The sequence below is a fragment of the Anguilla rostrata genome, chromosome 1 (assembly GCF_018555375.3).
Source record: "Anguilla rostrata isolate EN2019 chromosome 1, ASM1855537v3, whole genome shotgun sequence".
NCBI lineage: Eukaryota > Metazoa > Chordata > Actinopteri > Anguilliformes > Anguillidae > Anguilla > Anguilla rostrata.
This window is the reverse complement of record NC_057933.1, coordinates 20,174,869-20,318,646: the sequence shown is the minus strand read 5'-3', so window position 1 is coordinate 20,318,646 and position 143,778 is coordinate 20,174,869. Positions and strand designations below refer to the sequence as shown.

Genomic DNA, 143,778 nt, shown 5'->3' with positions numbered 1-143,778 from the left:
CAAAAGTTCAGAACGTTGCCAAACTCTTAATAATACTCTTTTAATACATAGAAAATAACAAAATGTTGAAATTTTCGGCCGGCTACAGCTTTCAAATGCAATTATTTTTGTGTCCAATCACTTCAATTCAATTTATTCTTTTTATGGCTATTACTGTACAACAGCAATTCAATGCAATAAATCTGTGTAGTAATGATTTTTTAATCTTATTTGTAATTTATATTATCATTCTGAAATATGAGTGCAAAATATGCAATAATCAGGTAATAATGAATAATAAAGTTTTTAGAACAGGAGATCTAGTAGAATAAAAATACGAAGTGAGAACATACTTTTGAGATATGCATGTGAATAGCATTGAGAAAATAAGCTTACGGAGTCAGATATGTAAAGTCAATTTAGGAATTAAATAAATTATAAATTCTGAAACAGCGCTATTCATCACCAGCGACCAAGTAAATACAGAAATGAAGAATGCTATTATTAGTATCCACTATGTGGTGGTGGTCCTGAAATTATGTCCTACACATTAGTAGTTTATGACTATTTACACTTCCTTCACATCTGGCTTTCCCCTCTCTGGCCTGTTTATTGTCAGCCTTCACAGGAGACCAAAGCAAAGACAGGCAGGGATTCATCAGCACAGGCCAAACAGGACAATTTGCCTTCCTCAACATCACAAATGATAAATACCCAAAAAAGAATTATTAAACAGTAAGAGCCATATTTTATGTGTGTATTCATATGTGGGAATTTATGTATTATTGTTGTTATTATTATTGTTGTCATTGTTGTTGTTGTTTAGCAACTAAACCCCTGGAGGCTGAACATAACCTATTGCTAACGCTTATTCTTATCACACAGCAGATGAAAAATACAATAATTGCTGAGATTCCAGGATCACGTGGCTCTCTGAAACTGACAGAATTCAGTCACATGGCCTTTCATAGTTGGCCACGGTATATTCCCTTTCCATCATTTTATTTTAAAAAAGCCTTAAATTTTTAAAGTTTGTTCTGAGAAAAAGTTGCTCGTTTCCAATACCTGAAAGACATATATACTTACTATATACACAAGTTACCTTTATTAATGTCTTCCATATTATTTAACATTACTGCACATTTTATTTGTTGTGTCATTTTATTTGTTGTGTCTTCTACAGCTTTCAGTCAGATCCTTACTGTAGCAACAGAGCAAAGCAAAAAAAAAAAGGCACAGCTGGATAACTGCTGGAAACACTATCATTACAATATGAGGGGTCACCCTCTCCCAGGCCCTGGGGAATTGGAGTCATTTCTCTTAATTGTCCCTAATGTTTTACAGCCTGACGACATGTTGTGAGCTAATTTCACCTGCCCACCCCCCCCCCGTTCACCACCACTTCCTAAACCTTACTCCCCTCCTTCTGCATCAGTAGCACGGTCAGAGGATCACAGCTGGGGACTAAGAGGTGTCAGAAACGCAGCCGCTTCGCCCCGGCCCCGAACGCGGGCGCGCAGGACCGCGAGCGCTTCAGAAAGCAACAGTGTGTTTATACACAACGAGCAGGAGCGGCGTCCCGTCCGCTAATGGCAAACCGTTCGGCTCCAGCGGCCGCCTGGATGTACAAAGGGCTCGAGGCGCGCCGCCCGGATTAGGTCTCAGAGGCGGCTGGGCCTGCGTTTAAACGCGCTGCCTTATTAAGGTGCCCGCTTCTGATGTTCGCTCTGGCTCGCCGAGGACGCTGTTTAATATACAAAGCAAATTAATGGAGAAAATACCTTTGTGTCGGGGCAGGGGGCCGATGATTGCCTGTGATGTGTCTCGGGTCGTAATCCCAGGACAACAGATTAAGGTTCCCTTTTAACCGGCGGAGGGGGCCCCGGCCCGGGCCCACTGTGGGTTTAATTAGACTTGTCTGCGAAGAGACGGGCTTTAGGTGTAGCTAATTAAGATCATAGACGGGCTGAAATGGCTTAAACTGTGCAGCAATAGGAGTCAGGTCCCTAGGGAGGGAGGACAATGCAAGTTAGTCATCCTCTTTCTCTCCCAGAAATTCACACTTGATGAGATAGGAGTTACAGGGGCCGAGCGGGGGGTGGGGGTGGGGGGCGTGGGAGGAGGTTGCGGGTTTTGTTCTCGGCAGGGAAGCACGGCTCGTCAGCCGCGCATGCATATATGGGTCTGATCGTGTTCGCGTTTCGCGCTATACACAGTGGAAGCAGAATGACATGTGTGTGTTGGTGGACAATGAGGACCATCAACAATAAAAGCCACTCAGGTGTGAGAACGTCAAAACAGTCATTTCATCAAATTGCAACGATTCCGATCTGTGTGTTTCAGGCACTATATATTTTACCAACCATATCCGTATCCACACAAAAAATCTCATTAAAAAAGGGCCCTCTGAAATTAAGTAGAATTCAGTCCTGGAGAGGCCTAATCCCAGACTGGATTGATTCCTCCCAGCTTACAGGCTGGAAGTTGTGACACAGCGACGAACAGGGAATGACACACTTGCACTTGACGGTACAAATGGTGCTCCTGTCAAGCCGCAGCCCTGACGCTGTTTTTTTGGCAGGGAACATTCAGGGCAGCCGGACGGGTCTGCGGTTCTCAGCGTTGGTAGGCAGCGTTCCATTGATTCATTCAGCCTGTCTGTTTGTGAAGGCCCTTTTCACTGCGAGAGCGAGGAGGGAGCGGGCCAGGGGGGTTCGGGGGGGGATGAGAAATGTAGCGGGTCCGCAGAGGGCCCAGGTCTTTCCAGTGGGCTGCCTTAAAGCAGAGATGATCCCCCGTCCCCTGCTGTATTCATTACTTAATTGGCCCCCGCTTTGTGCTGCACATTTAATATCCATTTCATTTTCCCTCTTCCAGATCTGGTCTGTTTCCTTTTGGTCGATGACTGCGTGTGGAGGTTTCAGAACATGCGGTTCTCCTGCTATACCCATAGCAACAATTACACAGGGAGACCCAGTACCATCCGTTTGTCCAAAACCAATCTTTATCAGAATGCAGTTAATTTTCCTTTTAATTAGGCTTTAGGCTTTACAAGACATTGGAATACAGGTTCCAAAGAGCATAACGTATGATACGATATATGCTCAGATGAGGAATCAAGACTCCAGATATAGTTTGTGACATTGCTTACGCCTAAAATTGCATACATGGTCTGTTGTAACTTGGTGGTTTTTAGTCTGATAGGATATTCATTTAACTCGAACAAACGCGCTGAGGTTCCCATTCAGCTGTCAGCCTCGCGCACCTTCCACTAGAGTGAATCCGCAGACACAGGCCCTGTGTAATGAGCAGCCGTTCTGCCCCTGCTTTGACTCTCCCTCGTGTGAGTCTGATCCTCGGCATCCATAAGGCCGGGCCTCCTGCTCAGGAGCACTCACTCTTGCCCCTCACTCACCCAAAAACCCAACGGAGAAACTTCCAAGGTGGGGACATAGTATTTTTCTTCTCTGTTCAGTTTTTTTTTCAACCTCACACTCTCTCCGTCTGTGTATATGTGTGTGTGCCTACGCGCGCGCGTGTGTATGTGTGTGTGCGTGTGTGTGCGTCTGTGTGTCTGTTGCTCTCTCTCCTGCACTCAACTCCGGCTCTCTGACCACCCGTCACCTTTAAATCTGCCTTTTCATATTCCTCTCAAAGCCCCTTGTCAATGGGCGAGGCGACTCACGGAACGGGATCACTGGGCAAACAAGGGCTGAGAGAGAAGCAGAGGGAGAAAGAAAGAGATACAGACACCATTGGAGGCAGATTAGCCGGCCGCAGATAAAAACGCATTCTCTCTTTCTCATGCCTCTGTGTCCCCCCCCCTCCCCCACCCCTCGCCACCTCTCCCCCCCCCCCCTTTATTCATCACGTTTAAACACTGCACTCATTGCAACCCAGGACAGAGAAAGCGCCAGGGAAGAGGGGGCCCAAATTAAAATGGCACCGGCCCCAGAGCGCTTACGCTGTTTAGACGAACGGGTCCGAGGAGACGCGGAAACACTCGGCCGGTATTTCCCTGAGCGGGCGGCGCAACGCTCACGTTCGAACCGGACCGGAAGCCACGGCGTCCAAATAATAGACATTTGTTTCTTGTTTGGCAGATTTTACTTGTCCGGGCGACTACAGCGATCTGTATTTTACTACCACAAAATAGCATGCTGAAATAATAAAAACAGCAGTCGTGCAGTTGTGCTGGAAATACCTGTATGTAAATAATGCCAATGTAAAGAAAATGGTAAATTAGGGAATGCTTATAGATGAATTGGTATTATTTCAATTACTCGCCAATTCAGCCTATGGGTGGTGCTGGTATGGCGCTTGCATTGTGAGCGTGCACGGGTGTTGTTGGTATATTCACAGTGCATGGGGGGTAAAAACACGGTCAGAGCGCGTGGTGACACTGGTGTGATATCAGAGTGTCTGAACAGCTCCGGTGTGATGCGACACATTTCCGAGCTGTTTCGCTCCGCGTGGGACGCTATTCGCGGCATTTCATTTTCGAGTCATCTCGTCAGCGTCGGCGGTCTCACCGGCGGTGTCCAGCAGAGGAGGAAGAGAGTGGCGGTGGGCGGGAGGCACTAGAATTCGACAGTATAAAAGAGGAATGTAGTTCAAACGGCCCTATCAATCTCAGCAGCCGAAGGATCTCAGTCCCGAGCTTAGGGGACGTCGGAGCGGTAATAGTTCCAGACGGGAGCGTTCTCCACACTGGTGCGATTTGACCGGCGCTGGAACAGGACCGCGATGAGGGAGCGGCGCAGAAACCACGCGTGCATTACAACCATTACTCGCCTCCCGAGCCACGCTAAAAGAAATATTCAAATGGTAATCAGTGAACCGTGAATCATAAGCCCAAGGTAAGCTATGTAATACTGGTAAGACGGTAAGTAGTATTTTATTGGTGAGGAGCGAAATCCTGTTTACCATTCAAAGGATGAATTGCCAACAGTAATACCATTAACTATCACCCCAGATCCCCAAATGCCTTTTAATTGCCAATAGGGGCCCATTGTTTGGGGCGGGTAAACACAGGCTTGGGGGAAGCATCAGAGTGAAAATGTTTGGGGAACGATGGCCCCCTTCAGCTTCGCAATGACACTGAGGGGGATTTGCATTCACACCCACAAACACATGCGCGCGTATATACATTCACATACGTACGCACACATATGCGCGCACAAACACACACACACACACACAAACACACATGCACGCACATACACAGACCCACACACACCCGCACACACACACACACACACACGCACACACACACACGCGCGCCCATGCACACACGCACACACACGCAGCCCATGGGCCAAAGCTGCGGAGCAACTAGCTTAACTAAAGTCTTTAGGAAAGTAAATGCAGACTAACTCTTCCCTCTTAATACCAGATTTGTTCGACAACACGATTTGGGGTGCGTCTATTCAGGTCCCTTTTGGGAGAGCGGGGGTCTTAAGGCTCAAGGCTTGTACCTCGTGTTTATTGTGGGCTTTTTGGGTTTTTCTCAAATCTCCCTCGCGAGTGCGCGGCAGCTCCTAATGCCGGCTAATGGGGGGCAGTGGGGAGATGGTCCTCGGGCCTCCATTGAGCGCCTGGTGGAAAGTAGCATAAGCTGTCCGGGATAATGCCCCACCCAGACCTTTCTTTCTCTTTTTTTTTTATTATTGGGAAACAGAACCCCCCCCCCACCCCCGCCCCCACCCCCGTACCCCCTTTTCCACCCCAATCTCCAAGCCTATTCTCCTTCAATCACCCACCCCTCCGCATGCACTAACTCCCCAGCATCACCAACCCACCCCCCCTGCCCTCCGGTCCAGGCTACCAGCTCCCCTCCCTGCTCCACCCCCCCCCCCATGCCGCCTCAGTGGCCGTGTGGCGCAGAGACTAAATCGAATGTGAAATGTGTGGCGGGTCACAGCGGGCTCCATTGTGAGCGGGAGTCTGTGATGCGAGCCACGTCACCGGGCCCCGGCACTGATTCAGTTTGACAGCCGATCGGGAGGAGGCAAGGAAAACGTTTTCTTTCTTTCTTTCAAAAATGAAAGAGGGCCTTTTTCAGTCCCACCCCCCCCCCACCCACACCCCCCTCCATCCTGCTCCTCATCTTTTCACCCAGAAAAAAAATGGGTCCAAGCTGGCCAGACCCCTAGCTCAGCTCCCCTGGGACTGAGCTAGGGCGCACCTCTGTCTCTCTCTCTCTTTTCCTTCTCTCTCTATTGCCTTTTCTCTCCTTTTCCAATCCTTCACTCTTTTTTGAAAATTCAGCTCCCCCTCAACTAGGCCTGTGGTACCCAAGGTTTTTTCAAAAGAAAACAACAAACAATTTTCCGATCCCCCTCCCCTTCCCAGTGCTACACCTGTTATACAAACGCTTCGCAGTCTTCCCGACTGACGGGTCGATCAAAGTGAAAACGGGGAAACAATCATCATTAGCGCTGTCGCTATCGCTGTTCCGAAGCGTCTCCCTTTTGTTCGCCCGTCTGTTGATAAACGTTTGTTTGTCCGCGAGCCACGGCCGTCCGCGTCGTGCTTCCCGGGCCCCTATCTCCGCCGCGGTGATGGGCATCAGCGGGCGCGGGAGCTTTAATTACCCCGTGGCGGTTGGCCATGCACGTGCTCACCCACACGGCCGAGCGCTGATGGAACTGTCGCTCGCCGGTGCGGCCCCCTCTAACCGCCCTCATTATCTCACAGAGGAGACCCCAATTAGCTCGCCAGTGCCCCCGAGCCACAGGCTGTTTATGCACAGACTGTCCTCCTGCCCTCAACCTGCTGCATTCTGGGAAACCAACTGTGCATGGGCCTCTCATTGGTGCGATGGATTCGCAAGACTTTGGAACCAAGAATAATTTTTTTTTTTTTTGTTTTGTTTTGTTTGTGGAATGCTTTGCTTATTCGCAGATTATTTCACATAAGTGATATTCTATTCATAGTTGAGTTCTTTGATTGCACTTGTCCCTCAGGCCCGGGGTGCTTGTTCTGATTCTGGACAAAGGTCTTATCGTTCCGCCAGCACTAGCCTCCATTGTCACTGGGTTGTATTAGGTTCTCTCTGCGGAACTTTCCAGATTCGGCCTGTCCTTTACTTAAGGGTCTTGATCAGTGTTTCTTTGTTCATTGCCCAGCTCACAGAAAAGCACTGTTTAATTTTGCGCATTACATTTCTGAGGGAATGCATGCGTGTGTGTCTGCGCGTGTGTCTGCGTGTGTGCTTCTCTCAGTTCACTCTGCTTGATTCCATCTCATGGCTGTTAGGCAGGGTCCCCTCTCCCCATATGCACACTCCTTATTTAATGCAAATGACAGTCATCTAGATTCCGACACATTTCCCATTCGCGCACATTGCCTAATCAATGTGAAGTGCCGTGTAAAAAAACATTGCCTGCCTGTAATAGTTGTTTTTGACCGAGTCAAGTGCCGCTCCTAGAATTCTAATCCTAGACCTGAGATTCAATTATGGGTGCCTGGTTGAGCAGGAGGGAGAGGGGGCGGTCGAGGGAGAGGGGAGGGAGCGTGTGCACGTAGGACTGGACACGAGCTGGACTGAGACAGGTGGGCTGGGGCCCAGCGCAGGAGTCCACCTGCTGGGCCGGTTTGTGGAGGGGGGCCAGAGCTCCCAATGCGCCCCCGCCCCCTACCCCTCGATTCAAAGGCAGCACACGTAAGCCATCGGCCGTGCCCTGGGTTGTGCTGGGGCTGCGGAATTGGCTGGCAAGATTCAGAGCTGCGGAACCTCATTGTCACCTTTTTCTTAATAAGGTCCCTGATCGCATCAGGAAGTGTGCGCGTGTGTCTGTGCGCGTTAGGATGTGTGTGCGCGTGTGTTTGAATGCATGCAAGTATATTGGATGAATGTGTTGGTGAGAGTGTAAGTGTGAGGTGTCTGCACGAGCAACACACTATCGAGCAGACTGCAGAATTTCATCTTGGTGTTCTGTGCATGTATGAGTTGAGTTGGGCTCATTGCCAATGTGTTGAAGGCGATATTGCAGCAATCAGTAGATTTTGGAAAGAGTCCCCTTTATTTCATATGAATCATTCACACCCTCTTTTTTTTAATGCTCACCGTACTGTTAAAGTTGAATTTCCTTCTATATACGTGTTTGTATACCCAATGCTTTTCAGTTAATTACAAACTGGCTACGACTGAATTAAAATGCTACCACGAAATGGTACTCTCTACAAGAATGGGAACAGCAGTGGCAGAGTGGGAAAAAAACCTCAATGATTCTTCATTGTTCTGTGCCTCTACAATATTGTGAAGGTATGGGCCAGTGCTCAGCCAGTTAAATAACTTTACTTTTTGCGCTAATACTAAATGCGCATAGATTTACTGAGAGAGCAAGAAAAACTAAAACATAAAATCCATCCAAGATGATGGAAAGTCAAGTCGAAATAAAGATAATTTTCCTTTAGAGCTCAAGGTCATTGGTGCTTTTTCCCTTCTCTCTCACTCATTTCTGTCTCTCTTGTTTTTTTTGTTTTTTTCTTTTACTGAAAGAAAAACAGAGCCAACGACAACGTAAACACCAAGAAAGGCAATTTAGCCTTTTTTTTTAGAAGAACAACTTTGAAAATAAAGGAATTTTTAATTACGGAAACAATAAAAAGGAAAAGAGGAATAAAAAGAGAAAAAACACTAATGCAGAGTAAACAAAGCTGAAACAATTATCTACTGGTGACCAGTCTGTGTTTTTCGAACAGTTGTTTAATCTTTTATTTACCACTGAGAGAGAGAGACAGACAGAGAGAGAGAGAGAGAGAGAGAGAGAAGGACAGAAAGAAATGGAAGCAAGCAGGCAGGGGGAGGGGGTGAAAGAGGGAAGGGAAAAAAGAACAAGATAACATGCATAAATTTAACTGCCCCTCCCCCCCCCCCCCCATCAAAAGATGCATTTTTTTCATTAGAGAAGTTATGAAGAGACAGATCGGGGAGGAGAGGGGTGGGGGTGTAATTTGTTGGTGGAGATTGCCAAGCATCAACCCCCCAAAGACAACAATGTATTTTCTACTAATCAGCGCCCGGGAATGAAATGACATTGTGAGCGGGAGCGGCGGGGGAGAACAGGAAAAGAAGACAAGATTCTCCACTCACGGAGCGAGATTTAAAATCGCAAGCAGTGGAGGTAAACCAGCTGTGCGGTAAGCACGGTATAGGCAAGCAGTGTGGAGCAGTGTGGAGAAAACTGGTGATGAACGGGCGGTTCATTTGGTGGTCAGATTGATTCCCGTGCAGGACATTTCTGTTGTCAGAATTAAAGTGCCTCATCTGAGTTGTTCCGCTGAAAACAAATGAAATATGTCCAGCCCTGGTTTTGGCATATGCACTCATTAAACCAATGATGTCTGGGTGGGGATCACTCAGAGAGCTCCTCTGGCTGAGGATCTGGTGTGATCTGTCCACTTCGTGCAGTGCAATGAAACCCCAAATATCCCCACAGCCAATATGAATGGGTTAATGTGAATATGTCATTTAATGCAGGACAAAGGGGTACCTATGAAAAACTGTGGCCATTCAGTGATAGGGTTGGGACCTCAGCTAGACTCCTGATCATCTCTTTCCATAGGAGGTACAGAAGGCATCCAGGGGTGAAGGAAAAGAAGCCCACCGCCCAGAGAGTGGGGGGGAAAGGTGGCCAGTTAGCTTACCATTATGTGCTACAGGGGCCATGCATTATAGTGTTATTACTCATCTTTGAACTGCACACAAGTAAACCTTTTGACACGGTTGTGTTTCTCTCAGCACAAAATTACAGGTCGGACGCCGCAGCAACATCGTTAATGATGGTGGCACAGACAATAATTACCTTCTCGTCCCATTCAATGAGGCCTGGTATCAGTGCACAATGCAGTCCCATCTCACAGCCACGATTGCACCTCTATCAGCAGCATTCCGTCCCGCCTGCTGCAGTTAATTACCGCACAATGACCGTGTTCGGGTTTCCTATAAGCATGATAATAACCTTATTAACCCTTGCCGTGCTGTTCGGGTCATAATTAGGAGCTGTCGAGGCAGAAGTGACTATGTATAGGAGCTGCAGATATTGTGGTCATATGGTCAAGGGCCCTTCGATTGGTAAGCAGCCACTCCAAGTCAGCGTGTCCTTGAGGCTCTTTTAAATAAGGAGGTCATCACGAAAAATAATAGTGACATTCATCCAGAATGACCTATGCTATATCACATAATCAGTACAGATGAATTCCAATAAATTCAGATTAATTCATTTTTAATAATGTAATAATTGAACAGAATTGTATTTAATGTTTGCTTCAGTTTGACTAAACTCAGCAAAACGTGTTGGGCAGTAGCAATACATCATGAATTTTAGTGTAATCCCACTGATTTATATTGACGTGAGTACGATGGGTGTGTGGGTATCTGTGCTCACAGCAGAGGCTGCCCAAACCGAATCATTTCCAACAGCCCATTATGAAAACAGCCATTACCCATGGAGCACACAAACCTGATTACGATTGCACTCGCGTCTGCAGGCCAGATGAAATTGTGCGGAAGTGATGTCAGGTACATTAGGCAGTAATTGAGACAGCAGTGTGAGTCTGGATGGTGTTACGGGCAGAGGGGCTGAGAGGCTGTCCAGCACGGCTCGAGCGTAAATGGATTGTAATTAATCAATTACACCAATTTCGCGATGCCCGACTGCTGTCGACACCCTCCCGGCCTCGCCGCATAGACAGCATCTCAAATCCCGCCATGATTTAGATACTTCAAAAGCAAACACCAACTGCAGTGTTCAGGTCGGTCATTCATGGGTTCGGTCAGTGCAGTCGGCACGGGCCACCATAAACACCACATATCTCCATTTGCAAAGGAAAGAAAATTCCATAGGATTATTTTTGTGCAAGACCCCCACTCACATCCACCCCCCCCTCCTCTTCAGCTGTGCAGCTTGGTGTTGAAAGACCCTTAGGAATACTGTCTTTGTCATCCTGCCGTTTCGGGGTGAAGAATAAGAGAAGTTTAATCCCCATTGTCCAGGATGCTGGGGGGGTCAGTGGCTGTAAGATGATCCAACCGGCCCCGCTAATCCGCCCCATACCCACCATACCCACCCCCCCCCCCCCCGAAGAAGCCCCCCCATAATGCTGCAGCCCTGTCAGCTGGACCTCAATGCGCACATTCTAAAAAGGAAAATGTGGGGGAAAAAAAGTTACAACAACAGAACGAGGAGGTATAAAAAGAGTTGGACAGAAGATGGGGAGAGCTTAGGGGGTACATGGCAGGAGCCCTGCCCCGCCAGTCTCCCTGCTCCCCCCAGGCCAAGACCCTGCTGCTGTTGCTCTTTTGTGGGGGTCCCCTGGCAACCAATATATTCCGCAGACCCCCGTACCTTTCAGTCCTCTGACGAGACTCCTGCCATTGGAGCTCAACAATGCCTTCTGTGCCAGTGGCCAACCAGCCATTCTCTCACACGCTCACGAGGGCGGACAACACGCACCACTGTGATGCACATGCAGATCAGCCGCACCGCCATACTTCCTGTTTAACGATGTGTGAATGCGCAAGACCCAACTGAAGTCCAAGACTGTGTCACCTTGATTCCCCAACAGAAGATCAGAAGAGGCCACAGTCTAGGAAGGGAGATGCATTGTAACAGACTGTAAGGCCTTATCATTTTTGAACATTGGATTGGGGCTTGGGTGCCTTGGCAGTGATCCACGTAATAATCACAATACATAGTGACTAGAGTGGTTGTTCTTGGAGGAGAGGAGCTATGTCTAATGCAAGTGCTAGTTCTGAGCGGCACACAGCACAACTTAACTAAGATAAGGGGTCAGGCAGTAAATACTGACATGGTGATGATTCCGTATTTGGACAGTTGAAATTTCTAGCAGAGGGAAAATTGTACTAGAATATAAGGACCTGAGGATCAGGGCCTGGCATCACTAGTCACCCCTCAGACCTTTCACTCTCCACCCATTTCTAGCGAGGGATTGGGAGGGGCACAGAGGAGGTCTCAGGGGGTCATAGGTCAGGGGTTGGTGAAGAAACCTCATGACAAGGAGCAGCCCCCTAAGGGCCATCCCTCCTTTCACCACAGGGGGACACCCCATGCCTTCTGGCTACTGGTGAAGTTCACTGCAAAGAATGGTTGAGGAGGGAGGGAGATGAAATAAGACAGAGCAACAGAAAAAGTATGCATGTATATATGTGTAAGACAGACAGAGAGAGAGAGAGAGAGAGAGAGACAGAGAGAGAGCTGTTTAAAATTCGGTTTCCTGCAAGTGAAGAGGCTAATCCTGCCCCCATAATTCCCTCCAGCCAAAGCACCCCCCCACATCTTCGCCACTCCCCCCTATATCTCGCTCTCCTTCCCTCTCTCTCCCCCTCTTCTGCTCTTTCTCTCTTTCTCTCTCTCTCTCTCCATGCACACTCCCTGAGTGACAGCACAATGCCCAGGCCCTCGCACGCTTATCTAACTCTAGCAGATGGTCGACTTGGATCAATGCACACACGCCACGATCAATGGCTGCGATAAAGAGCAACGGGGATGGTGCTCTCTCCCTCGCGCTCTCCCTCCCCATGCACCCAGCCTGTCACCCACCCGATTCTCTCCCTCTCACCGTCTGCACCGGTGCCCACTGATGGGGCCCTGGGACACCCCAGCGAGGAAGGGTCCTCATGGTGCCAGGGATGCCAGGGGCTGAGTTCTTCCTGTTACTCCACATCCATGCGTTGTCTGATCTCAGCCTTTGTCTGTCCCATGCTTATCGCATGATCGTTGCTCCATCTCCAAATCCTATCCCGCATGCTCCCCATCTACTCTCCAATACCGGGATCCATATCTCCCTTGTCCATCTATCTCAGCTGCTCTCTTTCTTTTTGGCTCTGTGATCCATCTTGTACCTTCTCCCCTTTCAATGGTTTGGGTGTTGGGGTGGGGGGGCAGTGTATGTTACCCCTCTGGACTTTACACATCAAACCAAACTTCATCATGTTCACTTAAAACAATTGTTGATAGGTACAATTACGTTCCGTACCAGAATCACGCAGCTTTATTTACTTTGGAATACATTTGTGGGTTGGAGCAAGTGCTTGTTGATGAATTCATCACCTGGGATTATAAAAAAATCTCTAGGCAACATGACAAAAACAAATCAACCAGGAACGATTCTACAGCAGGGAAAGTGATGTTGAAGAAGCAGGAGCGATATGGAAATATATATTTTAAAATCCAGGCAAATAATCATCCATTGGGCGATTAAATTATGTTATCATGCGTCCACAGATGCCACCAGATGTAGTTGAATGGATAGTGCCCACTCTTGTTAATTTGGTATAATGAATCATCACAAGGTGATGTTACACACTGGGTGGTAACTTGTTAGATTTGTTTGCCACACAAGCCAGCAGCTTTGGTCTATTTACGTTTTCCTGTAAAAGACCCTGCTATCAGCAAATGTGGGCCAATCTGAGTGTCTGCAGTAATACTCCAATCAGAACTTGAAATAACAGAGGAAGGAGTCATACATCTTCAACACACACTATTCAGATAGCAATCAGAGGGGTCTGCATGGAGCCCAGAGCTGGGAGTGATGGTGTACACTAGCTGAGTCTATCTGGCAAATAATTAATTCATCAATTTGTCAGATTTGGTTAATTTATGACCTTGAACCTGGACAACCTTCAAAGTAAGTTAACTGGGTCAATGTGGTGCGGAGTATGGAAGTAGAGCAAAACCCCTAACTGGAAGAAAAGTCCCACTGGGGCTGGAGGAAACTGGGCCAGGGTGCATGCTGGGACAGAGATTGAAGTGCTGTACCAAAGGCACGGTAAGAAGCTTGACTCTGTATTTCACACTGCACGTTTTGTCCTGTCATTGTCGAACCTAAAGAGGACAGGGCAAGAGAGACAGGTCCTTATGAATATTCAAAAACAAGGGGGCCGTTGCAAGAGCTCATGACTCTAATCACAGTCTGAATGCGAGGTGGTTTTGTATCAACCGATTCCTCAGAACCTAAAAGCATTCCAGGCTGGATTACTCATGAATATTCATGACCCTGAAATGGAGAGCAGTCTTCACCTGAACGCTTTATCTGAAAATGAAAGAAAGGGAAGATTGGAGTGGTTCTGTGCGTAATTTTTAAATAGGTTGTGTTTGACTGCTTTGTAGTAGTGACCTGATACGGTGACAGTAATCAGCCAGAACTGTACAGGTCCTGGATGTGAGTTCACTGAATCACCACAGTTGTGTTTTTTTCTGTCTGATGGCAGAGTGACTTTGATTTCAAACCCTTTCACTTTGGAGATCTTTAATTGGGCAGCGGTGATGTAATGCAATTCATAATAGGCCTCTTAAGCTTTCTCTGTCCTGAAATGGAAATGCTATGGTGATACGACACCTCGGCTATTTATACCTCCCCAAATCTTCATGAATATTCAAGCAGCGGAGAGATGGAGGGAGAGCAAGCAGACACCTCGACAAATAACTGTCAGGATTTCTCTGGAACATTTACTTTAGATGCCTGGCCTCCTCCTTAGAATCTGTGCCAGTGGTGCCCTTCCAATTCTCTCTGCTTCAATGGAATTATCTGCCCTCAGTCCATCAGCTCTGATTCATCTGCTCACACAAAGGCTTGTGGTGAGGGTTCTGTAATATTAAAAGTGAGGGAGCAAATAGCACTCATGGCTGGAATATTCCTGTGTTGCTTATATTTTACAGCTTGATGTTTTATTGTTAAATCTGTAATAATGGAACTGTGGTCAAAAAAAGTCTAAAACTTACAGGAACAGAACCGAGCCCTTTGGTTTCTGATAAATTGTATGTTTATGGTTATAGTCCAACAAATCTAACACATGGTTATAAAACAATAAAGCGCCAACAGTTTGCACCTGTTCCAACTGCATAAATATATATCTAATGCGCAAATGCAGAAATACAGTGTTTAAATCACTTTTCAGACACTTCATGAATAGAGAAGGCTGTGGATGTGTCTTTCAAATAGACTGTAGGAAAAATATGTACCAAGTCTCTGTGATGTCACCCATTGATTTTCCATGGGCCTGGTGAAAAGCATTTTGAAAATGTGGAGGTGTAGTTTTCGGACGGCGACATGTTGTACAAATTGGAGCCAGAGACTGCACAGTAGGGAAAAGGGGGGCCCTTATATGGGCATGAAGTCCAGCCAAGTCCACTAAGCACGTGGGATACAGTGACTCGGCTACAGTGACACAAACTGTCCCCGATTTGACCACAAAATATTGAAAATCTTGTCCAATTAGATGAAGAAAAAACACAGAGTGCAAGTAAATTTTCTCGCGGGAAAAATTATTGACTGGGACGTATTTTGACCGTATTGTTACCATTGACTTGCATTGAAGCGGGTGGCTGAAACACCTAAACTGGAGCACAACCGCACAGGTGCTAACGAGCAAGACGAGGAAAAGAGCTTCAAAAACAAAGCCCGGTTTTGGCTGCTCGGTCTTTCATCATTCATGACAAATAAAGCTAATCTGGAAGAAGAAAGAGGTGAAAAAGACAAGGAAAGCAAGGAGCATGTATTACAGTGTAACTGTTGAAAATGAAGTCCAAGCGGTTATATGTGTGAATGGACTTATGAGAACAAGAGGAGTCAAGGGGAGTGGCCACACAAGTTTTGAATAAGCAGCACATGCTGTGTCAGTACCTCAGTATTCAGAAATGAATTTGGAGCCTTGTGATGCCCCACAAAGGTTACTGAAGCTGATCCAAGTTTCTAAACATCTTAACATAATTCTGCGACACAAAACATCACCAAATATTTATTTCAAGCTCCCAAGATATTTCTCTGTTTATTATTCTATTGGGCGTATGGTATCTGTTTACAGACAGATTTGTCAAACTCCTGCTTTTGCCAGAGCCTAATAAATTCTTAATGTTTCTACCAAACATGTATTTTCAATTTGATTATAATTTATTTAGCATTGTATTTTTTAGGTGTGTAAAGACTGCCCAAATATATCAAGTGACCAGTTTTCCAGGATAATTCCAAGACTATTCAATTAGAGCTCTATCACCAAGAAAACCCTTTTTTCCATTATTTTCTTTGGGAAGTAATTTTGGGAAGTATGACTTTGGTAATACTGTAAAGCATTTACTTTAATATTTAAATTATAATAACAGGCCACCATTGGGAAACATGACACATAATTGAACTGAAACAATTAGACTCACCTGACTTCACTAAAATACCGTTTTTCTTCTTGAAATCTGTAGAGCAGTAGGCCCAGCCATTTAAAAGATGGCTGTCTTGACTGTCAGTTTTGTCAGAAACCATACAGCTTTGTCCTTCCAGAGATAACATCTCATTGCAGGTGTAATCTGTCCTACAGTTCATCTTGAAAATAGAGGGAAAAAGGGAAGAGAATGATATTCTGAACACTCGGGCAGCAACGCACAAGCACCTGCCACATATGACTGCCATCCTGGTGGATCACTCTTCCTGACACAATGTTCAACAGACAAGGGCAAATGTTAAATGCAATGAACATGTTGGATTTAGTCATTCTCCCCCACCCTCATGCAGTGTAATGTCAAGACTGAGAGAGCTCAGTGCACATAGACAGGCCATCCATCTGATGGGTGTGACAGCCCCCCCCTCCACCTTTTATTAAGTTCCTTTGTCATATAACCAATTAGGCTACAGGTTCTTGCACAGGGGAACAACAGGTACTAACTCTACTAAGGTCAACTAAACTCTGCTGACTACAGTCCCAAGTTAAATTTAGCCTTGTATCAGGGTGAGATTTTAGGCATAATGTGAGCGAGCATTTTGTGTGTATATGTTGTTTGAAATACAAGAAGAAACAGTCTGTTGTGTCCCACAAGTCCCATTTTAAATAAATTTTGCAAATTGGTTCTAAAATATCACCTGGAAATATAAATATGTTAAAGCTGAGGGAAAAAAACAGAGAACGATAAAAACCAGATGGATGGAAACTCTATGCCAGCTTCCATTTGTTTCCCCTCTGCAGTCCACCAGCTCAGCTGTGTGGTTACTGCATTGATTTCATGCTCAGCTGGGCATTCAATTGAATGCAAATCAACAACTATTAAAACCACAACCTCTGGCTCCAGAGAGCAGAGGAGGCCCCCTTTAAAAAGGGAGCCTTGAAGGAGCCAGCAAATCCAAAGTGCACTGCCTCATGAGGCAGACCACTGCCTTCATTTACATTTTTACTTGTAAAATAACAAAATAAATAGGCAATATTGAAATAGGAACCAAACTTGTTTTTAGTTTTGCATCTTGAGCATTGTAAGTTCTTTCTGGTGCAGGTTTCCAATTAATATTTTTGAGTTTAAAGGTATACTATGCAGGTTTTTTTTGCGGCCCATCTAGACTCTGTGTTTGTCTCCTCCTCCATCCTCAACCACACCCACACCTCCGTTGAGGATGCACCCTCAAGCACTACAAGCAAAATGTCAAGCAAAGAGGTGAGGCGGTCAGAGATATTGAAAATTGCATTTTTAGCAACATGAATGAATCCATATAGATGGTAACAGTCATTAGGCAGTGTGTTTAACAATCTTTTACACTGAGCACACCCCTTAATGTGTGAGAACATCATATGGTACTCCTTAGTGCAGCTATTTTGTGTGTTTCCTTGTTTGGTATTTAGCTATTCTTGATATTTAGTTAGAACTGGCATATAAACATGGAATTGTGTGTGGAATAAGTAACATTAGCAGGCCATAGGTACATTATTGCTAACTAATACACTTACATTTTTGTATTTTGTTTGTAAATGTGTTAGCTTTGTTAGTGAAGTTGGCTACACGTAGCTAGATAGAATGTAATTCAGTTTCGGACAGCAGTTCTCATTGGGATGAAGACATCTTGATGGGAGAATTCAATACTAAAGCTCCCCAACCTTGGGCATTTAGCTGCCTAACCTAACTAACCAGCTAAAAGTAAGTTATTTGTAGGTCCAACAGAAAACCCCCTTGGCGAAACTTCAGAGGGAAAGCAATTTCACAGATGTAGTTATTGAACAAGCCCTGTCAGTTTGTCCTTTTGCTTTGCTGTGTCTAGGTTTCTTAGCATCTGTCATTGCAGCAGCTAACAAGCAACAAACACTTCAGGAATCTGATCCCAAACCACAGGTTCTGTAGCCACGCCCACCCCTTCCCACACAGAAAAGAGTGCCATGCCCAGAAACGTCCCAAACACATTTTAGAATAACAAAAACAGGTAAAAGGTGCAGGAATTTGGTGAAATTAAGTAAAGACTGCCAGTGCATCATAGATATGCCTTAGCATGGTCATTTTATAAAATTTGCAAGTGAAAAATCCTGCACAGTCTGCCTTTAACATAAGCAGAGATAAGAGTAACCAATGAACATTTTTGTGGTGAAAAGTCAGTGAAATGCGATCTAGTCCTTTGGGTGAAAGTAAAAGCTTTCAGGCCAACTAGGATGTAGCCAGGTTATAACCAGGTAAAACTTGTCCAAACAGGTACCACTACAAATAACAGTAAACCCAAAGCAGTAGCATTAGACAATGTCAGTTAATATTACATTACATTACATTACAGGCATTTAGCAGACGCTGTTATCCAGAGCGACTTACACAACTTTTTTACATAGCATTTTTACATTGTATCCATTTATACAGCTGGATATATACTGAAGCAATTTCGGTTAAGTACCTTGCTCAAGGGTACAACGGCAGTGTCCTTACCCGGGAATCGAACCTGCGACCTTTCGGTTACAAGCCCAGTTCCTTACCCGCTGTGCTACACTCCGTCATATACGTTACATCATCTATTTAGCAAACATTATGTATTCATATAGTAATGAGTAACATTGACATTATGTCATATATAGGTGTTATGATTTATTGTTTATCCACTGAAAGAAAATCTATGTAGCTCTTACTGTAAAGAAAATGTGGCTACTATTCATGGTTTCCCTTGTGTGTGTGTGTGTGTGTGTGTGTGTGTGTGTGTGTCTGCGCAGGTGTGTCACTTCTGAGGGGGAGGGTGATCATGAGGCCTGGAACTGGAGTCTAATCCCTATTTGGGGTGAAGTGAGGCACAGCGGATTAGGCAGCCTGGCCTCCCAGCCACCCACAGCTCCCCTCAGCCCTGCACCAGCTCCTGCACCCACGATGAACCCCCATGCTCAACTTTCACCATCAAAACCCCCGCTGAGGCCCTGGAAAACACCCAGCTATTCTCAGTGTTTACTCAGATAGTCTTAGTCCTATTTTTAACCCTAGATTTAACCCTCACATAGAAACTAAATGATTTATACACTGTATTTGCTACTCCAACAGTCTACTTAAAAAACGATTACAAACAACGTAGACTACCTCTCGCAGTCAGACATTTAAGGGAGTGGCATAGTAACTGAGTTTATCTTTTTGATTCTGTTTTTCCTTGGATCGGGTGTTATTGTACTTGGTTGCATACTGGTAATATGCTGTATATTTGTCAGTGTGAGTATGCGTAACCTTGTATAAGTGTGTATGAGTCTTGTTATGGAGACTGAATATCACTATATTGTTTCTTTATTTGGGTGTCATGGTAGCATATTAGTTTGCCCAAATCAATTTCAAAAGTATATTAGTTATTCGACCTGCTGCTTCTCAATAATAGACTGGAACAATATACAGTAGGTGACCACCAAGGGCTCTGGTGTGGTTAAGGGGCCCTGTGTGGTGTTTTTGTAGTCATCATTTTCATTATTTATCATATTGGGGCCCATTTTTAAGATGTCATCTAGGGCTCCACAGACTCACAAGCCAGTTCTGTGTAAGCCTGTGGTAATGCTATAGAGCTAGGTCTATGACTGCCATCAGCATTTACATTATTTCACTGATGAGGGTAACAACATGCTTAAATGTGTGAATTATTTACTGTGCGGATGTTTTCTGAATATAGCATACTGACCATTCACACTTTTCCCCGTGCATGTACTGGTGTGTGTGTGTGTGTTAGGTTCTGTAGCAATGCCTGTGTGTATATATGTGGATGCACGGAGCTGTGGAACAATGTTTACCCTGTGGCTTATGCTTTTGCTGCGGCATCAGACGATCGTGATCACCACCTTCCTCCAGACTATGGCTCAATGACGGACCCGATCGCTCTCCCATGGCAACAGCGAGGCAGTGCGCGACCCCAGCATCCGAGCAAGCATCCAAGCAAGTGACGCAAGCAAGGCCTCAGGATGCATAGCTCTGAACTTCACCCCAATGGCTCCCTACTCTCTGCAGCTCCGTCAGCTGCACTTCCTTGATGAAGCTAATCAAAATTCACATGAAACATAGAATGGAGTTCTGAATCTGAATTGTGTATTTGTATGTGTGTGTGTGTGGGAAGGTGGAAGGTTGGTTGTCAGCATAGATCAAGCTTTAATTTCTTTTATTTACATTTGATATAATTTAGTTGCTCGTAATGAAATGGAGTTGAAATGATTGTGTTTTGACTCACCGTGGTATAAGTCATTACTGTAAATATGTAGACAGAAGCATTAACACAGTATTTTCAGAAACACCATGATCAATGCATTATGCTAAGGTAGAGCATGTTTGCAGGCTTTTTATAAAAGCTGGATTGTAGTCTATGGATTTAAGTAGATTTGTCAGGGTATCTTTTACATAATTGGAATCATGATATTATTAATGTGACATTCTCTTGTTATCTGATTGAACACTGTGTTATTTTTAGTGTCACTTTTTAAGGTGTTTAACACAACAGCTCTATACCACTATTTCTCTAAAACTGAAAGGTCTTGGGAGCTCTGGAACCTGTCATAAGCAAATGGCATCCATTGAGTTTATCAGCAAGTTTCCAGGCAAATTAATATTTGGATTTGGAGTTTTAAGTAGTGAGGTTGTACTGTAGCATAACAAATAAATATGCAGTTTAACTGGTGTTACTTATTAAAATAGCAATTTTTTTAAGGTAATTGTGAGCAGCGGATTAATCAATCTTTCAACCAATGGCTTGAATTTAATGGTGTACCATTGCTATACGGCGGTAATTGTATTGGTATCAGCCCAAAGACAGGTTATATGGGAACTTTGGTAGCAGTAACGTCCTGGGGGTGATGACACTGCAGGGAGAAGGACACTCAACAAGTCTGGGACCATTCCTGGACATAGAGCTTGGCCAGCCAAACTGAGAGCCATTCAGCCTTTGTCACATGAGCTGGAAGCTGGACGGGGGGGGGGCATTTGGGGGGGTGGGGGTTGGTTTGAACAGCCGTGTGGTCCCCCCGTTAATCTTTCTTAATTTGAGTGCAAAGAAATTCACATGTGCCACTAAGAACATTTACGGAGTACACTGCCTCCATTTTACCCGGAAAATAAAACACAGCTTAACCACTAAGCTTTATTGATCTCACAACTTGATAGCGTGATTAAGGGGGGAGCCGGTCTCCTCGAAACAGTGTGCACTTATAGATTACAGGTTACGCTACACTGCTTTTAATTGGGAATCCATTAACAGGGCAGCAGAACCTTGGCAGGGACTCCCTCTCTCTTAAGCACTGATACCTCTCCGGGTTTTCATTTCACTTGCGGGGTAAGTGTCTTGCTTTTATTGAGACCGGCCCGACCTGGTAAGTGGATCATCTGCCGTGGTGCCGCCACCGCTGCGCATACTGTACACTGTAGCACAGAGCAGAACGGGCAGGTCTGCAGCGGAATCACAGATCAGAAACACAGAAACAGAAACGTTCGGTGGTGAATGACCTCAGATTGTATACGTTTATCCCTCTTGGAGTTAAACTAACACTGAACACGTGTCAGTACGCAGTAAAACTGAGCATACAACGTGAATGTTTCTACTGTTATGTGTACAAAAAAAAGTGAATAAATATATAGCAAAATTCTGATAACTTTGGTATGCTACCAAACTTCACTCAGTTCTTTGACTACTTTGTGGGGTCTGTTACATCCCTTGGGGGAGCAACCCAGAGTACATGTAGTGCCAGTGTGCTCTGTTTATGTGAAGCTGCAGCTCTTGCTAAAATGCACTGGTTCTGACTCATGCCACCACAGTTGAGCATGTAACATATTAATATATTCACAACATTTGCAATATTACTCCAGATAGCAAGTAATTCATTGCGGACTCATTATTTTCTATAAACTTATACACTTAGGCCTGTCGATAAAGGCATTCCCTAAACTGACATTTGGATAAAACATTTGGAGGAAGGGAAGGGAGGGAGGGGGAAGCCAGAGGAAAAAAAAAAAACGGAAAACAGTGTTGGAAAAAAAAAAACAGCACAACAGCGGGCTGACGGAGCACAGATTAGAGCAAGGGACTGCAGTCCTGAAAGGTTTGGACCAAGCCCAAGAACCAGAATTAAGCAGTGGCCCCATTTCAGGTGCTGACTCAACCAACCCCCCCTCCGGTTACTCTCTCCACTACCATCAGCAGAATTGGTCCCTATTCAGCCCCGCCTCCAAACCTGCAATTGCTGCCCTGGACCGTGCACCTAGAAGCTCGTCTGATACACAGGCTGCAATGGGAAAGGGGTGTGGGGGTGGCTGGGTGGGGCACTGGAAGGAAGGAAGGGCCATTATTATTGGCTAAAATAAGATAGAGGCATCATGTAAAAAAGGAGATTGTTAAGAATGGAATAGTGTTAGCAAGTATCAAGAAAGGCAGAAGCAAACGAGCCAACTGACAGTTAAGCCATCTTTCCTACCTGTCAGAACCTGTTCCCTGAGAATGGAAATGATCAAAGAGCATTTAAAAACATACTGACGCAAAGTGAGAGAACCCAACAAAAGAAATGCACATTGGATCGATTGAAGGAAACCAAGTTGAAGGATGGGTTGTCTTTCCATACGTGCAGGGACGCAACTGAAAATGCCCTTTTATTTAACATCACAGCTCCCAATGTATAAATTAGGTTTTTTAAGAGTTTCAAATTTGTGTGATATCTCGCCCTGCCAATGCGAAAAGAGAGAGAGCGGACGAGGAGCTGGCTCTGCACCCCGCTGTGAAGCTCGAGGCTGCGCGCCGCAGCGGTGCGGGCCGCGAGGTGGGGCCGACCCCAGGCATTCGGCCCCGGCGGGGCCCCGGCGCTGAACAGGCCCCGGTCGCTCGACAGTGATGGATGGCTCCATGCTCAGCGCCAATAAGGCCCTCCCGGAGGTCCGCGCGGGGCCGGGGTTCTGGGAGACAGGCCGGCCGGGGAGCCCGGTTTAATTTAAAGCTGTGGAATCTGGCAGGCGGCTGCAGCCCTTTCCCGGCACTCCCGGCCCGGCCGGCCCCGCTTCCAGCCGGCCGCGCTTTTGTTCCGGGGCCCTCGCAAGTTTTTCCCCTTAATTAATTTAAAAGAATCTAATTAAACCTCTGCTTTCACCAACCTGCCTCGCGCCGCGTCCGCCACAAAGGGAAAGGTACGACGGGGGCGAGAAATTAAGAACTCCGTGCCAGCCGACTGTCGGGAGCAAAACAATATTAGCCCCCGGAGTCCCCACGGCTCTTATTAAAAAGAATAACATGACCACGCATAAAAGCCGAAATTAAAACACTGGGTCCTCGGCGCAGGTCGTATTGTTCTGTGGAAAGGTGGAGAGGTGGCGCTTCCTCCGGCGCGGGCAGGAGAAACAAGCCCAGGCTCTTAATTTGCGGAGTGGCGCGGGGCCTCGAGGAAAGGCATTGTTCCTGCTGGAAGGCAATAATGCACTTGGCAGCGGCTCCTCTCCTCGTCGGAGGCAGCACTCTCGGGCCTTTTGTCCAAACTTTTTTCCCCCATGAAGCACTTTTAAAAACCTCCTGTTCATTGCTGTTAATTTTTGGAGGGGCTTTTTCATTCACCCCCCACTCCCGTCCCCCGGCTCAAACAAAAGCAGATTAATGCGCCTTTGTCTGAGGTGACCGGAGCGGCGTGCCGTGCTTGTGTCCCCCCGGCTTCTGAGAATGGCGGTGCCGCAGGAGGCCTCGCGGGGAACAGGGCTGGGTTCCGAACTGCACACTGTGTCGGAAACAGGCCGGTCTTCCCAAAATCTGACACCGGCCCTGATAGCGAGTTTCTGACGGCTTCTTTCACACAGAACTCCGGGAAGGGATGAAGGGGTCATCCAGTAAGGGATGAGGGCCAAAGTGATCGATTCCTGGACAAAAGTGAAGGAAAGGGAGAGAAAGCGCATAAAGGTATTTTGAGGTTCCTCTGGCGTGGTCTGAAAAAAAAATCATGCAGTGGGTTTTTATTTCCGGAGAAGCACTTTGGTTGTACTCTTCCTTGAAGTGGAATTGCACATGTAAAACTTCTCATCTCAGTACACACCTAGAAAAACATATGCAGTTATACAATGACAATAACCAAAGGTACCTAATAGCACTCTCATAAAAAAATTCTCATTAAAGGCGCTGTATGCAGGATTTTATAGCCTGTCTTTACAATCAAAGACGTCTCCTTCTCCACTTTCAACTTCGCCCAGTCACCCCCGAGTACCCGGCTGGGTCACAGACACACAAATGAATTATAAACTACCAGTAAATTTCCTCCATCAATGACTCGGACCAGACATTAGGCTACATTGTCCGATCGGGACCCTGAGCTAAAGGTAATGTTACAGGTCCAACAGAAAACCAGGCAGCTCCACACCGCTTTTCATCCCCTTGGTTTTTCATCCCCAAATACAGGTAAATTTGGCAAAAGTGTGCATAGACAGAGCTTGCCAGTGCATCATAGATATGCCTTATGCATGGTTATTTTATATTTTCAAGATAAAAATCCTGCATGGCATGTCTTTAACTTCTCAGACATGTGAAACCCTTGCACACAGCCTTACAAATGCAAGAGTATCACAGCTAACAAGCGAACCAATCAGTAAGCCCATCAGTCCGCTGCTACCTTGACTGAGCTCAGGGACAGCGGTATCCAGACTGAGGTAGACGGTGGTCGTGGTGAGGGATGCACGGTCGCAGGGGGGTAATCCCCATGCTGCTTCTGCCCGTAAAGCGCACACAGATTTCAATCACAATCAAAAGCACTCAATTGATTCCCGTAATTCCTTTTTTCATCTATGCTGGCAGATTCGCGGTCAACGTCGGGCGCGCTGATGAGGTCAGCGCATCAGGTGGATTAACGGAGTGCTTCCATCAAAATGTTTGATCTGTCATGCTAAATGGGGTGCTTGGTCATTTAACATATATATCGCTGCCTCATTTTTGCTTTGGATGGATCCTTCAGAAACCCATCAAAGTTTGGTTGTCCACACATCCATCAGGAACAAGATGTAAAACATTACAAGTGGAGGGTATATATTTCATTTTCTACAAATGCTTTTCAAAAGAGGACATGAATTTGAAGCATGTTTGAAGAAAGAAAGAAAAGAAGAAAGAAACATGCTTTGCTATGAGTGTTTGGGGAGAAATAAAAGCCATGCAGACAGTATCTCTTGCCCTTCTTCCCTAGAGAAATGCCATGCAATTGCTAACTTTTCCTTTAACCTCTAGAATGAGCAATCTGAGGCTAAATTAGGAGGTTGTGCTCATAGGCCCAACCCTATAACGCACAGTTGTAATATCTGTCACCTACGGCATCGTTTTTAGTTCTACATCTGGGAGAAAAGCCCATCATTCCTCCAGATGAGGCTGAATTCCAGTCACCCCGTGCCAGCGTGCATGTGAGTGTGACTCAAAGATAATGCCTGCATTCCCAGTCCAACAAGAGGGAAACCCCAGTGTCAAAGTGGAAACTGTGTGTGTGTGTGTGTATGTGTGTGTGTGGGTAGATGTATAGGGGCGTGTGGGGATGTGTGGATTAAATACAAATATATTTTCTGGGAAAGCCTTGGAATATCAATATTTTTTAGCATTGTCTGCTTAAGCTTATATTGTGGATATTGGCACACATGAGTACATTGTCTAACCTCTGCATCCTTAAAATTCTATGGTCAAACAAAGACGTGCATGTGCTACTAAAACGTTTACTTTTCTGTTGAAGTTTGCATAATTGTCACTTGTGCCTCTTGATTCACTGCAATGCCATTCTTACCCATACAACGAGTGAGATTTACTGATACCCTAGCCTGTTGAGCAGGCTGTATTCATAGAGTACTTTTGTTGAACTAAAAAAACCCAGGTAATTTCTTTCTTATGTGATCTTTGTACTTCATTTGTCAAGCTTGACAGATACGTTTACATGTACAAATGTACGTAATTTTAGCCCCTGATTAGATATTTTGAAATTTTGTGGAAAATACCATGTAGAAGTACTGGTATTTAAATAAACTGTCTTTTTAAATGTATGCTAAACTTGACAGCACTCCACTCCAGTGTGTCATGACCTGTACTGTCGGTATTTTTAACATATAAGAATAAAAGCAAGTACTGATATTCAGAATGCCCCATAGTCTCAATCTGCTGAGTTTTGGAACATTATAGCTAATAATGCTCCCACCAGGAGCTTAACCCCATAATAACAGTGGGGCATAGGTTGTTTCAGTGACAGAGAATGCAGAAGTCTGGGACATGTGACTACTGCTTGACTGAAGAGCTTCAACAGGATATGTCAAACATCTGCATCCCGTCTACATAGCAAAACGTCCAGTGAAATATTCGCATGTACAATTGTGAAAGAAAACATTAAGAGCAAATACAGCACAAGTGTATCTGTTCACCAGTACATTGTTGTGCATTACGGCTATTGAAAGTTATGATTGGGTTCATCTGGTCACTTCCCTTAACCAGAAGCTTGACTCTACGCTGGTTCAAGAGGTGTTTATTTCTCCAAGTTTTGCGATCAGTAATTTCACAGTTGCATACTGAGACCCAGGAGTAACCATGTTGCAACCAAGTCCTTGCACTGTGGCTTAGAAATCCTGTATCTAAAGACATTGATATTGAACTGGCAGGACCTTTTTTGTATCATCCAAGATAGATAGACAGATCTCCACTGGGTTACGGCTTTTCCAGATCATTCAGTGTCACATACACCATTTCCCATTTCCATGTGAACCCAAACTGTTGTTCACCTCGGCACTTTAACAGTTAAGTCAATAAGTCTGTCCAATTTGCCAGCTAATAGGAAGTTTGAGTTTGGATTGGGGAAGGTGGTTGGTCTTAGTAGACGGTGGAAGGAAAGGGGGGGGGGTTCAGGCAGTGTCTTTGAACTGCAGTGCTGGGTCAGACAGCCAAGGCAGATATTTGCGCAGCAAATATTTTAATCCCCAACTAATCACTTGGGTGAGCCCAGTACTGGGAGGGCCGTCGCGGTGGTCGGGCGCATTCCTGCCATCAATGACGCCTTTGTTCAGGGGATTGTGGGAAGAGTCAAGCAGGGTGACCTCCTGAGTGGGCCTCGGACTGCCTGGGCTCTTGACCCAGGTCTTCTGGCGATGCCCAATTGGGCCACGTGGATGCACGATGGCCCAAACCACCACACCCCACAGCCAGGCCAACACTCCTCACTGGCCCAATGCAAGTCCAATTTGGCCCCATGTCTGACCAGGCCAGCTCTCTCTCGCAAAGGTCAAGTTCAAACCCAATCTCTAGCAGATAGCTAACTGACAACCTTACAGATAAATTCTATTCTTTCTCTTATTTGATATTATTTAGTAAAACATTTTTTATGGTGTCTGTACCTCTGCAGGGCTTGGTATCAAATAATTGAAAAACAGAAGCGACTGAAACTTACACCTTTTAAAAATATTGGTTTATAAATGGCCTGTCCTGCTAAAGAACTGGTTCTGTGTAGCATAGGAACATATCTTGTGGACTTGTATCCTAATCATACCAGGGCCAACGTGGACAGGCAACCCCACAGGGTGGCAGGTAATTGGCTATAGTGTCACCCAGTAACAACAGTAGAGTTGTTTCTGATTAATCACCCAAGAGCATGTCTTCTTGTCAACCAGATACCTGCATCTGCCTGTGGGAGCTGCACTTGAAGTCTACACCTCTGGGACAATGACTACACGGGTCAGATGATGGACTGCTGAGTGAAAAGGAGTTGAGTCTGGCAGAACATGCTTCAGGGGATAACGTGTGCTTTTCAGTGCTCTCCCACAATGACAGAGGATGTCGTAGTGATGAGACAGGCTTACGAACATGCTTGGGATTTTCAAGTCTTCTGTCTCACACACACACACACACACACATACACACACAAACGCACACACGCACACACACGCACACACACAAACTGGCATGAAAACCTGCATTCGTATATACTATTTTCAAACGCTGATAAAAATGCTCATTCACGTACAGAAGCACACACAGAAACACACTCATGAAAAAAATACATAGTGTTCTCAAAACAAAAGCAAATAAAGCATTAGAAAATAATACAGGTAATAAGCTGGTCAAAATACATTATTATTGTATTCTGATGCTATTGTTCAGAGAAACTGACTTTGTTTAACAAGTCATTTTTTTTCTCCAAAAAGATTTTCACAATTATTCACAGCCATAATATTATATAATATACTATTAATTTCAGTAATAACATGATAATTATTTTAAATAGCATCCAAATTAAATCTACATCTTAGTGAACTATATTGACGAAAGTGGTAAATGATGAATAGATTTGGAGACTTTATGTAACTGAGATGCAACCAATTTTGTAGATATCCAACTGTAGCAGTTGGCTTCCTGTTTCATTGGGCTAAATGAGCTGACTTTAAGAACTTTAAAAGCACTTGAACAACAGTAAACCTGCCTGGTATAGGATGCAAGTGCACATTGACATGCAGAATGAGGCAGGTGGTTTGGGAGGAAAAAAACCGTCCAGTAGTTTTGTAGACATCCTAAGGCTGCAGTTGGATATCTACAAAATTGGCTGTATCTCGGTTACACAAAGTCTCCAAATCTATTATCACATACCACTTTCATGCCAATAAGCTTTTTGGAAGAGTTGCCAGGAAAAAGCCTCTGTTGAGAGAAATCAACTAAAATTTAAAAAATCATGCTTTTTTGGCTATACGTATTGTTGGTGGGTTTGGCACTGGAACAAAGATGCTCATGTTGTCCTGCCCACGATGAAATATGGTGGTGGATCTCTGATGTTATGTCAGGTTTAGAATCTACTGGTTCTTGTTAAGGACAATGCCTCAGTTGAATTGTGAACAACTAAATGCCAGCATTTGCCCTAAAACTTAGTTCCCTGGCCAGGAAGCTCAAACTTGGCTGCAAATGGGTCTTTCAGAAAGACAATGACCCCAGGCATGTCTGACAATCAACTAAGAAATGATTAAACTGCCTTCAAGTTTACTGTTTTGCTATGGCCATCTCAGTTTCCAGACTTGAACCTGGTCAACAATTTGTACATATGCACAGACCAAAGGATTTGAAGGATCGAAGGGGTGTGAATATTTGTAATGCTTATTTTGTTTGTAAATAAATATATGCTTTATAGTGCTACTTTGTTTGATTACAGGCAATCATTACTAAAGTCAATTAATTTTCCACATTTGAGAATTAAAATATAGCTTGTTATTTGTATTATTTATTTTAAAGTCTTTTTGTTCATCTTTATTTATACTTTTTCTCCTTCACTCAGACACACATACACAGACACAGACACAGACACACACACACACACACACACACACCACTTCCATCACCATCCAGCTGCACCGCTCCTCATTTGCCTATTATTATTATTTCTCTAATCGCGGCGGAAAGTGTGGAGACAGCGCCAGCAAAGTGAAGCACGTCAAAACGTTTCCAACCGTAAAGAACTCAAGAAGGAGCGTGATGGGCAAATTAGCTGGAGCCTCTGCCTAAAAGACTGGTAGGGGCAGACAGAGAGAGAGACAGAGAGCGCGAGTGAGAGAGACAGAGGGAGAGAGAGAGAGAGCGAGCTGAGGAGAAGTAGAGACATGCAAGAGTGAGGGAAAGCCAAGAAGGCCAGAGGGAGAGGAGAGGAGAGAGGGAGAGAGAAAAAAGGACAGGGGAAAGGAAGGAAAGAGGTACAGATCACAGCACAGCCACCATTCAACGACACTCCACTTTGCCGAAGCACTCCGCCAGATCACAACCCACTAACTGATAGAGAAACTAATTAAGGAGAGGCTGTTCAAATAGATATGCTTCTAAAGGAGATTTAAGGAGTGGAACTGATTGTGCATGTCTGATTCCAGCGCTTCAGAGCCCTCGCCTGGGGGGCTTGGCTTTCAAAGCTGGGTGACTCTCACACAGAGACACTCCATTAACAAAGTTCAGCTCTCCGCGGCGCTCCCCCCCAGTCCCCCTGCCTGCTTCAGTCCCTTCCACAGCTCAGTCCACAAAGACCACAGCACAGTCTGAGGCAGGGTAGAGAGCACGTGAACTGTTATTCAGGAGGTCCGTCCCGATTCCCATATCATGAGTAAGTACTGAGACCTGGGAGGATTTGAAAAAAAAAATTGTGAAAAAAAGATAAGCAATTGGGGAAAGAGCCATGAGTGCTTTTACCCATTTGAGACAGACAGCAGGATCACCTTCATAACCAGTTGACTGGTGTCACCACTGGAAATGTGAACACCAACTGTGTCAAGGCCAGACATCTCACAAACCATTCATGCATTGATAAGGGAACTTAAAAGGACCATCAGAAAAATTAGGACTTGTTTCAATTTTGGGCTGTGCCAGTGCTGACTGCGGTTGGCAGGCCTGGAGGGCAATGCGCAACTGGCACTAGCATCGCCCTGGGAAGGGTTGGGGTTTCGGTTGGTCGACACCCGCTGGTCGAACGGGCACCAGTGGTCCAGCTGTTGCGCTACACATATAGTGTCTTCTTCCAGCTCATGTCTGTGGGCTTGTCCAACTTGTAGACTTCAGTGTGTTCAGAAGTGGCGGCTGACCTCGTGCTTTGGATGAGAGCACATGATTGTAACAGAGGTGGCAGCTATGAGCAATGTTGATGCATGCAGTTGGGTATTCCAACTTTGTATGAAAAGCATTTAAAAAGACAGAAAGACTTTTATTATGAAAACCTTAAAGTCATAATTTATAATGTTTATGTAAAAGTATTTTTTTAATTAACCATCTTGAAAATGGGACAAACCAAATACAAAACAGGCAAAAAGGCATGTGGTATAGGACAGAACTCTATGACAGTAACTGCTTCTTCATTTGTGCACGTAGAGAGCAACTTGCATTGTGTATATTTCATACATACATTTATCCATCCATTGTCTAACTCGTGTATTTCTGGTTGGGATCACGTGGAGAGGGCTGGAGTCTGTCCCACCATAAATTGGGCAAGAGGCAGGAATACACCCTGGACAAGTTGCCAATCCATCACAGGGCCCACACGCTTATGCAATTTAGAGTCTCCAATTAACCTAACCTGCATGTCTTTGAACGGTGGGAGGAAACTGGAGTACCCGGAGGAAACACAAGTGAACACAGGGAGAACATACAGACTCCACAGAGAAATTCCCTGGGATTTAAACCTGGGATCTTCTTGCTGTGAGTGCCATCCACTGCACCACTGTGCACTATCCAAAGCAACTGGATCCAATGCAACAATGAGAAAACTACAATGTAATGTTCCCCGAGGGAAGTGATGACTTTCCCCTGATGTCAATCGCTGATTTTTACAAAGCCCATTTTAATAAGTGATAATTATTTTTGCCATTATAACACTTCTGTAATATGCCTGCCCAAGACCTATTTAAACAGCTACTATTTATTGTTATCAATCCAGAACCTATTACCTATATATATACAAAATTTATACTGGTAGAAATTTACAGAAAAAATTATAATTCATTATTTTCCCTGTTTTACTGTAATATACGAGATTGACTCGGTTCTCTCCATTGATTTTGGCATGGTATAAAATGCTTAACAACACATTTCATTTTTTGCCATTTGTTCACGTTTTTAGTATGTCATGAATGTAATGTCTACAAGAATGCCAAGAGCACGTCTTTATGAGGGATTATAAAGCCTAAATACAATTCAGTTCAATTCAGTTCAGTTCACTCTGAATTGGGTCTACAAGCGTGGCACTCTCTCTTTTTCGAGGTCTTTGTGACATATGCAGAGGACAGAGATTCAAACAACTGGCCCAGTGGGGTGTCTAAGCATGTGTCTATGCGAGGATATGGGCTTAGTGCTGGGCATAGGACAAAAAATGAAAGGGAGTAAAATAAGTAATGGCCACCCTTAAACGGTGAGAGATAAATAAATTGGGAAAATCACAAGGCCGGAAAAATATATGAGGGCCAGGAGCAGTGACAGAGAGTTGTTAGCTTCTTTCACATGACAGAGACAGAGAGAGAGAGAGAGAGAGAGGAGGAAGGAGACGGGGAGAAGGAGGGAGAGCAAGAACGCGAGAGGGGGAGCGAATTGAGATCTCCGCCGCGGCCCCCAATGACATTCACACGGGCAGATCACAGCCTCATCATGTCGGCTCCGTTTGCGGAAATCCTGCCTCATCAAATGGCAAATTTGCTACATGTTTACCTTTATCAGATCTGAGGGGAGGAAGACAGGGGAAGAGAAGGAAAGGAGATGAGAGAAAGAGAGAGAGAGAGAGAGAGAGTGCAAGTGCCTCTCGCTTTGCCACCGCGTCGCCGAGGGGCCAATTACTCGCTCCTCCGACAGCAACTCGTCATCTCAGCCTTTCATTTGGCTGCCAGCCCCCTCCTTATCCCCGCTGCAGCCATCGCAACATCTGCCTCTGAATATGCAATGAGTTCGTAAAGGAAAAACTTCCCACACAAAGCTAATATTTGCGAACATCAAACCCGCCTGCTCTCCCCCTCGCGCAGCAAGTGGCTCCAGCCAAACACCGCTGCCGTTTCCTCCCCGGCGCGATTAGATGCCCGGTGCTGACATCTTGCCTTGCTGCCTTCCTCCCTCGTTCCATTCCCTCACTCCTGGTCACCCCACCAAGCCACGAACTCCTGATGGCAAATTCACTGCACCATGGATGAGTCCGTGGGGCACACCGACAGAGCATGCTTTTAGACAAAATAGTTTGGCTCTGAGAAAACCCATAGAGCAGGCACTCTTGTCTCAGTGTAAATCATTGAATTTTGTCCATAGATCTAGGGTTCATTACTTTAAATGGCAGGGTTACTAACACTTTTGCCATGACACTAATGCTTAAAGGCCCTCTCTGTAGGACTCACACTCATCCAAAAAAAATTTATGTTATCAGACCTCACTCTAGTGAGCACAAAAATTCCAAGTGGCCTTGACAGTTTCAATCCAATTATGCAGATTTTCCACTGGCCCTGGCTGTTTACGCAGATCCACTGATCTGTACTGAATTTATATGGTCACGTAAAGGACTTGGATGATTATGTTAGGTTAGAGATTAGTGTTAACGAGACAAATTAATGTTTTATATATTAAAATCTTAATTCTTAATCTTTGTAACATTTAAGCAGTTAACCTTGGCTATGTTCACTTTCATATCATATAGGAGAACTTTCTTTCATGGAAGCATACCACCGTGCTATACAACTAGCTTAATAATTAATAAATTGCAATGACAAATGTAATTTTAAGTTGATCTCAGAAAGCATACCGAGGAAAGTACTGGTAGTGTCCCATCAAGACTATTTTATTATCAATGACTTTTGTCCAATTATCCAATTACTAATAGTACCACAGTACATTTCTAACTTTTCATTGTGTCACATGGTCATCAGATACAGGCCAGCCAAAACAAGTTATTTAACAGAAATAACTTGATATGAAAGAATATATAAACAATAGAAAGACTAGATACAGCACCACATTTTTATTTCCTACTGGGGACAAAATTAGACAGTAATACCAATCTTACTCAGGCTATTTTATCATAGGTAAGCAGCCCTACTATTGTAATTTTTGTTGTGTAGCCAATAATTGTGAAAATAGTTTGTCTCACTAAATCCATTTCTGTTCTTGAGCTCATCCAAATGAAAACCTTGAACCATGGTATAGCTTTTTTCCTTTTATAACAAAGGAAAAACACCACTGCACTGTCACACTGCCCTGTGGGAATTGTAATTTTTAGTTTGAAGAGAGGAGTTTCAAGAACATTAAGCTTATGTTTGTAAGCATAATGGTGAAGTCAGATGGGGAACTACATCCTGTAGCTGGGCTGAAGTTACATGGGAAGAATTCCAGTTCCAGACCAGTATTGTCCTGTAATTAACTTGGGAGATGATGCAATCATGCCAGTCTCAGCATGAGCATTGTCCAGAAGCTGGGGACTGGCATGTGGGGGTATGGTGGGGCAGCTGCTTAGTTCCACACAGGCCTTGCAATCGCACAGTATGCCCTGCCAAGGGGCTCCACACAGCTTATAGAAGGAGGGAGAGAAACAGAAGGAGAGCGCCAGAGAGAGCCAAAATCACAAGTGCCTCATCTCCCGCTGTGCATGTAAGTTAGACACGTCTCCAAATTAATTAAGACTTTTCTTTTTCTCCTCACTCCTGTAATGATTAGTTCATTTATTGTTAAAGCCCTCTTTTTGACAGAAATTCAAAGCACTGTACAAACAGCATAACTGCAATAATATTCAATTTGGAACCGTGTTGTGTAACGAAAAGAAATTGTCTACAGATTCTTCCAGGGCCATCCCAGCAAGATCATACTGTTGTAGGCATGTGGCATGCACACGTGTGTTTGTGTTGGAGCATTTGCAAACGTGTCTGACCATGTGTGATTGTGACTGTGTGAAATGGTTATGAGTGTGCAAACGTGCCAGCCTCCATTTTTGAGACTGGTTAAAAAAGCCTCTTCCCCAAACACTGGCCTTGTTTAGGGATTATTGCAAATGGAATCTGAAAGTGTGCCCTCCGTATGGAAGCAGGCCAGTGAGAGAGACTCTCTTTGTCACTGCTATTGTACCTTCAGACCACAGAAAAGGGCGAGAGGGAAAAAGAGAGCGGGAAAAAAGGATGAGTTGTCCATTTTTCCTTATCCCGTTGGGAACAGATAGAGAGAGAAAGGGAGAAAGAGAGGGAGGGAGAGAAAGAGAGCGAGAGGACAGATGCAGATTACACCCCCCCCCCACTCCGTTCGCTCTGAGAAATCTCGAGGCCGCAATCAACGCTTTACTGCGGAGGGAGAAGGAGAGACGGGATGACAGGAGTCGTTGCGACAGCTGTCTTTTTCCCAGGCTGCTCGCTGCTCTGCTCTGCCACTGCGCGTCTCAGCGCTGCGCTGGCTGGGGGAGATTACGGAGAGAGAGACGGCAGAGAGACGAAGGGAGGAGATGGGCCGAGGGAGAGATTATAGAAAAGAAGAGATTGACTGAGAGAGGCAGAGAGAGAGAGAGAGAGACGAAGTGAGAGAGAGGAACATAGACAGAGAGAGAGAGAGAAAGAGAGAGAGAGAGAGAGAGAGTGAGAGGGAACATTTGCATAATGTCCTCCACCACAGTAAGTCCCTGGGGCTACCAGTAAAGGATAACAGAGTGCCAATACTCTTAATCCAATCTCTTTATTTTTTCTAATACTTCAGAAATTAATAATTCTCCCCCCCCACACACACACACACACACATACACACACACACATACCCCGCCCCACCACAGACACACACACACACACACAAACCACCGTGAGCGCTGAGCCGCCTAACTCTGCAACTTTAACCCCACAAACTGATGCTAGCAGGCCTTCAGGCAGACCTGCTAATGAATGGATAGAGAGAGAAAGAGGAAAGTTAAAAGATGGTCTTTTATAAAGTAATTTAAGAAAATCCTGTTAGCTGGATCAAGTACAAGAGTATAATTTCTCAAAATGGAAGAAAGAAGAGAGCGGTTTTCTCTCTCTCGCTCTCTCTCTCTTAATAACAAAATTAAGTAAAGAGATAGGGATTCAATTAAACCAGTAAACAGTGGTGATAGCATTAACGGGTACCGTACATGAAAGACGGCACTGTGTTTCCCACACCGCCACCCCGTTATTGATAATAGGACACCCACTCCTACGCTAATAGGCTAGGCTGGACTGGACTACAGTAGCCTGAATGAAGACCACAAGAAACCCACTGGGCTCACTGCACCTGTCCCAGCCTTGAGGGCTGGCCACAAATGTGCCTGATGGCAATAATAACCTCTTGTCATTGCAATCTGCATTCTGCAAGTTCATATCATCAGATTATGCAAATGGAATTTTCATTTCTTAATGGAAAACTTTACTTAATCATAATTTACCATGTTTACAAAAATGTAATTAAGTACACCGTTAAGCTGGGTACACTAACTGCACATTAAGCATTTATAATTGCTTAGTGCATCCCACAAAGCACTGATTTTTGTTTTCAGGGCACAACCTGGGATGCCCAAGGTGAAATTATATTAAAATGCGTAATATTAAGCAATATTTGTTGATGATATTGGTCTATAGATTCTTTTTTTACAAAGCCAGGGAGCTGAGAAATAAGGTGAATGAATGAATGGGGAATTTTCCCCAATTTTCCCGTTCTAAAAACCACACATATATAGAGATGTCATTTATAGTTAAAGTGGATTAGTCAGGAACCAAATGTTTTTTTTCAGTGGATCCATGCAGAGGATTTGAAATAAATTAGAACATTAGATGCAAAAATGTTAAATAACAGGACTTATGAATGATAAATATTTATACTCCCGTCATGGCTGAATGGATAATTATTACGATTAAAAGCGACATGAAAAATGAGATGGATGTTTTATGATTGAATTTGTTTTTTTTTTTACATTTGATTGATTAAAAAACAACATTGAATATTAAGATTTATTTTTGGGTCTTGTTTTTCTCGTTGGGGAATGTTTTTGCAAAAGCACTGCAAAGAGGAAAGAGAATCAAACAAAAAGGCAATTTCATCTTTAATTTGTTCATTGCTGTTGTCATCTGAATCTACTCATCCGCAAGCCCAATGCCTCTCACCCATACCCACATGAAATCAGCAGAAGAATGACTGAGTAACTGTGTCTAGGTTGTGCAGCTGGGACGGCAAACACGTTTCTGCTTATGCATCGGTTCCAAACACAATTTTCGTTACTAGATGTTCCGAGAAAAAACAGACAACGTTGATATTCAATCAGAACTGAACAGTTGGTACTTGCAGCATTTTGGTAAATCAAAGAACAGTAATTCCATGTGACTGAATCTAGCTCAAAAATGAATAATTGGGTTTTTACAGGCTTGTGACTTTACCAGCAAATGCAAACTTGACATTTCTAAGTCAACCCAGTTAATTATTTACACCCCAGTCACATATTTGGAACTGTGCTTTCAATGGCTGTAAATCACTGTTATACTATTCATTCTTAATGTAAAACTAATCACATCTTACATAAATTCATACATTACGCCTGCTTAATACAAATGCTTTTTCCTGCTAAAATAAAAAATAAATGAATAGTAAAGAAAATAATAGTGGAAATAGATATATAATTTAATTAATTAATTAATTAATTAATTAATACATTCATTAATACATACTTTGCTAAACAAATCTGTTAAAAAAGATAAACATTTCAATATAATTGTTCATTTATTATTTGATTTGTGTATTCATTCTTTTATTTATGGTTATTTTATTTCTATGCATATTTCCTTCTTCCGATACACAAATGAATGGATGGCAGTCAAAGCTCCAGTGGGTAAATTCCATTTACTATTGGCCCACCAGGATAGTTAGATTAGCTAAGTGCATTCAACTGAGGGCTGACTGATCGTTTAGTGATGGTGTACTGATCATTAGTTCATCAAAAGAGATATGGCATTATTTTCCCAAACTTCCACTGCAGCTAGCTAGTTATCTGCCCTGCTTGATAAGTGAGAGGAGTTGTGACAGGAGTTAGTTTGCTACAGTGCTTGCTAAACAATAGCCACCTTTCGATTCACCCAATCAATTACTTTGTAGGGATTCAGTATTCAAATGAGCAACTACAAGCTAGTTCTTCACAATAGAGCATCTGGTAAATTTTCGCTTAGGCTTCCTGCAACCTGATTGGTGCTAGCAGATTTTTGATAGTGGAATTGGTTGGCTAAGGCGATTTATATTTCCACACAAACACTCTATTGCAGGATTTGTCAAAAGTACTAACAGACCACTGGTTTATTAACAAAGCACACTCATAAAATTTGGTCAGTTACACTACATCACAGTGAGAAGTCATAAGCAGGCTCAGAGTTATGAGGTTACATGCCAGTCAGTGTCATCAACAGAACTGAAGAATCCAACTCCATTGAGCACTTGAGCTGTGCATCCATATTTATATTAGCAAAGAGAGGTACACAAGCGCTCATATCATATTTTTATGATAAATGAATTGTTCCCACCAAAGTGTTGATTGACATCCATTAATTAGCAAGTCAACAAAAGGAAATACAAAGGAATACACCAAAGAAATAAAAAAGATAATACATAAATAAAAAAAACTACTTGTATTCAATATATTAGTTACCTAAATAGCTCGTATGCAATATATAAAACTAACATATATATTTTAATTCTATTATATTATAAATATTTTAAATAAACAAAATTAAATGTATGTATTACTATAAACATATTTGTAAGCATAAAACAAGAATAACAATTCATATTAAGAAGATGTAGATCAAGATTTACAGTATGTATATGCTTCAACATTTATTTGTTTATTCGTTATTTTGAAAAAGAAAAACGTCTATAACTTTCTGAGCGACTGCAATATTAATGAAGGTCGCGTTAAGTAAGTTACCTACCCCTTTATTACCTTCCCGTAGGAGTCAGAGTTTCCGAATAACGAAAGTTTGCAGCAATTAGTCATTTAGCTTAATTTCAAGGGCACTGTTTCTAAGAACAGTCTAGTCTTATTACGGACATGCAACTTAATCACCGCCAGATTTGAAAGCCCACCCATCAAATTATCGTGATAGGCTACTGCGAAGACGTTCTTTTGAACGCGTCAGGAAATACTATGACATAAATATGCGACTGAACTTGTACTTGAATGGGCAGGGTAGATTCGATTCTCCAAGGAAAAAAATAGTTTTATATAGGCTACACCATATTAAAGCACATGAAATTGCATTAATATTATGTAATTTAAAAAATGTGTAAAATCAGTGTATTATGTATTTTATGAATCTTTAAAATCAGTTTAAAAGAAAGATAAAATAGTGATGCCATTTAAAATTTTCAGTTAAATCAACCAACCTCTCCCATCGTCAACGACAGTGGAAAAAAAAACCTTGGCAAGCACAGCCCATGCTTTCGTACAAATGCGACAGAGCCGTTCGCTCGTGTGTGAAAGAACAAACGTAAGTAGGCTACCTCGGGCAGTATATTATTGCGGTTGTCGAACGAACGCGATTGAGAGTGTTTGTGCGTGATTATAATATGTATGCAGTTATATGCATTGCTTTTGAGTTTGAATTACTGTATTTTATGTTTAACCACATTGGGAATGTTCTGTGCTATGTAAAATTCCACCGTGCAGGTCTGTGTCAGAGTTGTACTGAGGCCAGGCTGATAGATTTACAGATTTGAGGAGTGCATTTCTTATATGTTTATGGAAATGATTAAAGGTACATGCACATTGAGGACACTTCCAACTGTAATGCTGCTTTAATGTGCATAACAAATATACTAAGTTGTATAACAAAAAACAGAAATGATCTAAATGTTTTTTTTTGTTTTTTGTTAGAACAAATATCACCTCAGTTTGCGAATAACATGATCACTGAGTGTGAATGCACCCAGTATCTGCTGTATTTGTAGTACCCAGGTTGTATCTTATGGGCAACAGCTGTCACCAGGTCCAGTCTTAGTGGAACTGATTGCATTTAGGAACATCACACTGAGCAAAATTCTGCACAGATTCACTTGATATAACGGGATGCCTCATCCAATCCCGTGCCCTCACATCAGCTGATCCACACAGTGTGCAGGATGCTGCACGGCACGATGGCCACAAACACGACCAGTATTCCCTTATTCTCTGCTGCGCGCGAGGTGTATCTTCTGTAACCAGGTGCATGCTGGGTGCCGTCTCCTACAGCCTGCATGGAGACAGTGCCATGTGGATTACCGCCATCATTACAGGCTGCTCATAGCAGCTTGTTGTTAAACAGACGGCAGATAAGAGCAGTTTTAAGCTAGTGATACATTCCCAGAAGGTGGTGGTCTGTCACAAGGGCACAACATTTGAAGCTCATTGCCAGAGCTCAAGTCATGCGTTGACATACACGAGGGCATCAAAGGAACCTAGAGTCAAGGATGTGGCTGAACAGATGTAAGCCATTTCATATGTGAGGGGCGCGCTAGCAAAATTGATAACGAGCTCCCGAGCACAGTACCCGGCTTAGGCACTTGTGTGGAGAGCAGTGGTGCGCCCTTTGGTCCGGATAGAATCTCGAGCCTGCCGTTTCCGACCATCCCACAGAGAGATATAATTACCGGTAGCGTGGCCCAGGGAGGCAGGGTAACTGTCAACAGGCTAACCCCCTGCCTCATAGCTCCCTAGTGACTGGTGGAAGTGCTGTAGTAGCTCAGCCATTAGCTTTTCCACAGAAAAAAGGAGGAGTGAGTTGGATGGAATGCTCTACAGAGGACAGGTGAAGAAAAAGAGGCCAGTTTCACACTCTCTCATCTCAAAGTCTGAACTCTGGTCAGGAGCCCATCTGTAATCGCTGCTTCGGTTGGCCACAGACACACTCAACACCCCTGAACAGCCCAGTTCCTCTGAAGCCCAGTAAGCAGACACCAGTATATTCACGACAGAGCCCCTTTCTGAAGATGTGCTGCATGCTGTGTTTTTGGTGCGACGAGGAGCAGTTTGGGCAGAAGGGAAGTGCATCTCAATCAGTTTACATGGGTATTTACGTTGGCTCTATGTGCAGTGAATGAGAAGTGTACCCTGGGTATTTCTTGTTGTTTTTCAGGGACTGTGTATGGTTGGCCAACCCCTCTCTTGATTATGTGGTTCTGAATTTGACATGAAACTAAAGTTCTATTTTGGTTATGAGGTCTTTAAGGGAAAATGTGTATGTGTGTGTGTGTGTGTGTGTGTATATATATGTGTGTGTGTGTGTGTGTGTGTGTGTGTGTGTGCCAAAGGGACTTAGGGCTGCAGAGAAGGAGGAGGGGTATAGAAGCAAATGGCACATTAAGGGTCTGCTTGGGCACAGGCAGGCAAAGAAGCTGCCTACATTACCTCTCCCCCTTCACAGACAAACACACAAAAACATACACACACACGCACACACACACACACACACACACACACACACACTCACACTCTGCATCACTTACAAAGGCAGCCATTTCCTCCCCCAAAATGAGGCCACGGAAGCTATGCAAATGAAATCAGTGCTCGTGGATTAGAATGGGACACCATATACTCTAAATCATGATTGTCAATCATGGCTGGGGATTAAGGGATATGGGCTTACAGACCTAAAAAAGCAACACTTCCCCCTCCGGCAGATTCCCATTGTGAAAAGCTATGAGCAGGAGGTGGCTGGCCCGGGAGGAGTGTATCACTGGAGCACTACTGCCCCCTGCCTACACTGCAGCGGTACTGTACGCTTACACTCTGTACACCACACTCACAAATATGCTGTTTCACATTCTCGTATACACACAGGAATGACATCTGAGTCATACTGTGGATTGATAAAGCATTAAGCTTACACTGTAGAGGATGAGGGGCCATGTTTTTCATTCACTTTTACAGTAATCTTAGTCAACACCTGCAGATGTAAGAATATGAATATTCAATAGATATGTGACGCTGTGGTCTCCTCCTCCAACCAGACAATCAGAACAGTGACCTGAGACAGTTTGGACTGGCAGACCTGCCCAAAAAAGTTAACCTTACATAAAGTGATCTTTTGATGGGTTCAGTATTGAATGTTTTTATATTTTACGAAATATAATGGTCTCCACCCAAAATCATGAATTTTACTGGTTTATGATATTCACACCAAATTCGTACAACTAGCAGAATCTTACTTTGATAGAATTGCTCTGGTGAGGTTATTTTTTTTGCACAGCCCAGTCAGATTAATCAGGGAGTGTATGTTGAAACCACATACAGAAATGTACCAGGGGAAATAATTTACTACCTGTTCATTTATTACCTACTGTATTTTACTGGATTATGTATGGCTGGTAGTTTATTTGGGTTCTGCTTTTGCATTGAGTGTCAGGCCCAAAATAGGTCATAATTAGATTAAAATGTAACTGACACCAAGGTTTGCAGCAGTGAGGGGTGCACTTCAAAATGTACAGTCACACTTCAGTGTGGTTCAGCCCCCTGTACCATTGGGCTACATGTTCCTGCCCAGCCTGCAATCTGCATGGTCAGAGCTGAGTGCGCCCCCCCCCCCCCTCCCTCCCCCTCCCCTCCCTCTCCGGCCCTCAGTGTGAGTGCCAGCCTGTTCCTGCAGGGCAACGAGACGACCGGGCGCGGCCAACTGGGCGCAGAGTGCGGGCGCGGCGCCAGGACCTCGTCTCCGGAGCAGCCAGAGTGGTACGGCGCTGATAATATTTGTGAATAAGGGAAGAGGAAAAAGAACAGTGAGAGATGAAAGAAGGGAGATTTGAAGTTTGTTCTTTAAAGTATCGGCAAACTCCGTCTGCCCTCTGCGGCCCGTGGGATCGCATTCTCTGATGTCCGACGGCAGAGGACGTTTCTCATTGGCCCCTGGGAGACTGACGTCTCACAAGAGTCGGTCTCCACCTGGCAGATGAGGGAACGTCAGGGATGGGGCCTTGAAGGGCAGGCCGCAACGTTGGCATGATGCCCCCCGCTCACCTGCAGGCTGCCGCGACGCTGAGCCTGGCACTGCCCGTGATCCGTGCTGGGCCTGGCATATCTCGCGCACAAGTCAGTGGCCAGTACAGCATCTGGAACGGGGAGGGGGCCCGTGCTGAGATTCCCTCTCAGTTATCCCACTGAGCTGCGTGTGAGCAGCTTACGATTACAGTATGCCACAGACCTCGGAGAGGCGTGTTCTCTGTGCGACCTTAGACCTCACCTCAGGCCAAACAGGACTGAACCAGGGTGGGTCTAACACACCGAGACCAGAAGTAACCTGCAGATGATGCCAAATCATCCAACATGGCAACCACTCTTGCGCATATCTCGGTATGCTTTTAGTTTTTGTGAATATTTTGAAGAATGCATTAAGATTTAGTTAGACAGGAAAAGTATGCCTGGGGTTGCCACTTTCCTTTTCTGTTTTGTAGTGGGGTTCCCCAACGAAACCCCACACTTCCCTGGCATCAACTGCTACCTTTCCTCAAATGCCAAGGAAATAAATCAATTAATACGAGCCGTTGGCAGAATAAAGAGCAAGTACTAATCATCGTACATCATTAGGCAAAGATTTAGCTTAAATGTGTTTAGAGGGAATTAAGCAAAGCTGCTGTTGACATGGATTGACTGCTGTAATGCTTTATTGTCAGTGCTCTGGGAAGTAGAGGGAGAGTGCCGGTATATTGGGGAGAGTGGGACTGGGAGGAGGGGGTTGTGGGACGCTGGAAGACTTGGTGGCTCGGAGGCAGATTGGGCCTTCCAGTAGGAGTCAGAGCTGAGCTGCCACTGGGAGGGAGGGAGAGATACTGAGAGGACTTGGAATAGGAACTAGAATGAAAAGTAATGACTGGTACAGTGGTGGTCGTGTAAGCTGGAAGAAGCAGCATGAGAGGGAGAGAGTGTTTGAGTAGAGAATCCCAGTCCAGGTAGACATTTGAGGTATGGCAGCTTCAATGTTGAGAGTATTGAGACAGATATCAAAGAAAACATACTGTCTAAACAGTAGCCTATATGGATAGAGATGCAATACTGCACTTGTTGCTTCAGGGTGGAAATGTTGGTGAAAATCATTAGCTGTGCCAAACAATCATTTCACTAAAGACAAAAATTGCATTCTAGAGGAAGTGCTTCTGTACAATTGCAGTTTCCTATGAACATATGATATGTTTGTGTTAAAGTGGTTTTGGTAGTTATATATTTTTATCATTAGCTGGGAATGTAGTCAAAGTGCAGTGATATGGTTGATATCCATTGCAATACTCAGTTTATTCCAGGGTAGGAAAATGCAAGACTGGGAGACAAAAGGCCAGTGCAGTTCATAAATATTGCTCCAAATGAAACTAATGGTAAGCATTTCTGAATCCTAACATGTTCACTACATATAAGAAGCTGCGGTCATTTCTGTGTGTAAGTGTAGCTTGATTGGTGTCTGATTGGCAATTTCAGTAACTACCAAACTATCTGGGTAGCTAAGGAAATAGCTGAAATAGCTAGCAACATTGAGATATATAGTTATATACAAGCTAGTTATTTTTGGTGAGTCAAAATGTGCGAGTGAGAATTATACATTATTTTTTAAATTATAATTTAAAAGTTCATTTTATAAATATAGTACTGATTCATCGTTATAGCCACTGAGACAGTGATAGAGAGCCAAGCATGACACTCATAAAGAATTCAATTCTGAACTGCAACGACACCTTGATTCATTGAACTGGGTGTTTAAATGATGGGCTGAAACAAAATCCAACACCCACAGAGAACATTTTAAGAAAAGATTGGACACCCCAACTTTCAATTATAATAGTCACTTAGTTACAAAATAACAAATTATATTTCAGCAGCCCTTCATTTTGTATAAAAACCTGTGGTGTATTTTCCTTGGAATGGTGGGCTGCTTTGGTCAACGCAGACCTGAGTACTTGGACAACTCTCTCCAGGCCATAGACGCAGGCTCCCGTTCCACCCTCTCCCTGGGAACATGGCAGGGCCCTTTCGGGGGATACTTAATCAAATAAGGGTTGTGGGGTTGCCATGGAGGTGGGAAAACAGAACAGGTCTAGGGACAAGGGACGGGCTGAGGGGATCAGCATTCCCAATGGCTCATCCACATTTGGCTCCTGGGATATGTTAAGCTGTTGCTCTTCGGAGAGCAAACGGCGAGCCTTCTATTCAGCCCACACTGAAGAAGGGAAACAGACAAATATTTTAACTCTGAATCCACCAGTCATGGGTGTTCTTTTTTGTCCCTGTACACCAAAGCCAAATTTGCAGCTCCCTTCTTTCCTTTGCATACAAAAAGATCTTTAGCATTCTTTTGGCAGCTGTACAAGGATCAGTGATGCTTAAGCTTAGCAGTGAGGCTAGTATCTGAATCACTGACAGCGTTACATTTGAATACAAAACACAGCAACAACAAATAATCCTCCTTTTTTAATATTACTGAACTACAGAGAGTGGAATAATTCTTTATGAAGGCACCTTGATGGATGGATGAAGAATTACTCTCATGACATCACAGGTTGGAGGTTTAACAGGGGAGTCGTGGTAACAGGAGAGTAATAAAGGTGTAATCACTGGTTGTGCTCCAGCTGCGGTGGGGAAGCACTGAGCATGCTCAGCAGTGCTTATTGAGGGCAGGGGAGGCTGTGGCACCACACATGACAATTTTCATCAGGTCTCCCTTATTTCCCCACAACCTCAATCAGCTTATGACTTGAGGTCTCGGTCCACCAATAGGGCTTCAACATGGCTGACCTCATTTGCTGGAATGTCCCCATTTACAAATATGTCTTTCATTCTCATTGCTCTCACACAGATCTACCCCAGCAATAATTCCACATATTCAGTTTTCACTTCTGCCTATGCCCCACCTCACCCTTTAAGCCTCTTTTGGGCATGTGGAGATACATAGATCTTTCCTATTTATGTACCTCCCTAATCTAACACTGGGGATACTGCACAGTGACTCCTCTTGGACAGCCTCATCCACTCAAACTGCCTCTGCCTGTCTCCTCCAAGTCACAAAATGAAGCACCGGATGCATTGCTGGCCTGACAGACAGTGCTAATGTCAGAATACCCCTCCCGAATACATGTCCATCACCCCACTTACCGTCCCGAGCTGTTACTTTTGGTTCTGTTGGTCCGGCCCCCCTGTGTTCCTTTTCATCTTAACCTTGGCAAACACACACACGCTGGCTCAGGATCTTCTGACTACATGTCCTCTGTTTCATTGTTCCCTCTCAGTGATGCTCGATGGACTCATAGCAAAGGTCTATCCAATAATGCTAAGCATTGCATTGGCATCAAGAGATGGGGAAATATTTGGTATATTTAAAACTATTTATAATATTGCCACATGTTTATCTACTCAAAATGTGCTTATATCTAATTCTCTATACCTCACCCTTGACAGGAACATCTATCAAGTCAATAATAATATTAGTCATAGACTAGAACATTTAAACTCATTACTCATATACTACTCAAACACCCATCCACAGCTTCACTAGATTAAAGCATACAAAAGTTACTGCTGTTGAACAATGATTGATTGGTTAAACATCGATTCAATACCATAGACTAGAGATTTGATCCACATCTTGGAAAACCAGGTTTTGAGCTTCCTGACAAACTCTTGCCCGAGTTGGAAAAAATCTGTATCAGTTGCAGCAAGTGACCGAGTGAAGAAGATGAGAACTGCTGCCCTCCAGGAGCACGACTGTGTACACCAGCTCCACGTCTCAGAACAAGCCCACGCTCTGGCAATCTCTTGCCCTCCCTTGTCTTTATCTGCCTGCATGTTTCAGAAAGATGGCTTTGCAATTCTTGCTGGAAACAGTACAGAGTTAAAGAACCAACTCACCCTGTGCCCACCCCTCCCCTCCCAAAGGTTTTTTTTTTACTAAACAAGGAACGGCAGCAGTCGGTTCAGCACTCTAACAGTGATCCCCCAGTCCCCAGACTCGCTGTGTGTGTATCTATAGGAGACACGCACTCTGGAAGCGGACGAGAGAGCGAGAGCGTGGGGCCTTATCCGGCGCCCCAGTATTGACAGTGCCGCTAATCCCCTCCACCTGCTCAAACACACCCCAAAACAATCCCCGCGCCCCTCCCGCCTGCCTATTCTGCGGGGCCCCCGGGGGCCGGCTGCGCTGGGTTCTCAGTTATCGGCCCTGGCTAGGCCCCACGTCCCCCCGCCCGGCTCCAAGGATTCCCGCTTTAATCGCCGCAAAAACAAATAGTTTTCAAATGTTTGGAAAGCGGCGGTGTTTGCGCCCAAGCCTAAGAAAATAGTTTTTACAAGCTATCCAGTTGTGATTAGGGATGAGAGAATTGAATTTCCGAGGCATTAATAATATTAATATTAGCCTAATTAATTGCGTTGTTTGACTTTGCCAAGCGCCCTGTGTACCTTCTACAGAACACTACACTCTGTGTTCTTCTAGCTTTCCTATCTCTACCGTCTTCCCCAACTCCATCCATTTCAAGAATCGGCAAATTTTTGGCCTTTCTGTTCTACTCTGCAAGTATAATTTGGTTTTGGTCTGAGAGCTGAATTGCAAGTTAACAGTAATGCCCATTCAGTGTAGTTCTGGCACTTTTTAATTAATGTTGCCGTTAGTTTTTTGTTGGTAGGAGGGTGGGGGATGGTGTGTGGGAGACCGAAGGGGCTCAGTAGTCGCGGTGGTGCTGGGGCGGGGCTGAGAGAGACCACTGGAGCCTATGATTCTGGATTGATACAAGCCAGTCCTGGGGGGGTGGCAAGGGTTTGAGGGATCATGTATGGCTGTTGTATAAGTCTGGAAAAGGTATGTCCCCAGTCAAAAGATTGAAGTCCCTTAATGAATAATGGGGGGTGGGAACCTCCTTCTGAAGGCCGTGAGCTAAATTGCTGGGTGAGCTGTTGTATCCTGGAGCAGGTTGCTAACCACAATTGCGTCAGTAAATACCTAGTGCTTCCCATGGATAATAGGTAATCTCTCCGAAATTGCCCTGGAAAATGGTGTCGGCGAAGGGGATTAATAATATTTCTTAAAAAGAATACATTAAAAATACTGCTTGCATGCCGTTTTCAGTGGCTGGGGATTACCAAAGCAAGGTTAAATGAGAGGTTCCCTTCAATTCCTTGCATTGTCCCAAGGTATGGATGAGAATGGCCTTTCCCTTTTTCTCTCGGCTTTCAGTATAGTTAATGTCTGTTTCTTTTCAGTCACTCGTTTTTACAGTTATTTACAATGTGTATCACAGATCATCCCTCATACTGAAATGCCATGCTATACTTGAATGTGGTTTGTGCTTTTTTGGATATATTTATATGTATGTATGTATACGTTTTTAAGTCGTAGAGTAAGAGTTAATGTCTATTAACAAGGCAACTATTTTGACTGATTAATATACAAACGTAATTATATACTAATTATTAACTATACTACTAACTCCCTAAGCTTATAGAAACCTAACGTAAATAACCTATAAAAATGTACTTATGAGGTGCTAGATGCCCAATAAACATGGTGACAGATGCATAAAGCCAGGATGAGGCCAAGAATGCCAAGGTTTAACACAACATAACCTTCTTTATTAATCATTAACAAAGGCGAGGAGCTGTACAGTGGCAGCATGGGGATGGAGGCAAGGACAGCCCTGCTTTGGGCCTTAGTGACTCAACAGAAACAAAACACCAACCATGCTGCCCCAATCATGTGACCATCGACTACTGTAGATTCTACAGAGCGCGGACAAAAAAAAAAAAGTTTCTGTAACAAAGGTTCTTTAGAATGCTAAGATGCTGTGGGGAGTCGAGAGAGAAGCCCGCTCTGAATCGCAGCAAAGAGCCTACTCCTGTGCATGGGAGCGTCTGCGTGAGACTGTCTCCTGGTGAGCCTCAGCCACTCTCTGATCTTTGTGGCGAAACGGCTTTCGGTGACATCACTGGGGCTTCCACCTCGACCGGAGCGGCGAGCCGGTCACCTGGACATACGTCAGACGCGATTAGCGGGGAGACCACCGTGTTCTCGACATGAGACTGACCTCCCCCGAGGGGTCAAAGGGCAAAGGCAGCTGCTGCGTTCCTCTCCGCGCCTGGCGCGGCGGACTCTGGCCTGGGAACGCCGGGGAGAATGCGCCGCGGCCGGGGTTTAGTTCCAGTCCGCTTCCCAGAGCAGAGCTGGCCCGTAGCGACCCCCCCCCCCCCATCCCAAAATAAGCAGTGCTTTGGAGACCTTAGCAAGGCTGAACGGCAGGCTCCTTCAGAGCTGCTCTTCCTCACAGCACTCATATTTGGCACAATGAAAGCAACAACAAAAAAGGAACAGAAGTGAGCTCCTAAAAATTCAACTGTTCAGTCATTCTCGTCTATCTAATACAGCTATGGTTGTTTTAGAAACAGCCAGGATATAGAACAGATGAAATGCTCTCTATCGGTGTCTGTCAATATTAGAGGGATTACATTTCTGACAGTTAAACTAGGCCCAGTAAAACAGGAATGGGCAGAATGGCATTGCAGTCAGTGCAGGTTTGAATATCTTGAAAAGTGCACGAGTCCAGACCCATTGGAGGTTTCTGTAATTCACTGGGTGAGTTCCTCTGAAAGTCTACGATAAGCCAGAAGGAAGCTGACTGAAATACAAGGTGCAGGATTTTAATATCACTCCTGATTGGCTGTCTAGGGAAGCTGGGTATGTTTGTTTGTGGGGATGATGCTGTGGAGTATAGAAGGTAGATGCAGAAATATGGAAGGTGTGGTGTGATTGGGCGGTAGTGTCATTGGCTACGAGGAAGTTACAGTGACCCCTGGTGGTCATTAGCTGAAATGTCGGCCCAGCCTGGAGGAACGATAGTCGGCTCTTAGCTGGACGAAGGCGTGCAGCAAGTTTCGGTCCAGATTGGTAAGCTGCTCTCCTGAGCACACCTGCTTGAGGTTGTCTGCGGCAACCACAAGAAGATTACAGAGGGCATGGAGAGTGTCAAAGAGCTGCAGGACCAGAGGGACCTGTAGGGGGAGACAGTGTGCGGTCAGCATTTTAGAATAATGGGGAGGGAACAGAAAAATCGACACTGGTCAATGTTCAATGACCAAAGTACAATGTTCACCCCCCATCACTTTAATAATACACGTTTTCTCTGTTCTGAGCCGTGTCACTCGACCTCTCACCCGGAAGTCTTTGGCGGAGCGGCGGTACTCGGCCACGTCGCAGATGGCCAGCATGCCGCCCATGGAGCTGTAGCTGAACTGCTGCAGGTGCTCATGGATGAGGCGGTGGAAACGCACGCCCAGCTCCGTCAGCACCGTGTCCACGTTCTTCCCGTCCATGGACTGACGCACCTTCTCCACCTGCTTGCTGACGTAGGCGCAAACCTTGGAGCAGGCCTGGGGGGGGGGGGAAGGAGGAACAGGCGGAGAACAGAGAGGGAGGGTGTAACGTCACGCTACTGAGGTCAGCTGGCTCAATGCGCAGTACGTGTGAAGCCAAAAGCGGTGTAGTGGCAGAGTTCGTACGGTGGTGTACTGGATGTTGACGTTGTTCTCGTCCTCTGGCTTGAAGTCCGTCTTCTTCTGCTCAGTGGTCAGGATGTACTTCATCTGGCCCACCATGCAGTTCAGAGTCCTGGACAGGAAAGCAGGGGAAATGGCGTTCAAAGCCGCTGATCAAACAAAGGCTGCCAGCCTCCAGAGGGAAAATGGTCACTGCATGAACAGAACTTATCCATGGTGACTTTCAACATCTATAAACATTTTCTGCCCACATATTTGCTTGGTGGTCCTGGGACAATGGAGCCCACAGTAATCTGTCCCATTTCAATCACTACACAGGATACCGTCCCACTGTTGTGCACATAAACAGACCAACGTAGTGATTATATGCTTGCGCTGGTCAGAACAGAGCACAGAACAGTGTGTGGTGGATACTGTACAGCTGGGCCACTGCCAGTGACTGACCTGTCGATGCCGGTGTCCAGCTTCACCTCCATCTGCTCAATCACTTCTTTCTTCTTGTGCAGACACTCGGTGAGCTTGGGGGACGAGCTGAGAGGGAACAAAGATGTCGGGGGGGTGATACTGAATCCTGGTCCTGAGGAAGCCCTCAGGTTTCAAAATGTTGGCTGGGATGGGGGACCAGGGGCAGCGGGCTGGTGGCAGGAACGCACAACAGCGTTGGAGTCCTCGCATTCTCTTACCTGATGAGGGGCATTAGGTGGTCGTTGAACTGCTTGTCGAAGAGGTGGAAGATGGTGTTGGCCTGCTGGACCACGTCCAGGAAATAGAGGTTGGCGTTCTTGGCGTCCGCCGAGGGGATTGCTGTCAGGGAAAAGGCCAAATCACACATTTACCTTTGACAAGTCCCACCCGGCTAGAGGACTTCCAAGCACGTACAAGGATCGCCAATCTGTGCCATTGTAAAGCAGGCAGGGCAGGGGTATATAAATTAGTTCGTCATTCTTTACAGCAGGGCTGCTCAACCCTGTTCCTGGAGCTCTTCCATCCTGCAGGCTTTCACTCCAGTGTTAATTAGTAGTATCAGGTGTGCCAAATTAGGGTTGAAATGAAAACCTGCAGGAGGATCGATCTCCAGGAACAGGGTTGTTTCACAATGCCCATTATGCATTGATGCATTACCCAGATTAAAAACCTGAACACGACTGCTTCAGCTCTAGTGACTGCACCACTGAACTCACACTGGTGGACACCCATGGCTGGGCCACTGTGTTATGTGAGACAAGCAGGACATACAGAGTGCTTCTGGGTAGACGGCATCCCAGGTTTCCATTTAACCTGACACTAATTGAATCTGTAATTGAATCTGACAGTTGGGTATACCTGACAGGCCGATCTCCAGGGCGTAGTCGATGTGGTCTACACACAGGTGCTCCACCAGCAGCAGGAAGATGGAGAAGGCATTCCTGGGCAGGTCTGAGGGGTCTGACAGCTGGAGAAGAAGGACCAAACGGGGGTCTAATTTACAGTTACAGAACAGAAATCTCACTACATTCTAACCCACAGATTCAGAGGAATGGTGGGTGTGTATCCAGCCAGAGCTAGTATATGTTTGTGTCCAGGACTAGCCACAGTATCCAGGCAACAGCGGCTCAGAAATGGACGGGCATTCTGAATGCACGTGTGAGGTGACTGTTGGGGGCCGGCTGCGACTCACCCTGTGGCAGCGCTCGAAGGCGTGGCGCGTCTCCTGCAGCAGGTTGACCACCACCTCCTGGGAGAGGAAGGTCTCGCCGTGGGTGTCGATGCTGGGCCCCAGCGGCAGGTTGGTGCGCTGTCGGATCCGCTCCTTCAGCTCCTGGATGCTGTGTGGGGGAACAGGACAGGGTTCATGGCGGGGGGCCCCCTGCTGGACACGCGGGGGCTGAACATGCAGGTCTCAATCACAGCCAAGCCCTTGTGAAAGGGCCCCTGTCTTATAAAAGCAGCGCTCAACTGACTGCGGGTGAACACCACATTACGGCAGTTCAATTTCGCCGCCATCATAAGGATACCACGTGTAATGACTTAAAGAGTTATCCGGACCAAACACAGAATGGCTGAGGAGGGAAGATGTTTCCTCAATGGAAAAATGAGTCAGCCAAGCGCAGTTTCAAGAAGCCGAAAGAAATCGGAGCAAGATGTCTACGAGTACCAAAAATCTAAAGATTGGGCAAAAATCCAGGTGTCTTAATCCGGTATTGAATATGCCGACTATGACCTTACACTGATTAAGATAATAAGATAGAGGTGCTTACATGACCATTTCAATAATCAAAGTACTGCTATAATCTGGGTAAGATGGAGTATTAGCGTGCATGAAAACGCACATAGTGATTAGATGATCAATGAGCTCTGAGCTGCTCCACTGAGAGAGGAGCTAACAATAACACCGTGCGTTTGCACTGAAGTCATAGTAACAGCCAGGCAGCACGGGGAGGGAGGGAAAGAAGAGCAGCACCTACCTGCCGGTGCCCAGCGGGCGCTTCTGGTGGTTCTTTGAGTCGTAGTAGCGCTGCAGGATCATGGCGCTGCGCGTGCGCAGGTACTCGCGCTCCATGTCCATGTAGCTCTCCAGGTGGGAGGAGAATATGTTCTTGATCAGCTTGGACAGGAAGGTGTGCTTGTCCGAGCCCAGGTTGAACTCCGTCAGCTTGGTGGCCAGACCCGTCGTCCTGGAGACACACAGCAGGCGAGGTTGGAAGAGGGTCACGGTGATGGGCCCGAGGGGTGAAGAAGATATAAAAGACAGACCGCGGTCTCACCTGGTGTAGAGGTCATACAGGTTTTTGAGGTACTGCTCCGAGTCGGACCGCCGGGTCTCCTCCAGTTTTTCTCTTACGTGGGTCTGGGAACAAATGGTCAGTCAGGGGTGTCTTACTATGGCAGTGACTTATGCACTAGGACCTTGGGTTCAACAGGGGGTACTTGAAGTTACTGCAAGGGGTCTCTGGCCAGACTTTCAACATGCAATGTTTAGACATATCCATCCGTTATCTATAACCGTCTATCCTGAGCAGGGTCGCGGTGGGGTGCTGGAGCCTATCCCAGCGTTCATTGGGCGAGAGGCAGGAATACACCCTGGACAGGCCGGAAATCTATCGCAGGGCACACACAACATTCACTCACACACTCATACCTAAGGGCAATTTAGAGTCTCCAATTAGCCTACCTAATAGTTAATAGTTTTTTGGACAACAATGGAGATATTGACTATGCCCGGCGTTGGCTAGATGGACAATGCGCCTATTTGTTGGTAGGATAAATTAATTGTACGTTTCGGTCTTTTCATAAGATATGTTGATCATAAGAAAAAAATAAAAATACATACAAAGGACTTATCCTAAGTTCTCTTTACCCTTATCTCACAGTTATTTTAGGACATAATTTGTATTTAAAATAGAGCATCAGAAATAGGCTTGATATTTGTGAGAATCAAAAATTAGCAGCCTTAAATGATGAGATATGTGCAGGCCTATTGGTCCATGTAATGATTATCAGTTCAATTTTCTGACTTCCTTTAGCAAATAGTGAAATAGCCCATATCAGAGAAACTAACAAACTGAGACCAAATTTCTATTTCACCATTTGCTGATAGATGTGAGAAAATTGAACTTATTACACGCACCATTATTATGTGACGTTCCATTAAATTGCCCCAGTTGGACGGACCTTAAGGTCACCTGATAGTATATCCGGTTTAACTGCAGTCTAGTTGCGGTTCCGCTGAATCTGTGCTTGTTTTGACCGAGCAATCACATTAAACTTAGCACGTCAGCTGCGTGCTAAATCTCTAAAAGCACCAGTTCAACTGTCCTAAACTGCAGCTAAGCTAATCAAATGCTAACTGACAGAGCAACAGCCCCCAAAAAACAACTGTCTCAGAGAAACAGGAGTAACTTTTTTTGCTGTGGTTCAATCTGGGTCATTGCCCGTTGGAATCTTTAAAAAAAGACCTCAGAATATCTGCGTTTATGGATGCAGTGTATTTTTTTCCTACGTTTTTCCAGTTTTTTTCTGTGTAAAAAATGCAGAATCCTCCATTAATGCAACCACTGGTGTAGAAGCTAAATATTGCATATGTTAACATTTTGTATTAGTTACTAAAAGAAAAGTCACACAAAATCCTAGTAATAAAATCAGCTTAAAGTGTAAACCACATTTGTGTACAGAAATTCGAATGATTCACTCTGTCTGGGCGGCAGACAATACGAATGCATATTTATCCTCTGCGCCCTGTGTACTATTATAGCCGGCTCTCAACTTTTATTAAACTTCTTGCTCTAAAACAGGGCTCTCCATGGATATTCTAAGGGGTGCAGTCACCCATTTATTTCATTCCCCATTTTTGAGAGCACCAAGATGAACTTCAGCAGGAAAGAGAACATATCAGATCAGAGGAAAAACAGCAGAAACAGACAGACAGAAAGCGAATGGCTGGAGTACCTGCAGTTTGTTCTCGAAGATGTTCTGGATGAGTTTGGCCATGACGGTCTCGGGGCTGCAGAAGACCTCGCCCACCTGCTTGTTGACCCGCTGGCACAAGACGGCCGTGTCCTCGAAGACGTCGGTCCGCACGTAGGCCCCCTGAGAACACAGAGAGCGGCCATGTCACAGCGGCGCCGCAAACACTGAGTCACGCAGGCTATTATAATCCTTACCGTACGGCTGCACAAGACAATGCCTACAGAGACCACAGACCAAACAAGTACCCAACAGGGGTTTCGCAGAGAGGCCTATCGGCACAAACAGAGCGTGCTCAGATTAAAAACCGCGCTCACCTCCTGGCACTGCTTAATGTAGACGTCGACGCAATGTGCGTAGCCCTGCGGGTGTAAGAACAGAAAGGCCGGTCAGGATCTCACACACCATACTGTGCGTACAGTAACACTTTTGTGCCTGATTGTAAACCAGGAACGTCTTGATTGGCTAAAAGTCACTTGACTGGTACTTGATACCATTTCACAGAACCACTGCAGTTTTCATTATTTATTAAAGCAATATATGTTTATATGAACAAAGATTTAAAACAGGCACTATTGTGGAACATGAAACTACTGCAGATACAGTACTGTGCAGAAGTCAGAGACCACCCTTTCTTTTATTTACTTTCTCATCAGAAATTTCTCCTTTAGCTGGAAACTGGATAAACAGAAGGGCCGCCTGACTTTCGCACAGTACTGTAAATGGCGAGAGTGAACCCGAGGCGGACAGCAGCTGAACGGGCGGAGCAGTGCGCGTTTGATGAGGCACCTTGAAGTGCAGCAGCACTGCGGCCACCTCCCGCATGCGGCCAATCTCCCCCCTGCGCTGAGCAGCAGTGAACTCCTGGATCAGCTGACGCTCCAGGTCATGATATTTACCTGAAAATGAATTAATGCGCACACACACACAGGCACAGGCGCACACGCACACACACACACAACAGTTTGTTTTCAGTGCAACCAAAAGTTGGAAAATTCTGCCACAATAAACTTTAGCCTGACTAAGTTTTTTGTTACACCCTCAAAACTATTTTACACATGTGCAGTGAATACTGAGTCATGGTAGAAAGAAACAGCCTACCAGAAATGCTAATATTACACATTTAGTTGTTTAGAAAATGTTGAAGGGGAACACCCTAATTAGATATTATTGTATTTAATGGTTCGCTGCACTGTTGAAAGGTTTTAAAAAAAGTATTATTTTCAGGCTGTGGCTGTCTAGATATCTTCCTGCATCCAAAACTACTGTACTGTGCATCACCACTTCCCACAATTCCTCACGCTCTTTTGAGTTTTGCTGGGTGTGGTTCATTCAGCATGGGATGAGAGACAGTGTGTAAACATACTACCTTCTCATCATCTGAATAATACATGTAATATCAGCCTTTCTTTTCCAATGAGCCTAAAGAGCACAATGGAAGCTGCTGGTAACTGCTGTTAAAGATTTGTCACTAAAGATACTGATCATTCCAAATGTCCATGATCCAAAACGGAATGATCAGTAATCTTTAGTTCAAAATGGAAATTTAGAAGAAGCTGTTATTTTCTCTGGTAACTTTCAGTGCAAGAAGCTACTGAAGACCTGTGCCACGTTTCGAACTTTAGCTTGAATGATTGATCGACAGCTGCCAGGACTACTGGTTTGCTTTTTGTCTAGACAGTGTCAGAGTATGTAAACTTGCTATCTGCTTAAATAAACACTAGTCTGACCAGCCATCTATCCTGCTAGAAACTGACACAATGTTATCTACTAACTTTTATGACTAGTGATTAAAGCGATGAAATATGCTAGCTTGTTTCATGTTGGTGTCAGCTGAAGAAGCCACCTTTCACACTTGTGTACATGGTTCCTTGTGTACATGGGCAAAATCATATGTTACATCCTATTCCTCTTGAAATTAATCAAATGAACTGTTGGCTTGCGCTAGCCAAATATCACTGGCAATCACAGGTAACACACAAGCTGGCTAGTCAAGTCTTGTGCTTGCTTCAGTATTCCTGTGGGTGGGGGGCAGGTATTTTATAGAAAAACGCATTGCTTTTTGGGAATTACTGGCTCTAGACTACGTGTGTGGCTCCCACAGTAATGCAAAACACATCAATATAAATATTACAACTTTTTGACCAGGTTATTGGCAGACAGACTGATTTACCATCACAAATTAACTTTAGGGTGAATGTCCCCTGCAGACAGTATAAAAGACCGATTTCCTTCAAATATTTCAGGAGAAGCTACTCACTGGCTATCTTGGCCTTTACATCAGCAAACCTGTTAAGAGACAAAGGCAAAGATAAAGACACGTTAGAAAGAATCCCAAAGCAAAACAAACAGTGGCATTGTGAACAGCTGCTGAATCCTTTTTGGTTTTGCATGCGTAACACTAACGAATCAGGACAGCGCTCCAATTTCAGAAGCTATTCCCAGGGTACTTACCGGTTGTTCTATTTAATTACAGAACATGAGAAGCTAATGGTTATTTAGCATCTCTGTTTTGTCGGTGCACTCGGTTTGGACACATAGAGATTCTATTGTTTTCTTTAAAGGCTGGAGGCTAGCAGCCTCTCTGGGTATACACCTGTCACTGTGCAGCACAGCTGCATTCTGGGTAAGTTACCTGTCAAAGGGCAGCTCCTGTGCGATGAGGTGCAGCTTCTGAATGATGTCAGCGGCTTCTTTAATCTGCGGAGGAGGGACGGAGGAGAGGACCCCGTGAGGCAGGCGTCGGGGAGGGCAGAGGGCCGGAAGCGCCTCCACTCCGGGATATTCGGCTTTAATTAAATCACCCGTCGCATGCACACCGTCCGGCCGATAGCGGCCAGCTCCGCTCACCTGAGCATCAGCGGCGCCGGGTTTGCAACGCGTCCAACTCTTTATCGCCTGCCCGTTCTGAATGGGGCGTAATCCCACAAGACTCTTAATATCCTTCAGTAATCTGTCCAGGCCAGGATATCTTCCCAAGGGGGCCTTGTCGAGAGAACCCCCCCCTAACCCCCCCACCCCAACTCACCCGAAACGTGCGGCGGCCCCGCCATCCTCAGCTATTCTGCTCCCGCACATGCCTGCCTCGGCTAACGTCATTACCCCACTCCCGTGAGGTGGATGCCGCCTTTTTGCTCTGCGAGGCTTTCTAAGTATCTGTCCTCTAGCTAAGATTAGCTAAATCCCATGTAAGTAATGTAGCCGTCTCCCTGCAGTCAGGGTTTAGCAGCACTTGTCTCCATGCTGGCGGGCCAGCCCTCCCTTTCAGGAGGATTAGCGAAGCCTCCCCCTCCAGCTATTGACTCACAGCTTTCCTCCTCGGCTCGAGGTATGCTCGTAAAAAAAAAGACAAAATCCCGCCCGTACTCCGGCCCACCTCCGGACCCCCGGTGCTGGCCGCAGTCTCCACGCTCCGTGTCACGCTGCATTGGCCTTTGCTGCATTTGTCTGCTTCGCACACAAGCCAGAAAGTAAAAGACCAATTACCTTACTTCCATAGCGTGATGCTTGTTTTCCTTTGGTCATTTCCCCCACCCGCCCCCAGTTAGCTGAGTCATGGCCACACAGGACTATACAAGGTACAGTACGAGGTGTCTGTATTTAGGAAGCAGCATTTAGCATTCCCTGCTGCCAGACCCTGGGGTCCACCTTAGCAGTTCCTGGCATTCGAAACACAGCTTTTACATGGCTTTCCCTCTACTCGCCCGCTTGTGCAACATGACACGGCAAAATCTGTTTTGATAGATCAAATAGTATGGTTGGCAATTAGTAACGCATTACTAGAAGTTACATATTTCAATAACTCACATGACTTCCCTCCAGCAGGAATAAACCGTTATCAACTCTTATGTTGCTTAGAGTATTCCAATGCCCAGCTTAGAGTCCTCACTCCATCAACATGAGGCCCCTCAGTTTCCCTCATCTTGCATACGTTTCATTTTTAAATCTCTCCTGCTCCAAACCATGCAAGCAAGAAACCCTTTCGATACCGGTCCCCAATCCACAACACACCCTTAAATTATCAAAAGCTAAACTTCTGCAGGAAAGAAGTGGTATTGAAGTTACTTAAAACTCGTCCCAAAAGATTATAAGGATGGCATGCCAATGTTCAGAAACGCTGTTTCTACATCATTAGAAAGCTACACAGGACAACCCTTTTATATTTAGAAGCATTTTTGGTGTGGTACACCTAGTTCAGTAATGAGAACAAAATTCTGCAGTTTGCTATGTTGCTGAGGCAAAAGTGGGAATGGTGGATAGAAAGCTTCTTCACAGCCAGGTGAAAGAAGCTATACTTATACTGCGATATGAAAGCTGAGATGACTGCTAAGGAGCAGATGATTCATTAGCTGTGGTGTGTAGCTAGAACCTGACATGACAGGTAAAACAGAATCGATGGAAGTGACAATGACCTCTCAGGGACCACTTGGCGGCTAAGGGTTTAGTGTGTATTAAATCTGAGAGTGGATAACCAGTGCCTGGTAGAAGGGTCAGGAATCTACCCAGAAGTGACATAGAAGTGGGAATGACCATTTAAGTGATACTGAAAGCAATGGGTTGGGAGTGTCAGTGTTTGTAGCTCTTAAACAGACATTGAAAGTTATACATAATTGCAATAAAGTGTTATATACGTATCTGGAAGTGTATGAGAAGTGGTATATGTGGCACAACCTAATGGAGACGTACTGGTTGTATGGACAAGAGTAAGTCTATATGACATGCAATTCTCCTGAGAGAAGGTGGTGTTTTAAGCTAGTGTTAAATGAAGAAGCAGTGATATTGTTCAGAGCAGAAAGAATACAGGCACTGCAGCTGGTGCTCATGTTGGAAAGGTACATCAGGACTGGGCCGTAGCCTGACCTTGTCAGGGTTGTTAAACACATCGCTGCGCAGCTCCCCATCCAGGAACTCGTTGAAGTAGGTCATGAGGCGCTGGGCCTCCACCGCTCTTTGCCGTGGCGTGTTCACACCTTCCAGCTGGTCGCCAAGGTGACACACCTTGGTTGCCACATAGCTGATGTGCTCGTCCAGCTCCTGGAAATGCTGGAAAGCCACCTGTAGGGACAGACCGACAAGACAGACAGACATAAAGTCATGGCTGAACAAAACAGAAGACCACTGCAAACATGCAAAGCGCCAAAGATTCCCCAAAGCCTTACAATATCAGAGTAACTGTAACAAACCTTCCTCGAGAAAGACACGCACTGTCAATAATTCATGAAGAACATACACTTAAGGCTCAGTTCATTCTGGTCCAGCAGGTCTATAGAATTTTCTCAACTTTTAGTTCCAATCCAAATACTCTGTTATTACTCGCTACTTGAGAGGGTCCTTTAAGACTCTCCAGCTGGGATGCCCAACCAAGCCAATCACAGAGATTAAGTTTGTGATTGGCTGAATATTTTAGCTGACTTTATAGGCAGAATAAAGCACCACGAGATGAACAGTAGACAGACACATCGGATACATACCTGAGCATGCCTCATTTACAACTGACCTAATGTACCTTGTGTACAACAGACCCATGGAGAGGGCCCTACCCCAGCCTTTGTGTGTTTGGACTGACCTGGTTGCTCCTCTGGAGGTCCTGCACTTTACGGGCAAACTCCTTGGCCTCCCGGTGACACTGCTGCTCCAGCTTCTCCACCCGCCGCTGGATGCGCTCGTCCAGCTGTTTGAGCTCTTCGATGTGGTTCTCAAACTCTTCTAGCAGCCTGCAGGGGGCAGAGCAGAGAGCACACGGGTCTCAACCACTGCCCTAAGCAGAATGAAAGCCAGGGCATTTCTGCACAATGGCAGGGTGCCCATAGAATGTTCTCCATTTAAGAAAGGACAAGATACGAGAGCGCTCATTGGAGCAAGAGCAGGAAAACAAAAACGGTCAATTGGGACCATATTTTCAACCTGATGGCCCTGACGTTATTAAAGACCTGCAGTGGATGTTGGGAGACTTTGTCCACGGTCAACACTTTATGAAGAAACTAATACAGAGTCAGCAGGAAAACTGCCTAAAGGTCAGTTTCTTGAGTAGACGAATTACAGCCACCATTCCTGCTAACCTTTCAGTACTTCAGTACAGAAAGAGAAAAAAAAAAGAATTGAGAAATTAATTTCCAGGTCTCTGGATTTGTGGGTTCCTCATACTGACAGCCAGCATCAGCGGCATTATAAGTCCCATATGGGCCACAGAGCCTTTTCCAAGTCAGCTCCAGTTTCTTTACGGGGGGAAAAACACTCTAAAGTGATGACTATGTAATCTCCTGAGTAATTCCCTTTACACTGGCTAGTGCAGCTTAAGACGAGCTCGCCTTTCCAAAACACATTCTCTCAGTAAGCCATGACTCAGTGCTTTGTGACTGCAATCAGACATTTCCCATAATGCACCGCACGGAAGTGTCTACACAGCAAAGTCTGGCAGAGACAGAGCAGATGGCAAAGAAACTGTGGCTTGGCGTGCCAGCGAAGACTGACCAGCGGTGCCCGTCACTGGTCCTCAGGGGAACCCAGGCGTGTAAACAGGACCTTCAACTTTTGAATTATGTTGTCTCCTCTTATGCAGAACAGCCGACGTGACACAGAGCATCTGCCAGAGCCTGTCACAATTGTGGGGCGGGGTGATGAGCACATGCTGGGAACTACCCGTCGGCTGTCCCAGCAAAAGCTTGTGCCTTCACACACCCCTCCCCCTCCCCCTCACTCACACACATACACACAGACATACTCACAGTATACTCTCAAACACAGATCACATACATGCACACCACGGCTGTGATGCCAGCCACATGAGTGCGCAGACAGATGTGTCAGTCACAGAGAAGCACCCTCATAATGTCAGTAGCACAGACACTGAGGATGCGCCTGCATGAAATTGTAGGCACTAGGCAGGGTCACGGGTGGGCAATGGGACTAGTACCTTTTTGGGTCAAAAGCCTCAGCACCCCCTTTAGAGCCCCCTCCAGGGGTCCTCCATGCCAGCCTCTCAATGTACTCATCTGCATCAAAAGGTTCCTGTGAAAGAAAGCAAATGATCATGCAAACCAATACATCAATGTGTAAAAGCTTTTTTCATGGAATGCTAATGAGAATTTAAAATACAAAAAAGTAGGAATTGCACTTCATATAATATGATTTTATTCATTATTCCTGTCTTGGCCCATTATATAAAAACTGATATAAACAGTCCTCATCCTATTCCACATGGATTAAGAAATGCACTTCATTAGTGTCACTAGCCTAAATGATCCTTAAGGTAAGGTAAGAAATTGCAATGCATATCAAAATGATAACTAGATATTTTAACATTATGGTATATGCATAGTGCAGTTTCAACACACATATACAGTTAAAACATTAAATGACAATATTTGACAGATGTAACTGAAATATCAAAAGCTTTAATATTTTAACAGGTTACATATATACTGAAGTGATGCACACAAAGCTATCAATCAGAATGAGAGACGTAGACTTTCTTAAGCAACTTCTCATATAGGTTGGACTGTACTTCAGGTCAGAGTTATTTATCCTACTGCCATTAAAACAATAGAAAGAAAATTCTACATATTGAGACCTATGCGGACCTTTGGTAGCACCAAGCGTCAGATCAGAAAAAATGCATATTTCTCGTCATTTCCTCTTCGTATGAAGCGGTTAACTATTCGGTTGTGAATAAAATTCATATTTCTATCAACTATATAATCGGAGAGAACTACTACAAACAGCCAAGCAATTATGTCAAATCCCTTGAGATTCTTGGACTGTACCAATGCTTACTCCTACACATATACACAGGACACCGGTAAAACATGACCGAAATAGCCCACATGAACAGGATAGCATATTTTAGAAATAGTGACTTATGGCATACTCAGCTGGCCTCCACTGTCATTCAACGGCTTAATCTTGAAACAGACCTCAGTTGTAAACATCAATCATTTATCAACGGCCGGAAAATAAAAAGGACATCGCTAGTTAGCCATCGAGCTAAATTTCGGCACATAACAGACGAGTGCGAACACTAAATAAAGTAATTGCATCAAATAGAAAGTTGCACGTATTTGGCATAGGTAAACTGTTATTATGGAGGGCTAAATCATCTTGCTCTGTGCTATGTGTTAATTAGTTAACGTTAGCTAGCTAGCTATGTGCGTTCGTAGCCCCACCTCGAATAGTTGAGCTGTAGCTGCCATTGTTTGTTTCCGACAGAAATCTTATGTCTGCGGTAACTGTAAACCGGACTGGCCCGGGAAACACAGTGGACTTGCAGATCAACCGGTTCAATTTTTATTTCCAAATAATGTCTGATGTTGTTCAAGATTGTACACAACAGCCTCTGTGCTTCCTGCATCCAGCAGCCATGTCCGGGCCGGAAATGGAGACGACAAGCCCCACCCACAAGAAGCGCGTTCCCGAGCTATCGTAAACTGAATTAAAGAGATTCTCTTTCACTGAATACGTCCATTCCATATTCCATAAGGAAATATGGATGGCAACGCTGATGCTGGAGGATTATTATTTGGTTTCTGTATTTGGGTAACGCCGTCACCGATTTGCAGTATAATATTTTAGAGTATACAATTTACTAAGACACAAATAGAATTTATAACCATTTGCACACAACGACCAGAAAGACCAAAAGAGAATATAAATTTTAAAGCTCTTCCTTGGCTATCATAGTTAAGTTTAAAAGAGATCTGAGTCAGATGAAGCGGCAGTTTGTGGATATAAGTAGTGAATACTGTTTTAATTCGTTTCGGAAGATTATTCCAACAGTGGGTCACTGGTGGGGCCCTAATAACGTGGTAAATAAGCAGCAGTACAGAAGTGCAGGGACAAGCAGAAAAATAACAGGAGACAGGAAATGCTAGGGCCCGTGCTTGAGCTTCCTAAAACCAGTACGACGGATTGGAATTAGGCTGTGGAGACATCTTGAGTTAATGGGGAAACAAAGTGAAATTCGAGATGGGTTTTTGACAGTGAATATCATAATACCTTTTACATCACGGTCAAAGTATGAGATTATTACAGACCTGTCCCCAAAGATCTTACTCATTAATTAACCAATAACATTATTACGCTCTATGGTTAACACCAGGAGCGCGCACTCGAGACAGAGGCAGTCACATGCAGTAATGTTTCATTTGCGCAGGCGTCGCTAAATCCCGTGAGTTATAAACAGGAAGAGATATTTCTGCTGTGGTACGAAATGGGCAGATGAAAATTTGGTCAAAATGCGTTGATTCATTCGGCTTTATTTTTCCTTTTAAACGAGACATTCGTGTAATTCGCAATTACTTATCAAACCGTTGAATGACTTTAACGCTGATTCTTCGGAGACTAACTTTTCTTGTAACACGGAATATATTTTGAAAAGTTACTAGTCATATAAGTGTAGATTGGAAACTGATTTTTGTTACTTATGGCGTGAATTTAGAACGAAAGTAAGCCAGGTGTAGGTAGGTAGCTGGCTTGCAAAATAATTGTGTTGTGTGATCAGAATTCCTCTTGGGGAACTAATTGGTTGATGTTTTTGCAGAAACAGCATAAGCAGCTGACGGTATATTCGCACATATTGGTAGTTGTTCGCTACACTGCGAATTTAAGGAAGTGGAAATGAGCATCCGTGCATTGTGGATAATCACTCACGAGAAGGGGCAATCTGGAACTGTGCGCTTTTCAAAGTAAGTCAGTCTATTTTTGCATTTTAAGTTTATGCCCCCCCCCCCCCCCGAATAAAAAAGCTATTTTTAATATGTCCATAGCCTAACTTACTTATTGTCATTAAAATGCCACTTAGCAGGACAAATGCTGTGGTATAGATGTATGTAACCTTTTGCTGGCTGTTGAATTTTACATTAAGCTGTCCCACACTAAAATAATGTCTGTGATGTTATGGTTCTTGCCTGTTATTTCTCATTGTCTGTCTGCCTGTCTGGTGTTGTGTGCAGGCGGTATCCCACAGTAGAGCGGCGTGCCAAGTGTCTGGCAGGACGGCAGTATGTGGCTGTTCCAGAGGACTGTGGCATCCTCCACCCCCTCCTGACGGAGCTGGGGCTAACTGATCCTGATAAGCCCTTTGTTGTGTCACGGGACGATTGCGCCCGGCCCCAGCGCTCCCCAGCCCTGCAGCTGCACCTGGAGGCCCGGGACGGGGGGGCCCTGTGGCCCGTGCTGGCTATTGTTCAGGGAGGGCTGATCCTGGCCTGTCTGCCCTTGGTGGAGGCTCCCCCCGAACCTCGACCCCCCCTGCCCAGCCTGGCCTCCGTATCCCAGGGCCTCTCCTTGCTGACGGGCCTGCAGAGCTTCCTGTGCGGAGCTGGGGGTAAGCCGGAGGGGGACGCCCTGGCGTCCCGCCTGGCCCTATTGCCCTCGGTTCTCCTCCAGGTCTGTCCCCTGGGTACCCCCCTGGACACACCCCAAGCGGGTGCGTGGCCCGCTACCGCTGCACCCGCCCCGGCGGGGACCCAGAAGCAGCCCGCTTGGAAAGCGGGACTCCACCGGGGTAGGGTGGTGGTGAACGTGGCGCTGAGCGAGATGGTGCGGTCCATGCAGTACGGCAGCCGCAGTCGGCAGGACCTGTGGGACGTCTACGGCAGCGTCACCTGCAAGGTGAGGCCAGGGGCTCTGGAACTGCACCCCTCCCCCTATGTGGTAATGAAAGAGCCACACAGCCATGAACCATTTTACTGGAAGCTTAAAAATACGTGATTTGTAAATGCCCATTTTAAAATGTGCATGTACATGTACCAGTGAACAATATATACCAACCAACCACAAGGGTCATTTATTTTTAAGCGAGCTTATACTTGTATCATATTCATATTATACTAAATTAGAAGCTATTCTTAAAATACTTGTTGAATAACAAGTCCAGTGTAGTTATTCTGTTTATTGTCTAGGCAAACATATTTAGTCTCTATAATTTATGAGCCTTAAGACCCTATGTAAACTGATCTGTGCGTGTTTTTGGTGGTGTGTTCATCTATAAATGAGTGAGTTATTCTTAACCCTGCGGCTTGCTTTCTTGCATCCCCTGCTTCCCGTTCCTGTGCCGGCGTGACATCAGTGTGAGGTGGAGGGGGTCCTGCCCAACGTGACGGTCACCCTCTCGCTCCCGCCCAACGGCTCGCCCCTGCAGGACATCCTGGTCCACCCCTGCGTGACCTCGCTGGACGCCAGCATCCTGACGGCCACCAGCGTGGACGAGAGCGATGGCTCCACCTACTCCGGGCCCTACAAATTCCCCTTCTCCCCCCCGCTGGAGCCCTTTCGCCTCTGCAGCTACACGTCTCAGGTACGGAGGCCTTGGAGTTGGACCAGGGCTTTCGATTTAAGCCACTAATCAGTAGGTTTTTATATGTCCGCTCATTTAGAGGTTGTGTTCAGGAGTCTAGACTGAACAAACATTTGTGAAAATAACAGAATATCATATATTGTATTAAAGTTCAATATTGAGCTGTAAGGTTTTATGAATATACAATCAATTGTAACTTAATGAGCAACATTTTTACACAAGACCTGAATACAACTGCTATTCAGTGTAGCAATAACACTCTCTCTCAGTTTCCCAATTTTTAAAATGCATAGCTTGACCGTAAGATAAGGGTAAGAGTGGCCTAAAGTACAGAAATACATTTTGAACCTCCACCTGTAGACTTTACAGCTCTTTTTCAATTCTTATCAATAACTCCCTATCAATATATGCCCCTGGGTATTTCAAGCAGGTTTTTGTAACTTCACTGTATTGGAAACAGGGCAGCCTTATGATGTACCCTGATCCATACAGAATGGGGCAAACTATGCGGAGGGAGGGGAGACGCAGCACATCAATACAAAGAAAGAGTGGAAAGACCAGGCAGAGCCACCAGGTCACAGAGTGAATGGGAGAGACTCTCGCACTGTGCGTCAGTGTCCGCGGATGTAAAGCTATCTTAGCGCTGTCTGTATTCAGGTGCCGGTCCCGCCCATCCTGGGGTCCTATCAGCTGAAGGAGGAGGAGGGGCAGCAGCTCAGAGTGACAGTGAGCCTGAAGCTGCACGAGAGCGTGAGGAACAGCTTCGAGTACTGCGAGGCACACCTGCCCTTCTTCAACAGGTGAAACGCACACACAGGCAGACGCAATCTCTGCGCTTATTAAGTCCCCAGGTCACCCACGTTTAGAAGGGTTCCTATTAATTGTCCCCTTGCACACATCCATTTTCTATTGCCATTTTCTGAGATTTGACCCTGTGCAACAGAGGTGGGCAAGGAGGGCCATATCCATTCCTGGATTTCATGCCAGTTTCTGGCCTTAATTACTTAATTAGCCCTAACATTGTCACCATCTGACATTTTAGCTACAGTTCTTGATGGCCACTTGAATGACAGCCAAAGACTGTTCTTATGTCTATGTATGAAACTTTTTACAGTGATCTATGAGTGTTGGCATGTACAGCCAATTAGCTCATTTAGCCAGGGTAATTGGCGAAAAGAAAAAGCTACACACTGGCCCTCACTGGGATCAGAATTACCCTCCCCTGCTGTGGAGCCATTCCTGTTTTATGCAGTGCAGTGCAGTGCATCAAGCTGTATTTTGAACATAATGTGTAGGTAAAAATCTGACAGTGAAGTTGTTAACCCGTGTTGCTCAGCTAACAGGCTCCTAACTGTTTCTCCACAGGGGTCAGCTGGGCAACGTGGATGTGAAGGTGAGCTCAGGGCAGCTGGAGGTGTCCAGGGAGAAGGGCCTGCTGGTTTGGGTGCTAGGTACGTACAGCGGGTAGTATAGGCCTTATCTTATCCATCTCCTGGGACTCCAGTGTCCCATTACAGCCTGGTGTTTTTGTAATGAATGTAATGAATGTCCAAATCTCCCTGCCACCCCAGGACAGAAGTTCCCCCGGTCTCGGGAGGTGTCCCTGGGGGGGACTGTGAGTTTCTCCGGCCAGTCTTCAGGACCAACCGATCCTCTGTGCACAGGGCTGACGGCCTACATCAAAGTGAGTGTGGATTCTGCTTCTTAAAATCATTTCATATAACAGAAAATTTAACTTGGCTTATTAGCTATTACACTGATGTAACTGAAGCCTCCCTCTCATCTACGGAGTAGTAACATTACAGAACATATGGAAATGCATGACTTGTTCTTTCCAAGTAAACTGTGGATTGTATGTGTTGCCCCTCTCCTAGGAGAATAAAAAAAAAAAATTTTTATTAATTTGTTTCTGTGTCACAGCTGTACTTCCGGGTTCCGGACCTGACCCTGTCCGGATGCAGTGTGGACCAGCACTCCGTGCAGGTCTACTCCACGGCAAAGGCTCGCAACACCACCTGTGAGTGTTACGCCACAGCGCCACCCTCAGCCGAGGAGGCGAAACGCCTGCCCTTCCCCCCACATCTCCCCCCAGCTTTAAGAACGGCTGGCCCACAACAGTGTCGTTAGGCTTGTGAATTGGGCCAGAGCCCCCATCGTTACCATCATGGTCAAGATGGAGAATGCTTTAGGCCTTTACTCATTACTGAGGAAAGCTTACGGTCTTGAGCGTCTTGTGTAAAATGAGATGCAGTTTGTACAAACGAGGAAACTCATTTCATATGGATGCTGCTATTTGGGAAAACTAAATGCTCTCATTATTTCAGGTGTACAAGCAAAATGACTTTTTGAATGTCTTATTTCCACATTTCAGTGTAGTTTATTGGGGTAGTCTTTGCTTGGCAGCAGTAATGTGTGAGGGACTGTGTGTGACAGGGTTCTGTCGCAAGTGTGGCATTATAACTTCAGAAACGTTTTTTCCAAATAAGAGTGGTGCAGCCTCAAAGTTACTGCTTTTAAAACCACTTGGTGCCTTGGGTTGAGTAACGACAGGAGAGTGTGTGTAATTGTGGTTTGTCATAGTTTACGTCCAAATCCTGACACACTCTCTCCCTTTCTTCTGTCTTTCTGTAACCCTGCAGCTCGTGAGCTGGTGTCTGCCGAGTATTACATCTGGAACTCCACTGGCGATGCCCCCGTTTCCTCAGGAACGATGCTGTAGCGCACCTCTGGGGATGCAGAGAAGGGACGCACCTTCCTGTTGTAGGACAGACCAAAGACACCGGGAAAGCTGGAACCCCATATGCCAACACATACCAGTGGACGGTTTACTCTGGCTGTGATGGCGCCTGGTCTTTCTGCGACCGCCAAAGACCTACTCCCTTCGGCTTAGTGTCTGGTGATGAATTTGGTAATGCAAGAGAAAGTGAAGAAAATCTAACGGAATTTCCTGACTGTAAATCAGTATTCTCCGTGTTCCAAGAACATAGGCATGAACACTGCTTACAGTAGGGGCTGATTTTGTCTTCAGCAGAGCCACTGAATTGCTTTAGTTTTCATTTTAAATGGGAAATAGTTTCAGTGCAACGCTTCCTGTTCAGTCCAATTCAGTGTCTGGAATCAAAATGGGAAAATAATAGGCAAATGAAGAGCCTGTTTATGCATACCACGTTTTCCTTAATTGCAAATCAGCATGGAATTCAAGTCTGCGCCTTTCTAATAAAGTGACATTAAAAAGTTGCATTGGTCCTGCGGGTTGACAGGTTGTCCTCATTAAGAATGTTGTTCGGTATTGACGGTGGCCATTCAGCAGATTTCGGAATTTGGAAATGGTCCCCTCATCCCATGTCTCCAGAGCGTCCACCCCCACACCCCCACACCCCCCCCCCTTCATCCTCCTCCAAAGGCCCCTAATTTAGTGCCTCTCAATCAGCCAGACAAGCGGGCAGGCCGGGGCCCCGTCGCCCGGGCCGGAGCCGGGGGCCGCTCTGGCAAAGGGCTCAGGCTGTGAGAGGGAGGGGGCTTATCGGGGCCGCGTCAGCGCCACAAAGGGAGCCCGTCTGGAGGACTGGCAGGCCTCCCCGTCCCCACGCCCCCCCGTCCCCCCCACTCCAGCCCCCTCTCTCTGTCTGTCAGCCAGCGCCCCCGCGAGCCCCTTCAGACGGCAGGGCCTCTCCGGGCCCGGGGCCGCCCCGCCACGCCGCGCCCTTCTCTCGGGGGCTGGAGGGTCCCCTCGCTGGGCAGCTGAATGGCTAATTGGGGCGACAGATGTAAAGGCCGGGCTTGAGTGCCGAGGGCTCCTGTGAAAAGGGGACAGGAAGGGGTGGGGTGGTGGTATGGTGGGGGGGGGTACATTTTCGGGAGGTAGATGATGTAGGGCCATCCTCTGTGCTGGGCCTCAGTTCGGCTCTTGTGCCTCCAACCTTACAATTCAGGAAATGGGATTGAGGAAGACTGTTCTGACAAGACTGCTGTGAATGGGGCTGGGCATGTTTCTTCAGTAACATAGTGCGCATACATAAACACTGAGTGCATTTATAGCTATGCAGTGAGCCCAGGTGGTGTCATGGACCAGGGTCTGTCCCTAGCCCTGACTCATTTATCCCAAATCAACATTATGCGGTTTCAGTTTGTCACTGCTCAGGCTTGGAGAAGCCCTTTTGTGTGCAGATGTGTTTAGATGGTCATCTTAAGCACTGGGCCGTTTTTCCTGAGATGGTTGAGTGGTTTCCACTGACACTGATAATATGGGACGGGAGTCAACTGACATCACTTTGTGTGTGTGTGTGTGTGTGTGTGTGGGGAGGTGATGTAGAGCTGTACCTCTATGTCCCTATAGCCTGGGAAATCTTCCTGGTCCCAGTTGACCTCTGACCCCCTGTGCTAATCCCCCCCCGCTCCCCAGTCTGCCCAAAGCGGAGACTCCACCATTGTCTTCCTCTGTCTTCCCTCTTTCCAGGTTCCCAGCGCGAGCGCCCCGCCGGCCTCTCCTGCTCAGAGTCAGCGCCCGTCCTCCTTTGAGTCTGGGGAGGTGGGGCGGCTTAATTCGCCACAGCAAACCGGATCCGCTTCTCTCTTCCCATGCTCCTCTCTCTCTCTGCCCCCCCCAATCCTCGTATGGCGGCAACAGATAGGGAGCGCCACCTAATCGTGATGGACAGCTCCTCCAGGTTCGGAACGGAACATTCCGGAACAGTCTGAGAGTCGGGCCCGTCTCGCGGGTCACAGCAGGCCTCATTTTCTGACCGGGACTCCGTTTTGCCGTTCCGCCACGCGGCCGCTTCATACCGTGTGCGTATAGAGCGGCTCGGGCTGAGTAGCAGGGTAATTCCGGGGCTGGTAGCTGGTAGCTGGTAGCGTGCGCTACGTTGGCGCTGGCGGGGTTAAAGCGGAGAGGTGGACCGCGAGCCTCGATGGTTCCGTGTTTTCTGCTTTCGCCCGGGCTGTTGTGAGAGCTCCATTGTCCGCCGCTTGCCGCTCCAGCCCCCTCGCTGATAGAGACACGACATTCTCACGTGGATTTCCACCCCCCGAAGACTGACCGTGACCAATCCTCTGGCAATTGGAACCAATTGCTCACGCAGCGACCCTCGCTTCCTTTTATGTAGAAGCACGGGACGGCAGATACTGTAGCTCTGAGCTTCCCCTTCCCCTCTTTCTTTTTTTAATTTGCCTTTTTAAGAAGAGGGGTGTGTGAACTGAGCTGGAAAAGGAAATGTTTCTGAAGTACCGGGGACAGGGGTAAGGCTCCACAATGCCCAAATCCGCTGCCAGACAGGCTTCAAAAAGCTGTGCAGTCACCGGGCTCCATCTAGCTGGCAGACAGACCCCGTCGTTAATTAAATAAATCTTAAGTCAATGGGCTGGTTTTAATTTGCTTTTAAACTACACACGAATGCTTTCCTTCTGAACTCACGAATCTGTAAAAGCCACGGACGAAGCAAATCGGAGATAAGGGAAGCACAACGGCCTGTGCGACTCTTCAAAATTCGCAGGTGCATCGGGGGAAGAATGCGCGAGTCCTTCGGGGAGGGAGCGAAAAATAAAACTTGGGGAAGCGAAACTGCCGGCGAATTCAGCGGAGCGCACATATCAGCAGCCGCAGCTTCCGCGAGCCCATTACCGAGTCAGTCAATATTTAGGAGTCGGTCAATATTTAAGATAGAGAGGCAGGGAGCGCATCCGTGTCTGCCTCTCTTCCCCGCCATGTTAAAGGGAGGAAATTGATTCCAGGGGAAAAAGAGGGCAATTTATCCAAGCCAATGGCAAATTGAATCAGGAGCGGCTAACCGACTGGAGAAAGCTCACAGAAGGCAGAGCCCAATGGCTGATAAAGCCATGCAAACAATTAATGGCAGTGGCAGCTGAGCTCGAGGAAAAACAATGAGCGTTTCTTGTGGAAAGCGTCGCTGAAAAGCTGGAGTGTCAGGAGCGACAAGACAAGTCTCTAGTGCGTTCTGTAAATGAAATCACTGCTGATGGGTGAAATTGCCTTATCCTTTGGAATTGAGATTACTTGAAAATTGCTAGAATAGCCATTTAGAGAACTCCGAATTTCAATCAAGTGCGATATTTGAATATTTGAGCCTGCTCAAAAAGCACACCTTATATTTAATATTAAATATATTTTCTATTTATTTTCCAAATGTGAAAATATTTACCACAAACTAGCCAAAAGTTTAAATATGTGGATGTAAAATAAATTGTGGTGTGGGGATGGCTGGTTTAAGCAGCCACACCTGCCCTGGGTCAAGCTAATTAGACCTGGCCAATTGGATAATTGGTGAAGAATTAGATAATTGGCCAGGCTAATTGGACCCAGGAACAGGAGTGGCTGCACCTGTGCGTAGTGAGGTAATCACTGCGCACAGGTTAAATCTGCCATCCCCACCCACACCAGGCAGCTCTCTGTCATGACAGGGTTTTTACATCTGCTCATTTGGCTATACCATCTTGCCAAACCCTCGTGGAATAAATGTGGACTGTTTTAACATCATCTCCCTGTGTCTCTGTGCTGGAGGGCCCCAAGGAAAGCCACTTCGGTGGCCTGTGGCAGGCGTGTTTGCCACAGTGGCGCCCAACGTGGGGCTCCTCCGGCACAGCAAAGAGGCACAGGAGGGCTAGCCAGGAAGCACACTGGAGGAGGGGCGGCTGAGGTGTTCCCGACAGGGCTTCGGGCGGATCCTCCGGGCCAAAAATGGGGAGCTGAAGATGACCAGGGAGGGGAAGGAGGCAATCCTCAGCTGGGACGCTGAGGAGCTGCACCTGGCCGAGAAGGCAGGTCAGCGACGGGCGGTGCACGAGAGGTGGTCGCGCCGTGAGCTGGACTTGGCCGGGAAGGCGGGTCAGCCACGGGCGGCGCACGAGCGGTGGCCGCGCCGTTTTGCTTCCTTTCTCGTCCATTTTGGTTGTTTTTAGTTCTTTGTTTTGGCCTGGTTGGTTTGCCCGGAGCCCATGAGGGGATAAGCCTGCAGCCGCCTGCCAGCAGAGCCGACTGGCGGCCACCACAGCCACGAGGGTTCCTGGTCCCCAGCGCCACAAGAAGGCCAGCCCACCAGCCCACCAGCCCAGCCACCCCACCACAGCCCCTGGAACAGCCCAAGCCGGTGATGCCCCACCAGCCAGCAGAGCAGCCCAGGACTTCCCGTGCTCCGGGAGGGAGGAGGAAGAAGGGCTGCCTTGTCGTCAGAAGGAGGGTCACCACATGTACTGGACTGTTCTGGGGCCACCCACCCTGACTTTTTTTTTTTTTTTAGCGTGTTTGGAGTGTGTTTTGTTTTTGTTTGTTGTCTTTGCTTTGTTGGGAGTGCAGGGGTTGGGGGGGGGGTAGGCTTCGGCCAGTGATTCTCCCTGGCCTCAGTTTGGCGTTGGGGGTATGTGGTGTGGGGATGGCTGGTTTAAGCAGCCACACCTGCCCTGGGTCAAGCTAATTAGACCTGGCCAATTGGATAATTGGTGAAGAATTAGATAATTGGCCAGGCTAATTGGACCCAGGAACAGGAGTGGCTGCACCTGTGCGTAGTGAGGTAATCACTGCGCACAGGTTAAATCTGCCATCCCCACCCACACCAGGCAGCTCTCTGTCATGACAGGGTTTTTACATCTGCTCATTTGGCTATACCATCTTGCCAAACCCTCGTGGAATAAATGTGGACTGTTTTAACATCATCTCCCTGTGTCTCTGTGCTGGAGGGCCCCAAGGAAAGCCACTTCGGTGGCCTGTGGCAGGCGTGTTTGCCACATAAATATATAAAAATAATTCAGAAAAAAATTGTCTACCCATGGGGTTTACCCATGATGCCCTGCAAGTGCCACTTTTTTCTGAAAGTAACATCATTTCAGAAACAACTTGGCATGCAAAATCTCAAGTTCAGAGTTGCAGTTATATAGTGTATTAATGGCATCAATAATTTGCTTAGCACCCTAGCAGCAATAGTCAGTTTTAGCTGTATATCTGACTAATTGATTTGAACTGTAACCTAGTCAGCTAATGTTAATGATAGGAAGAGCTGGGAAGCAGCAGCCTCAATAATAGTGAGTGGTACTGAATGACAGTGTGGTGTACCAGTCAATGCTTCAGGACAGGAGGACATGAGCAGCACAGCCACAGGCAGTGCCATAAGAAGAAGCAGCACACCGGGTGCAGCTAAGTGTATTCTTGATGAGGCAACTTCTAGAATGCCCACGTCTGTGATCAATGAGATGACCGGTGACAACAGTTCGAGAGCACGCCCCTGTCGCAGGTGAGGTGACTAGGAAGGAAGTAGAAAGTACAAGGAAGTGCAGTGCTTCCTGACACTAGAGGTCTGGAGAGCAGTGGAGGGTAATAGAGGGCAGGACACTTTGAGAGTGCTGTATGGAAAGCATTGACTCGCAATAGCTGGGGAGTGTAGGGAGCACTGGAAAGGGGAATACTGGCTGTAGCTGGGTAGAAATAGTCTGTGGGACCGTACGGCCCTGCCGAAGCGCATTCCTCAGTCGGGACCAGCAGGAGCAGGTGGACAATGACATCAGCTGTTGGGCAGTGGCTCCAATGACACAGATGGCTTTCACTCCTCTCAAGCCAGTCGATGTCCTACTGCAGTCACACAGACCAGTGATTTTGGGCTTCCCACATCACTCATATCACAGGCAGATTTTCATCCCATAACTGAAGTTAAAGATCCCTTTTAAGTTCCTTAAGTCTTCACCACAGTGATGTCAGTCACCAGTGGATTGGTGAATTATCTTACTTTTTTCTCTTTACTTTTTTACAACAAAGATTTAGCTTTGATAAAAAGAGCCATTTGTTTTGTATGTAAAGATACAAACAATAATTTTAGTTCAGATTTAACAGAATGCAATATAATTTATGCAAAATGTTTAATTTGTAAACAAATATTGTGAGGAGGATCCAGATTTCTGATATGAATATGGTAAGATAAAAATAATATAAAGCCCTATCTATTTATTCAGCATAATCTCTGATCTGAAAATTTAGACTCAGGTGCGCGCAGAATCGAACATTTCTACATTAGCAGTGGCATTGGCGCTGGCATATTCGTTTATCGTTTCCTGTTACCTTGACTATGTCTCCCTCTAGTGGCAAATATTGCGAACTGTCCCTAGATAAATGTAATCTAATAGAACATTGTTTCCTTTCATATCTTCTTGCATGCACAACACACCCTGTAGCGATACTTCATTTGGGTGTGTTAGCGTAGGCCTAATGTCTTTTTATGTCGGCTGCAGATGTCTTTGCCCTGTATGAATCAACTAATCTAAGCAGTAACCAGCCCAAGATCAACACAAGAATTCACTTTGCCACTTGCTCAAATTTATGGAGCCTATTATGCGCCATATATAATAATATAATGACTTACTTCATTGCTATTAACATTCTAAAGCATGCATAGTTTATCTAGTACTGGTACATACCAAATATGAATTTAGCAACCAATTCTACAATACATTACAGCAATTTAACAACTATTTTATTATACGTAACGTGTTGTTGCTCTTTTGGACCAGTAAGACGATGTGCACGTTTATCACTTAGGAATCTTGCTTTTAAAACGTGAAAAATAGAAGAATCCAAACGCATCCAACACGCGATAAGTGATTTTCGGAAGAATCGAAAGGCACCATTTATTTGAATGCCTGTAATCATATATAGGTTATTTACAAAGATTAAAACAGCAAATATTTCCAAATGTATGGTATTCTGAATGTTACTGTTATCTTAAGCATTAAATAAATGAATATTGAGTCATTTTACTAAATTAAAAGAGTTCATTTCCAACTAGTGTAACATTTAATGTTATTTAATCACTATTTAATCATTAAACATAAATCATCATAGTTTGGTTAACAGAATACTGTTAGCTGAAGCACCTAAGTCATTGCTCCCCTGAGTGTCGTAAAGCATCCCCCTCCCCCTTCGCTGGCGGTCGCTTCACTTTCCGGCAGCGGGGAGCAGGGAAGGGAAGCCGAGGGTACTGAGTCGGGCAACTACTAGAGGAGACACGAGATAGTGGACTGGAAAATCTCTGGTAAATTTTACGTTACCACCGGTGAACTGGAACTACGCCCACACGCCACTTGCTGCTGGAATATACCTGTCTTGATTATTTTTCGTCCAAAATTTCCCTGAATGAAGTGCAATGGCTGAAGTGCCGCCTGGGCCTAGCGCGTTGCCTGCATCCCCGGCCGAAATTATTCTCTTCCCCGGGGGTGTCTGCGCTGTACCCGGGGAGGGGGAAGAACGAGGCTGCGGGAGAGGAGATACTTTGGTCCCCGGGACAGGACAGCAACCACACGTAAGTGAGGGTAAGGGGACGAGCAAAACGAACCAGAATCATCTGTACTCTCACCCGGCAGCTCTAAATTTCCACACATCGACACAACAGCAACTCAACGGCTTAATCAGCTCGGCGGAGGACGGCCTCCTTTTCACCCATCATAGCCGTACGCACAGCCACCTTCACCACCCGGCTCACAGACCGCCTGACAGCCAGAGAGTACCGGTAGAGCACTGTGACAGCGCAAGTGAGGCCCCGGTTGGGACTGCCGAGAGCAACAACTTAAACGACAGAAATTGTGGCGATTACCAGCAGGAACACAGTCCGCGTGTACAGAAGAACCACTCGCATTCAAACAACAACAGTATCAACAGCATGCTGACCATGGCCAGAACCGAGGCGACGTTAGGTCAGAGTGCCGGTGAGGAGCGGAGCAGGAAAGGCGACCATAGCAGGACTGAACCGCAACCCTCCCTAGATGACCCTCCTGACGGAGAGGCGGCGGAGGGTGGGAGAGGCCCTGAAACGCAGCGGGCTGGAGTAGAGTTGGCGGCGGCTCTTGATGCCGCCGCTGTTCTGCAGACCCCGGTGTCGGAAATGGAGAGGCTAGATCTCAATTCCAAAGCCGAAGGAGTTGAGGAGGAAGACGGGGCAATCCAGTATGTCAGATACGAGTCTGAATTACAGATGCCGGACATCATGAGGCTGATCACTAAGGACTTGTCGGAACCTTACTCAATTTACACCTATAGGTACTTCATTCACAATTGGCCTCAGCTGTGCTTTCTGGTACGTATACAGTTCTGTTGGTTGATGTGGGTCTGTCAATGGCATGAATTGACAAAATGTATTGCTTGCTGTACAGATAAGTCGTGCTGCCAGCCCTCCAGATGGGTGGCTAGGTGGTTTTTTTGTAAGGTGTGGTTTATAGTGAATAAGTTACAAATCACATCACTGTGATTTAATTTTACTACTGATAATGTCATTGTTGTCCCTTGTCGTTGTCCCTTGTCATTGCTCTTGTCATTGTGTTGTAAATGTTATTAATGATTACATTCAGGTAGGAATACACTCAAGAAGGGATGGTAATGTAATGTTGGGTGGGCACAACTGAGTATTACCCATTTCTGTATTCAGAGCCTCTTAGCCCTGTGGAAAGTAGCAGAGGATACATTAAGTCCTTTTGATTTAATTGGTGAGTTTTGTTGTCAGCCTAAAACCACCACATACCAATTCTACCTGTATATTCATTAAAAAAAATGTACTAGGCAAGATGTGGGTGATATAACTGAGCACAAGAAGCTCCACTCTAAAGCTCCTCACGAACGCAGGTGCAGACTTCACAGTCGTTTCGAGGGAGGCTGTCATTGCTCGGGGCATCGAAAAACAGGTTTTTCCTCACAAGTGTTGGCGAGCGTTTCTCCAGGAAAGCGGGGTTTGCATTAACGTGAGAGGGTTTTACAACAAAACCACAAAAAAAAAGAAAAGAGAAAACGCGTCCTGGGAAGGCCGCCGTTTGGGACGCAGCTGACCGGTTTCCCCGGCCCCGGTTCCCCCAGCGCTGGTTTGAGTGGGAGTGCCGTGCTGGGGCTGGGGCTGGGGCTGGTGCTCGGGCTGGGGCTGGCGCTGGTGCTGGGGCTGGGGCTGGGCCGCTGAAGGACTTTGGAATGCCACCGCCCTCGCGGTTGGCATGCTGTTGTAAGGCGATACGCCCGGCGTGCGTTTATTTTCTCCCTCTGCGATGCTGGGCTCGAGATAGCGCCTCGGCGCTCGCACAGCACCAGATGACTTGAGACTCATGCGGTCCTGCTTTCGTAAAGGGAGAACCTTGACCACGAGTAAACACGAAAACACTCTCTCTCTCTCTCTCTCTCACTCTCTCACTCTCTCTCTCTCTCTCTGACACTCTCTCTCTCTCTCTCTCTCTCCTCACTCTCTCACTCTTCTCACTCTCTCTCTCTCCTCACTCTCTCTCTCTCTCTCTCTCTCTCTCTCCACTCTCTCTCACTCTCTCTCACTCTCTCTCACTCTCTCTCACTCTCTCTCTCTCTCTCTCACTCTCTCTCACTCTCTCTCACTCTCTCTCACTCTCTCACTCTCTCTCACTCTCTCTCTCTCACACACACACACACACATGCACACACGCACATACACACACACACACACACACACACACTCAAAACCCCCAGGAAGCAGTCCCCATTGCACATTCGAGGCCTGGCTCCTGGCGCTGAAATTTGCGAACTCAGTGCTTCTGAAGCAGGGAAAATGAGTGGTGTTTCGGCTTTGGGCTGTTATGTTTACTGTGCTGTCTGCAGCTGTACACACATGCAAGGAAAGCAGAATTGCCCAATTCATCCTGGAATTGAGGGCACGTGGTCGGTTGTGAAAAGTCTGCCGTACGAGTTAACTGGAGGAAAGATTTACTAGGACCTGTCACACTTGTTCTCAGTTTGGCATATGCCTTGCTTGCATATACCCTACTTCAGTTCTCAGTTTTGAGGAAACTAGATGACTTTGGAGGGTGGGGTAGTGAATGATTCTTATTGTATGTTGTGTTCAGGTATTTGTATTTTTGTTGTATTATTGTTTCATGAAGCAGGCCGGAATCAAGGAATTTCTACATTGACTACAGGCCATCTGCACCCTGGGCCTGGTAGTCTGGGTTCCTGTCCTGAACTGGGGCAAATTCACTCAAGTTTCAACAGCTAATTCACTCGGCTCAGTATTCAGATTTCTGCTGAAGTCTCCATTGAAGCATTACTCCTTTTATCTGGCGTATCAGCTGGAGGAGAGGCAGAATGTTTCATTTCCCTTTGTAGAATTTGAGCCGTTCCCTGTTCAGGCCTGAACAGTGCATGAATTAATTTGCTTCAGACCTTTTGTGTCGCCGTGGACTAATGAATATTCTTTGAAAATTCACACGAGGACGTGGCTTGTGAATATTGAACACGGCGCCTCAAATTCGGAGATATTATGCAAAAGCGAAACATCGTACTGTTGAGCGAGTATGCACAAAGCAGCGAAACGTTTTCCTGTGTGGACATTTTTTTTTTTAGAAACCTTTACGCCTCCCTCCGAGAATAAAGACAACCAGAGAGAAGAAATCTATTAAACCGAAGATCGGTCTCCCGTAAGACTGTCCTCTGACTGATCACGGATACGTCTGACGAGAGCGACGTGATGCACTGTCGCTTCGTCCCATCTCCACGAAATCGATACCGCCCCCCCCCTCCCGCCCCGGTGGCGGTGCGTGCCAGAGTAGTAAATGTTTTGAGCGGTTCCTGAGATCCGTCATCCTCCGCAGCGATGAGCCTGTAATCCGCTCCGCGTCCGCAGCGCCGCAGGCCCGCGCTGTGCTTTCACGCCGGCGCGCAGCCCAAGGTTGCTAAGCGGGGCGTCGGGTTACGCTCCAGAACGCCGCCGCCGCCACCGCTGCTCCGGCGTCTATATATAATCGGGTCCCAGCGAGCCGCTGGCCTCCGCGGGTCCGCCGGACGCCGCGTGGCGGCCCGGGACACCGCCGCCGTCGCTAACGGAAGCCACGTGCGAGCGGTCGCGTGCGCCGCGTGTCCGTCGCCGGCGGCGGCCGTTTCTGTGGCCAAGGTTAAATGGATTGGCCGAGCGCTACGTTAGCGTCGCAGTGGGACTGAGGGTGGGCTGTGGTGTGAGTGGGCGCTGGATGTGCAGACCTGCCCTCCTCACCGGTGTGTTGTGTGCAGGCCATGGTGCAGCAGGAGTGTGTGGGTGCCATCGTGTGCAAGCTGGACATGCACAAGAAGATGTTCCGCCGGGGGTACATCGCCATGCTCGCTGTGGACTCCAAATACCGGAGGAAAGGCATCGGTAAGCATGCTCAGTGCTACTGCTACTCACATCCCCACTGCCACTCTACTCACATCCCCACCACCGATCTGCTCACATCCCCACCGCCACTCTGTTCACGTCCCCACCACCGATCTGCTCACATCCCCACCGTCCCTCTATTCACATCCCCACCGTCGCTCTATTCACATCCCCAGCACCTCTCTGCTCACATCCCCGCCGTCACTCTAGTCACATCCCCACCAGCACGCTGCTCACATCCCCAATGCCGCTCTACTTAGATCCCCACCACCACGCTGCTCACATCCCCAGCGCCTCTCTACTCACATCCCCACCACCGCTGTGCTCACATCCCCACCGCCACTCTGCTCAGGTCCTCACCGCCACTCTGCTCACATCCCTACCGCCACTCTGTTCAAATCCCTACTGCTGTGCTCACATCCCCACCGCCACTGTGCTCACATCCCCACCACCACTCTGCTCACATCCCCACCGCCGCTCTACTCACATCCCCACTGCCGCTGTGCTCACATCCCCAACGCCGCTCTGCTCATGGTGCCCACCACCGCGGTGCTGTTCCCACCCCTCGGAGGTCTCGCCGTTTCCTCCTGACCTGAGCTGTGCCCCTGTGTTTCAGGTACCAATCTGGTGAAGAAAGCCATCTACGCCATGGTGGAGGGGGACTGCGATGAGGTACGTGCTGCGCTACAGAGCCCTGCTGCTCCCTTAGGCCCGTGGCACGCAGACTCCTGACTCAGTGCATCAGCAGGCCTGACAGGAGCGGAGTGTAGGGGTGCACCGATCGGCCGATCGATCGATCAAAGCACACTCAGAGCAGCTGAGAAAAGATTCAGCCACATTGAATCAGGGCTCCTTCACGGGGTGGCTACGACATCAATAAAACAATAATGCTGTTAATAATAGTAATAATAATAATAATAATAATGATAAATTGGAATTTGAATGTATTGGTAACCTTTCGAGCAAATAAACAATCGTATGTTTTTTGTTGTTGTTGCCTGCTGCTTTAAAAATCTGTTAAAAAAAAAATCAGCAACCAGAATCGGCCATAAAAATTAATGATCGGTGCACCCCTAATGGAATGTGCTTAAAATAGGTTGACGTAAAATATCGTATTGATAATATGGCTGCGGCATAATATAATCTGTATATACTTCACGCTATGTGGACAAATGCAAGTAGCCACTTTCAGATATTGCAGTGTTTTTTTTTTTTTTTTTACTGTGCTTGAAAGTTTTCAACAGTCAGCATATTTACAGTATATTTCAGAATATTCCACAAGGCTGCACAAGAACAGCCTTAACACATAGGAACATGAGAGGGGATGGCATGTAAAATAAGTAATCCTTTCACTTCTAAATGGGAGACAAAGACAAGTGCAATTAGTGCTAGATCTGCGTTATTTAGAGCCAAGCAGTGGGTGTAGCGATTGTGTTCGAATAACTTCACTTTGGTGCCAAATTGCATAACATGGGGCTTTCTGCAGTCAGATCCGACTCCTCCTCCTTATCACCCGTCCAGTTATTTTTCTAATAAAACATAAAACATATTAGTCAAAATAATGATGTGTTGAAGTGACTGCAAAACTACGACATAGGGCTGGGTGATGTAGTCCTTTGATAATTAATATTTTCTGAGTGCAAAATTTGTCATCGTTACCATGCATTGTATTGCCTTTCTTTCCCTCTTTCTTTATGTATACCCGATGCAGTAGTGAATCCAAACGTCACAGGCAACATGAAATCCTCCCGGAAAAAAATCACTTCAGATGACTGTTGAATGTTGCTAAGACAGCCAATCAGCAGCAAGGTCATTGAGCGTCCATGTGATCATGTGATCTGTTTTTGTCAATCACATGTAAGCTGCAAAGCCTTACTGCTGATTGGCTGTCTTATCAACATCCAGAAGATACAAGCGGTCATTTTTTTCCGGAAGCATTTCAGGTTGCCTCCGAAGTTCAGTTGTTCACTATCATATCAAATATAAATAAAGAAAAAACACAGAAAAAAGGCAAAACACCGCATACAACACTACACACCCAATGCCATCACTACCCTGCGTGTGCTTCATATCTCCAGCTTGTTCAAGCACTTTGGCTGAGTCTTCCAAGATTCCACGTGTAGAATTTTGGCAGACAGGTCCCATAATCTCCCGTTCTGTTACCTGTGTAGAGTCATTGCTTTGTGTGCTACTAGCTTTTAAATGAAAAGAGAAAAAGAATAAACCAAAGCATTTGGCCTTTTTGGAAAAAACACTCACTCACTGAGAACACAGAGAAATGCTGAGAATTCAAATCCTTTTGGATTTGGTTGGTTTCCACTCAGTGAGCGCAGGTTCTGATTTCCTCTCAGTCGTGCTAATAAAATGAGATTGTCACTTTTAATAGATATCGAAAGTGATAATGTCTTGGTGGTTGAATGTGCTCCTGTCTGTCCAAATGTTTCGACAAAATCTAGTGAAGTGTTCTGCAGTTAAGAGAATTGTGTTTTGGAATTTACTGGACTGCAGTTTCTGTCAGTACAGATTAATTGGTGGAATGCATATAGTCTGGCAGTAATAGAGATTGCAGTAGATGTACACGTTATATGCACTGTGTGCGTGTTTAAATGCTTGTTGACTGTTGTTTTTGGGTGCTCTCTCTGCAGGTGGTTTTGGAGACGGAGATCACCAACAAGTCGGCCCTGAAGCTGTACGAGAACCTGGGCTTTGTGAGGGACAAGCGGCTCTTCCGATACTATTTAAACGGGGTGGACGCGTTGCGGCTCAAGCTGTGGCTCCGCTAGCCGCGCCCACCGACCCCCGCCCGCCTCCACTTTCCCCCAGCTCCTCCCTCTCCCGCCCCAGCTCCTCCCTCTCTCCTGGACACAGGTCGAAAAGGAACAGGCTTCTGAACGGGGAGGAAAAAGCCAACAAACAAACGAATTAACATGAGTTTAAAAAAAAAAGAGAGAGAAATGAAACAAAAATAAAGACTATTGAGACTTTAAAGTATATATGAGAAGAGAGAGATTATTGAATTGAGTGGGCGCTGTGGTGTGCGAGGTTCCGCCTGTTTGCCCTGATCCGGGGGGAGCGGTTTGGCTGTGGCACTCTGCGCGCGCCCCTGTGTTCCGGGCAGCGTTCGGCCGACGTCTTGGCACCGGCGGGACAACGTGCCGGCCGCACCACGTGCTAACCGGGCCGGCAGCAAAGCTAAGCCGCGGGCTCCCTCTCACTTTTTATATTTTACAGATGCTAATATTACACGGAGGAGCAGCGAACCTAGACCACACCTAGAGAAGAGAAATGCACCCGCAATACTCACTGCTCTTTGTGGAGTTTTATTTTTATTGTAACCCCCCCCCCCCCCCCCTTTTAGCTCATGCGTTGAAATGGAGTCTGTGTGGGTGTGTTGTACGTGTGTACAAGGATGAGGGGCAGGTGTGCGTGTGGATGTTACTTAGGTGTTGGTGGATGTGTGGATGTGAATGTAGGTGTGGGTGGGTGTGTGTGTGGATGTGGATGTATGTGAGTGTGGGTGTGTTTGTGCGTGGATGTGGGTATAGGTGTGTATGCGTGTAGATGTGGGTGGGTGTGTGTGTGTGTGTGCATGTTTGTTTTCGTTTGGTTTTGTTGTGAGAACACACCAGAATGGTGCTCTGTCCCTCTCTGGATCCTGCAGATTTTGTCTGCGGTCTGCACTCATTGACCGTGCACACACGTGCTCACGCTCACGCTCACGCAATATTCCACATGTGCTTCAGGCGAAAAGAAAGAATACATATGTGTGTGTGTGTTATGCACGGGGCCCTGGGTTTTCAGCGACCGCGTCTCAGTGCCTGCAGTCCGGTCCTGATGAAGCCACCTGTCATTAATCCCGCTGTGGTGCCGGAATCATCTCAATTAGTCATGTGACTGCACTGACTTTACCTCAGCGAGCTGACCTGTAGAACACAGCAGAGTGTCGACGCGTGTCCAGTCTGTTCAGTATTCCTGATGTTTACCTGTGGAAGAATGACTTGTCGAGCGGTCGGTTCTGTCCCTTTTCTCATGCGGACGGAACTCATCTTGAATCGTTAATTCCCATTCGATTCGACAAATCACGAAGCCTTATTTCCTATCGAATAGCAAGAAAATCTTGAAGCGTGTCCCTAGTTAAAACGATTACGTTTGATTTATTATCATTCAGAAGTGTGTTTCTTAGTATTTATTATTAAACTAGGCAGCTTTTTTGACATCTGCAAAAATTGTTCTCCACACGATCTCTCTGCAGTGTTTTCGAGAGAATATGTATAAATAAAGGTTGTTTACAAGGTCTTTATGGGATAAAAAAAAGACTCCTTCGCTTTAGATTAGGGTATGCAGTTTTTGGAACTGCCATTTGACACGCTACCGAAACGGCAGACGTGCAGTGAACTGCAGGCTGCAGACCCCGGTCGCATTAAACACAGGGCCCTGATTGGTGAGAGTGTATATTTTGACGGCACATTCAGTCCTCGATTTGAGGTAGGATCACCGAGGCGCAGACGCAACAAGATTATTTCCCCCCCCCCCCCAACTACTGCCAGTCAACGAAATGCAGAAGCTTCACCCAGAACTCGAGAGCAGACGCGAAAAGGGCTGTCTTGTCCAGAGGTGGGTAACCCGGCTTCAAAGAGTAAAAATACTGACCATGTATTTGCTCCACCACCATGCACTAAACCAGCTGATTACAATAATTAGGTCTCCTATCATGCTGAAGAGTTATGCTAATTAGACTCAGCTGGTTTAGTGCATGGTGGTGGAGCAAATACACGGTCAGTCTTTTTACTCTTTGAAGCCGGGTTACCCACCTCTGGTCTTGTCCTAAGTTGTGATCGGGGGGAAACGAACCTGCTGCGGTCACTGTTCTGATTCGTCCTTTGGTGTGGAGTTTTGAGGTCTTTTGCAAATGCCACTACTAGGTGAGAACAACAGTTTACGATAATACTGTGCTTCTGCTGTCAAGCTAAGTTACTTGGTACAGTATTCCCTCTCCCTCGTCCTTAAACGCAGAGCAGACGTTTTGACACGGTCACCCACGGATACAAAATTGAATGTGGTGAGTTTGGGGCTAGTAAAATTGCAGCTCTTGCAGGTAGTTTGGCCAGCTTCAGAAGACAGCTCCTTGTTGCTTGGCGATCAGTGGGTCTCTGGTCAGGTATCGGGTTTCTGTGTTAGTATCCAACTCCCAGTCCACTGGGAGCCCCTTTTGTCGCAACTTGTTCCCCCAAGAGCCTGGTACGTTTGCTTAGATGAACATGCCACCCCATCCCTGTTCGACAAACTATTTTTAATTACGCCTCCGCACCCTCGGTTGGACCCCCATTTTCATTTCTGTCGAGACTGTGGACGTCTGCAGTGAACGCAGAAGAACACGACTTTAAAAAACATTTTTGAATATTTAAAGCAAAGTTGGAAATTGAGAGGGACAGGCACTGCATTTCCGATGCATTCTCATCCTGGCAAATAATAAAAAGAGATTATGCACTCATGGCTGCTTCTGAAGTATTTGTTCTTTTTTGTTTGTAGAAAGTCCCAGAAGGAACGTCCTGTCGCACTTGTGTTTGCTCCTGCTGCTGTGTGTGTGTGCGTGTGTGTATGCGTACCTGCGTGTGTGACTGGATGTGATGGCTGGCTGGGGGGCAGCCTGCTGTGTCCAGTTTTCATTGGGCCGCGCTCATAATTCCCGCCAGGCTGAACGCTTCAGCTCGATGGCGCCGCGCCTGGCGGTGTCTCCATGCCCGGCATCACACGGGGGAACGAGCGCGGTCTCGTTCCACTCTCCGCTGCGCCCAGTTCAGTCTGGCGGGGCGAGCGTAGCCCGCGCCCTGGCTCTCTAGCCGCTGGAGGGGTGCTCGGCGGCGGGCGGCTTAGTAGCGGAGCTCGGCGCTGACCCCCCCAGTGCTCTTCCCCCCAGAGCTCCGCGCTGAGCCCGGGAGGACCGGACTCCAGCTGCGGCGCCGCGATCCTCACGGGCCCCTCAAGAGGGAGGAGCAGCTGGAGAAGTGCGCGGCTCCTTCCGAATTCTCGTCCGCCACGGTCCAGGCGAAACCTTTCGTCGCGCTAGCCTCTTCACGTCGTGGAGGGGGCGCGCGATAAGGACCTCGCATCTGCCCCGCGGGTCCGTCAGTCCCGAGCAGCGCATGTTTGAATGAGCATAGCGACTCGCAGAGCGGCCCTCCCGCCCCGTAGCTACGTAGCCACGGCCCCGTGCCACGCCCACCCGTACCTACAGTAGCCCACGCGGCTCCGGCGATGAGCAAGGCCGCCGGAGAAGCTTTGTTCTTCGAGGCTTTCCGGCTGCGGAGCTCCGCGCACTCCGGCTAACGTCGCTTTCAGACTCAATCTGTCGCCGTTTTTCTGACGGCAGGCCCACTGCCACGTCGCCGTGCTGCTCATAATGGAAACGGAGTTGTGGAATGAAAGCAGTCTGCGGTGGTGACTGTAGTGCTGTGTGTGGCTCTTTTCAGGGCCTGTCTCACAGTGGAACAGGTGCTGCTTCCATGTCTTTCTTAGGGGGCTGGGTGAGAGCTGCCCAGGGATTAGGGACAGGTTTGCTACATTTACACCATGTCCAGTGCATTTTGTGTGAGTGTGTGTGTGTGTGTGTGTGTGTTTGTACTACTGTCTTTGTGAGGACCAAATGTCCTCACAAGGATAGAAAGATGAGGAAAATCTCGGGAAGTGGTCCTCACCATTTCAAGAGGCTGTTTTAGGGTTAAGACTTATGGTTAGGGTTAGAATTAGGTTAGGTTTAGGGTTAGGGTTAGGCATGTAGTGGTTAGGGTTAGAGGTTATGGAATGAATGCAGTCAATGGAAATTAGTCAAAAGTCCTCACAAGTATAGCAATACATACGTGTGTGTGTGTGAATATGGAGAGTGTGAGAAGAATGTATTTGTTTGATATTTTATATTTTTTCATTGCTTGTGGGCTCACCTCTTTGCCTTGTTGTTGGTAGCCTGGTTGTCCTGATGAGAATGAATTGTGTACCTTTTTTGGGGGGATGGGTGGAGGGGATTCTTTTTTTAAATTTATTTCAGTTTTAAGATTTAGGATTTTTTTTTTCCTACCCCAGATATGCAGGGATTCCCAGGTCTAAGTTTAGGTCTCTTCACTGCTGAAACCCCCTGTCTTTAGTGATGGACTGCCTTCCCCGCTAGTCTCACTTAGATGCATTCCAGGGCATTTAGCAGATGCTCTTATCCAAAGTGACTTAAACAATTTATTTACATCGTATTCATTACATATTAATGGATTTGTACAGCTGGAACTGAAGAAATTGAGGGCAAGTACCTTGCTCAAGAGTACAGCAGAGTCATACCTTGAAATTGAACCTGCAACCTTGCAGTTACAAACCCAATTATACCCATTATTCCCATTATTCTATAGTTCTGCCTCCTACAGCTGTAGTTACCAACTGTGCTACCGGATAGATGCTGGCCACTTGGAACTCATGTTTACCTGCCTCTTTGTAAGATCCTTGTAAAACACATCAGTAGGGTTTGGCTCAGTTTGCTTCCAGATTTAGTTAATTTATGTTGCCATGGGAATTAAACATCTTAAGTCAAATCAACTAGACGTTGAATTCTAGGTAGTCTACAGCAGTGGTGTCAAACAGCCACAGTGTCTGCAGGTTTCCTTTCAATCAGCAGCCAATTAAGACCTAGAGAACAAGGTATGTGGAAGTCTTTAGCCAATCAATGAATCAAATGAATCACTTGTGCTGAAACAAACCAAAATGACAGCAGACGCTGCGATCAACGGTCTCTGCTGATGCTTTAGAGAAGCAATGCACTGACTGCCTTGGGGGCAGTGGGGGATGGATTTGTTTTATTTTTATCACTTAGTCATATTGATACCACTATTAACCAGGGCTTCAGTGTTTTTCTTTGAATTATTGGTGAGGATTTCGTGGCCCGACAGTGATATGATATGAAGGCTGACTCAAAATTTTGAAGATTATTTCCCTTGGCAATTCAGACACATTGGAAGAGTGTCAACGTCTGTTTATTACCATGCCTTCTGGGATAGCAAAACCTAAGAGATCAGTTTGCTATGGATGGCTGTGCCCTCTCTATCGAGTGGAAGAAAATAATGAAAATCTGCAATTCTACTATAAACGAACCAATGAACAAAAGAAAAGAGGAACTGTAACTTTATTTTCTGCATTGCTTATAACACAAGCACAATGTTGGGACATGTCAGTAGCTATAATATCAGTAAATGTATGCCCAATTTCAAGATTGATTTCATAGTTTGAATAATTTACACCTGTTAACAGAACTCCGGGATCTATATTTGTCATTTTGAAACACCACATGCGTATTATCAGTTTGACCACTAGATGGTACCCTATCACGACACAAGACAATCTTGTCCAGGACAATAGCTCTATTGTTTATATAATAGTCACTGAAGATAGATTTGCCTGCATAATGAGCATTATTTAAATGAGAACATTTGTATTTCTATGGGGTAAAGGAGAAGAGCTGTTCACAAGGAGAATTTTAAAAGGGGGCTTTATCATGTAAATATCATATGTGCTTCTATCAAACAACTGGGACTATTGAGCTGTGTTTTATAGGAGAATTTATTGGACACTGAGTAAGACCTTGCTTGTTAATTAGCACTTCCTGTGCTATTAAGACCCCAGATCTAAAATAAAGCACCGTGAATGCATAATTGCATAAAATACGTAAGTGCATATGGGGGTAAAAAAACATTTGCAAGGCCATGGACAAGCAACCTGTGCTTGGCTCAGTTTCACTTTATAGCAGTGATGTTTAATATTAGTCTAGGGGGACATTTGTATTTTTTACCACCAAACAGCTCAAACAACTATTTTAATGCATCACTGCCCTGACACCTAATTAAACCAATTTATCCATTTACTGTACAGTGCTTTAGAGTGATACATATTCTGTACTTGCATGACGGACCTGTTCTTGTTAATTTTTGGTTATACTAAGCTATGCTTTTTGGAGTCTACACAACTCTTCATGTGTGAAGCACCCTTAAAGAATATTCACTCCTGCTTATGACAAAGGGCACTCAATTCCAGAAAAGAAAAAAAAGAAAATCTATTACGTTGGGACAAATATTCACAACTGCTGAGTATAATATGGTTGTGTTCTCAAGAAGTTATGAAACATTTTAAAGAAAGTGTAGTCCTTTTTACAGTTAAGGATACTGGCCTTGCTACATCTCACTATCCTGGTCCAGCTGATTTTGGAAGGAGGGAATGAGCTCTAGTTTAGTTCTAGTCAGTCGGCCTCTGTGCCGGCGCCCGTGTCCCGCCCGAGGGTCAAATTCCCACCCCTCCTCAGATTTTGGGCTCCCGTTCTTGCCCGGGTCGATTCTTTCCTCCTGTCGGATGGAGCTGGCCCATCCAGACCTCATATCCCACCCAAGTGTCTCTTCTCTGTTCCCCGACACAGCGCTGGGACTCCGCCCTCTGTGTTCAAGCCCCTCCCACCCCAGCATCCACGGTAGTCTTTTCTCCGCTGCCTGTACGCTTGGCTTAGAGTGTCTGTCAGTTTCTCCCGTCCTTCCGTTTTTTGTCGTTCTGGCCCTCGCCTGGTGGGATAGCCTGGAATCGCCCTGCCGCAGTTCTCCCCACAACGGCTCCTCCTTCCCGAGTGAGCTGTGCGATTCTGAGAGAGGGGTCCTCCACCCGTCCCGTTCCAGAGGCCCGGGACTCCTGTGGGACAGGTCATCGAGGTCGAGGCCCTCCTCGCTGGACATGTCCCAGAAAATGTCTCTCTCCGTGGGCCTCTTCACCAGGTGCACCCTCTGCGCCTCATTCCCATAATCCCCTCCGTCAGCTGACCAAAGGACCAAGAGGGTTACATGCGGTTTACAACAAGCATGACAGGATAAATTAGTGCCAGCAATTATTAGCAATTAGTTGTGTAGTCTGTGCATGCTGTGCCTGCAAATGTTCAGTGCTCCATAAGATTAAAAGTCCTCCAGCTAAATTCGCTATCACTGGACTCCAAGTCCTATCTGTGGAGTTACCTGAACTATCTGAGCAAACTGCTGCCTGACTGAACTACTGATTTAAGTACTGAATTATTAATGCTGGCAGTGATGCTAGAATTATTTCTTATGAGCCTGCATAGCTGTCACTCTTATCCATGGCGATTTACAAGGCTTATTTTGTACATTTATTACAACATATACTGTGTATGCATTACTGTTGAAGTAATGATGCAGGTGAGTTGCAGTGATTCAGTCTGCTGGACCGTCATGACCAGTGTCTTCGGTATCTGTTCTGTCAGTCGATGTCAGTCGTCACGTGGTCCGATGGTGTGACCATGTGACCAAACAGGTAGGTCTCACCATTGCCTGTGAAGACGGTCCTGCCTTGCCGCCGCCGCTCCCTCTGCTCCTGCATCTCTCGAACCCGCCGCCGGTGGGACCGGCGCTGGCTGTGAGCCTGTCGACCGAGGACCGCCTGCGCCTCCAGGACCCTTCCCTGAGCCTGAGCCCGAAAAAGTTACACAGTGCACACGCGTGACCCAGGTGAGCTTATGTGTTTTATCTCTGAACATCTGAAATGTTCAAGTGACAACTCAGCTGGCTGTTTCAATGGGAGTTAAAATGACCTGGCACTGTATGCAATGTAGGTACAAATAAATTGCTCAGTAAAAAAATATGTTTAAAGCTTTAGCAGCTAAGCTGTGGGTGGTCATAATTACGACTGTTGTCTTTGACACGAGGAGAAACAGAAGCTGTCAGATTATGGTATTCCCAGTTTCCACACTAATTATATGAAAACAAAAGAAGATTTGCAACTGTGTTTATCTGTGTTTTGTATAGGTGAATATCATCTGTAGAAGAAGGGCTTTTTACACTGGCTGCTCCTCAAACAACCTTGTAAAATACATACACAATACACAATGTTAAAAAATAAATACACAATGATATAACTGGCACATCTGGGTCATGAACAGCATTCCTGTTTACACAAAACTGCATCTACTGTATGTGCGTGCAAACAAAGCAGTCTAAAGGATGTATTCTTACAGCTAAAACTAATTCCCTCAAAATTAACATTGCCATGAAATACATTACTCTTAAATAAAGATTATTTAACTCAAGCATGTTACTTAAGGCTGTCAGGATATCAGGCAAATCTCTAAAGTCCTCCTTTAATGCCTCTAGTCATACAAAACAGTGCCTTGAGAACCCCCCCCCCCCCCCTTGATTATTTCTCATTTTTCTGTGTTGCAAAATCAAATGAAAATATATTTGAAATTGATTTTTTTCTGCTATTTAACAAATTCACTATGATGTCAAAATGAAATAAAATATATTGATGTCTTCAGAATTATATTAAAAATAAAACCCGACTTAGTATTAAGAGCCTAAATTGGGCTAGGTGTAATCCATGTTCTTGAGAGACTGCGCAAATATTGATTTTGAATCTGCCTGTGCTCAACTGCATGATTGCAGAATAAATATCACCAACTCTGTGAGGTCTCTCAAGTGAAACAGAAGATCAAATCAGTCTCACTGGACTGATTCGATCTTCTGGAGTTAGCTATAACAAAGATTGCCGAAGCTTTGAATGAGTACCATTAAGTTCATTTCAACAAAATGGACAAAAATATTGAGCAACCCAGACACTACCAAGATCAGGCCATCCTACCAAACTTGGAAACTGTCAGAGAAACGACCAAGAGGTTACCTCTAACACAGAGCTGCAGAGCTCATTGGCTGAAACAGGAGAAACTGTCCAGAGATCAACAATCTCTTCAGCACTTCACAGATTTGGCCTCTTTGAGAAAGTAGCTAGATGAAAGGCTGACATTAAGTCACGCCTGCAGTTTGCCAGAAGCCATGTAGACAGAATCCAAGACCTTCTGGAAGAAAATATTTTGGTCTGGTGAGAATAAAATTGAAGCTCTTTGGCCTGATAGCAAAGTGCTGTGTTTGTTGCGAATCAAACGACATCCCTAGAATGGCAGCAGCATTGTGCTAGTGGGTTGCTTTTTAACAGGAGGGACTGGGAAGCTTGTTGCCATCAATGGTAAGATGGAGGGAGCCAAAGACAGGCAAATCTGTGAGGAGAACCTCTTACAATCCACATGAGATATGCATTTGATGAATAAAAAATATTTTTGCTTCATAAATGTGTTGCACATATTGTCTTGATGAGGGGGAATATATTTCACTGCATTACAATTTAACAGTGCAAAATATGAAAAAGTTCAAGGGGGCTGAATTCTTTCGGAAGGCGCTGTATGTCTATTTATAATTGTGCTGCTCCTCATTACGGAATGCCTTCATAATAAAAACTTATTGCATTTTCACTGAGCTGGATTAGTTATGATCAAGAACTAATAGTCTCCTTTCAGTGGGACTCTTGAGAGACCATTTGCATAAATTTTAACTGTGAACTGAAATAACTCTACGGCGAAACGAGAATGCGAGAATACAGTGGCCTTTATACCGTCGAGGGACCTGGCTTAACAAGAACTCATGAGGACTGTCAAATTTCAACGTGGCCAACAATTTCCCCATGGACTTTGAGGGCTGTGAAGCTAGTTACATGTAAACCCACCCTTATCGGAACTCTGGGCACAAGACTGTTAAAATAAGTTTAAAATATGTTTAACCACATAATTATCATAGGACACATTTTAAACAACATAATAGATCAAGAGATTGGTCATGACAAATACCGGCATACACAATGGGTCCCCAGGACCAGGGTTCAGAAACACCCTAGATCGACGTTTGTAACTTTGTTCTTGAATGAGGCTGACCTGTCCAACAAAGTATCCTCTCAGAACAGCTTGAAATTAAAAAATCTTTTGACAACATTCAAAGATCACTGTCACAACTTCATTTTCCATACTGAAAAAACACAGGTGTCCTGATGTGGTTGTCATTTTTGCGAATATACCTTTTCCCTGTACCCTGAAACAGGATCCCAGCGTGGGACGGTCGTGGCTACACCTCCCCCCCCCTCCTCCCCACTTTCCAGTCCGCCAGTGCAGTAATCAGACCCGACGGGACGGCTACGCCCAGGCTCGGCGCTTGCCAGCTGTCTCGCCCACGCAAAAGCAAGAAGCAAAGAAGCATGTCTGCGCCTCACTAGAAAAGGCACACGCTGTCCTGCTCTGAGGAGCCCAGCCCCCAGTGAACTCACAACGTTCTCTCAGCGTTGCTGCGACGTCGGTAGAACGATACATGCAGCACTGAAGACATTCACTTGTCTAGCGATATGTAGCCCCTATCAAAGCACTACGCAGTGTAGAGCTCTGTGGGGTTAAAGCCAGCTTGGGGTTCTGTACCTGCAGAAGACTGCTTGTGCCACAGCGCCCCCCCTGGCTGTGGGTGAAAGAGTGGAGGGCAGCCCCACTTTTCTGTCCTGTGCCCTATAGAGGAAGAGCAATAAGTGAAGAGTAAAGCTAAGGCTGCAGAGTGGATGGTAACATATAGTCTAATGACAGGGCAAACAACCTAGTCCCAGTTTCGTTCTAAGAGCAGAGTAGCTGTCATATAGAGTAGGTAGAGCCATTTTACCAGGACCTTGGAGGCTCCATCGAGCAGAATTGTAGGCGGAGCCAGTGGCTGCAGGGCCTGAGGAGAGAGTAGAAAGATACAGTCGGGCACAAGCGGTCACAGCGACAGCGTCCTACAGCGAAACTGCATTTCCTCACCCAGAGGATGAGCTGCCATCTTGTACTTCTCAAGTATGTTTTTCTTTTCTGTATGACAATTTAGACAAAAGAGCTGCAGGTATGATGAAAGATTCAAGGCCAGGCAGCTGATACATCAGCCAATAGGCTACTGACCTGTGGTCTCCGGGGCGGGTGGGACTGAATGATGCTGTGTCCCACATTGGAGCTGTGACTGTGAGACATGTAACCTGCGGACAACCACATACAAATGGACTGACAGAGAGACACACACAGAAAGGACTGGACAGCTTTAATGTAACGTTGGCTCCTGTTTTGTCATTTCCCTTAAGAGCACAATAAGAGCCTTATTTGATAGGAGGGTGTGGATCTGCTTCATCCTGCATATGTCCTTGCCCTCTGCAAAGGGTCTTTTTCACTGAGATTCTGGATGATTTTTTGAGAATATTCTGTACTCAGTGCGTGAGCTGTTCAATGCTCATCTGTTTCTATCAGGTTGCATCATGAAGAACATCATATCTTTCTTAAGGGGAACAAACATTTCCATGTTTTAGCTGATGGTTGAAGTGTTGGAGACAAAATAGATACATATAAAAATGTTTTAATGATGGTATGAAGTAGACACATAACTTTACCTTTTGTTTCCTCTTGTATATGGCCTTGGGCATTTTTGTGGGCTGACGTACATCTTACACACACACACACACACACACACATACAATAAAATGATAAAAGTATACCTGCAGTGAGTGGTGAGAATGTCAGAGATACTTCCTGTCTCAGAGGGGGTAGCTGGTTGTTCCTCCTTCTTCCCAAACTCCCCTGTTGCTCTTCAGAGGGACTCTGCAAAGACTCTGTGGTCCAGTTTGAAATGGGCCTACTGATTCGATGCTCCCCCTGGCTGCTTTGCCGTTCCAGTGAACTGTGGGATGGTACCACCTGAGTCAGCTTCGGCCTGGTGTTATTAGTTCCCATGTTCCACAGTTCCCCTCAAAAAAAGACTGGTATGACCTTCAAATTCCTGACTGGATTGGTCTGACTGTCATTCCACAAGGGTAGATTGTGTTCAACCCCTAGTTTCACAGTCCATCAAGAAACTTTTGATGAGGAACTTGATTGGTATGCCTGCAAACTGACTTCTCAGTCTCCTCTTCTGATCCCAAAACATTGTGACGTCTTGATTTGCTTTGATGTGCCTCTCTTCAGACCCGGAGCTCCTTTCCGATGGGGCATGGAGGCAGATTGTCCCACTTGGCATATGAACTGTATGTCCCAGTGCCCTTCTATCTTTCTGTTGATGAGGACGCAGCTGAAGGTCTTGTGGCTCTTGTGCGCAGAACCTTTAGTTAGTCAGTAACTAGGAACGGGAGCGTTTGCCAACTCGTACCAACTCTGGAGTCTGTGTGTCCGTCTGCACCTGTGTCTGTCTGTCCCACGTCCTCTCGATTTCCCCCACAGTGCTACACCTCTCTCTCTCTCTTGTTTGACTGTCAGCAAAGTGCAGTAATTAGAAACATTTATAGTTTTAGTTAGTGAGGCAGGTACTGTACTAGCCCCCTCCCTGTCTTTTTTTTTTTTTTTACAGTTCTCTTCTTCACCCCAATGAGCTGAGTTTCTATGACAACCTTCTCCCCACAGGTTACTTTCTAACTCCGAGTTAACGATTCAGTGACTGCAGGGTTTTTTTTAAACCCCCACACACACTTCTCTGACTGCTCAGGTGCGTGTAAAGGGAGCCTGGTCTAATAAATGACAGCGGCAGAGAGAACTTGGTAACAGGCACATCCGCTGTGCTCTGTCTGCATTGTCATTGGCTGTGTGCAAACCAGGAAGTCACCACCGTGCAATTTGATCCAATATTATTGTTACCCAAGTGAACAGCATCATCATCTAAAACCAAAACCATCTCGGGTGACAAATCATGATACAACACAGTGATGATTTATGGTCATAACATGATCATTTACATAAAGTGTGTACAGCAGACTGTGGTTTGTGGCTTGTGGTCTGTGGTGAGAACTCTAGACATAGGGCCTATACTCTTCTCAAGCAACCTAACATCTGCAGAAGTGATAATATTATAGTAATAATAATAATAAACTAAAGTTGATGTAAATCTTTCAGGAAAGATACAAACCATGAGAGTCATATACAGAGTTATAAAGATGAGGTATGCTTTAATGCTTACTTGCCTGTGGATTAGAGAGCATACATCTGGCATCCATGGATGTGGTGCTATCTCTCCCTCACAGAGGAGCTGAGTCAGTTGCCTTGAGGAAGTAATGAGAATTTAATGCCATTCGCCCCCCCATTTACCTCTCTTCAACAAAAACATCCCTCGCTCCCATTCTCCCTTGTTCTCTTGCTCTTCTGGTTTAATGGAGCAGCAACATTGACAGAATCTGTCATTTCAGCAAATGCCTCATTAAAAAGCACATCTCTCAGCACAGCAGTCTTTAGAGCCGGCAGCCACCCTGGTCATCTGGGATAGACTGTCACTAAGCCGGGGGTGTGTGTGTGTCTCTATGGTAGGAGAATCGCAGAGTGGCATGTGTGCGTGTGTCCACGGTAGGAGAATCACACGGTGGAATGTGTGTGTGTGTGTGTGTGTGTTTATGGTAGGAAAATCGCACCGTAGAATGTGTGTGTGCTTTCGGTCAGAGAATCACAGTGTAATGTGCATGCGTGAGAGAGAGTCATTGAATCTATGTTTCAGTGTCACTGCGTATAGCAGAATGTATGTCTGTTCACATATGTGTTCACATGGGTGTTTGTGTGTAGACATATGAGAATGTGTGTTCAGAATTACAAAAACAACACATGGTTTTCGGGTTGAATTTTTGTATTTATTGCAAATTGCGTATAAGGAAATCCCATGCAAGCAATCTGTCATCACCCACTTCCATGGGCATGACTGGTACAGCATCACTGAACTGAGTCCTCCTACTCACTCTGAGATCCTTCTTCTCCCTCAAAACTGAGACCTTCTTTCTCCCTCTTACTGCAGCTTCAGCAGCCCAAAATAATCATGTTGTGAGTGAAGGAGACATGCGGGCTGAAAATGATCAGGTTGTAGGGAAATTACACTGCATGAATGGATACACCTAAAGCCCGATAGCATCTTTTAGGGAACCCTATGGGAAGTTTTCCATTCTGTTTCCACTGAAAATCCTCTAGCCTTGCTGGTCTTCAGAGGCTACGGTCGAGGCTGTGGCACTTTCCAGCTCCTATTGATAATTAAACAAACCAGTAAACAGCTTCATTGGTAGATATCCCATTCATTTGCTGGGGATATAGTAAATCAATGGCAATAACATCTCCTGTAATATAGACTTCATGTACCAGTAGAGTGTCCTATGTATATATATGTACAATTTTAATCCCACTTATGCCTTATTATTTCAATGATTTGATTAGATGTGCTCATTAGCATTTTCCCAAAATGCACTGCGCTTCTTGAATACAGTCAGTTATGATTTATGCTTTGTAAAAGTGCCTGACAGAATAAATGATTGAAATGAGTTAAGTGAGGCTGCTTGTTCCTGACCACATCCAAGCATCATCGTTTATTTCCTCTCTGTGACTCCTGGCCTCATATCACACTCTCGTGGTAAAGTGAGCCATTTGTTCCCCTGGAGCTGGGCGTGCATCAAGGCCAGGCCTTGTGTCCAGTTTCATAACAATCAGGGCCAGGCCGTGTGTCCAGTTTCATAACAATCAGGGCCAGGGCAGGCGTTACACACACGCACACATGAGCCGGCCATCTGTCTCCAGCCCTCTCGTATGGCCCGTGCTGTGATCACACGGGACGGGGGGGGGGGATCTGAGGGAACCCCCGCAGAGGGACACTTCGCCAGCCGTGCCAGGGTCTCCCGGAGCTGCCCGCCCGATCCACCGAGGGGGCAGAGACCAGCTGGTTCACCGACCCCATCACACTCTAACCCAAGCCCAGCTCTGCTCTACTGTGCCCAGAGGACCCACTCACACTGCATCGGTGCTAACACGCAATGACTGCTAATGGGCCACTTCAAGAGGAGGGCATTGCTTTGTATAAGCGTGGAGGGTAGGGAGTCACAACTGACTAATTGCGTTTTCTGAAGTTTGCATTAGTTTCATGTTGCGACTGTGCAGCTGAATGAGTCCTATGATTAGCGGTTTGTCATTACTGTGGAAGGAAGACACTGGGCAGGGAAACAATAAAGACCAGCTGGGATGTGTCAACACAGATCAATGTAAAATGACGCAAGAATTGCCTTAATGGAATTCCTGAATTGTCCTTTTATTAAGAAAAAGAAATGTCTATTAAGCATAGAATATTTTACAACCATTCCTGTATATAATACTATTAAGACATTTTTTTAAATAGTCTCTGTTCCCTATTGATATATTTTTCTGAATGCGTTCAATTAATACAGATAAGATTGAGCCATACCGGCCCAGTCAATGCTTATATTCACAGAATACAGTTTGAGTGCAGGATGAGGGAGGGGTGGGGGGAGAGGGTGGGGTCAGGGGTGCGGAGAGGGAGAGGTCGTGCGAAGGGAGGGTCGGGTGTGGCCAGAAGGTATTTCAAATAAAACGCTGCCTTCCCTTCGGTGGAATCAGGTCGACAAGTTCTCGCGGCTCACTCGGAGGTCTCTGAAGGTCCTCGAAGGAAGTGGCTGCAGATTTCTCACAGCTTTTATTCTGCATTTCACTTTCCCAGCAGCACTTCCTGCTTCCTGCTTCCTGCTTAACCTCCGCCCCCAAGGCTGGGGATGGGCAAGGCGTGCGGGTCGGGGACGGGGTGGGGGGTCGCGGGTGGGAGGACGGGTCGGGGGGCGGGGTCAGGGGTCAGGGGTCATGCCAGCGGGATGGACACGGCGCCGTTGGCTCGGCTCCGGCTGCGCGTGTGGCCGCTGGACTCGGTCAGCTCCTCGCCGTGCTCCTCGGCCTTCTTGTCGGCGAACGTGGCCAGGAAGCGCAGCGTGACCGAGTCCCACTCCTCGGGCAGCAGCAGCAGCAGGAAGCCCAGGCAGATGATGCAGGTGGCGGCCAGGCGCACCACGCTGAAGATCACCTCGTGCTTCAGCACGTCCACCGCTGCGGGAGAGGGGGGGGGAGACAAGGCCGCAGAGCGTCAGCGTTCCCTCTGATCCCTGTGAGCCAGAGACGGCCGGCCTGCAGGCCCGACGCCTCTGGAGCTCGGGGGCGGGTTTCTGCACCGGAACGACCGTCGCTACTGACCCAGGATGAAATATGAGCACTTCATATAGATCCAGCCTTAAAAGTGCGCACATCCAAAGACTCTCTGCAGGTGCCGGATCAAGGATGAATCACATACAAAAATATTGTCCGGACGCTACTAAATGCACCCAAGAAGAAGATTAAGATCGAGCACGTGACAAAAAATATATAGGCGTGGTAATAACGTGTATCTGTACATATAGACATGGCAATAACATGCGCACCTGAACATATGTGTGTGGTTATTAATACGCCTACATATACACAGGTAAAACGACAGTGCCAGGGACATATTTATCATGTGTTCTTGTTAAACCTTTTTTCTTTTTGGGAGCATTTAGCAGTATGCAGACATTATCTTTCCATGTGTTTCACAGCCTCCAATAGCAACACTGGTGTCTGAGAGTGTGTGAAGGGTTCACTGTTCAGACACTGGTGTTGCTGAGAGGGAGAAGAAGTGTGGGTCTGGCTTGAGAGCAGAGGCCAGTGTAAATCCAAGGTGCTTCTTAACACAATATGTTTATAACCAGCAACTCTGCTGCACCAAAGTTTCAAAGTTTCTTCAGAATTGTCTGCCGACAGTCTGCAACCATTGTGTTTCCTGGTAACAATTCTCCTTGGGCAACACACAGTATATAAATGGTCCCGCTGTGGTCTCATAAAGTAGGTTGGCAACTATAACAGAATGTTTAAGACTCACCACTGTCTTGTAACAGATCTCAAAGACTTGGCTGAATGTATTTCGCTGTTTTCAATGTTTCTACTGATTTATCATTAGTTCATATTTACAAACCAAAAGTCATTTAACTGCGTGTAAGTGAGATACTGATTTTTATTATACAGTCCTTCCAATGCAGAAACAGTCTAAATATATGTATAATTGACATAATAACTTATTTAAAAGTTCAGGTAAAAGTCAGGTACAAAAACGTCATTCATAAATGCATATGGCTCGAAACATTCATTATTTCCTTTTCAAGTGAAAGAGCATAAGAAAATAGCAGATTCAGACGTGAAACGCTAGCGACATTCATTAATAACGAGCTGACGGCAATCAAAGCGTGAGTTCAGAAGCCCAGCCTGAGCAGAGATTCACAAATCCAGCGCTACTGGTCCTGACAAAATAACTGATCCCAGGTCAGCTGTATTTTCAGGATTGCATTTTCGCAGCCCGTTGTCTAATCACGAGCCCCAGAATGCCGGCCAGAAGCGAAGAATTCAACACACGACGAACTGCCGGAAAAGGGGACTTAGGAAAAAGACAGGAATTAAGCCGGGCGAGTGTTAATTATTTGAGGAAAGAGCACACAGAATCACGGCAGCACTGGAGGCCTGACAATCAGCACAAGTGGGCCACTTCCATCCTGCAGTCTAGACACACTGAGAATCACAGGTAACCTACTGACCTTGACATAGCTCGCTGCATCGGAACATGTTCCTACGGGGAAAATAGTACTTCACGTCACCTTAGCAATTTGATCTTCCCTTAGAAGCCATAGGTGCTGTGCAGGGGAGAGCAAAGGGATGATTGTGTTTCGCGAGAAAGAGAGAGAGAGAGGGAGAGAGAGAGAGAGAAAGAACGAGAGATATGTATATACATATACGTATGTGTATATATGTATGTATGCGTAAATAACGTTTACATATGTGTATTTAGTATACAGAATTTTCAACTTTCAATATATATTTGATTATTGATTATTATTTTTATCAATGTTTGTAAAATTAAAGCTGCATTTGAATTGGAGAGAGAGAGAGAGAGAGATAGAGAGAAAGAGAGAAAGATGGGTACATGCTGCAGGGGTGTCAGACCTGCTTTGTAATCACTTTGCTCATGACGTCTGGCCATGCTGCCTGCGCTTGCTGTGAGCGTCTGTGTGTTCACGCGTGAAGCGGAAACTCTCTGCGCACCTAACCCATTATCAACAGGTTACCCCTGCTGACTCCTCCAGGCACACTAGGGCACACCGACCTGACACCTGTACCACGAGTCCTTTTTAATGAAACGTTCTGAGAGGCAGGGAAGCAGCTTTCTTTGTTTAATGAATAAAGTAATGATACCATTTAAAGCAGGCTAACCATCTGCTACATTTTCCCTCTGAGTGTCTATATATAGGCCCTCCAATTCTGCGTTGATTTTTAGAGTACTTAACAATTTCCCATTCATTTTTGGATACTGAATTGCAAAGGTGCTGTTTGTGTCTCTCTGCCAAGTTTATGGTAATCAAGTTTTTCACCCTTCTGCTCTCTGATTGGCTCACTGGCTCAGATTTCACCAACTGCCATCCAAGATTCTGCACCTCTACAAACAGGGGAGTCGATGCCACACTATGCCCAAGTATGACCAACTGAAAACAGCAAACCTGGTGGATGACTTGTTACCAATAATAGGCTACACACTGTATGTACTGTAAATATGCCTTAAGGGCACAAACACACACACACACACACACACACATGGCTCAATCGCAGACCTTACTCTCTGTACCTATACACAGAAGCCGATGGACGTACCTGCGTTGCCTGGCACACTGAGCAGTGTGCCGATTGAGATGAGGATTGGGTAAGTCAGTACCAGTCCCACGTTGACCAGGATGTTGAATGCTGTGGAAGGAAGAGGAAGAACGTTATAATGGTACACCAATACTACAACAGCAACCTATGCTAAGTGGCACTAACAATGAGGATAGGAGGCTGTGTGTGTGTATGTGTGTGTGTGAGTGAGCGAGAGAGAGCGAGAGAGAGAGAGTGTGTGTGTGTGTGTGTGTGTGCATGTGTGAGTGAGAGAGAGAGAGAGTGTGTGTGTGTGTGTGTGTGTGTGTGTGTGCATGTGTGAGTGAGAGAGAGAGAGAGAGACAGAGTGTGTGTGTGTGTGTGTGTATGTGCATCCACTCACCCAGCCAGAGCCCAGCCACCCCACATAGGTAGCCCCACGGCAGAGTGGACAGTGAGCCCCAGTGCTCCACCTTAGTGAAGTAGAGGATGAGGGGCACGCAGGAGATGAAGATCAGGTTGAAGAAGCCCAGAGTGGAGAAGAAGTGCGCTGCCTCACCCAGGTTGGCACTGCCAAGGAACATCTTAAAGAGCACCTGAGCGCAGACAACAGCAGATGGACACAAACACACATGAAATATCCCAGTCACAGGACCTACCAAACACAAGGCTCATAGACTTACCTATATTTTCAGTTCAAGGACTTGTTAAGTCCTTTCAGGGTGTCATTCCGTTTAAAGTATCCATAAAAACTGTATTGTATTGTAAAGTTATTTTTAAAAATGCCCTAACTATCCACAAAAATGAATGCTATCCCAGGATCAACTCTCAAATCCCCGATCCAAACTCATTTTGAGTAGAAAGTGGATTTTGGTCCAAGTTTCTAAGCAGAATTAATTAATATAAAACATGGGCATGAATATTAAAAAAAAAAAAAAAAAAAAGAGGCTGTGCCAAAATTGTAACACTTTGAAGTACTTTCAAGTCCTTTATTTTACCTTTCTATGTTTGAATACTTTCAAGGAAGTTCAAGGAGCGTGAAAGCTCTGAAAATAGTTTTGCATTTTGTTTTGTTTATATTTTTATACATAAAGAAAAAACACCATTTAACTGCACCGCTTTGAGAAGCTAAATGAAATTTGTTAGTGAATTATTATCATTAGTGAATAACAATATCAGCAAATTGTGTATTTGGATGAGCAGATGGAAAGTAAGCAGACTCACCTTATAGAGGGCTGACGTGGAGGCGGAGCCCACGGCCAAGGCCACGCCTATGATGGAGTCGCCATGGAACCCGTCAGCATAGGCCATCATGACGATGCCCGTGATGGCCATGATCGCAGCCACGATCTGCAGAGGAGTCAAAGAGGACTGTGGGTAGAGCTAACAGGGAATGCACCATGTCCCCGTGCCTTAACTTATCCAACACCATGCTAACCCATGTGGGATAATCTTGATATCAATAAACGGCTAGAGCTAACAGGAAATGCACCATGTCCCCGTGCCTTAACTTATCCAACACCACGCTAACCCTCATAGGCTAATCTTAATGTCGACCAACCTCCTCTGTGACTGACTGTGACTGACCCTTTGTTAGCCCAAAAGAACATGGATTCCCCTGTTTTAACGGAGCCCACTGACCCGCACGCCCATGAAGCGGTCCTTCAGCACGATCCAGGACAGCAGGAAGACGAAGGCCTTGTGGCAGCAGTAGAGGGCCGAGACGTCAGTCGCGGTGAGCTTGCGCAGGGCCAGCAGGTACAGGTAGTTGGTGAGGGTCCACAGGATGGAGAAGGGGGCCGTCCGCTTCAGGAGCAGCTTGAGGGTCAGCCCGTCCTCCCCGAATATCCGGCTGCACTCCCTGGAGAGGGAAGGGCAGGGGACACGGGGAGCGTATCCATCTGAGTTAACGCGGCCGGGGCCCCCCGTTCCAGCGTCAGGGGATTTACAGTTGCGCATTACGCGCTGACCGCTCCTCTTCATCATGCTCAATATCCCCATCCGTCCGCCTGAGCTGAGCCCGTCGTTACGGGAGATACGCGACCATGTTATTTATATTGCGGTTTTCCTGGCACAAACAAAATGTGCTGCCTCAGATGGAAGGCACTAAGCGCTATGCAGAAGGGGCATGCATATTTAAACAACGCGGCTCCTTCAGTTGCAATTTTGGGATGTGCATTCTGGCTAAATCCCAACCCAGCCAGCGGGGAAAAGAAGGGGGGGGGAGGGGAGTAGGGGTGAGGACTGAGCCAAACCTGATTTTCTGGATGGGCGTCTGCTTCTCCCGCGTGGTGACCAGGTGGCCCGAGTAGTAGAGGGGGAAGAAGAGGATGTTCCAGTTGGTGCTGAACCAGGTGATGAAGAAGGGGCAGGAGAAGGACTGGAAGGTGAGCTGGACCACCTGCGTGGTGCCCACCCAGGAGGACGAGACGAACAGGACCACCAGCAGGCCGCCCAGGACCTTGAGCACCGCGCCGGCGCACGACTGGCACTGCGAGCGCTCTCCGCTGGCCTCGCTCGCCGGCGTCTCCGCTTGGGAGTCTGAGCCCTCCTCTCCTGCAGGGGGCGACATACAAACACGTTGTAACAGTCCCACTCATTTTACCTAATGAAAGAAAATATCTGGACATGATGATGTTAGAGACAGAGCTTCCGTTACATTTTGAAAGTGTCTGCGCCATATTAGCTTTAGAACGTGCACCATTGTCCATATGCAGATGTGCACGAGGTGGTGTTAATGGAACTGTTTTCCAGCAAGTATTCTGAGAGCTTTTCTGGAGGAAGCCAGAAAGTATTTTCAAGAGAGTAACATATTGATCTATTGTCCTTGGTGAATACCTCTCGCGGTTTGAATTACCTGCTGAGGCACAAATGCACAGCTTTGTTAAAAATGTGTTGGCTTAGCATGGTGCTTCAGACTGCCATAAATAGCCCCACGGGGGTCAGTACAGGTGCTGACAAAGTGACACTGCACACAGACCCACACGAGCACAGAAACCCGATACTTAGGCCCCGGCCCCCCGTCTCAGGGGGGCCGTGCTTCAAAAGGGACACGTCAGCCCGAACCCGGGACATCTCGCTGGGCACGACCTCCTTGTCATTCAGGCCGTCTGCTGTGCAGCTGGGCCTTGCGGATTCTGTCATTTTTTCGCTGCTGACGGCAGCACATATACGCCATGTACCGGAACAGGGAGTGATGGGATAGCTCGGCCAAGATTGCACCAGTGCTGCTATTCAGGTGTGAAAAATTGGACAGATCTACTTTATTACTGACGCAGCGAAAACGGTGGGTGACCGTCCCCTCCCCCACACCCTGGAGCTACCCTCATTTCATCACTGGGCCACTGTCCCATCCGCTGCACTGCCGCTGTAGATCAGGTGCAGCTAAAGCACTCAGCACATCAAAGCTCCTCCACTTCAGGTTCAATCTGACCTTCACGGACCTGAACTGCCACTCAGGCACATCCCACTTCTATCCTACGCTAGCGCTGGATATCCGATTTGGCATAAGCACATCAGCATAAGCATGAAAGGATGCTATTTTAATCCCACAGGTTTAAATTAGCAGGCTGGGTTTGGGAGCCTGTTTCTGAATGCATGTTTTAGGTGAAAATAACACGGAGATAGGGGTCTGAGGAGTAGGGCCCTGAGGCAGACCTCTGGAAGCTTTAAAGCGGAGAGAAAATCCAACAATGGCGAAAGGTTAGCAAACAAACTGCCCGGTCCCGCTGCACGCCGCAGACACGCTGTGCCCAGAGAGGAAGCGGCTGCAGCTCGCCGAGCTCTTTGTTTGGCTCCTCTGCACACTGCGTGTTTTCTGCGAGGCAGCAGTCCAGCTGACTCAGGGTGTTTCGCGGGTACTGGGGTCCAGGGAGGCCTGAAGCTGAACCGCGGGTCCCCGTACAGCACGCCGGGGTCAAAACCAAAATGGAACACGGAGACAAATTTCCTCAGTGTTTTTTTTTTTTAGCATCTTGCTTTTTCGCGCACTAAGCAGCATTCATATACGGGCCAGGCAGCAGGGCGGCCAGTTAAGCATTCAGTGGTCCCCCTCCTCCAGACAACATCTAATGCCGGGGTGGGGGAGGGGAGGGGAGGGGAGGGGGGGCTGATTGAGGGGGAGGGAAGGGGGAGGGGGCAGTTTCCGGAGAGCCCGGGATCAATTTCGCTATGCTTCCAGCACGATCAATTTACACCAGGGCAGGAATAAAGGATGGCGGGCGCTGGCCTGGGCTGCCCGCTGGATCAGCGCTTTGGGGCCCATGCGAGCGGAGCGCTCGGTCCCACCAGCTCCCCGCGGTCTTTACGGGCTCAGCGAATCAGAGCCGCCTCTCAGCCTGTCCGTCTGCCTGTACTGCCAGTCTCCCTGCCCTCCTCCCTCCCTGCCTCCGCTCCATGCACATCACATCTGATGCAGAGCCTTTCTGCAGGAAGCGTTTGCCATGGTTCACTTCCCCGCGTTACGCTTAACATTATTCAGTCTTTGGTGAAGGACAGCTATATCATCACAACATGTGTTCTGATTTCAGGAACAGGAAGTGCACTTGTCCAGCTAGCTGGCATGAGACATACTGTCCACACACACACACACACACATAGTCCTTCGGCTCATTTGGTTGCAGGTTTGAACTTAGGGGACTACATATGCTGAAAAGTGTATGCATTCATGTACTGTATGCTGCTTTGAATAAACGCACCTGAATAAAAGACCCATATATATACACGTGTGTGTGCACTTGCACAAACACACACACACAGAAACCTGGGCGGGTTTGTCCATTCAAATTCTACAGACTGGCTGGCTCAGTATATCACAGGATTGGGAGAGTCTTGTAACCAGGAGGAGCACTGTTTATGCCCTTGAGGAGTGAGCTAGAGTAATCTGAATAAGGCTGTCCAATATTCAATCACCCAGGGTAAGGTCACCAGCTAAGCAAGTACATCACACAAAGGGAAAGGATGGGGGGTGGAATGGATCCTTAGAAAGGGTTGCTGACAAGTATAGAGTACTATGCTGAAAGCATTGTGTTACATCTTTGACTCTGCATACTCAGTGAGCAAAAAGCCAGAATATAGAGAAGCCAGAATATTTAGAGGGGTGAAAATCTATGTTGAGAGACATTTTGACATAAACAGACTAGGATAACCCAAAAATAGCTCAGGTTGTACTCAGATATAGCCTAGCTACATCCTAGCCAGCTACAAAACTTTCACTTTTCAACCATACGTAGCTAGGTTTTCACCTGAAGGCCTAGACGGCGTTTCACTGACTTTTCACCACAAAAATGTTCACTGGGAACATGTTTTTTTTACAGTGTACATGCAAACATGCTCAGGTCCAGAAATAGGAGGGAAACAGACTGCCGGCACTGAACGATGGAGACATTTAAGGGCACTTTCACACACAACCACAGCTATCGATTGCAATTGTCCCTCCGCCTGCACTCTGTACATGAACCTCAGAACTGATGTGAAACCTAAACTGATAAGAGGGGCTTGAACGCTAGCACTCTCCTGAGGAGGCGAATTGACAAATGAATTCTGTATTAAGCACTGCCTGGGAATGAGGGACCCATATATACAGTACATACAGTAGTTGTATATGCTGTATGTACTGTAGTTGGCGACTTCACATTTTTTACCCTCCAGTAAACCACCAAAAGAAGGAAGCGGGATATAGCATGGGTACAGACAATGGACATCAACTTAAGTGTAAAAGCTAGTCCGCCATGGGGTATTTCTCCATAGAGACTGAAGCCTTATTAACAGTATAGGGAGAAAAGTATATAGTTGGTGACAGTGAGGCTGTCAAAATGGAAAAGAAGTTTAGCTGCCCAGCATTCTCCTAAGTGCCACCCACACCACCACCTTAACCAAAGCGTAGGGCTGATGCTGGTGAAAGCGTTTAACATGCACTTTAATATCAATGCTGGTCCTTGCTACCAATCCCTGTTTTATTTTAAGGGAAGAGATGAAAAGGTAAGATGATGTATATTAGCACATTACAGAGAGATACCGTACTGGTGTGAAGCAAGGCAACCAAGATCAGTTGTAACGTTCTGTGGACCAGCCCCTAGCTAAAGACGTTAGTTAAGGCAAACAGTCTGGTTTTCAGAACAATGGAAATGTCACAACAAATTTATCAGGAGAGCAGGCACTTCAACAAAAGCTGCTTTTCTGCTTATGCATGTTTTATACCGTTATGCGCATAAAATGTTGACTATACGCCATTAAAGTTTTATCCGACTTCAGAAAACACCAGCTAGCTGGGCTTTAAAGGAGAATGAGAAGAAGAGGTGGAAGGTCTAGGGTTATAAAGCGAAAGTCCTGCCATGTTTCTTCTGGCACAACACAGCCAACTGATTTCACTAATCAGTTCTGACTCCTGGCTGGAAAATCGTGCTAATTAGTATAATCAGGTGATTGGAACAAAATGCCGGGCAGGAGTTTTCCTCCCTGAACCTGGATTTTCCAGCTCCGACGATGAGAACACAGTGCTGAGGAGAACGCAGAGCCGCAGTCTGTCCAGTGCATTCACATACACAGTTCAATGATGCATTTGCCCTTGTCCTGTAACCTAATCAGTAATACCTGGGCGTATTTTTGCCCTCAGAGAATTTGCGTCACAGAACACAAGCACAGCTTCATTTGGTTGCAAGCAGTGTCCTGATGCGTCTTACCATTATGTAATTCAATTCATAGTGGAGTTAATGACCTCAAAAATCTCCCAGAATCCAGAATATAAACAGGAAGAGGGGCTGATTCTGTAAGATCTTCCATAACACTGACTGCTTTTCCCGTGACCGTCTATTCACTGTAATGCCCAATATGATGCACGACAGAATGAAGTAAATCAGCTTCAGTATTTTACTGCTCTCATCAAAACAAATCTCCTGAAAGGCCCTTTGAAGGCATATATCTTACAGTACTTCTCTGTGTACAATAAAAATACACAGTCCACACTCACATAAGAACACGACCCGTGTACCATGTGACCAGAGACAAAAGTTTATTATTGGGCGAATCAAAAGGCAATGAAATGTCAGAGCATTTTCTGCATTTTATGATAAACATAAAGCTGTACTGTCAGATTTTTACACATGTCGACAACATCTTCCATTCTCAGACCTGAGAGCCCTCCTTTAAGTAGCCAGAGCTTGAGCAGCTGGTCTCAGAGTAGCGCTGATCTGACACGCTCTCCTCGTCTCTCCTGTGGTTCACTGGTCACACTTTGAGAAACCCACAGAAAACCAAGGGCTGCAAAAATAAGACCGAACAAAGCCAATCAACTCTCATAGGAGGGTTTTTTCCCTCGTTACGGACCGAACAACAGCTTTGAAGTTCACAGATTCCTTCCACATCCATTTTCTTCCTAGAAATCCATTGTGCCAGGACTCTCAAGAATAAGCTCTTACTGAACACTGTGCTGCTGCATTATTGCCTCAACCTACGCTTGCAGGCATGGGTTATATGAACCATTACAATAAGTGCTACTTTCATGCCACACTTGCACATGGAGGCACACTCAAGCACAGTACGCACATGAAACTGAAATGAAATCATAAATCACAAAGTGCTGCTTCCAGATGCAAGTAGTCTAACAACTGTTGGTGCTATTCCTCGGGGGAAATAAGTGCCTGATGCGGAGGGGACCTGACATGCTTTATACAGGGGTTTAGCTATTCAGACAGGGGGCCGTAGGCAACAGGGATCCAATGTGAGCCTGGCGCTAACACCACACGTAGCATACTGTCTGTCTCTAATCGATTCTATGTACAATAAATTCAACCAAACATACAGTAAATATGCCTATGGACTGCACAAAACCAATATGAAAAGGGACAGATAAATATGCTTTCATATATTCCCTAAAATATGTTTCCCAAGGGATGGTAAAAATTTAAGAAGTTTTTCACTGTCGTTATAATGGATACAAACAGTTAAAGAACATTTTATGTTTTTTTTATCTACAAATTAAAGACCAAATGACTAATCTAGTTAATTATTTGGTCAAATTTGCTTTAATGGTGGCTGTCTAATTTGCTGACTCACAATATTGTAGTTTGCTATTATTACAATCTATTTTAGTTTGTAAATACTGATAATGCCCGGCGATAGATTGGCGGCCAGTCCAGGGTGTATTCCAGCCTCTCGCCCAATGCATGCTGGGATAGGCTCCAGCACCCCCCGCGACCCTGCCCAGGATAAGCAAGTATAGATAATGGATGGATGGATGAATGGATGGGCAATACTGATAGAACACGGTGATGAAATACCGGAAGCACATCTGCGTAATGAAACACAACTCACAAGAAAATGTGAAGAACCATATACAGACAACTACTTTATGTTCCTTTGTGATGACTTCAGCGATTACTATTGCTGAAGAGTCAATTCACCCTCGTCTCAAGGAAAGGTAATCTTACCGCATGGCCGAATCAGCTTTCTTTAGATTTGAAGACCTCAAAATGCCAGCGAGGTTTCAGACCAAGTTAAAGCCAGACTATTAATATTAAAAAATCCCCCCTGAGCAGTCTCTACTGCAATTTATAGAGAGGACTTATGCTGTTTATAAATCAAAGAGTAGTCGGGAATGAATTATTTAATAACAAAGCAGATTCCACATTATAGGTCTTAGTTCCATATCGAAGTGTCATTAGTAAGTAATTGTCGCTGAGGCAGCATGTCTTTGTGAGGGCACAAGATGAGAAATGGAGAGGACTGGATGATGCATATTTCCCTCCCTCGGGTAATTGCCGTTCAATAAAAGTTCAGAGAGTGGGTACCACAATAAAAGCCTGAGCTTGGGGGCTTACACAGAATACAGCCATAGCATAAAAGTATTATTGTGCCGCTTGACAGAAAAACAAAGCACCGTTCAAGGGATAGTTCATGTCCTGAGTATTGATATTATTATAGTTTTAGTTTTAGGACAAGTTCTGTGTTCAGTGAAGGATATTTAAGATATGTACAAGTGCATCTGAAGAGCAACCTGATTTACAAGGGCTGGTATGGGGAGGTTTGTCTCCTAAAGCAAGAAAATACACTTCAAGTTAATCCAACACAGCTTGTACACCAAGGTTATGTCCCCAGAGGTTAATTATCTGTGCAGATATTACCCAATTATTCTGAAAGGTCCAGGAAACTGAAATCTGTGAATTATTTGCTGATGTGTTGCTTCAATGCTGTTTTACATTCACTAACGACCAAGAAATATTTTTAAATGATTCTTGGAATCAGGTTTTCAGTGGGCAGGGTTAACTCCGTGTTAGTTACGTAACAAAAACCTTACATTCAGTGAAGTCTTTTCTACATGTAATATGTAAATGACGGTGTTGCCACTTTAGTGTGTAAGGCAAGCTAAGTAGAAAATGCCTAAGCACTGCCCCTTCTCTGTATGCAGAGAAAGCAATATGCTTTGTTCTTTTCACAAAAATGAAGAGACCTACAATAAATTGGTTTTTTTCCAGAGCCTATGGGCACTGCAATATTATAGTAACCTGTACTGTTACTGAAGTATCTGCAATGCCCATTTTTGAAACTTGTCGCAGAACATGGTGGATTGGTACAGTAAGTAGGCCTACAGTAAGTAGCAAGTTACAATTAAATCACTTTCAAGCGAAGACATGTGGAATCAAAGACTTTCTTTATTCAGGTGTAATGTCCGGAGTTTGCGACTACTATAGAGTCTAATGTTAGTGTATAGTAGCTGAGTGTTACAATATTATTACACGTTGAATGATCTTCTGGTTTAACCATACAATGGTGAAGACTAGTTTATGTTTCTTTCGTTCATTTTTGGTCTGGTAGTATAAGGTTACTGCTCTAACCCAGCTATCAATGAGGAATAGTTTGACGTGGCCTACAAATATGAATAATAACGAGGGCAGGACACATGTCCACCCTGTCCTTTTCTGCTGAATAGGTCAAAATAATCTAATAGTGTTTATTACAATTTAATGGTTATAACTGGGTTAAAAACTTGATAGAAATATTAAGAAGACAATCAATTGTCATTTCAGGAGAATATAACCACAATTTGAATCCAGTTGCCTGGACCTTTAAAAAATTAAGTTTCATCTTATTTTCACTCTGGCCTTTTTCCTATGCTACATCCTGAGACCCCTGCGCTCACAGAAAGAAGCACAAGCATAGATGCGATATTTATACAGATTTTATGTTTATAATGGCAAATAAATACTATAAACTATGTGTTCACATTACAAAATATTACAGCCTCTGGAAAATCATCACTGTACAAGCTACTTTAAAGCCACTTAAAGTGTTTTCTCACTTTACGCCAAAAACCTATGAATGCTCCTGTAACAGCCACAGCAAAGCCAGACGGTTGTAAAAAAAACTTTTGTAGGTATCCAAAATACCCTTCAGTGCACATAAAATGTGATGCAGTCAGCTTCAAGAATCTGTTTTATACGTATCTCTGGCATTGTAGGAGGGTTCACACCCAAACCACCCCCTTGGCTACATCTCTGACTGTGTGTAATTCCTAAAGTAATTTGAATCGTTTGAGTTGTGTCTGGAGGACTGAGAAAGAAACTGTTTTTTTATGTTGTTTAGTAGCAGTTAACTGTGGTTATTTAAAAAACAGCCCAGCTAAATCTTTTGTAAAAAAAATGGTGGCGGATTATTTTGTTTTCCATTTTTTATGTTTCAGGTCTCAGGTGCAAATACATGGAAAGCTTTCCTAACAATAATCCCACCCACGCTGGTGATGCTACAAGCAATGTCCAGAGCAACAGGTAGTGGCCCAGTCTTAGCGAAATAATGAGATCATACCCAGGGGTCCAGATCAACCAGATCCAGTGGATCCGCATTCCAATCCCGGTCAACCTGACAGCGTGGTCTTCAGATCTAGATGAGAGGGGAAGCTGTGACAGAGATGTACCAGGATCTTCGGACCGCAGCGTTCCCAAAGTAACAGGGTGCGGTAGCAGTGAACTCCCAGACCAGTAACTACCTCATAACTGCATCTGGTGCAGTAGTTACGCTGGATAGCCTTCTCAGAACCCAGAACAAGGCTGCGCATCTGAAACTGGCGGGATGTGCCACAACTATGGAAAAACTACTCCATCTCAAGGACGTGGTATGCAATGTATGCATAGGTTTGTGATGACAAGGCCATTTAAAAAAAGTGGTATAATATAACCTTACGCTGACAAACCTGGATTTTATACAACGAAAAAAATCGCATTTCAATCCTGAGAAATATTTCACTGCTGTAAACTTTTTTAGCTGAAAACTTGCTACAGAAAATTAAAGTCCTTCAACAGTTTGATGATTAAACATTATTAATATGTAAACGTGACATATAATAGAACGCACCCACAAAATCAATACTGTAGCAGAAAAATGAAAGTTTGAGAAGAGCTTAATTGCCTTAAATAGTGAAGTAACTTTGCATCATTATAATAATAATTATATTCACCAGGGAAGAGGTTACCAATATTCCTACCAATATATAAAATACCCAAGAAGTCTTTAGAGCACTGATAGATGTCATTTTTAGCCTGTCCCATAGGAAAGCAAAATCCAAGAGATCTCATAGTTGTTTCTTTCATTTCTCCTAGACACAAATTAGCTATTTGTAATACTAAGGTGAGACCAAAGGCTTTTTCTCCTACTTCTCAAATTCTCAAACAACCACATATAATCTCATTTATGTCTTACTCTGATCAAAACAAGAGATCTCTAAATGATCTTAAATAAGTCTAATTTAAGTCTCCTGAACATGGGACCATGAGATCAGAAAAAGAGCTCAAAGAAAACTTAGCTATGACTCCTAGGATCTCATGATTCTTCTCAATGTCTCAGTTTTCTCATAGTGACCTCATGAGAAACAACCGCATCTCAATTCAATATCCATTCGTCTTACTGAAGTCTCAAATTCATCCTCTCATTATCTCCTCTTTTCTCATGAAGGGAAATTTAGGAGCAACAATTACTTTCTTAAGAGTTAAAGAAAAGACTATCCTGAGCAAAAGATTTTTCCTCTGGGATGGTAGATCACTGTACACTATCATCAAACATAACATGGAAATACTTCTGGAGATACGTCACTTTGGCTGAATAGGCATGACTTATTTGGCTGTGCAACAAGAAAAGTAACTGTTTTCATTTATTTTGCTTCAATAAATGTGGTGATCATCTGAAGAATCCATTGGTAACTATCCCCAAATTGTATTTTAATTGTCTCACACTGTTCTTTTTGTTCTCAAGAAAACCAATTTACCTAGCTTTAAGGAAATGGTGTTCAATTCAGTGAAATCAATGCAATCATTTCAAAGTACAGGTTAAATGTAAGAGGACGTCTCTGTCATCTGTGTTTCACATTGTGCTCATGCAGAGCAAGCAAAGTCATTTCTCATACTCAACTGGCATGAATTTAGACATGGAGAAAGAACAGTAGCTACATTCATTCAAATAAATCTACAGGCATAAGAGAATGCTTTGGGAATTTGTGATGAAAATTGGCACGACAATACAGGCGCCAGAAACTCATCAATAAATGAATATTCCAGGCATAAACACTGCCAGCTATAACAGTGGTCAGAAGCACCCCTGATCTCAGATTCCAAGAGGGATTTATCATTACACTACTGTCAGAGACCAGCCATCAAGGTCTGGCAGTCTCTTAGATCTTTCATACTCTGACTCTACTCCCAAACGTGGTGTGGCGATCCCTCATCAAAGCCGTGTTCAAAGAGTGAAGCTTCTCTTCGGAATATAACAAAGTCTTTTTAGAATCTCCCTGACATAAAATCCAAATTTCATGAAATGTTCATAGTAAAGATGCCCCGAGACAAAGGTTCAGGTACTAAAACATGTAAAGCAGGGAAAATGAGTCCCTTGAAGGCATATAACTTCAGCACAAGCAATACTAGTAAAATGAACTCATGGATTTATAAACCACTAACAAAAAGCAATACTTGAAATTGGGTAAATACATGATGACAAGAAAGAAGGCAATGTACACAGTAAAATGTCCAGTGTTAATTCAACTTTAACAGAGTACATATGAGTCCAATAGGGACCATATGCACTCTTTAAGAGTTGATTTAACACCGAATATTTTACAGTGTAATACGTAATAAGAGACATAGTGGCGGTTTTGGTTTCTTATGGGTATTTTGCCTTTCTTCCCCTTGTTGATGCACTGCACACCAAACCCCTGCTATCACCCTCTACTCTTAAGAATAACTTTCCCCATTTGCCCCATAGACAACATTACACAGACATTTAAGTGTTTCTGCAAATTTATTCACAATTATAGACTAGCCTGCAGGACTTTGTTGATGTGTCTGAATGACTGAGTGTAAAGGATGTGAATTATTTATGACATAGCAGATGCTAATTGATCATTATTAATGTTGTCTGTGTGCTCTATTTTGAATGTTATGTGTAGCAATATGCCATTTATTTTGGTAATATTGCATTAAATTTATAGAACAAATATATGACAACTAGTTATTCTGATGTCATGGATTCAAATAGATTTTTATAGCACTAGTATCTGTTGGTGGCAGTACGTAGTCTAAATCTTTATTTCCTCAAATAGTCGTCCCCTGTTAAGGCTGCTGGCATTGCTACTGCAGGATTCGCTTTTGCAGCATAAGACCAGCATAAAAAAGAACAATTTTCTGGTCATGCACCATTCCAAATCTGTGCTTAGGACAGCTACATTTGTGCCAGGGACAGGCTCTGTATTGTCAAAATAGTGTCCTCTGTTTCTCGATCTGTTCAACTGCTTGCGCGTGCCAACTACATTTGCATCCTTAAAACAGGGCCCACAATTTTTTTTTATGCAAACACCAACATGCAACAATGGAATTACTTAAATACTGCAGGTGGTACTACCTACAGGTTCACAGCTTGCATTATTTGCATTATTATTATTATAAAAATTATTTGTTTAAGGATTTAATTTACACTGCCACAGTCCAATAGGATTCAACATACAACACGTTCTGAATGTATGATTTAGTAATTACTAAAACTGTACACTAACCATAATACCGGTACAGCGACAGATAATGCCAGGAAACTAACAGAATTTCAAGGTGACACTCAGCAGTATTCCTCTCTAATGTGGACCCGTCAGTGCTGCAGGTGAAGAAACGTAGATGGGATCTCATGGCCGACAGTGTGTGTTCATTTTCTGCAATGCTGAATTGAGCTAAGATTGAAGAGGTGCATCAAATTTCCCATCACCGACAATAACTAAATTAGAGCGAAGGCGTATGCTACAGCATCCCTGCAAAGTTCCTGAGAGCAAGTGGCTGCAACAACATTCAGGAGGTTCCCACATTACTGAGAAAGTACTCACAATAAATGTGCTGGTTGTATTGGACCCCAAAGAGAGCCATTGTTTATCTAATTTTAGCCATTATTTCATCTTAGCGAATAGCCGTTTCTTTTCAAAATGAGAGATGAGATGAATGAAAAATGTAGAGCAGGCATTACAACCATTTCATGCACAATTCTTCTAATACGCTTTTTACACTATTTTGGATTTTGACAAAAATTATACGTCCTCAGTATATGGGCTGAAATTTCTGTTCCCCCTATCAAACTTTCATGTAATGTTTTTTCACAGGTAAATTGTCAAAGTTTGTGTAAGGAGACTCTTTCTCTAACTGTACTTTCTTTCTGACGAAACTACAGAGAATTCTGGTTGAGACAAACTTTTTCCATTTCATAACCTAAAAATGTATCTCCTTCTTCTAAAAGAATCCTGATTTATTCCTGGGTGTGACAGCCATCAAAGTTTAGTTTCACAAACAGAAAAAGATATCAGGTTTTTTATGCACATCTCTTCCCTAAACTTAGTATAGATGCTACATAGTCTCAGTCAAACAGACATTCAAACAGACAATGATGAGCCAGGTAACTCATGTCCACTTCCTGACAACACAGGCATGCAGGCACGCACACACACACGCACGCACGCACGTACACGCACACGCACACACATACGCACAGTGCTTAGAAATCCTCTCTAAAACTCACTTATTCATGTCCGCAGATACACATGCACATAAACAAAGAGTCTGTCACACAGATGGACCGCTCAAGTGGCACCTCTTGACATATTGCCTACCGTCACAGGCTTCATAGCCCTCAGTTTTTACTGCTCAATAAAGCATGCCGCTCGCTGAAGATGACTCTCATAAAAGTTACGCTGACGCCCCCATTAACACCCTGCTATTCCCAAATCAACACCCCGCCTCAGAAAAGCTGGGAAATTAAAATATGGCCGTCCATTAGGGATGAGTTCCCTGGAAGGGCTGTTAACCTCTAAATCTATCACATTTCTCAAGCGTTCATTCAAATTTTTTTTTTTTTTTTTACCATTGCCAGAGGCGCACAGGAGCACCTGCATGAATAGATACATGTTGAGTGCATGCACTCTCCCTAAGTCAGGAGCCCTGCCACTCAAGTGCACTCATTTGAATGTATTCAAATGCACAGCTCCATTTAACCAAGGCATGTGTAACACATGCTGCTGTACAGGGGCTTGCGTCTGACACAGGAGATTCTGAAGAGTGAACCCTGACTGCCTGTGGAATCATCTTCTCTTCACAAACATGTGCGAACACACACACACACACACACACACACAGTGCACATTATCCTATCAAAACAACACACACACACACACACACACAGTGCACATTATCCTACCAAAACAACACACACACACAGTGCACATTATCTTATCAAAACAACACACACACACACACACACACACACACACAGTGCACATTATCTTATCATAAACGCACACCTACACACACACATTGCACATTATCCTATCATAACAACACACACACACTCAGTGCATATCATCCTATCATAAACACACACACACACACACAGTGTACCTCACTCACCCCTGCCCTCACGCCCCCACGCCCCCACGCCCCCGCCCCGCCGTGCTCCGGGCCCTTTACCTTCGGAGACGGGGCAGGTCAGGACCTGGGTGCTGTAGGAGCTGAGGGGAGCCACTCTGGCTGAGTGCTTCTTCATCCTCCGCTAGGGGCAGAAGCTAGAGTCCCCTCCCGAGGGCGCTCAGTGTGCCGTCCCTGTGGCAGGGGCCGGGGGGTCCGTGTGCTCAGCTGCCCCTGCAGACCCTCCGCATCCCCGAAGCAGGGTCTCCCTCTCCGCTTCCCTCTCTCTCTCTCTCTCGCACTTTCTCTCTCTCTCTCTCACTCTCTCTCAGCCTCTCTCGCTCTCTGTGGCTCTCTCCCGGCTCCTCCGGTGGAGGCTGGAGTGGAGTGCAGCTGCAGGGATGTGGGGGCTTTTTCGATGCTGCTCTGGCACGCCGTGACCAGCGCTGTACCGTCTCCCAGGGAGACTGAGGCTCGAGTGCGGCACGGAGCAATCCTTCCCCCTCTCTCTCTCTCTCTCTCTCTCTCTCCCTCTCTCTCTCTCTCTCTCTCTCTCTCTCTCCTCTCTCTCTCTCTCTCTCTCTCTCTCTCTCTCTCTCTCTCTCCTCTCTCTCTCTCTCTCTCTCTCTCTCTCTCTCCCTCTCTCCTCTCTCTCCTCTCTCTCTCTCTCCCTCCTCTCTCTCTCCTCCTCTCTCTCTCTCTCTCTTCCTCTCTCTCTCTCTCTCTCTCTCACTCTCTCTCTCTCTCTCTCTTTCTCTCCCTGTCCCTCTCTCTCTCTCCTCCTCTCCACTGGCTCTGCGTATCCGCCGCTTTGTTTGGAAGGTAACCAAGCAGCCCCTGCTAATTATGCTGCATTAGCGGCTCTCTCTCTCTGTCTCTCTCTGTCTGTCTCTGTCTGTCTCTCCCTCCTTCTCTATCCCTCTCTCTGTGCTCTCTGTCTCTCAAACGCTGCCCCACTCGCTGTCTCTTTCTACTACTTCAGCCCTACTTCACAACTCCTCCAGTGCTGGATTATTTATAGAGCTGCTGTGCTTTTATCTGCCGGTGCAACGCTAAGGAATCATGCAGTCAGGGACCCTGCACCCCTCCCCCGTAAACAGCTCCCCTCACGCAGGGGGGAGCGGAGGAAGTCCCCAGCTCAGCTCTCCTGCCTCACCTCTTATCTGAGAGACACCGACACGTTCCCCCACACGGATGCCTACCCTCCAGGCAGGCCATAGTGACGGTGGTTCATGCAATGTGTATGTTTGTGTTTTTGTGTTGTGTTTGTGTGTGTGCGCGTGTGTGTGTGTGTGTGTGTGTGTGACAGTGTCAGACAGTGGAAGTGAGTCACCTGGCAGTGTAGTACAGTGGGTAAGGAGCTGTGCTTGTAACCGAAAGGTCACAGGATTGATTCCTGGGTTGGACACTGCTGTTGTACCCTTGAGCAAGGTACTTAACCTGGATTGCTCCAGTACATATCCAGCTGTATGAATGGATGCAATGTAAATGCTGTGTAAAAAGTTGTGTAAATCGCTCTGAATAAGAGCGTCAGCTATAAATGCCTGTAATGTAATGTAACCTGGCTCCCCATTGAGTCCTAGCCTAATGGGGCAGAGTAAGGCCTGGTCTAAAACAACAAGCAGATGGGGTGAGAAATGTTGAAAAGTATAGAATAATAATTATGGAAGAAGGAGAAAGACTAGAGTTGATACTGAGTCTGAATATATGATACAAGGATAGTAGGGATGTTCACTCCCTGTCACTGCCTTGTGTTATATATAGAAACATAATCACTAAGTAGGTCTTGCTCAGTGAGAATAACTAATACAAATATGCCATACTTGGCCAGCAGTGTCTATAAATTCATGCAGCACAGGGAATATGTGCATATCTAACAGAAGACAGAAACCTGGCTATTACTCACATATCTATAATAAGCATAATATCAAAGCTCTAGTCATGACATCACACCGAATGAGGGATTTTTAGTAGTACAAAAGCCTTTTTTTAAATATAACTGTTAATCTTCTGGATGATTGAGATTTTGTTGCAACACCAGCAATAAATAAAATGTGGAATGACAACTGGTGTGCATTGTCTTTGAGGTAGGTAGTCTTTTCGATATGAATATTAATAAATTGTAAAAGTGACTGTGTCGTAATTGCTACTGAAAAATATGTGTAACTCTCATCAGCCCAGCCAAATGGGACAGAAAATGAAAGCGCCACCTTGTGGTTGAAGGCGATAATGAGGACCGGTCAGGCCTCTCACCTCTGCTGGCCGAATACAGTATACAGCTCAGCACCCCCCAGCGGCTTCATCCGTCACTCATACGGGTTTTGACACCGATCGATTCCTGCTCCATTATTTGTGCACTGTGTCGAAATTGTGGGCGTGGTCATTTTCTGGGAATCCCCCCCCCCATTAGTGCCCGGAGATCTCGTGGAAGAGATCCTAAAAACCAACCCAGGGTGCAGGAGGGCCAGATAACGGTCAGGAAGTGCCATCCTCAGACGCCAGGTCCTATTGACCATCTCTGTCTGCGGTTCGGCGGTCAAGAATGTAATGCGGAAAAGTGATACATCGGCCAAGCGGCCAGAGCGGTTATTGATGCAGAGCAGGAGACGCTCCACGCTTACAGTCAGCGTTGCGTAAAAAGCGTAATATAATCTCAAACCCCGCTTTTCCAACCACAAATACACCGGGCACAGTGTAGGACACCGGAAGCTGAAATAACTGTAGCGTCGATCACACAACAGCGCTCTCCAGTTCCTTCCTTTCTCCAGAAACACACACAAATTACCAGCGGAATGATTTATTGTGTGCTGGACATGATTTGCACAACTTTCGCCGGTGCGCGCAAGCCTAGAACTGTTTGTGCAGCACTCCCGGCTCGAGGAGTTCAGGTTACGTCGTCTGCCGTACCCGAGAGACTTCAGCAGCGTCCGAGCTGGCCACCCGCCCCAGCGCTCTCGCCGAGCTGTGACGTGAGAGCCGCGAGGGGCGCGCGCCGTAAATCGTTCTCCGCGCCCAGCGCGTCTCTCCGCCCCGTGGCCTGGCACGACCACAGAGAGCGTTAGGAGATGAGACGGCTCCCCGCGAGCCCCAGCGTAGCGCCCGCCGCGCGCCGTCTGTTTGACGGGCCATAAAGAGAGGAAGCGCTGCTGAGGGCGATTACGACAGCTGTTTACCCCCCCGGGGGAGGCTGGGGCGGCAGCGTAGCGTAACAGGTAAGGAACTGGGTAACCTAAAGGTCGCAGGCTTGATACCCGGGTAGGGCACTGCCGTTGTACCCTTGAGCAAGGTACTTATAAATGGATGTAATGTAAATGCTATGTAAAATGTTGTGTAAGTCGCTCTGGATAAGAGCGTCTGCTAAATGCCTGTAATTGTAATGGAGGAGGCGGCGCCCGGCAACAAGCGCAGTGAAACTGAGAGCACGCGCACACCAGAGGGCGCTCACGAGCACGAGGCCTGCACCTTTTCTATCATTCTCCTGTTAATCATTCGGCCAGGTGTACCCATAAGGCTGGAGATCGCATGGATCAGGGCAGTACCTATAAGGATTTCGCCCCGTGCGTGAGAACGCTCTTCTGCTTTATGAAAGCCTGAATCACACTGCAGGGAAATCAGGCAGCCCCACATTCCCTCAGACCCTCCTCCAGAGCTGTGGGTAAGACTCAGAACAGGGTGTCCACAGTAACTGTGGATAGTGGGGGCTGAGAGTTTTACTGCCAGAGGTGCTGGGCTCTGCCTCTAGTCAGCTGTAGGGAGGGAGGGAGGGAGAGTGTGTGTGTGTGTGTGTGTGAGGGGGAAAGAGCGAGAGAGAGAGAGAGAGAGAAAGGGAGGGAAAAAATTATTCATCAGAGTTAATGAATAAATGTATTCCTGTACACTTTGGCAATAAAGTATTTTGGATTTGAATGTCTATTTGAGAGAGAGAGGGTGTGAGTTGGTAGGAGGCGGCTTAGGAGAAAGTGCTGCAAAGGCTGTAATCTCAAAGCCTTGCGGTAATCAAGTTTCTCCCTGCAGTATTTCTTTATTACTGTTATTACGGCATGCTGCTTGTTTGTTTTAATGCGCGACCCCTCCTCCTCCTCCTCGTCCCCGTGCCCCAGCCAACCCACCCCCCAACCCCCACCCCCCACCCCCCACCCACCCCCCCAACCTCCTTACGGCTCCATCCGCGTGTCTGTTTATCTTTATTAGCTGTGCTAACACCCTCCTCCTCCATGGAAAAATACCTTCATTATGCCATCCATCTGTCCACGTCTTTGCGCCGGAGCCAGGAGCTCGGGCTGATTTATACGGTCGCAGTGGCTAAAAGTGCTTCTGCTGCAGACCCACTTAGGAGGGCCATCGGGGAGCAGTGCAGCCCCCACCAGGAGGGCCCCAAAAACGCAGGGAGAGCGCAGAGGAGCCACGCCTACGGCGAGGGGACCTGAGGGAGGAGCAGAACGGGCTGCTACATCAGTCTGCCCGAGAGAGCGCGGCTCAGGCGGCTCTGTCTCCGCGTATCTGCTCCTTTACAGCGCATAAATCAGCAAGCGGCAAGTCCTGCATTTGTGAAAATTAAAACGCCAATACGCTGTAGTACTACATTCCCTGCCCTACTGTAGCCATCACACAAACAAATAGATGCACACAAAAGCACACTCACACACACACACACACGTATTCAGAGAACACACATACACGCGCGCACACAAACACACACACACCCACACACAAAACACACAAGCACACGCACACACACACACACACACACACGCACACACACACGCACACACACACACACACACACACACACATCACATAGGAAGAGCCAACTGAAGCATACATGGTCTAACAGAAAGTCAAATTGTCTCCACTGGGAGTGGTGTGGTTGACACAGTATTTCAGACTGGACTTTGCTGTAAATCCTACTCCAAGCTCACAGATTGCTTTGCTATCCCCAGTAATGATGCATGGTCCCACCGGTGTTCTTAAATTCTTCTTATTATTATGATAGACAGGCTTCTGCAGGCAGTAATATGTGGTTAAATAATTTATTCTATTACAGTAACTAGGTCAACACCTTACATATTATCTTTTATAAATGAAAAGAAAGGAGTTCAGGAAAACATCCCCTGATGGTTACGATTCAGTCATGAAATGCTTGCAGCATACTGTCAGCGCCATTGAAAAAATGTTCCTAATTTATGCTGTTCTTAGCAGAGAATAGCAGGCAAATTTCATTACATTTCCTGACGAAATAATATCATAAGACCAACCACAACTGAATTTTTTGAATGGGAAAACAAAACTGATGAACAGTCTGAAGCATTCCAGTAATGTTTCTTGTGACCTACAAACAACATTCAAGGGGCCTGCAGGAAAGAGGACAAAATTGCTTGTCGAATGTTTACCCTCATCTTCAGGGAAGGGTTCTGTAAGCTAGGATCGGGCTGCTCCACTAAGGTACTGTCTATAAATACCATCGTCCTCAGCCACTGCAACCTGTTGCTTTTGCACAATGCACCCCTTGCTGTAGATGTGTATCATGGCATATTTCCACAATATATATAACATTAGCTGAATACATGCAACAGAAGTATGTGCAGAAGCAAGATGCGATGAGTCAACGATGTGATTCTCGTAGTGTCATTTGGAAAGCAGATGTGCGAAAGTGCATGTTTCTCAATGCCTCCGGCCTCCACCAAGCTCTGCGCCTTTTATGTATCAACAGGGACACTCGAGAAATCGAAACCCTCGCAGACTGACGCATGATCCCCATCGAACCTCACGGCATGAGAACGTTCAGTTCCTGCTGACTTACAAATACAGCTATTTCAACTGGACAGAATGTTAAAATAGAAAGAGTGCACTCAGTAGAGTGCACACCTCCACCTAGGCACAACAATTTCCCCTCAGATGAAGGTGCACAGCAAATGGCCTCAATGGCTAATTTCATGGCAATCGGGCTGCTACTTTTCCGGATATGTCAATCACAAACTGAAAGTTTGGCCTGATGGTGGCGTTACTGGAAAGGTCATAGGGTTACCTACGTCAGCACATCTCTTCCTCTTGGGGGCATGAATGTGCACCGCAAATTACATGACAATCCAGCCATTACTTTACTTTACTTACTACCCAAATGTGTCTGTCTCGGACGCACAGACAAACAGACGGACAAACGAATGGGCGGATGGACAGACATCATTAAATGACCTCCTTGGCGAAGGCAGTTAGATCATTGTTCTCCAGATAAAGGGACAGAGGAGAATTCTCTAACAGTCTAATTTACCAGCGGGAGTGAGTGCAGGTCTCTTATGTCCATTGTTCAATGCACCATATCGCAAACTTATTTATCAGCAGCACAGTACTTCTGTACAGACTGTTTTACTGGTGCAAAGAAAGTAATGTTCCCTGTGTAAGTGTCTATAATTGGCATCTCGGGGCCAGTGCTCAAAATACTGTATGTCCTCATACATTCTCTGAAGCACCACAGCACAAAGGTAATAGATTCAATCCACATAATGGCAAAATAAAAATGTCAGCGTAATGAAAATTGCAGGCTACAATGATGAACCATTTACAAGCATTATCACACATAGTTGCTATCGTGTCATGTCATAATTATCTCAATGAATTATTTATTTATTGAGTTGCTTACTTACCTACTTACTTACTTACTTATTAATTTAGCAGACACTCTTATGCAGAGCGCCAAAAAGGCAAACACATGAAAGGAATATTCACACAAGAGAGAAAGTATGGTATATGGACTTCAACTGAAATAACATGTAAGCGTGGGATCCAGGGACCACTGCGTTCTGATGACCCACTAAATGGACACGGGCACGAAACAGCCTGATGGTGCCCCTAGCGCCCCAGAGTGGGACAAGGAGACGAGCTCTCTGCGCCCCATCACTCGCTCCTCACAGCCCTCCAACTACATTTCGAGTTTAATTATGGAAACCGCAGCATTGTCATGCTGTACGGGACGGAGGCAGCAGGTATTTGAAAATAACCAACCCCCCCCGCCACACACCCACCCACACTACCGCCATGGCAACGTCTTTGCTGTGCTGTCCCTGTGCAGTGACAGAGCTGCCTCCTTCAGGCTCTTTGTCATTCAGATTACCTGGGGCTCCTCCACCGCTGGCTGTCCTTTGTCTTCCTGCTTTAACATTAATCCTTACACCAGGCAGTGGAGCAGGAGGCCTTGCAGCCCGACCCTCCAGCAGAGCTCACACCTCCATCTACTGTCCTTGTATGGCACCTTCCACACGGAACACAACCTACCACTGACACCTTCCACACGAAACACAACCTACCACTGAGACCTTCCACACGAAACACAACCTACCACTGACACCTTCCACATAGAACACAACCTACCACTGACACCTTCCACATAGAACACAACCTACCACTGACTCCTACCATGCAAAACACAACCTAACATTGACACCTACCACACGGAACGCAACCTACCACTGACACCTACCACACAAAACACAACCTACCACTGACACCTACTACACAGAACACAACCTACCACTGAGACCAACCATGCAAAACACAACCTACCATTGACATCGTCCACACGAAACACAACCTACCACTGACACCAAACACACAAAACACAACCTACCACTGACACCTACCACACAAAACACAACCTATCACTGACACCTACCACACAAAACACAACCTACCACTGACACCTACCACACGAAACACAACCTACCACTGACACCTACCACACGAAACACAACCTACCACTGACACCAACCACACAGAACACAACCTACCACTGACACCTTCCACACAGAACACAAATAGTGCATGTGAAAAAAAAATCTAATTAATTAATGTCTCATATCACACATAATTTTCAGCTTTCATAAATGCAGGATTAGGATTCATTAGGCAGGCAAAGTGTCTGGTCCCACAATATGTGTGGTAGTGATTTGTGGGTGTCCAAGGCTATGGTAAGATTTTTGCACTATTTGTTCGACTTATTGTAGGAAAGCCATTAGTGGTCTGTGAACTCAAACCCACAGGCCGGTGTCAGGTGTTCTTCCAGCCACATGCAGGGCCTTGCAGTGTGGATGACACGCGCTCACGCTCCAGGGGATGCAGTGGCCCTGCGGCTGGACCGCTTCGGTGCACTTCCATGTCCTCTCATGCACCGCAGACGCTGTTTTCTCCAGTAACAAGCAGAGTCTGAGGTTAAAGCGCATCAGAGAGAAACTGACACGCCAACAAGGAGACAAGCTGCTTGTACAGTTGCATCAGTACATCGCTCATAAAAAATACATTTACATTTTAATCAGATTTTGTACTGAATCGCTTCACTGGAGCCGTGTCTCCTGTATTCTGCACTTGAATAAGATGCAGCGTTCCAAATATCCCACATACCCTTGTGACAAGAACATTTTAACGTATTTCCCGTGTTTAAATCTACACTGACGGCTTCGGAAGAAATAAATGACTGTTGCAATTGTGAATAGAATGTGTTAATCCAGTAATTTTACATTTATTACTAACTTTTCTTATAAGGGATGTCAGAGAATGCAAAAAAATCTGATATGACATTTGTCTTTTTTTTAAAATGCAGCTACAGTCACAATGGCTTGGAAACAAGGAGAACTCAAAGAGTTAACAGGAATGTCTGACACACTTGATACTTGTGTTGAAATTGGATTGCAGTAAGTACATGTCTAAGCACTTGATCTTCACTGATTGCAGTCAAGAGATCCACTGCTGGAGTTCAGACTGATTTAAAAGACCTAATGCAGCTCCATAAATGGGGTCCCATGTAGAGACTGACATCTAGGGGAGACAAAGTGAAGTAGGTGACATTTGTGTTGTTGTCCTTTTTATTATAACAGCTAAAACAACACAAATATTAAAATCTTTCTCAGCTCCTTTGACTACCTGGAAATTTTACATTGTATCATTAAGGCAGATTCAATGCTGAATTTTGAATCTACTTCCCCATGTGAAATTAAGATTTTCCTTACTGTCCATGGACACAAAACAATATTCTATGTCATGCAGCCACTAGAGGGCAGTATGAGATTTCAAAAAAATCTTTTGGAGCCCAAGCTGCAGTTGACGAAGGAGCTTTCCCGCAAGATCAGGCGTCCTCGTTTATCACAACAAATAAACTTTACACTCGCCTGGAGGGGCCAGGAGGAAATCATAGAAGACGATCAATCATAAGCGCATTGTTTACACCTCACACACTGCCTGGGACAACGCAGCTGCATATGCTGATTACGCTGCTGATCAAATAATCTTCTCCAGGAACTGAGTCGTATCCATAAAAACTGAGGGGTAGTAAAAATAAAAATAGATACTTCCTCCTATTACAGATCCTCCGCTCAGAAGCTTCCTGTTTCTGTTTTGCACAGCCGGATATTAACAGGTGCAAATCAGGTTAACTATCTTAGAGGTACGACACCGCAGTTCCTATTCTTCTAATCATCACTGCTAGCTAAGGTATCATAGCTACAGGGCCCTGTTTCACGAAGCAAGATTACTGCGGATAACTGCACTGAGTAAAAAACTCTCCCAAATTTGGAATATGAACTGAAGTAAAAAGAGATGTTCTGGGTTTCACACGTTAATTCAGTAATCTGGCTTGCCTGTTTGCAAATGCACAGCTGAACCTCTTTTCAGGTGAACAGGAAAGGGTTACAGCATTGACCCTTGATCAATGCAATCTATTTCACATAATTTGCAGGGGTGAGGATCTGGTTTAGATCGGTTAGTGCTTCGACAGCTTCTGAGGGCTGCTGCAGTGGCCTGTGGCTTCACCTGCCGCTTCAAAACTTCGCAGGATGTCAACGCACTGTCCTGGCCACTAGGGGACCCCGCAGAGCTCCGGGCGTCGCTGAAACACGCATTCCCGCCAGGCCCCCCGCAGGTGCAATCTGGCGCACGGGGAATGCGTTCCTTCACGCCACATGTCATTGTAGTAGGCACCTGGAAGGGGGTGAGGAATGAGTAGGGTGCAGGGGAGGAGGGGACCGGCGTGGAGGGGTGGCCCCCTGGCCTAAGGATACTTAGGGACACCCTGCCTCGGAAAGTGGTCACCGCCCCACCTCTATCCCGTCATCCCCCCATGGCAGCGACGGCAATGGCGGGACAGTGATTTATTGTTTTCTTCTGGAAGGCTTTCCGCGTTTTAAATAAAGCTTAAAGCTGGTTCTCTCCGGAGATGTAATTGCTCAGTTTAGCAGAAGCCGATTTGAGTGGGTAGGCTCAGAGCGTGCTGGCAACCTGCTGGAAGAATCACTGAGTCGTTCTGTGCTAGTGTATTTTTGCACCTTATTGTTTCTAGTGCATTTGTGATTCACTGGAGGGGGGGGGGGGGGGGCAGGGGGGTCCTGTACTCTGATGCACACGCCCAGTCTCCCATGGCGCGAGATAAGGGCCTCGGCGCACTCCGCTCCCTCCGAAACAAACCACTCCCTTCTCCTGACTTTGTATTTGGCCAACAGGAGCGAATGCACAACGTCCCATTAAGGGCTTTTCAAAATAGCAGCGGGCTAAAAGGTTCAGAGAGGGTCTGCATTGCACCTCCGAGCACTGCGCTTAAGCAAACACACTCAGAAGACGAGCCAAAGGTCGTCGCTTTCTTCCCCGCGCGGGGTGCTAAAATCAGACCCGTGGGGACGGTACTTCATTGAACCATCTGAGTACACGCTCAGTAGCCTAAAGGGATAGCACACAAAAATGTGAGCTGTGCAGTTTTCCCCTGGATACGGGGCGTCGGCAAAGCAAACAACCAAACAACGCGCTTCCCAAGACCTTCCGCATCGCTCCTCCTGCTCCTCTCCACAACTGCACGCAGCGGGGCTCTGCAGAGGAGCACACTGCTCCTTCCCCTCACCGCTCCTCAGACAGGGAGGTGCGCACGGGTGTCACACAATGGCCAGAGTCGGGCTCCCTGCTTTAAACTTTAGCCTTTTAAAAGGCTGAAGTCATTTGCAATCCCAGTGGCAGCACAGTCAAAATAAATGACAACAAATGACAAGCTAACGATAAGGATAATAACATATGGGCTCCCAAGGGGAGGGGGGTGGGGAATTTATGGGCCCTCCCTAGGGTGAGTGGCATAGCCAGGCTGGTGATTTTGCTTCTTATGAGAGACCATCATTTAGATTGACGAACGAGCCAGAGGGATACTCAGTGAAATGGGGAAATTGCTTAAGGCCCTAGATGTCAAAAGACTGGTGAATGATTAATCAGCCTGTCTTCCTTCACGTGCGGAATGCAGAACCGATGCAGTAACTCCATTATCTAACCCTCGGTCCGTATTGAATTGCCCTGCACTGGCCAACGTGCACAGAGCGCAGTGCGCTGTCGTCCAGTGTTACCCCAGCAGTGGCACTGGACTGCATCAAATGAAACACAATGGGCGAAGCTGAGCCTGAACATTTTGATAGATGGGACTTGAAAGACCGCAGCACCTGCGCAGAAATGCATGCCTGCTGACATGATCATGACTGCATTTTCCATAGGACACACAAGAGGAAGGAAGGGACGAATCCACAGGAACATTCCAGATACGGATGCTGGGCAATGCAGTCAGTGCAGTGCAGTCAGTACAGTCTGTACAATGCAGTGCAGCACAATCAGTGCAGTCAGTGTAGTCAGTGTGGACAGTAAAGTTAATGCAGTACAATCAGTGCAGTCATTGCAGTCAATGCAGTGCAGTCAGTGCAGTCAATGCAGTGCAGTCAGTGCAGTACTGTCAGTACAGTCAGTGCAGACAGTGCATTGCAGTGCCTGCAGAACAGATGGTGCAGTTCAGTGCAGGTTTTGTTGCTAGTTCTACTTTTACAAAATCCTAGTGATGTAGGAATCCTAGAAATGTGCATAAAAATGGCTGCTCCTGACACTCAACTGTATGCAAGTAACCAGACCGATACCATGGCTCACCATGGCCTCAAACCTGACAAGCTATCACACGTGAAATGGTTCCAGCTGTCGTTCTCACAGAGCAAATGGAAACCAATTCCACACTAATGCCATAGAGAACAACAGGTTCATTAGTTTCTGTAGGCTCATGCCAGTTGGTCATTAGCAGCTGTACACAAAGGGTATTTCTCATTTGTCTGAACTCTTACAAGAATTTAGCGTGAGCTGCTTTTCGGTGGAGACAAATGACAGGTCATTTTGAGGACTCTCTGTGCCCAGCTACTGGGAAACAATAACGGGTCTGTTTTCAATTATTTTTCCAATCCCACTTGTTCCAGACAGCAGATTGGTAATACATCTAGAACCTCTATTTTTATTTTTTATTTTTTTGGCAATTGCTTGGAAAAAAGGCTCATGTCCAGTTGTTTTCAGCCAGAAATGGTCTTTTGTGTGTGTGTGTTTGTGCGTGTGTGCCCCCACATATGTGTGTGCATGAGTGTGTGTGTTTGTGTTTGTGTGTGGGTGTGTGCCCGTGTATATGTGCATGAGTGTGTGTGTGTGTGTGTGTGTGTGTGCATCATCAAAACACATGGATAATCATGATCAAAGTACATGGACAGCTTGGAAAGGGCCCTTCTGTGGTGTCTGATCAGTATAATCTATAACCCAGCCTGTCAGGAAGCTCCGAGTATCAAATGAGTTAATGATCTGCTGCGGAGAGGATGCTGACACCTGATTGGAATAACAAGAAGGAATCTAAACAGGAAGGTACTAATAGTATTACTGACAAAACCTATCCTCAGCAGCTTCCCATATTTATTTCTGGTTCCACATATGAGCCTTTTCAAAAGTTTTCCTTTCTAAAAGCATATTTTTCACTTTGATAAAGATGTAATGCTGACTTGCATTCATACTGATGCAATTCTGCAGATGGCTTGAAAGGAGTGATATTACTGAGGATGCAGACCTTTCTCTAAGCCAGCCCACAATAATAAAGCACACAGGTGAATAGGACACATATTTATTTTACCTTAGATATCTTCTTGCTGCTAGATGAAATATTTGACACATGATGCATGCTGCCTTCTGTTGAAAATAATGGAATGCATAGCTTGAATCAATTTTTCTTAATTTCCTAATTACACAACCTTTTACAAAATAAACTGTATCTTATGGTGCATGTACTGAGGTACTTGTGAGTCATTGTAGAGAATTAGGGTCACAAATGCATCCAACCTACAAGACTAGGTTTCTTGCCACTACTCTATGCATTTCAGTAACTAGATCTTTGAGAAAGTAAGAACAAAATACCACTGTAAATGTTTATTGTAATGAATGTCCCAATCAATTTTATCTTGCAAAATGGGATATTTGTATGAAAATCTTTTGTTTGGTTTTTTGTTTCAGGTACCTTGAAAGTCACGTATGCACACACACATGCACACGGACACCCACACACACACACACACAATGACATTTAACCAGAGCACAGGAGAGAGGCAATCTCTTTATTCCCAGGGCTAATCGCAATGGATTTATGACCGCACTGTCCACCTATTGGCTAGCAGATACACCCCTTCCCCCACCACAATCTTTCTCATAGATACACAAGATGGACTCTCTGGAGAAAAGGAGATGCCATCCTTCAGCACAACCTTGAGCCAAGGGTACTGTACACTGTACATGACTGTGGCTCTAAAAGCACTTACATTTCAAAAGCACAATCCACCAAAGCATCTCCAATTAATATTCACACATGACTTTACATCTGACTGTAGGACTGATAGCTAGTTAGCATTTTCATTGACGCTGTTGCAGATAGGACTTTTTTTTTTTTAGATATGGTGCTACTGCCTTTGTATGAAATAGTTCTATTGCACTTCTTTAGTTGCTGTCTGTGTTGCACACATAGTTTTTCTTGCTCAGCAGGTTTCCCCAGTTAAGGGTATCTGTCCAATTAAAAAGTCCATCAATATATCAATTTGACATGTGGGTAACTGCACCATTCTCCCTCTTCGATTCACATGATTGGCAACCCAATTCAGGGCCATTCTGTGGGAGTTGTACTATATTTCTTACGGGAAACTTAATCAGTGGCTCATTAGAGCTTGCAGGGAGTTCAGTGAAGTAATGTGGACCATATGAACTATGAACCACAATCCCCCAATACCTTTGAAAACAGGGCTGGCCAGCACTGATGGGAACCATATTCAGTGCCTCATTAACAAGAACGATTTTTCACTGAAATGTCTCTCTCAATTTTCGACAGGAAGATACGTTTCAGACCGAGTATTTCACCTGTGTTACATCACATTTAGACTTTTAGAAGATGGTAATCTGTCGTGACTGAATATTTTAATTAGCAAAATGCATTTAAAATGCATGTTTCCAAAGGTGGAACCAATGTAATGTACATAATGGGCTATGGAAATGGGCTTGCAGCCACAGTGTTTCTGGTTCTATTCGCAAGGGCAAATCGTGTGTAAATGACCTCTGGTGAGGCTGGTTGTGTGGCCAGAGTGAGAGCCAAGGGCATTGAGTTGTCAGAGCCTCCTGAGGGAGCTATCGGTTTCCGTTGTGCTTACGGTAGTAAGGAGGCAAGGATGGAGAAGCTCATTCTCATGTGTGGAGATGCAGAGTTGAGTAGCGGAGGTGGACCAGGACTGCCCATCGCCAGGTGTGCAGTGTGTCTGATACCGTAAATCCTTCCCTTCTCGGACGTTACATTGCATTACTTTACAGGCATTTAGCAGACGCTCTTACCCAGAGAGACTTACATAACTTTGCATAGCATTTACATTGCATCCATTTATACAGCTGGACATACTGAAGCAATGAAGGTTAAGTACCTTGCTCAAGGGTACAAATGGAGTGCCCTACCCAGGATACGAATCTGTGACCTTTAGGTTACAATACCAATTATACTGCATTTACCCGCTACAATGTCTTTGATAGGAGAAAAAAGCGGTGAAAGAATATATAAACCATTGTATAGACCATTGTTTATGGCTCCTTATCAGTACAGCTGACATTTTTTCATATGACTGACGATGTCAAATCTCTAGGCAGATAGTGAAGCCATTTTTTCCACCTCGCATTACAAGCACAATGGCAGAATTCATTGTTCACTTTCAAAAGCATAAAACCCCTCGCACTTAGCATTTTAAGGCTTTTTAACATTTTACCCACGTCCTTCGAACAACCCGTACGTGGTTTCCACTGTATAGGACTAGTATAGGGCACACTGCCTACTTCTAAGGACCACACTGTAGCCTCATGATAGACATCCATACTGTATCACTATGTGAAAGCTAAGAACGTTATAGTGCTGCCCTTGGTCTGTCTCCAAGCCATTTTCTCATCTCCTGCACGTGACAGCAATTATGTTAATTTGTACAGACACGTGCTAAATAAACCATTCTCTCGCGCGTCGGCAGCCTGCTCCAGCTCCAGCTCTCAGTCTGAATGACTCGAGCATCGGGATGACTTAAAGCACTGGCGCTACAGAAAATGTGTAGCCGAGGGTACAAATCAGCAGTTACTCAGGGAGGAGGCCGTTCTTCACAGAGCGAACAGCATCTGAGACAGTGAAAACTGCTGAGACGGAGAGCTGTGCGGAGACACCCTGTCTCTCACACTATTGTTACTCCCAGCAATATCCAGTCTGAAGAATGGCTATATACTGTAAGGCAGAGGCTTCATTCAAGGGTCCAGGAGGAATGAGTGCTTTTTTATATGATATATCGTACGTGAGGCGTCCTCAGAACCACGGGGAGAAAGCTGGACAAGTTCAAGCTCTCAATTTTATTCCAACAGCTATATCTGGAGGCTCACGATGGCAGCACATCATAGCTTTTTAAGATGACATTTGCAATATAAGCTGTATTATAAGCTGTATTATATATGTATCTATACCAGTGGTGGAATGTCCAGGGGTTAGAAAGTAAAAGCCCTGCCATGTGTTTCTTCCACCCATGAACTCAGCCTGCTGATTTCACTAATTAGTTCTAGCTACCTCCTGGTTGAATAATTGTGCTAATTAGTAAATCCAGGCGACTGGGAGAAAATACTGGGGAAGACTTTCACTTTCTGAACTTGGATTTTCCACCTCTTACCATATAGGAAGCACCTGGTTCTTCAGATAACTTCAAAAATTACATATTTTGCTCAAATGAGGTCTTTTCACTCACTGTCTCGCAATGTGTGTGGGTTCAAGATCATGAAAAGTAGAACCACCAGATCCGTCTGTGTGTGTGTGTGCGCGCGTGTGTGTGTGTGGATGGGAGGGGGTGGATGGTAGGTGGGGGGAGGGGGGTTGTGTGTCACTGTTGAATTTAGTGTAGTAAGTTAAAGTCCTAGGCACAGCACTGCTCTTTGGCCTTTGGCCACGAGAACCGTAATCGCTTCAGTAAATATCAAACTTTGCCGTATCGATGGCGGACGGGTCAGCATGACAACAACGCCGCTGACAGAGAAGACTACAGGTATGACCAGACCCAGAGAGGCTGATGCCCAAGAGGAGCATGAGATAAGGTGTCTGTACCCCACTGGAGCTCTCAGCAGAGAGCCAATGCCTGCACCTGAACGTGCCTGTCTCAGCGAGAGCTCGGAGCTTCCACTGTCGAGTGCATTTAAGCAGGCAATGGGCCATTCAGTGTGAGCTATGATTACATTGTTTTGGCACCGTACCTTATTTCTGTGGCACAACAATATGGTCCACATGCATGAAGCTGTCTGTTTGGGCACCGCAACAACACTAACATTAGCTAGCCGCTGGAACTGTTGCTACTGCCATGATGCTGAATATCTCAAGTTAAGTACGTCTGAAAACATAGCCCAATTTCTGCAATTTCATATCTTCCGTATAAAATTCACAATCAAGCTTATCATTTTTGCCTCAAGCAATCAAACGTGCATCTGTAATGAGTTTCCTGGCAGTTAGTAATACGTTCTTCACTGAGCCTTTCTCTTTGAATATTCTCTCTGAATATTGCATTTAATGGGTTTGCATGTTTCCTTTAAACATGATTGCATTACACCGCGTTTATCACACTGCCAGGGAAATTGACATTAGTACTGCGACCGAGCAGGCAAGCGCAACTGCCATACTGACAGGTTCCATTACAAATCTCCTTTACCCAGCAGCCCCCATTCCAACGGCTTGAGGCGGGGGTCTGCTGGGAGTTCCAGCTTCAGAGTTGGCACGCCATTTCATCACAGAGCAGAGAGGAAGATTATGCAGAGACTAATTATGTAATGGTTAAGTGATGGCCTCTTTCACACCCTCCGCTGTGTAAGTAATCCGGAAAGTGATCTGGGAATGCCTTTCTCATTTATGATTCTGGGAACAAGGTCCATTTGCAAGCCACTCTGATTCACTACCTCTGATCGTGCAGGGGACTAAAATGAACCGAAACAAAATACAGAAACACACTTTAAATTTTGTTTTTTAAAGGTTTTTAGCGACAAAAACACGCCTGCAACACCACATTCACAATATCTCCACAAATAGCTAATAGCAAACAACTGGAAAAAAATTAATCAACAAAATGGTAGAACAGATTCCACCATTCGCAGCTGGTCCTACTGACCAAGCTAAAGTAACACTGATCTTGAACCAGTCGCCCTACTATATTTGGGGTACGTTTATAAGACTTAATACCATTGGTGTGTTTGCATTCACAGACAGCCGAAAACAAACTACTTCAAACATCTTTAAAACACTAAAGTTGGCCTAGATACTTTTACTGCTGTGAACACTCAAACGACGCCTGCATCTCTCCAATCGAATTTGAGCTCTTTAATTTAGATCCTTCCTTATATAACAGCTGAAAGTGGCAAAAAGCCATTGACTTTGAATGTGAAACTACGGAAAGCTAATAGGTATGGAGATGAGGCCTAATATTGCACCAGCCCCTGTGGCAAGAACCTTTAGCATGGTACTTACCTGTTTATCACAGTGAAACCTCTCATCTCTGCATATTGCACTTATGTAACACCGCAAATGAAAATGATGAAATTTTGCTTAGGGTTTGTATAATACTGCTTCTCAACCTGGCGATGGGGTGGGTGACCTGCAGGGATTCAGCGTGTTCACAGCAGCCAAATCTGCGTCTGAATCGCAGCCACCCCACCTCAAGCAGCTTCCCCAGCACTACCTCCGCACAAGTCCTCCTTCCTCACCGGTATGACATCTCTCCTGTCAGTCAAACGCACGTGGCCAATCATCCACTCTCTCTTGCGCTTACACTTACAGCCTCAGTGCGGGGACACTTTAACTACTCAGCAGCCATACCCCGGCACCCTTCAGCGCCGAGTTGCAGATGCAGAGTTGAGTAGTGGAGGTGGACCAGGACTGCCCATCGCCAAGTGTGCAGTGTGTCTGATACCGTAAATCCTTCTCTTCTCAGACGTTACATTGCATTACTATACATGCATTTAGCAGACGCGCTTACCCAGAGCGACTTACACAACTTTGCATAGCATTTACATCGCATCCATTTATACAGCTGGACATATTGAAGCAACGAAGGTTAAGTACCTTGCTCAAGGGTACAAATAGAGTGCCCTACCCAGGAAACGAATCTGTGACCTTTAGGTTACAATACCCATTATACTGCATTTACCCGCTACAATGTCTTTGATAGGAGAAAAAAGCGGTGAAAGAATATATAAACAAATCCATTGTTTATGGCTCCTTATCAGTACAGCTGACATTTTTTCATATGACTGATGATGTCAAATCTCTAGGCAGATACTGAAGCCATTTTATTTCCACCTCGCATTACAAGCACAATGGCAGAATTTGTTGTTCACTTTCAAAAGCATAAAACCCCTCACACATAGCATTTAAAGGCTTTTTAACATTTTACCCAAGTCCTACGAACAACCCGTACGTGGTTTCCACTGTATAGGACTAGTATAGGGCACACTGCCTACTTCTAAGGACCACACTGTAGCCTCATGATAGACATCCATACTGTATCACTATGTGAAAGCTAAGAACGTTATAGTGCTGCCCTTGGTCTGTCTCCAAGCCATTTTCTCATCTCCTGCACGTGACAGCAATTATGTAAATTTGTACAGACACGTGCTAAATAAACCATTCTCTCGCGCGTCGGCAGCCTGCTCCAGCTCCAGCTCTCAGTCTGAATGACTCGAGCATCGGGATGACTTAAAGCACTGGCGCTACAGAAAATGTGTAGCCGAGGGTACAAATCAGCAGTTACTCAGGGAGGAGGCCGTTCTTCACAGAGCGAACAGCATCTGAGACAGCGAAAACTGCTGAGACGGAGAGCTGTGTGGAGACACCCTGTCTCTCACACTATTGTTACTCCCAGCAATATCCAGTCTGAAGAATGGTATATAAGGCAGAGGCTTCATTCAAGGGTCCAGGAGGAATGAGTGCTTTTTTATATGATATATCGTACGTGAGGCGTCCTCAGAACCACGGGGAGAAAGCTGGACAAGTTCAAGCTCTCAATTTTATTCCAACAGCTATATCTGGAGGCCCATGATGGCAGCACATCATAGGCCTTTTTAAGATGACATTTGCAATATAAGCTGTATTATAAGCTGTATTATATATGTATCTATACCAGTGGTGGAATGTCCAGGGGTTAGAAAGTAAAAGCCCTGCCATGTGTTTCTTCCACCCATGAACTCAGCCTGCTGATTTCACTAATTAGTTCTAGCTACCTCCTGGTTGAATAATTGTGCTAATTAGCAAATCCAGGCGACTGGGAGAAAATACTGGGGAAGACTTTCACTTTCTGAACTTGGATTTTCCACCTCTTACCATATAGGAAGCACCTGGTTCTTCAGATAACTTCAAAAATTACATATTTTGCTCAAATGAGGTCTTTTCACTCACTGTTTCGCAATGTGTGTGGGTTCAAGATCATGAAAAGTAGAACTGCATTTACTGCATTGTACTGCATTTTTTTATATAGCGCTTTTATCCAAAGCGCTTTACAATTGATGCCTCTCATTCGCCAGAGCAGTTAGGTGTTAGGGGTTAGGTGTCTTGCTCAAGGACACTTCGACACGCCCAGGGCGGGCTTTGAACCGGCAACCCTCCGACTGCCAGAAAATCGGTCTTACCTTACCACCAGACCCGTCTGTGTGTGTGTGCGCGTGCGTGTGTGTGTGTGGATGGGAGGGGGTGGATGGTAGGTGGGGGGAGGGGGGTAGTGTGTCACTGTTGAATTTAGTGTAGTAAGTTCAAGTCCTAGGCACAGCACTGCTCTTTGGCCTTTGGCCACGAGAACCGTAATCGCTTCAGCAAATATCAAACTTTGCCGTATCGATGGCGGACGGGTCAGCATGACAACAACGCCGCTGACAGAGAAGACTACAGGTATGACCAGACCCAGAGAGGCTGATGCCCAAGAGGAGCATGAGATAAGGTGTCTGTACCCCACTGGAGCTCTCAGCAGAGAGCCAATGCCTGCACCTGAACGTGCCTGTCTCAGCGAGAGCTCGGAGCTTCCACGTTGCTCAGCAATGTTTCACTAGCACTGCTCGCGTCGTCCATGAGTCATTAAGCAGGCAATGGGCCATTCAGTGTGAGCTATGATTACATTGTTTTGGCACCGTACCTTATTTCTGTGGCACAACAATATGGTCCACATGCATGAAGCTGTCTGTTTGGGCACCGCAACAACACTAACATTAGCTAGCCGCTGGAACTGTTGCTACTGCCATGATGCTGAATATCTCAAGTTAAGTACGTCTGAAAACATAGCCCAATTTCTGCAATTTCATATCTTCCGCATAAAAATTCAACAATCAAGCTTATCATTTTTTGCCTCAAGCAATCAAACGTGCATCTGTAATGACGTTTCCTGGCAGTTAGTAATACGTTCTTGACTGAGCCTTTCTCTTTGAATATTCTCTCTGAATATTGCATTTAATGGGTTTGCATGTTTCCTTTAAACATGATTGCATTACACCGCGTTTATCACACTGCCAGGGAAATTGACATTAGTACTGCGACCGAGCAGGCAAGCGCAACTGCCATACTGACAGGTTCCATTACAAATCTCCTTTACCCAGCAGCCCCCAGTCCAACGGCTTGAGGCGGGGGTCTGCTGGGAGTTCCAGCTCCAGAGCTGGCACGCCATTTCATCACACAGAGCAGAGAGGAAGATTATGCAGAGACTAATTATGTAATGGTTAAGTGATGGCCTCTTTCACACCCTCCGCTGTGTAAGTAATCCGGAAAGTGATCATTTATGATTCTGGGAACAAAGTCCATTTGCAAGCCACTCTGATTCACTACCTCTGATCGTGCAGGGGACTAAAATGAACCGAAACACTTTAAATTTTGTTTTTTAAAGGTTTTTAGCGACAAAAACACGCCTGCAACACCACATTCACAATATCTCCACAAATAGCTAATAGCAAACAACTGGAAAAAAATTAATTAACAAAAAGTCATGGTAGAACAGATTCCACCATTCGCAGCTGGTCCTACTGACCAAGCTAAAGTAACACTGATCTTGAACCAGTCGCCCTACTATATTTGGGGTACGTTTATAAGACTTAATACCATTTGTGTGTTTGCGTTCAAAGACAGCTGAAAACTAACTACTTCAAACGTCTTTAAAACACTAAAGTTGGCCTAGATACTTTTACGGCTACTTTTAACAACGCCTGCATCTCTCCAATCGAATTTGAGCTCTTTAATTTAGATCCTTCCTTATATAACAGCTGAAAGTGGCAAAAAGCCATTGACTTTGAATGTGAAACTATGGAAAGCTAATAGGTATGGAGATGAGGCCTAATATTGCACCAGCCCCTGTGGCAAGAACCTTTAGCATGGTACTTACCTGTTTATCACAGTGAAACCTCTCATCTCTGCATATTGCACTTATGTAACACCGCAAATGAAAATGATGAAATTTTGCTTAGGGTTTGTATAATACTGCTTCTCAACGTGGCGATGGGGTGGGTGACCTGCAGGGATTCAGCGTGTTCACAGCAGCCAAATCTGCATCTGAATCGCAGCCATCCCACCTCGAGCAGCTTCCCCAGCACTACCTCCGCACAAGTCCTCCTTCCTCACCGGTATGACATCTCTCCTGTCAGTCAAACGCACGTGGCCAATCATCCACTCTCTCTTGCGCTTACACTTACAGCCTCCGTGCGGGGACACTTTAACTACTCAGCAGCCATACCCCGGCACCCTTCAGCGCCGTCTCCCCACCCCCCCACCCTCCCCCCATCCTCTTCCTCTCGTGTGTCATGTCTGTCCTCCGCATCGCTCAAAATGTCATTTTCCAGATGGCCCTGCCTCTGACGGCGCGATGATGAATTTCCTTTGTGGTCGTAATTGCAATTTACTGGCGGGGCACCCGCCCACACTCAATCACGGGCAGCGGTCTGAGCGCAGGATTCAGGCGCTAAGCTGACTCTCTCGCAGAAAGAGCGCTCGGCACGCGGGGCGGAATCCGCGCGCTCGAAAGGGCGCCGCTCGCCGTCCTTCAAGCCGCCGGGGAGGACGCGCGTCGTCCTCCAACAGGCAGAGCCGCCGCGAAGGACAAACGGCTGCCATGCAAACGGCAGACTGATCCCCTCCGTTAGAATCACAGCGCAATTAAAACGTGTCAAACGCAAAAAGGCACAAATGTGTTCAGACACCAGAATATGCAAAGACATGGCATGTCCATCCCCGATCCACTGCTGCCTTCACTGTTGTGTCAGTTCCCTGAGATGGAAATCTTTAGTAATTATATGCAAATAGCCTACTGTTAGGAAGATGTAAGTGACTGGGGGAGGGTGGGGGGGGGGGGCGGGGGTGGCAGTTTGTGAGTACACAAGGTGAAAAATTGAGATATTCTGGATTGGATGAGAGGGATTGCATCTGATATGCTGCAGATTGCCCAGTTGGAAAAAGCTGGTGATTTTACAAGCAGCATGTTATTCTATTTACAAGCAAAATACACCTGTTGCAAAAAGATGTTTCTAAATATAGTTATTGTTATGTTCTTCCAAGCCAATCGTGTAGCGGCTCAGTAAAAAACAAACAATGCAAGGTGATGAATATGGCAGCAGACTTTCGCAAACTGGAAAGCTTCTTTTTCAGGTACAGACATTTCCAATAAGGGAAACCTGGCAAAGGGCACTGCAATCTTTTTTCCAAGGTAAGATAAGCACAAAGATGACAATGGCGTGGAGAGACGAAGCTTGGTTAAAGAAAGGCGCTGTGTTGGGTTCAGCATGAACCACACCATGCCCAGCCCCCAACCTGTGTGCATTTGTGTGTGCCTGCACGCGTACACGGCTGTATGCAAGTGTCCTCGTGAGTGCGTGTGCACATGTATGATGACACCGTTTATGTGTAAAGTGAAGGGGGAGGGGGTTAAGCATCAATATTCTTCTTCTGGTGGGAAGGCTAAAGTGCAACTGAGACATATGAGGACTCTAATACCCCATATAGTGATACACATAACTTCACTTAGATGCAGTCCAGAACATGTATGTCTTTCAGACATTCCAAAAAAAAATATATATATATATATCCATGTGTAGGAACAGAACCACTTATTGGTATTCAAATGAAGATAAGACAGATGAAGTAATCCTGTAAATGTAGGACTATGTTTAAATATAGCCACCTGACTGTTTCACCTTTAAAAATAAGATTCTGGAGGGTTTCCTCTCATATATCTACCATGTGGTGACATCTAAATACAATATGCAATTGAATTCAAACCACTGGAAAGGTTCTGACACACAGAAGAAATGCAATAATAGAAATTATACATTTATTCAACCATAGCCAACAGCCATCCCACTGACTGAGAAAACAGGCACTTGAGAATGCTCACTAATAATGTTATGTTTTCTTTTGTCTTGGCGTAATGTAGGAGTATAGACCATCTGTAATGTCTTTGTAATTGGGCAGCCTTCAGAGAATAGTTCTGGTTGTGTGTAGAGTGAAAAAGGAGAGCTTCACACAGTTGAATTTAGGTGTGGACTACATACAATGGTGTTCCTTCTGGCATCCAATCAATTCCTTAATGTAATGATGACTATATTTTATAAATTTCATCAAGTTTATGCATCTATTAGTGGATATTACTGGAGTCTCTATTCTATTTTATTGTCTATTTAAAAGCCATTGTGTTTATTTTTGTCCTCTCTAATTTTTCACCAAAAACAAAGTCTCCACCTGTTTCAACATACTGACTTATGTCCCATGCAGCAACCCACAGGGCCTGGCAGCCAGGCAGAGTACACAGAGTCATGCCATCTCCATCTTATTTTTCACACTGAATGAGCTAATGACATTTACTGTATATTCCCCCACAAGACAATTCTATCTTTCTTTCTTTTTTTTAAAATGCTGAGCAGAGTGTGTGATTTAATTAATCATTTTATTACATTCAATTTAGGTTCTGCATAATTTTGCTCAATATAATTGGTTTGGAGTTACTTCCTCCTAAGCAAACTTATCGCATAAGGACAAATAATGTCTGAAACTGCACCAGGCAGAAGGCTCCATTCCAAATAGCATATCTCCTCAACCACAGAATATTTTCTCAGAATAACTTCATAGGGCCTCTCATTATATCACTTGCAAGCATAGTTGGGTTGCTCAATAGGGCAGTAATGTGAAATAGACATCACAAATCTGAAACTGTCAAATATAAGTGCATACCCCCGAAATTAAGTGATGTTCACATAGATCATTTAAACAGCTTTTTCAGATAGTATTTGTTATTTACAGAATCAGTGCTCGACACTGCAGACTCATATTTGAGTATTTTTTATTTTAGATATTCCATCGTAAATTTACCTTCAAAATCAACACAACACAAAGGATAAATAGACATGACATACTTTTTGAAATATCTTATGATAACTATAATGATAACGTGGTAACTATAATACGGATAGCATCACGCCTCTTGCACTACTACTGCTACTATTTCTACTACTAAAACAACAATTATTATTATTATGCCTGATGTAAATCTTTTTTTTATTTTTTATTTATTTTGTTATTCCTATCAGGCTCGGTACGCGTGCAGCAACAATTTATGCATGGCAGCAGAAAAAATAAAAACGAGTATAACTCGGTTATACTTGGATATTGATGTAGCACAAAACATTTCATTACAGCACTGCAACTAACTCCCATGGGCACACATGCTTTAGACGTTTCCATTCGACATGCTGATCATTTCAACCGCAGACATAAAATTGTTGCTGTCTGCAGCACAGCTAACCGCTTCAGCTTCTTTTAAAAGCTTTCACTTAAAAGGTTTGCATCTCGAGCATTTTGTCGGTTCACTTGGCTATTATTGTACGCTTTTGAAAAGCTACGGAGTACTCACTTCTGTGGCTGGAGTACCCAGGATAGTAGCCGTAGTACCCCGTGATCCGCAAAATCCTGTCCTCGATATCATGTAGACCATTTCTTGTTACTTTGATGGTTTCTCTGTAACAAGGGAGGCTGTCCGAGTCGCTCCTCGAGCGGGACGGCGACGTTATTTCTGGTAGTTGAATAGTCTTCAGAGGCTCCAGACGAATACTGGTAAGGTCACCACCGTCGCCAACCTCCGTTTCTAAACCTGTTTTATTCATCCTAGGTCCAAGCCAGCCAACGGTTGGGGACTGAGCGCTCACCATGCAGACAGCGTCTGTGGCAACAGCATCACGGTACGGGAGACACATTCCATCACACTGATGCTCAAATTAAGCCAAGAAAGCGCGTGGGACCTGTAATACAAGTGTTATGCTTCTAACTTCGGTCGCCAGAGGGCGGTATATTTTCACCACGGGCGATGTAAAAAGAGACAGTATTGTAAAAGCGTGGTAAGTTAGGGTGAAAAAAAAAATGAAACGCGTATGAAATATTTTCCTATTTTGTTTTAGAACTAAGATAGTGAAAAAATAGTTTTCACGTTAGCGTTTGCCACATTCTAAAACAATAAAATATATTTTCAATTCATTTTTTTTATAATGCAGAGATACATTTTTCCTGGCTTTTAAATGAATACATTAAGTATGATAGAACTAGAAAAAATGTCGCCAAAATGCCAAGCTTTAATTTGGAGAGAACCGCGTCCAGTGTTCACTAAGCATATCTCTCAGAATACAATTTTCATTGCGGTGAATTTCAACTGAAACTTTAGCAAATATATATTTTCCCGTCGTGTCGCAGGCGTGGCCTATTATTTTATTACACAATAATAGTGTATATTTGCTTTTGGCTAAATTTGCGTGAAAGCGTGCCATTTAAGTGAGCGTTGGATCGGATACGATGTTCTACCCATTCCATTCTACCTGTGTAGCCTGTTGTTTCAGCCTCTGCTGATCCGAGGTTACTCACTACACTGCCTGCGGTATCCATTTCCATTGTTATAACACCCTTTACATTTTAATAGAATCACAGCGTTGCCTTTAGGAACACACATAAATGCCGACTACGGCATGAACAATGAAATACATGACTATATGCATGATACATGATAAAGTTGATAGTTTTGCAAACGTGTAAATTGGAATAGTACAAAATACACGAGAATTGCGGAATGAAAAGCTATAATGGCAGTGCGGTTCAAAGCCGATCTAAACAGAAA

The 143,778-nt window shown here is 45.6% G+C and overlaps 5 protein-coding genes and 1 long non-coding RNA gene across 9 annotated transcripts; 3 read left to right on the top strand and 3 right to left on the bottom strand.

Annotated features, from left to right (window-relative positions):
- Positions 1 to 38,459: 38,459 nt before the first annotated feature.
- LOC135251522 (uncharacterized) lies at positions 38,460 to 44,475 on the top strand. The gene is made up of 3 exons (XR_010329153.1): positions 38,460 to 39,137; positions 41,305 to 41,395; positions 42,270 to 44,475. It is a non-coding gene; the product is annotated as an uncharacterized LOC135251522 (long non-coding RNA).
- A 3,726-nt stretch (positions 44,476 to 48,201) lies between these two features.
- On the bottom strand, positions 48,202 to 62,977 carry exoc5 (exocyst complex component 5). The gene is made up of 18 exons (XM_064329031.1): positions 62,746 to 62,977; positions 61,497 to 61,591; positions 60,150 to 60,297; positions 59,444 to 59,638; positions 57,219 to 57,283; positions 56,844 to 56,872; positions 55,373 to 55,482; positions 54,901 to 54,945; positions 54,566 to 54,706; positions 52,885 to 52,967; positions 52,585 to 52,794; positions 51,798 to 51,945; positions 51,464 to 51,572; positions 50,824 to 50,944; positions 50,585 to 50,671; positions 50,144 to 50,252; positions 49,799 to 50,014; positions 48,202 to 49,636 (listed from the first exon to the last, which is right to left on the bottom strand). The coding sequence occupies exons 1-18, from the start codon at positions 62,770 to 62,772 to the stop codon at positions 49,448 to 49,450; spliced, it is 2,127 nt and encodes a 708-aa protein (XP_064185101.1). The 5' UTR covers positions 62,773 to 62,977; the 3' UTR covers positions 48,202 to 49,447.
- A 750-nt stretch (positions 62,978 to 63,727) lies between these two features.
- Positions 63,728 to 69,113, top strand: ap5m1 (adaptor related protein complex 5 subunit mu 1). 2 transcript variants are annotated; one of them, XM_064329055.1, is made up of 9 exons: positions 63,728 to 63,746; positions 64,119 to 64,263; positions 64,531 to 65,191; positions 65,649 to 65,876; positions 66,534 to 66,676; positions 67,242 to 67,327; positions 67,448 to 67,560; positions 67,797 to 67,893; positions 68,516 to 69,113. In XM_064329055.1, exons 2-9 carry the CDS (start codon positions 64,196 to 64,198, stop codon positions 68,593 to 68,595), a joined length of 1,476 nt encoding a protein of 491 aa, XP_064185125.1. In that variant the 5' UTR covers positions 63,728 to 63,746; positions 64,119 to 64,195; the 3' UTR covers positions 68,596 to 69,113. The 2 variants fall into 2 exon arrangements, with proteins under 2 accessions (XP_064185125.1, XP_064185114.1); XM_064329044.1 differs by lacking the exon at positions 63,728 to 63,746 and adding an exon at positions 63,788 to 64,038.
- A 6,663-nt stretch (positions 69,114 to 75,776) lies between these two features.
- naa30 (N-alpha-acetyltransferase 30, NatC catalytic subunit) lies at positions 75,777 to 82,990 on the top strand. Its single transcript, XM_064329018.1, has 4 exons — positions 75,777 to 76,942; positions 79,876 to 79,999; positions 80,616 to 80,671; positions 82,645 to 82,990. Exons 1-4 carry the CDS (start codon positions 76,016 to 76,018, stop codon positions 82,780 to 82,782), a joined length of 1,245 nt encoding a protein of 414 aa, XP_064185088.1. The 5' UTR covers positions 75,777 to 76,015; the 3' UTR covers positions 82,783 to 82,990.
- A 5,149-nt stretch (positions 82,991 to 88,139) lies between these two features.
- On the bottom strand, positions 88,140 to 95,387 carry LOC135251484 (uncharacterized). 2 transcript variants are annotated; one of them, XM_064328997.1, is made up of 6 exons: positions 94,394 to 95,387; positions 93,810 to 93,883; positions 93,538 to 93,594; positions 93,306 to 93,389; positions 90,343 to 90,484; positions 88,140 to 89,825 (listed from the first exon to the last, which is right to left on the bottom strand). In XM_064328997.1, exons 1-6 carry the CDS (start codon positions 94,626 to 94,628, stop codon positions 89,200 to 89,202), a joined length of 1,218 nt encoding a protein of 405 aa, XP_064185067.1. In that variant the 5' UTR covers positions 94,629 to 95,387; the 3' UTR covers positions 88,140 to 89,199. The 2 variants fall into 2 exon arrangements, with proteins under 2 accessions (XP_064185067.1, XP_064185076.1); XM_064329006.1 differs by having other exon boundaries at positions 93,544 to 93,594.
- A 2,231-nt stretch (positions 95,388 to 97,618) lies between these two features.
- slc35f4 (solute carrier family 35 member F4) lies at positions 97,619 to 142,928 on the bottom strand. Of its 2 annotated transcripts, none has more exons than XM_064328976.1 (7): positions 142,531 to 142,928; positions 103,628 to 103,928; positions 103,014 to 103,233; positions 102,597 to 102,722; positions 101,776 to 101,968; positions 101,394 to 101,483; positions 97,619 to 98,735 (listed from the first exon to the last, which is right to left on the bottom strand). In XM_064328976.1, the coding sequence occupies exons 1-7, from the start codon at positions 142,868 to 142,870 to the stop codon at positions 98,494 to 98,496; spliced, it is 1,512 nt and encodes a 503-aa protein (XP_064185046.1). In that variant the 5' UTR covers positions 142,871 to 142,928; the 3' UTR covers positions 97,619 to 98,493. The 2 variants fall into 2 exon arrangements, with proteins under 2 accessions (XP_064185046.1, XP_064185055.1); XM_064328985.1 differs by lacking the exon at positions 142,531 to 142,928 and adding an exon at positions 117,344 to 117,813.
- Positions 142,929 to 143,778: the final 850 nt, after the last annotated feature.

Excerpts from the sequence above, each read along its gene's own strand:
- exoc5 (XM_064329031.1), bottom strand. The coding sequence starts at position 62,772 with ATGGCAGCTACAGCTCAACTATTCGAG. Across the intron at positions 55,483-56,843 it reads TGTAAAGGCCAAGATAGCCA|GTAAATATCATGACCTGGAG; the intron begins GTGAGTAGCTTC and ends ATTCATTTTCAG. Across the intron at positions 50,672-50,823 it reads CACCTAATGCCCCTCATCAG|CTCGTCCCCCAAGCTCACCG; the intron begins GTAAGAGAATGC and ends GTTCCCTCTCAG.
- slc35f4 (XM_064328976.1), bottom strand. The coding sequence starts at position 142,870 with ATGTGTCTCCCGTACCGTGATGCTGTTGCCACAGACGCTGTCTGCATG. Across the intron at positions 103,929-142,530 it reads TGGGTACTCCAGCCACAGAA|GAGAGGAGGGCTCAGACTCC; the intron begins GTGAGTACTCCG and ends CGCCCCCTGCAG. Across the intron at positions 101,969-102,596 it reads CCACGTCAGCCCTCTATAAG|GTGCTCTTTAAGATGTTCCT; the intron begins GTGAGTCTGCTT and ends GTCTGCGCTCAG.
- naa30 (XM_064329018.1), top strand. The coding sequence starts at position 76,016 with ATGGCTGAAGTGCCGCCTGGGCCTAGCGCGTTGCCTGCATCCCCGGCC. Across the intron at positions 76,943-79,875 it reads GGCCTCAGCTGTGCTTTCTG|GCCATGGTGCAGCAGGAGTG; the intron begins GTACGTATACAG and ends TGTTGTGTGCAG. Across the intron at positions 80,672-82,644 it reads TGGAGGGGGACTGCGATGAG|GTGGTTTTGGAGACGGAGAT; the intron begins GTACGTGCTGCG and ends CTCTCTCTGCAG.
- ap5m1 (XM_064329055.1), top strand. The coding sequence starts at position 64,196 with ATGAGCATCCGTGCATTGTGGATAATCACTCACGAGAAGGGGCAATCT. Across the intron at positions 66,677-67,241 it reads CACCTGCCCTTCTTCAACAG|GGGTCAGCTGGGCAACGTGG; the intron begins GTGAAACGCACA and ends GTTTCTCCACAG. Across the intron at positions 67,328-67,447 it reads CCTGCTGGTTTGGGTGCTAG|GACAGAAGTTCCCCCGGTCT; the intron begins GTACGTACAGCG and ends CTGCCACCCCAG.
- LOC135251484 (XM_064328997.1), bottom strand. The coding sequence starts at position 94,628 with ATGGGAACTAATAACACCAGGCCGAAGCTGACTCAGGTGGTACCATCC. Across the intron at positions 90,485-93,305 it reads GCACAAGCAGTCTTCTGCAG|GCTCAGGGAAGGGTCCTGGA; the intron begins GTACAGAACCCC and ends TTTCGGGCTCAG. Across the intron at positions 89,826-90,342 it reads GACCGTCTTCACAGGCAATG|CTGACGGAGGGGATTATGGG; the intron begins GTGAGACCTACC and ends TCCTTTGGTCAG.